At 42.7% G+C, this 144179-nt stretch overlaps 1 protein-coding gene and 1 long non-coding RNA gene across 2 annotated transcripts; both read right to left on the reverse strand.

The window, feature by feature from the left end:
• Positions 1 to 26095: 26095 nt before the first annotated feature.
• On the reverse strand, positions 26096 to 27530 carry LOC115473423. The gene is made up of 3 exons (XR_003942658.1): positions 27468 to 27530; positions 26574 to 26585; positions 26096 to 26111 (listed from the first exon to the last, which is right to left on the reverse strand). It is a non-coding gene; the product is annotated as an uncharacterized LOC115473423 (long non-coding RNA).
• A 17564-nt stretch (positions 27531 to 45094) lies between these two features.
• LOC115472974 (RAB6-interacting golgin-like) lies at positions 45095 to 104663 on the reverse strand. Its single transcript, XM_030207535.1, has 5 exons — positions 104560 to 104663; positions 82341 to 82674; positions 77141 to 77242; positions 65116 to 65256; positions 45095 to 47767 (listed from the first exon to the last, which is right to left on the reverse strand). The coding sequence occupies exons 1-5, from the start codon at positions 104615 to 104617 to the stop codon at positions 47293 to 47295; spliced, it is 1110 nt and encodes a 369-aa protein (XP_030063395.1). The 5' UTR covers positions 104618 to 104663; the 3' UTR covers positions 45095 to 47292.
• Positions 104664 to 144179: the final 39516 nt, after the last annotated feature.

Genomic DNA, 144179 nt, shown 5'->3' on the forward strand with positions numbered 1-144179 from the left:
GGAATGAATGGGCTGTGTTGCATTTGCCATGCCGGAATCACTAGCGTGGCTTTGTAAAAGGAGCCCTTAACATATTATCCTAAATCTAATACGCTGTTCAATAGGTAACCAATGCAACTCCCTTAGAGTAGATGAAACACTATCGAACTGACCCAGACCAGAAATTAATCTAGCCGCTGTATTTTGTAATAACTGCAACAGATGTTTCAATTTAGAATTGATCTAAGAATATAGAATCACAATAGTCTAAATGAGGAAGGAGAATGGCTTGCACTAGAATTCTGAAATCTTCATTCTGTAAGGAAGATCTGATTGCTCTTGATTGTCTGAGTTTTAATAAAAATCTCTTACCTTTTCATATGAAAGAGTAGAATCCAAAATGATTCCATAATGCGCAACAATAATTCCATAGTGCACAATCCAAAAGGGGGTGGGTTGGGGCATTCTCAAAAAATCATGCAGTGTTAAAAAATTCCGGGAGTCCACGCCCAACTTGCATGCCAGGTTTCTACTAGGTTTCAGTTGGCATAAGTCCTCATGCCCAACACTGGGCATGGGAATCCCCACTAGGTGCTATTCTATAAAGGGCATTCATCTAGAGTGCCCTTTATAGAATAACACCAAGCCCTAATTTTTCCCGGCACCTATTTTTTTGGTGCCATTTACAGAATCCAGCCCTACATGCTTACAAACTGGCATTTTTGCTAAGGAAAAGAGGCATGGTTTGAGAACACTTTTATGGGCATAATCGAAAAAAAAGGGCGCCCATCTTTCGACACAATTCGGGAAATGGGCGTCCTTCTACCAAGGTCGCCCAAATCGGCATAATCAAAAGCCATTTTGGGCATCCTCAACTGATTTCCGTCACGGGGACAACCAATGTTCTCGGGGGGGGGGGGTGTCGGTAGCGTACCGAAGGCGGGAAGGGGGCGTGCTTAAGAGATGGGCGTCCTCGGCTGATAATGGAAAAATGAAGGCCGTTCCTGACGAGCATTTGGCCGTCTTTACTTGGTCCATTTTTTTTCATGACCAAGCCTCGAAAAGGTGCCTGAACTGACCAGATGACCACCGGAGGGAATTGGGGATGACCTCTCCTTACTCCCCAAGTGGTCAGCAACCCCCTCCCAGCCCCCCCCCCCAAAAAAAATTAAAAACATTTTTTTCCAGCCTCTATGCCAGCCTCAAATGTCATACCCAGCTCCATGACAGCAGTATGCAGGTCCTGGAGCAGTTTTTAGTGGGTGTAGTGCACTTCAGGCAGGCGGACCCAGGCCCATCCCCCACCTGTTACACTTCTGGTGGTAAATGTGAGCCCTCCAAAACCCAACACAAACTCACTGTACCCACATCTAGGTGCCCCCTTCATCCTTAAGGGCTATGGTAGTGGTGTACAGTTGTGGGGAGTGGGTTTGGGGGGGGGGTTGGGGGGGCTCAGCACACAAGGTAAGGGAGCTATGCACCTGGGAGCAATTTGTGAAGTCCACTGCAGTGCCCCCTAGGGTGCCCAGTTGGTGTCCTGGCATGTGAGTGGGACCAGTGCACCTCCCACAACCAAAGGGCTTGGATTTGGTCATTTTTTAGATGGGTGTCCTCGGTTTCCATTATCAGCAAAAACCAAGGTCGCCCATCTCTAAAGTCGACAATCTCAACATTTAGGTCGACCATCTCTTAGGTCGACCTAAATGTTGAGATTTGGGTGGACCCGACTGTATTATCGAAACAAAAGATGGACACCCATCTTGTTTTGATAATACGGGTTGCCCTGCCCTTTTGCGGCGCCATCCTTAGAGATGGGCGCCCTTAGAGATGGTTGTCCCCGTTCGATTATCCCCCTCCATGTCTATGAAATGATCCCTCCTAGGATTTTATTGCTTTTTTTACTGGACCTTATCTAGTTCTTTGATGTCCTTCTTGAAGTGAAGGCATAGAATAATGTACTACACGCCAGATGTGCCTAATAAAAGGGAAATGGGACTTGATATACTGCCTTTCTGAGGTTTTTGCAACTACATTCAAAATGGTTTACATATATTCAGGTACTTATTTTGTACCATGGGCAATGGAGGGTTGAGTGACTTGCCCAGAGTCACAAGGAGCTGAGTGGGAATTGAAATCAGTTCTCCAGGATCAAAGTCCACTGCACTAACTACTAGGCTACTTCTCAAGTCATATCTAATGGTAGATTTCTTCAATTTTATACCTCATTTAGGGGGTCTTTTACAACATGTCGGTAAGCCCAATGTGGGCTTACTGAACGCTAAATCGGGACTAACTCCAGCCCAATGCGGCCACCGGCAGTAGTTCCACCCTGAGTGCGCGCCATTTCCGAGGGAAAAAGAAAACCCCCAGAAATGGATTGTCAAGCGGTAACCTGGTTGTAATCGGGCATCGCCACGTGCTGCCCGGTTACTGCCGGGGTTACCTCAGGAACCCTTAGCTCCACCTCAATGGTAAGAGTTTTCATACCACATGGCCATGCCTGTCTGGGGGCTTTTTAGCCACTGCGGTAAAAAGGGCCCTGGGTGCACATGAAAAATAGTCCCTGCTGCTAGTGCTTGGTAAAAGGACCCCTTAATACACACTACCAGTCCTCAAACTATGATAGTAGCTGCCTACTTGTATTGACTAGATCTACATGATACCTGTTTTTCCATACATATATTACAAAACACAATAAAATAATAAACAAGAAGAATCGCATAATGTAGTGAACCGTGAAGGATGTCTTTTTTACTGCTCTGAGGGCCATCCCTCCTTATAGGTTGCTATGAAACTTTGTGTCTTGAGTGCTTTGAAAATATGCCTCTTTGCTTGTCAGAGTAAGACTTAGAATTAGAACCATCTTTAGAACTGGATTGTGGAAGACAGCTTGGTCACAAGCCTCCTTGACGTTTTGGGGACTACCTACGATTGCAGCATTAAAAGATTATGTTAACAGAAACACCACTGCTAAGGAAGCCTGATAAGTAAAACAGCTGGGCCACTGCTGGGTGACAAGCTAAGGGGCTCATTTTCAAAAGAGAAAATGTCCAAAAAGTGGCATAAGTCTGCATTTGGACGTTTATCTCACAAAAACTTCCAAATCAATATTTTCGAAACCTCTTTTTAGAGGTCACCAACAGACAGCAATCACGTCATATCTCAGCAGCTAAGTACTTTTGAATGCAATGACAGTTGGCTGGTTTGAGACTTTGAACTCGGGGAGGTTGGTGTCAGAAAGAATAAATTCTATTTCTGTTTTGTTGGAGAAGAGATAGAGTGGTAGTTTGGTGTTTGGTGTCCCCCACTAGGTGATATACTAAGGGATTAAAACTGAATGTGAGTTTTTTTCCCTTGATTGGTTTTTCTCCTGTTTTTTCCCTTAGTGGAACCGATGATAATAACGGACTCCTATATATGTCAGGAGGTTTGAGGTTCCCATTGATTAAATTATATAAAATTGGGAGACACCCGCAAACTAAATTGTACAAATTTCTTTATATATGTAGTGCACTGTAAAACTACCATTTGAGAAAAAAATGGGGTACCAGTTTACTGTTAACGACATCACAGTGATGTAGACTTTTGTCTGGGGAGCAATGTTGGAGGCCTATCACAAACTCCACCCAAAGCTGCAAATAGCTGAACCCAAAGAAGCGCTGCAGATGATCTGGGTCTGCCTGTCACAGGGGCTGATTCACAAGGCTGTTAAGAAGTTCCCAAAGTGACTGAAGATCTGTGTTAAGGCTGGGGTGGACATTTTGAGCATTAACAATGACTGCAACATTTTGACACATTGTTAATTGTAGTATTTGAATGAAGTTATTTTACTGTGTTTTAGCTCTAACATTTTTAATGAGCAAAAATCACTAAGTATTAAAGCTAAGCTTTCAATAACATCAACATAGCTTAAGATAATTAAATGTTGTTTCATAGTAACATGTATAAATGATGACTAATAAGTAAGCAAAATGACAAAAAATTCTAGGTGGTTACTTTTTGTTTTTTGCCTCACCCTGTATGTTTAGTGCCACCCCTTCTCTGGATGGCAGCACTTAATAAACGCATTTTTTTAATACCATGGCCAATGTTTTAAAAAACTGATCACCACCTGGACTGAAAATTGCTCTGATTAAAATCTTTACCCCTGGTTTGTAAACATTTTTGGGATACTTGAAAGACAATATATTGGAAAATATTCAGTCCAAAGCATTTTTTTTTCATGCTGAATCAAGTGTGGAAAATATGCAAAGCGTGGCTTATGAAATTCTTTCCATCCTATCTGCATGTATGTTGTATGTGTATATGTGTGAATGCGTGTGTTGGAGCAGTTGCAAGGGCTAGTTTTTGTGGGGGAGCAGTTTGTGGGGCACTTGGGCAGGTGAGGGGAATAGTTTTTGAGGGTAAACGCAGCTTGCAGGGTGATGGGGCAGTTTGCAGGTTGATGAGGGACTTGCAGGGGTGCTTTCTGGGGGTGGGAGCAGTTTTCAGGGTGGTAAGGCAGTTATAGGCATTGTTTGGGGGTAGAACAGTTTGTGGGGTAGTAGGGCAATTGTAGATATAGTTTTGGGGGTAGGTTTTGAAGGGGCAGTTTGGGGGGAAGGCTGGGGTTGAGGTAGATTGTGGGGTAATGGGGAAGCTTGAAGGTCATTTCTGGTGTTCGGGCAGTTTGAAGGATAGTGGAGTAGTTGGAGATAGTAGCTTTTGGGTGGTGGGAGCAGTTTGATGGGCCAGTTGAGGAGGAGAGGGTAGTTTTGGAGGTGAAAGCATTTTGATGAGGTGGGAAAGTTGTGAGGAGTAGTTTAAGGCGTGGGGGGTAGTTTGGGGGTTGGAAGAGTAGAGCATGAGGACAGGCAGTATGAAGGGTGGAATTCCCTAACTGCTGTGTTTCACTGTATGCAGGTTTCTATGCTAAAGAAGCAAGAACTCCTATAGAAATGTCTTGGGCCATTTTTTTTTTTTTTTTGCGGAGGTGGACTTTATTTCTCTGGAACCTCTGGTACAATTTGTCCAATTTCTGAACTTGATGTGTCTTTTCACCAATTTTCCCCACAATAAATACCGATGCATTCTGTTATATTTTGAGAGAGTTACTTTGCTCACCCCCCCCCCCCCTCGACAGACAGATGGACAGATAGACACACAGACCTACCTCAGCCCCTTTTGCATAATTCTTTCCGACTTCCATTGAGTTGAAAAAAATAAAAAAGATACTCCATTATCACTATGGAGATCTGTTTCCTGAGCAGACTAAGTCCCCTGGGTGTAAAGCCCATCTATATGCACTCCCCATCCTAGGTTGGATGCATCCGTTGTTAGCACCTTCTGAGGAGGTGGAATTTGGAATGGTAGTCCCACACTCAAATTTATCAAAACTGTCCACCAGAGAAGGACATAAATCAACTCTGAAGGAATCAGGATGATATCTGCCAAGTTCCCAGCTGCCTGAGACCACTGGTATGCTAGGGTCCACTGGGCTTCTCTCAAATGGAGATATTCCATGGACATGACATGCACTGTTGAGGCCTATATCATCATCAGACAATATTCAATTTCATGCAGTATACGTCCTCATAATCAAATATTACTAAATGTAAATGTAATTCAACAAATTTGTAAGTCTAAGTGCTTTGAAAATGAGCCCACAGAGTCTCTGCCCAGAGGATGTATAGCTTTGTGCCAGTCAGTGACTGCTGTGACAGGGACATTGGGGGATCTCCCCTTCCTCTCAGCATTGCCTCCTAGTGTATGCAGGCAGCCTATATTGACATATCACTCTAGAAAGTACTACTACTACTACTACTACTACTACTATTTAGCATTTCTATAGCGCTACAAGGCATACGCAGCGCTGCACAAACATAGAAGAAAGACAGTCCCTGCTCAAAGAGCTTACAATCTAATAGACAAAAATAAATAAAGTAAGCAAATCAAATCAATTAATGTGAACGGGAAGGAAGAGAGGAGGGTAGGTGGAGGTGAGTGGTTACAAGTGGTTACGAGTAAAAAGCAATGTTAAAGAGGTGGGCTTTCAGTCTAGATTTAAAGGTGGCCAAGGATGGGGCAAGACGTAGGGGCTCAGAAAGTTTATTCCAGGCATAGGGTGCAGTGAGACAGAAGGCGCGAAGTCTGGAGTTGGCAGTAGTGGAGAAGGGAACAGATAAGAAGGATTTATCCATGGAGCGTGCACGGGAAGGGTGTAGGGAAGGACGAGTGTGGAGAGATACTGGGGAGCAGCAGAGTGAATACATTTATAGGTTAGTAGAAGAAGTTTGAACAGGATGCGAAAACGGATAGGGAGCCAGTGAAGGGTCTTGAGGAGAGGGGTAGTATGAGTAAAGCGACCGTGGCGAAGATGAGACGGGCAGCAGAGTTTTGAACTGACTGGAGAGGGGAGAGGTGACTAAGTGGGAGGCCAGCATGAAGCAGATTGCAGTAGTCTAAACGAGAGGTGACAAGGGTATGGATGAGAGTTTTGGTAGAGTGCTCGGAAAGAAAGGGGCGGATTTTACGGATGTTGTAAAGAAAGAAACGACAGGTCTTGGCGGTCTGCTGGATATGAGCAGAAAGAGAGAAGAGTCAAAGATGACCCCAAGGTTTCGAGCTGAGGAGACAGGGAGAATGAGAGAGCCATCAACAGAAATAGAAAACGGGGGAGCGGGGAGGTGGGTTTGGGGGGGGGGGGAAATGAGAAAGCTCATGAAAGAGCTGTGATTCCTGCCTGACCTCAGATCTGCCACAGAGACATAAGAAAAGCCAGGGCAGACCAGGACAGGCAGGTCCTTCAACCAAGAAAATAGTTGAAACTCCCAACCCAATTTGGATCTGCAGCCCTAACTTACTATTACATTTGGGAGGATCTGAGGGAGAGTGAATTCCGTTGCTAAGGCAAAATCAGCATAGGACTAATCACTGCTGGGCAGCCGTTATTCTAAATGCATCTGATCGCAGACCCCCGGATTCTACATAGCGCGACTTATGTTGTGCGTGCAAATGCAGTCATATTCTGTATTTGCACGTGCAACTTAATTACTTAACAAGCCAGTCAGTGCTGATAATTGACACTTAACAAGCAATTATGACACTAATTGGCATTAATTAGAATTTACACACAGAACTGTCTAGGCATCCTATATAATAATTTGCACCTCCAACATTCCATGTCTGGCTGCCTGGGTTCGTAACATCTCCTAACATCTCCAGTATTCCATTCCCCTCATTGCCTCGCCCTTGCATCAAGACTTAATGACGTCAGAGGGCGGAACAGTGAGAGGGAAGGGAATGTTGGAGGCGAGCTGATGTCAGGAGGGATGTTACGAACAGAACGGAAGCCAGCACCAGCCAGCCAGAGAACTTTCAGTTACAAATCGAGGGGAGGACGGAATCGTGGGACATAGAGGGGGGGGAGGGAGGGAGGAAGGGAAGGGAGGGCAGGGCAGAGGAGAATTGATGGATGGGATGGGAGGACAGTAGAGGAGAAAATCGCGGGACACGGATGGGAGGACAGGAGAATCACTGGACATGGATGGGAGGGCAGGGGAAGAGAAAAAAAAAGCTTACATGACAGCCTTCCTAGGGCCCGTTTCATTGTTGAGGAAACGGGCATGGTTCCACTAGTATTCTATAATGTGCTGTGTGTAAATTCTAAGTCGCACAGTTGAAAGTGGGTGTTTCTAAAATCTATGTGTATTGTTATAGAATACACCCGGTCCGTGCCTAATTGAGGTGTTGAGATTTACTTGGCGTAACTGCCCTCAACTAAATTTAGTTGTGCAAATTGGCGCTCTGTGTATTCTTATACTGTGTGGACATTTAGGCTTATTCTATAAAGTATGCCTAAATTAAGGCATACTTTATAGAATATGCTTAGGCAAGTTTCATTTCAGTGCCAACGTTTTAGTCATGATATATAGAATCTAGTCCAGAGTGTATTCATTACCAGCAATGCGCCATGGCGACTATTAACCGCCACCAATGTCACACCTCAACCAATCACTTCGTCTTCTGCAAGTTTGTTGGGAGACCATCTGTCCATCCCTACTCTTTTTTTTTTTTTTTGACCATTGACCATCGTCATTATAATTTTCAAACTACAATAGCTCTCCAAGGCTGTTCTTGATGACAGAGTAAAAATGTTCCTATCCTTGAGAGCTTACACCCCGGTTTCGAATTTATTATAGGTCTCTGTGTTTTCAGCCCCTATTACAAGAGCTGAGAAATTAATCGCTACCCTGTATCGATTACTCGATAGATATCTAAAAAGAAGGAATTGATTATAATTATTTACTAGGCAAGTAAGTCGATGGAAACATCTGTCGTTAGAAGAAGGAACTTACCCTATTAATTACAACATAACCGGTAGTATTAGTGACATCAGAACATCAGTCATTACTAATATTAATTAGGAGCCACTGCAGTAGTGAATATCAATCATGGTATTAATTTTATTTAGATTTGCTCACACCTTTTTCAGTAGTATCAAGGTGAGTTACATTCAGGTACACTGGATACTTCTCTGTCCCAGCAGGACTCACAATCTAAGTTTGTACCTGAGGCAATGGAGGGTTAAGTGACGTGCCCAAAATCACAAGGAGCAGCAGTGGGATTTGAACCGGCCACCTCTGGATTGCAAAACCGGTACTCACTCCTCCACTCAATCAGCTCAATATTTTGAATCCTCTAAGTATCAATTCTAAGTGTAATTATTAGGATTTATTTACCGCCATTTTGATCACTGTAATATCCGTTCCTAAGTTTTGTACAGTTCTACTGATAATAGACTTACTACCTACTAATCTCAAGGCAGTATCAATTTCTATTTAACAGTATTAAACGCTAGTCATTAAATCATTAATTAGTAAGCCTGGTACCCAACGGTAACTACACAATTTTATAGCATGAAATGTCAACCATTCTCGGAGTGTCCCAGTAACCTCACTGCTGCTAGCGAAGACTGGGCACAGTTAGGATAATCTAGACCGAGCCATATAAGCCTTATGCGACTGCTCTGCAGCATCTGAGCTGTCCCGAACTTCTGAAAGAGGGAGAGAACTACAGGTCTAGGAAAATTCTTCTGCTGCTTCTCCTTTCTGGTAAATAACGACGAAAGGCGTATAAATATTTTGAGATATATAGATACTGATACAGGTTCCAACGAATAAATACTTTCTTATGCGTTTCTGTCAAGAGATCCGGGACGATTTAAAATTACGTTTCATAAATATTTACCATAAACCCCCTTCATATATAAAATCAATAATTATGATGTGTAAGGTATTTAAAACTAAGAATTGTATGTATTTATTTAAAACATTTATGTTCCACTGATCCTATAGTACAGATTTTGCAACTGCATAGACAAACAAACACCACACGAAAAAAATAGTATACAAAAACTAACGATGACGTTTCAAAAGCATAATGTCATATGCACGTGTATCTCATTTGCGCCTGTCATTTGTGCACTAAAGAAAAACTTTATAGCTTTGAAAGCAAATTCTGGGAAGCCTGAAATCCTCAGGTCCGTCCGGCTGTCACGTTTTATTTGATTTTGATCTTAAGAGAAAAAGGTAAGCGTTCATTTTCAGACTTGTGTAGTTCGTGACTGGCCTGGCTTCCACTTTTCCATAGTAGAGCTGCTTCTGCAGGGTGATTGCTCCCCATCCATTTGCTAAGCCATCTTTAAATATAACCTGACCGCCTGAATATTTAGCAAGAAGGAAATTATGTGTGCCTTAATTTTCATTGACCTAGTATTTCTGTTTTTATTATTTTTAGCAATCGGGGTAGGTGTAGACAAACATGAATGAAAACATTGTCAGATAGTCACAAAAGCCTTGGCTTTAGCCCTGAAATCCTGTGTGCACACAGAACAAGGAGCAACTCTTTAGGTCCAGGAGTATTTTAAGCGTGTCTTTAACCTCCATAGTGTGAAAATATTTCCTTTCTCTTTTCTGTATGTGGACGTCAAGGACCGCAGTAATCTGTTGGGGGGGGGGGGGGGGGAGGGAAACAGTCAGATCGTAGGCTCTTTAGGAATGAAAACCAAATTTTAGTAGGTATCACCGAAGTTTAATAGCTCAGCCTTTCGGAAAGTGAAAAGCCGTGCGTAAAATATGAATGTTCATCCTAGTTTTCTAAAATACAGATATTTCGTTGATTATTGCACTCCTTGAAGATTTCAGTACAAAGCTATTTCTTGAGGTATCTCAGATTAACATGTGGAAACAACTTCTATGAGCTGCAAACAATATAACCGGGAAAAATTACTCGCAAAATGGAATACATTTATGGCTATTTTAGTTCAATTTTAAAAAAATTCTGCGTAAAAGAAAAAATAAATGCTGAGTCTCACATTAAGTATGGCTTTTCCGAAATGTTTAGGGAGAAACACCTTTCAAAATTTAAGAACAGAGCCTAATAAAGTTGACCCACTTGCATCTATCAGAAACGCCCTGAAAAAAATTATGAGAAAATAATAATTAAAAAAAAAAAAAAAAGCAATCACACGAATAGCCTAAAGCTGCAGACCTGCTACAGATGTGAGAGGAATCTCATCCAGAAAATGTCTATCTCAAAAAGACAGCTTAAAAGAGTTTTCAGAAAAAGTTTGGCCCCCTCTGTGCGCTCGGGATGAGTATCAGATATCTGACCCTTGAAGAGAATATCGTTCCCACCTATTTCTCCCCCCCCCCCTCCATACTTCCCCCTTCCGCAATCAAGAGACCTGCAGACACATAGGCACCAGCTCTGTCCGAGAAGGAAGAAGCTGCCAAGTGTGCTCAGAGCTGATAAACATTGGTCAGTTAAATCATCACCATAATCACACTTAGCTCTGCTTTCAAGTAAATCGTTTTCTAACATACCATGAGCTAATATTCCTGCAGCTTTCACTTATGTGTTACCGGCATTCGGATTTTCAATAAATCTTTTCTGGACCCAACTTGTCCGTTATAAATATAACTAACATTTTTTTTTTTTTGCAATAGATTTCGAAAGTCCTGTTTGATGTAATTTTGGAATTGATGAAAGCCTTGAGCTGGGATAATGTCAGTATTTATTTATTATTCTAGTAAACGTGTTATTGATCTTTGGAGGACTTTAAGCTGTAGCCCAAGCCTTGATGACAGACAGGCAGACCACTTTTGTCATTAGTGACAGCTTTCTTTCCATAATTATGATGTAATTTTTGCTTTCAAAATTGTTGATCAGCGTGTTTTAAATTGTAGATCTGCATAAAAACAAAGGGTAACAAACCAAAAATTAATATCGCTGTCTGGATTAGCTAGCTCTAGGGAGTTAACAGGCATTATTCTCTACGTCTGAATACAGTATAAAATGATTTGCTAAAGAAAATATAAATATCTTAGACGATAGATAGATTAACTAACAATCATTAAGGAAAATGTACTAGTAGTGTACAGTTTTTAAAGGGAATGCACTTCTATTTTGTAGCACATATATAACTAAAATGTATATGAAATGTTTTAGGACTTAAAAGAAGTTAATAACGCGTAAAATACAAGAAAAGCAAAATAAAGCTATCTTATTGTTAATATGTTTGAAGATTATCGATATTACTTTTCTGAGATCGTCAGTGGCCACCTTTCTGGTAGACTGGATGAACCACGCTGGTCTGTATCTGCCATCATTTGCTATGTTGATAGATAGATAGATAGATAGATAGATAGATAGATAGATAGATAGGCGATTGGAACAAATCGTGCTTGATTATTCGAATTGGATTACAGTTTTTAGAGACCGAAAACGCTACAACGCTGAAAAATAATTTTATTTTGAACTGAAAGGTTACATTTGATTTACATGAATTATTTTTCTAAAGTAACTGTCTTTTCTCTCTGGGCATGTGGTGTAAACTCACCCGAAGAAATATAATATTCATATAAGCTAAACACATTGCAGGAATTCAAAATTCTTAAAATGCCAGGGTTTTTTTTTTCCGATCTCTACAAGGGTGTATTCTTTCCTCTTCAATATAATTCCGTTATGTTTCCAGAAGATCTGTTCTTGCAAGCAAACCAACTTCTGAACAGAACCCAAAGGAAGAAGCTGAATATTAGGAGCTGATAGGGTGATCACTCAAGTGAATGAACGGAAAACTTCTGACATGAAGTCCTTGTCCCTCATATTTACCTGTTTAAGCAAAAGAAATACATTTCCCTCTGTATAGCTTATTAAAAAGCTCTGAATTTCATTCTGCATAAATAGAAAATTACATCTCACCCCCCCCCCCCCCCAAACCGTTTAATATTACGCTAGTAATTTTTTCCATTCGGCGGAATGAAAACTAAGAACATACTCAGAAAGGAGATTTATGTTAAATTTGTAGGGTAAACAGATAACTGAAGGGATTTAGACGACAAATTCTGCAGCTCCTTGTGACATCTGGGCAAGTCACTTAAACCCTGGTACAAATAAGTACCTGAATATATGTAAACCGCTTTGAATGCAGTTGCAAAAACCTCAGAAAGGCGATACATCAAGTTTCCTTCCCTTAACGGATACTTTATCATAATAGTGATTTGTGGAGACCCATGTTCAGCAGAAAACAATAGTTACACTTCCTCGACAGGCCAATAAAAGTCAGCTTAATCATTGCCAAAGCCGTGCTGTCCGCAAAATCTGCACGTTTATTGTGATTAACCTCCACAGCAGGGCTACGCATCTAAATTTAGCCTGGATGAAAATGGCAAACAACTTAATTCTATTTCATTAAGAGACTTGGGTTTTAAACCAATCGGGTGGAGAAGCAGGTCAACATTTCAGTTAAAAATAAAATATTTAATTTCATATAAGTGAGACAGCGCCTAAAGAGTCCTGGAATTAAGATCTCTGGTTAGATGTGGAAAAAGAAGGTAAGACACAGTTAATGAACTCTCTGTCTCATTAAATTGCTGCCACTCTGTTACCTGATCTAACAAAGTGACTATAAACTTCTGCAACCAATTTGCTTAAGGACTAGAAGTTAGGTTGTTTAAAGAGCAGGACTGCATTTAATCCTTCATTGGAACTGGCTAACTTCAGCATTAAAAATGACCCGATTAAAGGTGACACGTTAGAAGAGGTTTTGAAAGATAAGGGACAGTGACAAGAAGCCGGACACGGGTCAGCAGAAATGGACCATCCCAGTTCCTGATTTAAAAAACAAAACACATATACAACACACACAAATCCAAACATAAGATGACACCGGGCAAACAATACACGAATTTCCAGATACAAAAATCACTTCCCCAAAGCCCCCCCCCCCCCCCCCAAGTTCATTCTCAAAGCGCTGCCTGGAATTTTAACACGCAAAAATATTAAGTCACGCAAACGATAAGGGGTCCGGTTTCCTAACCCGTTGGTGTTTCTGAGGCATCCTGTAAAGTGAGGACGGGCCACTCTTTTTTAACGCGATGGAGGTCGGAAAAAGGGGGGGATAATTTTGCATTTTTATTTTGTCCTTTATTATCTGTTTTGTGCTGTATTTTCTCTGAGTTTTGAGTTAATACATTAAGGATCCTTCGATGGCATATAAAGTATTTGAATGATCGAGTACGTTGCTGACATTCTCTTGGCCGTCACATAAATCAGTTCTAATGAGACAGTATGCCTGGGACAACCTCTCATACTGCTGGGCCCACTGGATTTGTTACACCAGGGATTGTAGTTGTTTGTATTTATAGGTTACAGTGCCTAGGAGATAGCGTATCTTCTTCAGTTTCTCCTAGGCACTGTAACCTATAAAATGTTTTACGGAAAAGTGTTTGGAGACATAGTCAGTTCTTGGAAAAATGGTTCCCCCTCCCCCAAATGTTATAAAACACCATTCCGGTACAGGAGACTTTTATAATTGCAGTAAGCTCCTGGACCCCACCACCTTTCAGTTCACCTACTGGAATTACTTTAATTGCCCAGAAATCTGGAGCCCTCATCACGATAAACATTTCTGCATTCATTTCATTACAGTTTCATTTATGCTAAAACAAACTGGCCCTCATTGCCCCCACACTACAGGAAAGGAAAGGGTGCCCAGAATTCAACTCTTTATCTCATTAAGCAACAACTTGTTTTGCCTCTTTCTTCACTGTGTATTTAGAGGCCTACAAAATTACTTGGGGACAGAAGGGATTGAACTGTTGTTTATCGAAAATAATCTGCGGAGGGCTTGATGATACAGAATGATGAAACTATGAAAGAAAAAAATGTTAAAATATCAGCTTGACTTGATTTTAAGATGATGTTTGTGTTTGAGATCCATTGTAAAATAGACTATAATTTTTTTTTTAATCTATGTAAGTTTTCACTTGGGGAAGTCTGTGAGACTTTTCATTGTCTCTCAACTAATTTTCTCAAGTAGAACTTTTAAAAAGCAGATCAGAAAATCACTGGCTTTTCAGCTGCAGTAAAATTACAGAAAGTACCACAAAATCAAAACTATTCAGGCTTCCATACTGTATGTGATGATGTGTGGTGAATGTATTGTAACCTCTCAGAAGTTCACAAGGAGGAGGAAATGACTGAATTCAGTGCTCTGTCCCAATGATAATCTCCTCACCAGAATTTATAATTAATAATTCCTTTATCATCTGTGCACTTGGTCACTGCTATAATCTTTTTTTTTTAACCTGGTTTTGGCAATCTTTGTGTGCGGGAGGTGGTGGTGGAGATGAAAGCGGTAATGGAATTCAAACATGCGTGGGATAAACACAAAGGAATCCTGTTTAGAAGGAATGGATCCACGGAATCTTAGCAGAGATTGGTGGTGATGCCGGTGCTGGGCAGACTTCTATGGTCTACACCTTGATTGTGACTGAATAGATATGGATGGGCTAGAGTGTAAATTTCAAGGGGCTTCAATGTTAGCTTCATAACGTTTAGTACAAGAAGAGTGCTGGGCAGACTTCTACGGTCTGTGCCCTGAGAATGACTAGGACAAATCAAACTCGGGTATACATATAAAGTATCGCATACCATGGACCATATAGGCCTTTATCTGCCGTCATTTACTATGTACTATGGATAAGTGATTTGCTATCATTGAATCCCCAGAGTGCCTCCAGTATTGCAAGATGGCACCAGTTCACTCAGAAGAGTATGAAGAGGATTATATAGCACAGATGCGGAGCATCAAGGGATCCCGAATGGCTGTAGGAAATTGGCAAGATGGATGGCCAACCTGAAAAAGGAATTTCTCCTTATTCGACAAGATATCAGATCTGCAGTACAGGATATCAAGCAAGAATCAGGGTGTTTAAGAAAAGATAGGATGATATGGAACACCAAGTTGTGTGTGCGAGGATCAGTTAGACTCATTCCGGACCCACGGGGACTCTGTGAGTAAAGATGTGCTTGCTTTGTGGACAAAAGACAAAGAGCAGACGTTAATGAAGAAAATGCAGTCTTTAATAAGTTATATTGATGCTCCCAGGATTCACACTCTCAATGCCCGACATGGCCTTGTTTCGCCTAGAACACAGTCTGTGGCAGGGGGCATAAATTACTACAATAAATAAAATAAAAACCATCAGTAAAAAGTACAGCAGGTCATATATAATAAAATATGAACAATCCATGTAAAAAACCATCAGATACTAAAAAAAAAACCTAAAAAAATGTATTAGAAAGACCAAACTATAACACTAAAAAAAAGTGCAGCAGTACAACGAGTTTAAAACCTAAAAGGCAAGACCAAGTGAATTAAGAAACAACAAGAACACTCAGAGAGAATGGCTTAGCCAATTGATGCAAAATCTAACACTCCACCAACATAGATCATTATAAAAAAAAAAGGGGGGGGGGAACAAAACTTTTTCAACCAAGCATTCAAACCGGAATTTGTTTGGATTGCAAGGAACTATAATGTCCATTGCTAACATTTAGTGTGCCCTAAATATTAGAGCACTCTAAAAATGCTAGCTACCTTAATAAAAGATCCCTTAATGGAAAAGTGGCTTATGCTCTCCCATTCACCCATTTCTCCAAAGACAATCATCAAGATTCCACATAAACATAGGCATATTGCTCATGGAACTGATCATGTCAAAGAAAAAGAAATTGGAAGCCCAGACCAGGTGTATTCTATGTATTAATAAAGGTGGAAAGAAGAGCAAATGACAGCCAACATGGTTAAAGAGAAAAGTGAAAGAGGCTATTAGAGCCAAAAGAACATCTTTCAGATATGGAAAAAACATCCGAATAAAAGGAAACAGCATAAGCACTGGCAAGTTAGCTACAAAGTATTGATAAAGAAGGCCAAAAGAGAATACAAAGAGAAACTTGCCTCGGAAGCAAAAACTCGTATAGTAATGATTTTTCAAGTATATCAGAAAGGAAAGCTTGCGAGTTGAATCCGTGGGACTGTTACATCATTAATGTCTAAAAGGGGCACTCAGGGAGGACAGGGCTATAGCAGAGAGGCCTGAAATGAATATTTGCCTTGGTCTTTACTGAAGAAGATGTAAAAGATCTACCTTCCCCCACTGTATATTATATTTATTTGCAGAGGAAAGACCTTAGTGGCGACAGAACCATAATGGGTGCAGGACCCTACATGGAATATGGTAAGCCTTACAATTGCTCCACCATCATCAGTCCTAAAACCTCCACATTTTAAACATTCTGGAGGGGAGGCCAGAATTGCAGCACACGGAGGGGGATGGCAGGGCAGAGGAGAATCGCTGCACATGGAGGGGATAGAGAGGGGAGGGAAGAATCGCTGGGCATGGGAGGGGGAGGGCAGGGGAGAAAGGAGAAATCGCTTAGATGAGAGCCTTCCTAGGGCCCATTTTCATTTTTGACGAAATGGGCTTGTGGTTGCACTAGTATCTCAATAACATTCATATAAATGTGATGAAAATATATTTTAAAATGTGGAGGTATTTAGACCCAATGATGGTGGAGCGATTGTAAGGCTTACCATATTCCATGTTAGGTCTTGTACGTTATGGTTTATGTGGCTACTGCGGTCTTTCCTCTATAAATAAACATTAATGTTTGTTATTATAGTATACAAGTGGGAAGCTTGTTTGGTTTTTTAACGGAAATTTTTAAGTCGCTTTTTTTCCCATCACTTTTTGAGTGTACTGATAGAGATCTACCTGTACCAGAGATGGTTTTCAAGGGTGAGGATGCAGAGGACCTGAAAGAAATCTTGGGTGAACCTGGAAGATGTACTGAGCCAAATCAACAAATTAAAGAGTAGTAAATCACCTGGACCGGATAGTATACACCCCAGGTTACTGAAAGAACTCAAATATGAAAATGCAGTTCTGCTGTTAGTGATTTGTATCTTGTCATTAAAATCATCTGTAGCACCTGAAAATTGGAGGGTAGCTAATGTAACACCGTATTTTTTAAAAAGGGATCCAGGGGCGCCTCCAGGAAATTACAGACTGGTATGCCTGACATCAGTGTTGGGCAAAGTGGAAACTATTATAAAGAATAAAATCACTGAATATATAGACCAATGGTTTCCAAACCTGGTCTTGGAGGTACTCCAGCCAGTCAGGTTTTCAGGATATCCAATGAATATTCATGACAGAGATTTGCATGCAGTGGAGGCAGTGTAGCAAATCTCTCTCATGAATATTCATTGTGGATATCCTGAAAGGTTTAGGAACCACTGATAGAGACAAACATGGTTAATGGGACGAGTCAACATGGGTTCAGCCAAGGGAAGTCTTGCCCACCAATTTGCTTCATTTCTTTGAACGCATTAACAAACATATGGATAAAGGTGAGCCAGTTGTATCTAAATTTTCAGAAAGCATTTGACAAAATCCTTCATGAGAGACACTTGAGAAAATTAAAAAAACCTCTGAATGTTTCAGTGTTATGATCCTAAATGATTGGAAGAATTTCTAAATGCTAAGGAGGAAATAAATGTTATTCTGTTGCCAGGGGCAGGCTTGGGAGGGTCATACTAGGGTGGCATTTCCATTATTTTTATTTTATTTCTTATAATTGGTAATTGCCCTAAGTCTTGGATCTGTATTTCTTTATTTGTGGAGGGATGTTTGATTCTTTTTCTTTTTGACTGTGGAGTTTAGTTTTCTCTATTTCTTCGATATCCCATGAGGATGGTGATATGTTAAACTTTTGTGAAATTTCATTTCATTTCATTGAACCTAACACTCGGTGGGAAAATGTGGGATACAACTGCAGAAATAAATAAAATAATTAAAGATAAGTAAAAGAAAAACCCCATGGGATGTTCTGTTGTGGATTAGGAATTGATTTGATGAATAGAAAACAGTGGGCAGTGTTAAAGTGGCCAATTCTCTCAGTGGAGAGGGGTGAATAGTGGAGTGCCCCAGGTATCTGTACTGGGACGCGGTGCTATTTACATATTGGGAATGGGAACGACAAGTGAGTGATTAAATTAGCAGATGAACAAAATTATTCAAAGTTGTTAAAACGCATGCAGATTGTGAAAAATTGCAGGAAGATCTTAGAAGTTGGAAACTGGACATCCAAGATGGCAGATGAGATTTACTGCTGGATTCTATAGTATGCGCCCTAGAGATCCGCACCAAAAATCAAGGGCGTAGTCTATAACAACGCGTGTAACTTAATTGTCTTAACAAACTAATCAGCATTGATAACAGCACTTAACAAGTAATAATGACACTAATGGGGCAATAATAACATTTAAACACACAACTCGCTAAGCATATTCTGTAATTAACTGCACCTAAATTGTAATGCATGCAGTTCAAAGGGGCATGGTTATGGGTGAGGAAATGGGCATTTCGTGGGCAGTTCCAAAATTTACGCACATAGTTATAGAGATATGGCCCAGTGCAATGTAAATCTATGTGCAGGGGAATTATGCCATATTTTTGTTGGTGTGAATGGAGGTGGTGTAGTTTTAGGCACTGGGATATCAACTAAGTATATTCTATATCCTGTTCCTAAATCTAGGTGCCGCTTATAGAATACACTTAGGTGGAAATGTTTACTATGTGGAATTTTTAGGCACCTATATAGAATCTGGCCCATAATGTGGATGCACATTGGGACGAACAATCCAAACCATAATTATTTGATGCTAGGTTCCACTCATGGCAGGCTCAATGCGGCAGGCAATGGAGGGTTACATGACTTGCCCAGAGTCACAAGGAGCTGCCTGTGCCAGGAATTGAACTCTCCTCGGTTCCCCAGAACCAAAGTCCACCACCCTAACCACTAGGCCACTCCTCCACTCCAATATAAAGAGTTTATGTGATATGTGTTGGCCATCTTGTAAGTATGCACTTCGTTCATTTCAACTGGGATGGTTGAGGCTCCCACATTTGGGTATCATACATTGAGTTTCACAATAAATAAGGCTTTTAGCTACATGGGACCCTATTTGTGGAATCAGCTTCCCAGGGAACTCACAGATCAACTATTTCCATTTTAGGAAAAAGTTGAAAACATGGTTGTTCTCTCAAGCAGTTGGGGAATGAAAGCAGGCTGGGATGTCATTTTATTTTGGATTGGTTTGTAAATATTTTATGTATTGTATGGAAGAAATATTGCATTGATATGAAAGATGTAATATTTTATTTATATCTAAACCACTTTGTGAGAGGTGGAATAGCAAATTCATAAAAATCAAAGATATTACGATTATTCGTACTATTTATACTCCTGCAGATTTCAGTAGATTTAATTAGAATAAGGATTAGACTTTGAAAGGTCTGACAGTATAGTTATGGAGTAAGAGAAGGGATTTGGATTTAGCTCAAGCCTTTTCCAGTAGTTCAAGGCACATTACACTCGGCTACCTCCGATTTAAATTTGCACTCGAGTGAACAGAGAGTTAAACTCCAAATTCTATATAGTTGGGAGACAACTGCAACGCTTAGGGTTAGATTCTATATATTTTCAAAACATTAGCACTGAAAAAAAACACTATTCTAAAAGCCGCACTTAAAGTTAGACACGGTTTATAGAATAGCGCTTTATGCCTGGGAATCACACCTAAATTTAGGAGCGGCCATTTGCACCAAGTGAAATATCCCTGATATCTATAACAACAGCATGCTAATTTTAGGAATGCCCCCATTATGCCCATGAACCCTCCCATTTCTGCCACCCCCCCCCCTTTTTCAGATTGCACATAAATGCCAATTAAATCTAATTAGCGACAAAACTTCTTGTGAAAAAGCCATTGGAGCTAATTATCTCATTACTCAATTGAGTGTGCAATTTTTGGTGACTTTTACAGAATTAGGGGGTTAGCATGCAAAATTGTGTCTGCAATTTATAGAATAAGGTCAGTTGTGCATGTAACTTAATTCAATAATTGGCTGTTAGAGTTGACAGTCAATTATTGGCCACAATTGGCCTTAATTGGTGTTATTTGGCACCAATTAGTAGGTACATGTGCAATTACCCTTAGTTGCTATTCTACAAATTGCACGCTCAAATCTAGCACATGCAACTTCAAGGGGGCATGAACATGGGAGGGGCATGGGAGGGGCAGGGGAATGTCAGTCAGTCTTAGCCGCCGAGAGGGGGGCAGGGGGGACAAATTCCCCGGGCCTGGGCCTCCACGGGAGACCCAGCACCACAGTCCCACCCGCCCTCCGTCATCAACTTTCTGCCTCCGGGCCGGGCCCCCTGCATTGAAATCACAGCACCTCTCACCTCCGTGTGAAAGCGCTGCAGGCAACAGGGCAGCAGATCGCCTCCCTTCGGCCCTACTTCCCTCCCTGTGTCCCGCCCTCATCTGACATAACTTCGCGAGGGCGGGACACAAGGAGGGAAGGAGGGCCGAAGGGAGGCGATCTACTGCCCTGCTGCCTGCAGCGCTTTCACATGGAGGTGAGAGGTGCTGTGATTTCAATGCAGGGGCCTGGCCCGGTGGCGGACGAAGGGGGCGGTGGAGGGGGGAGCGGCGGTGACTCGGGGGGGGGTGGAGGGGGAGCGGTGACGATGACCTCGGGGGGGGGGGCAGCGGGGCGGGGCCTAGCCCAGTCTCTCGGCGGCCCTGCAGCCAGTTAGGCACTCATTTATAGAATCAGAGCCAGATGGTCAGATTAGTGAAGGTTGAATAATTGAGACTGTACTGTACTAGTGTAACCTGGCATCGGCAGTAACCTGGCATCGGCATGCCTTACATTTATGCATCCTGAGTTACACCAGCCACAAACCTGGTGTAATTTGTGGGTGCAAAATGCGGTAAAGGAGCGAGTAAATTATGATTCTGTAAATTGTGCCTGTAAGTGGCAGCACCACCCATGCGAATGCCTCCCTTGATTTACACACTATCACCCAGATTCTATATATAGGGCTAGATTCTATATAACACGCCTAAAAAATTGGTGCTAAAAAAAATATGCCTAGGCATATTTTATAAACGATGCCTAAAGTTAGGCGTGGTTTATAGAATACACCTAAATCTAGGAGTTATAATACACCCAGCCCTTTTTTCTGTGACTATTTAGTTGTGGCCATTTATGCCAATGAAAATTTGATGTAAATGCCAATGCTTAATTTACCAACACAGAACGGGCTTCTTCAATAACACTGTGTGTAAATTCAAGGAATGCCCATGCTCCACCCATGTCCCTCCCATGGCCACACCCCCTTTTCAGACTACGCTTAGAATTACCCGCCGATCACTTTATAGAATACTTAGACATTTGGTGTGTTAGAAATACAAAAAGTTCATCACGTACGTTCTTAAACCTCCATTACCCCAATTGTAGAGGACTTAAATACAAATCCATACATGCAGCCAGCTTTTCCTACCTCTGCACGCAATTATGGAATGAACTACCGAATATCATAAAAAACAACGCATGACTTGACAACCTTTCGGAAATTACTGAAGACAAACCTGTTCAAAGAGACCTACAAAAAGAATCCTCCAAATAACTTGACTCTTAACTACAACCAGAACCAACCAATATTGATTTCTTTTATTGGTTTACCTTATCACATTACCATATTGAATATTACATCCTATCCTACTCTACTTATATGTTTATGTATTATCTATTTATTTACCCTAATTTTATTTCCTGATACTCTTCGTACCTTAATTTATACAATTTTATGAACTATTTATTCTGTTAATAATGACCCATTGCGACATAATGTAAGCCACATTGAGCCTACAAATAGGTGGGATAATGTGGGATACAAATGCAGCAAATAAATAAATTCTAATTACGCCAATTGTGTCAATTGCTTGTTAAGTGCAATATCAGTGCTGATTGGCTTGTTAAGATATTTAAGTTGAACATACAAATCCAGAATATGACCAGATTGTACACAACTGAACTTGCACTATATTGAATCCAGAGGATTGGTCCAAATTCAGGCACTGAAATTTCAGTGCAGAGCAAACATGCGCATGCAAATAAATTATTAATGAGCCATTAACTAGCAAATAATTGATGTTAATAATCACTATTGCACTTAATTGGCAATAATTGGAATTTGCACGTGCAGCTGCCTATCCACTATTCTATAGAACTGGGCACCTAAATCCCCTAGCGTGCAACTCAAAAGGGGGTGGGCAAGGGAAGGGGGGGGTGTTCTGAAAAATTGCACACAGTTTATAGAATTGCATCATTTCCACGCCCAAATGCAATGAGGGGCACCGGCATTTACACCAGGTTTCTGCTGGCGGAATTATTGTCACCCAACTTTGGGTGCAGAAATCGGTTCCAAGAGCTGTTCCAGTGCCCTTTATAGAATAGTGCTTACCACTCTTTTGGGAGCGGCACCTTCCCCTTCATTCCTCCACTCCATTTCCTGATTTTGCCTCTTCTTTTACATTTTTAAAAAGTTGACGATGGCAGTGATTCTCACACGGTGCCCTGCTGCTGGCACCCGCCTCCTCTTTTACTGCGGCCACCTCTCTGATGTAACTTCCTGTTTCCTCAGAGGTGGCCACAATAGAGAAGAGTCTGGTATCAGCGGCAGGAAGTGAATGGGAATCGCTGCCATCGCCGGCTATTAAAAAACATAAAAAGAAAGTAAAATCAGGAAACAGGATAGTGAAGGAAGGGAAAGATGCCAGAACTTGGCTCAGAGGAGGGGCAGCATCTCAGCCTCGCCTCAGGCGGCATCTTGCCTTGGGTCGCCCCTGCGTTTAAGTGTACATGTAGCTGTGGAAGAGTAGTTTTGTAACTTTATGTGTGTAGGGGGCTGTAAATGTAGTCGCCCAATTATGGAATGCCTTACGCATCCAGTTTTTCCTACATAAGCACACAACTGTGGAACGCATTACCAAAAGCCTTGAAAACAACGTTCGACCACCTAAACTTCTGGAATCACTAGAAACTAACCTGTTATAAAGGCATACCCTACCGATCCAACCTAAATGCCTGATCTCTGCAACACAACAAAAGTAAAGCACGTAATGGACATAACACAATTCTTCCGTTGACTGTTCCACATGAACTCTATCTTACCACAATATCATTGTATTTGTTCATACCGGAGTCCGCGATCACCTCTCCGGCACTATGTAAGCCACGTTGAGCCTGCAATAGGGTGGAAAAATGTGGGATACAAATGTAACAAATAAATGGGTTGTTCTGTGACCTAATTATCATTACAATTAATCTGGATTTACAGTTTACTCGAGTATTACAGTGTGAGAATGTCCCTTGCTATAAAGGGTGTAGACTCCCATTATGAGGGCAGATTTCAAACTCATGTACCCGGAATCACTGGGAGGTTTTAGATATGAAAGTAAAGCTGTGTACATGTATAAAACCACAGTTTTGCTACTTACCTGTAGAAGTTACCTGCAGGAAGCTGATTTAGGAAGCCATCTGTTCAAAACTCACAATGTTTTGCATGGGGGGGGTGGGGAGAGGGGGTTGGAATGCCAGACAGGCAAGTACTATTCCCTCCTCAAAACACTCCTGGACTCCAAACCCCAGGGTTCCAATGAGAAGTTTGCAAAGAGTTATGCACCACGTAAAAGCAGATGTAAATGATGACAGGAGACTTCTTGTGTCTAAATATGGAACATCTACACTTTTAAGGGTTGCCCACACCACACCCAAAACAGGCCTCCTTTGGAACTCTGTGTCCGTGCCCTATAAACATATACCCCCGGATTCTATAAGTGTGATCTTACATTTCGTGCCCACTCGGGCACCGCACTAGCCCCCTCACACACACACCGAACTTGTGCCGCCTGCCCCCCTTACCGACTGCTGCTGTCCTCTCCCGCCAATCTGCGTGTGCCGCCCAGGACCCATATGATTGCAATTAACTTGATATCGCATTAATACAATCATCCGGGTTCCTGGGCAGCAGGAGCAGGAGAGAGATCAAAGAAGACAGACCTGTCCCGGAAGCAGGCAGGAAGAGGCTTGCCTGCACCAGGCCCCCCTCTTGGAGGCTGGGCTCAGGATTTTGTCCGTTCCCACCCCCCCCAGTGGCCCTGGCGCAAACTCAGTTGTATTCTGGGTTTAGGCACACAACTTAATTAGCTAACAAGCCAATCAGTGCCAATAATTGCCACTTAAGAAGTTTTAACTTGGCGTAACTGCCTGTGACTAATTTAGTGGGCAACAGATGTATTTGATAAACTGAACACAAAAGTTTAGGTAGCTACTATAATAAAACTCAAACCCTCAACGTTCTGAAGACAAACGTTCTGAAGTCACTCAGTCACTCCCTTAAGGGTTCGTGGATTCATGGTAGGTGAAGCCCTTCACTGCCCGTGCCGCCGCCCTCGAGCATCAAACGCCATGACGATGAGGGCGGAAAACATACAGTAAACTAAAGGAAGGGGATCGCAACTAAGCAGGTGGAGGAGTAGGGGAAACACACGGAGCGTGTTTCCCTACTCCTCCCACTGCCTAGGAAACGCAGGCTACCAACCTCCCGACCCACCCGCGGAAAAAATCTGGAGGGAAACCACCTCCAAAGCTCCGGAGTCCAAATGACTCCGGAGACCACTGTTCGAGGTCCAACATCCCCCCCCCCCCAAGCCACCCACCAAAGCTCCGGAGTAGAAGCCCCACCCACAGAATGCTGGAATGTCCAACAACCCCCCCCCCCCCCGTGCCGCCCTCCCAAAGCTGCAGTTCAAAAGAAGCCCCGCAACACCCCCCCCCTAAGCCACCCACCGTCGCGCTGCTTTGCCGGCGGAGGAACCGAAACCCCGCCAGCACAAGTCCTGTCTGCTGACTACGGCGTCATCTTCAGCGTTGCTAGCCTGTGCAGGCAGGGGCATCTGTGCGTCTGACGTCCTGCACGTGCAGGACGTCAGACGCACAGAACCCCACCCTGCACAGGCTAGCAACGCCGAAGATCGCTGGAGTGAGACTCAGCAGACAACACAGGACTTCTGCTGGTGAGATTTTGGGTCCCCCCGCCAGCAAAAACTATGCGACGGTGGGTGCGATGGCGGTGGGCGGGTGTATCGCGGTAGGTGGGATGGCGGGGGGGGTGCACAGCGCGGAGGAGGCGCTTCATTCTTCTTCAAAGCAGGATCCCCCCCCCCACAAAACTGAACTGTACAACACACACACACACACACACACACACCACACTCTCTCACACTCTCTCTCTCTCATCTGGCAGCGTTTCCTGACCCCCCCCCCCCCCCCACACACACACACACACACACTTACTCACTCTCATTTGGCCACACTTCCTCAACGCCCTCCCCAATACACACACACACACACACACTCGCTCTCTCTCATCTGCCAGCGCTTCCAGAAACCCCTGCCCCCCCCCCCCCACACTCACTCATCTGGCAGTGGTTCCTGAACCCCTCTCCCCCCACACACTCACACACACACTCACTTTCATTTGGCCACACTTCCTCAACGCCCCCCCCCCCCCCAACACACACACACTCTGTCATCTGGCAGCGCTTCCTGAAATCCCTGCCCCCCCACACACACACTCACTCACTCATCTGGCAACCCCCCCCCACCACACACACACACACTCTCTCTCATCTGGCAGCGCTTCCTGAACCCCCCCCCCCCCCCACACACACACACACACTCTCATGTGGAAATGCTTGATAACCCCCCCCCCCCCCCCTCACACACTCACTCATTTGGCAGCACCACACACCCCTCTTATTCCAAGCTGAAACCCCCTACACACACCCCCACACACCCCTCCAACACACACACACACTCTCTCTCTCACTCTCATCTGGCAGCGCTTCCTGAACCCCCCTCCCCCCCGACACACTCTCTCTCTCTCATCTGCCAGCGCTTCCTGAAACCCCGTACACACACACACAGACACTCACTCTCTCTCATTTGGCAGCGCCTTCCTGAAACCCCTGTCCCCCCCCCCCCACACACTCACTAATCTGGCAGCCGTTCCTGAACCCCCCCCCCCCCCACACACACACAACACCTCACTCTCATTTGGCCCCGCTTCCTGAACCCTCCCCACACACACACACTCTCACATCTGCCAGCGCTTCCTGAACCCACGCCCCAAAAACACACACTCACTCACTCTCATCTGGCAATGCTTAATAAACCGCCCCCCCCCCCCCACACACACACACTCACTCACTCCATCTGGCAGCACTTCCTGAACCCCCACAGCCCCTCTTCTTCCAAGCTGAACCCCCCCCCCAACATACCCACACAACACACACACTTTCTCTCATCTGGCAGCGCTTCCGGAACCCCCCCCCCCCCCAAACACACACACACACTCACTCTCTCTCTCATCTGGCAGCGCTTCCTGAAACCACCATACACACACACACACACACACACACACACACTCACTCTCCTCTCTCTCTCTCTCTCTCATCTGGCAGCGCTTCCTGAATCCCCTGCCATCCCCCCCCCCCCCCACACACTCACTCACTCTGTCATCTGGCATCGCTTCCTGAACCCCCCCCCACACACACACACACACACACTCACTCTCTCACTCACCTCTGGTAGCGCTTCCTGAACCCCCGCACCCCTCTTCTTCCAAGCTGACCCCCTCCCAACATATCCCCCCCCCCACACACACACACTCTCTCTCCCCCTCCTCCAGCACACCAATTGCTTGGGTGCAGTGGCGGGAATCTCAGACAACAGAGAGAGAGGGGGGGGCCTGACACCAGAGAGAGAGAGAGAGGAAGGGAGGTATCTCTGTCACACACACACTCTCTCTCTCACCTACAATGTCTTTCTGACTCACACTCTCACACACTCTGTCTCACACTGTATCACATTCACTCTCTATGTGTCACACAGTCACTCACACACTCACTTGGTGTCATACACTCACTCTCACAGAGAATCTGTGTCTCACACACTCTCTCTCGCACACACACACACACACACTCTCTCTCACACTGTGTCTCACATAGGCACTTGCACACACTCTCATTTTCACACACACACTCTGACAGACACACTCACACCCAGACTCACTCTCTCTCTCTCTCTCTCTCACACACACACACACACTCACACTTTCACTCTCTCTCTATCACACACAGAGTCACGTCTCACATACAACTCCCCAAACATACATACTTCCGAGGAAAACCTTTGCTAGCGCCCGGTTCATTTGTTCAGAAACGGGCCTTTTTTACTAGTTAATTGCTATGAAAGTAAACCTAAATTTAGGCGTAGTATTGATAGAATTTTCCTAGGCCATAATTTTTTCTGTTCTGCGCCAAGTTGTTTAGACATGAATTATATAGAATCTAGCGCCCTAATGGAGGAAGGTGAGTAGTGGGACGTGCTGCAGGGATCGTACTAGGACGCGGTGCTTTTTAACAAATATTATAAAAGACCCTGGAAACAGGGTGGGAAGGGTAGATGGATGAGGTGATTAAATTTGCAGATGACACAAAGCTATTCCAGGTTGTTAATCGCAGGTGGACTGTGAGAAGTTACAGAAGAGACCATAGGGAATTGGAAGACTGGGCTCCAAATTTAACATGGGCATGTGAAAACTGATGCACATTGGGAAGAATTCCAATCAGTAATTACTTACTACTACTACTACTACTTATCAGTTCTAAAGCGCTACTAGACTTGCGCAGTGCTGTACACTTGAACATGAAGAGACAGTCCCTGCTCGACAGAGCTTACAATCTAATTAGGACAGACAAACAGGACAAACAAGGTTCCACATTAGGTGTCTTCGTGACAAAACATTGAAATCTTCTGCCCAGTGTGCAACAGAGGCCAAAAAAAAAAAAAAAAAAAGCAAACAGAAATGGTGGCAGTTATTAGGAAACTAATACAAAATAAGACCAGAATATTATATGCCTCTGTAACCTCACCTTGAGGCACTGTGTGAAATTCTGGTCACCACATCTCAAAAATGATATAGCTGAAATTATAAAATATACACAGAGAGGGTGGACTAAAATGGTTAGGGGGTGTTGGAACTCCTCTCATATGAGGAAAGGCTTAAAAGGTCAGGGCTCTTCAGCTTAGAAAAGAGACAGCTGAGAGGGAATATGAATAGAGATCTACACAATCCTGAGTGGAGTAAAATGGGTAAAACATGAATTGATTTTTACTCTTTCAAAAGTAAAAGATGAGGGGACACTCCACAAAGTTACATGGTAATACCTTTGAAACAAATAGGAGAAAATATTTTTAGTGAACGAATAATTAAGCTCTGAAACTCATTTGCTGGAAGTGGTAACAGCAATTAGCATATCTGGGTTTAAAAAAGGTTTGGACAAGTTCCTGGAGGAAAAGTCCATAAACTGTTATTAGAAATGGGGAAGCCACTACTTCTCCTTAGGGACAGTAGCAGTAATCTTGCTATTTTGGGGATTCTGCCAGGTTCTTGTAACCTGAGTTGGTCACTGTTGGAAGCAGGATACTGTGCTAGATGGACCATGAGTCTGACTCCGTATGACAATCCTTATGTTCCTAAAGGTTTTTTTTTTAATAATTCATTTTACATATAGCTTGATTTACATATGTAAATCTGCTTTTTAAACTTCTAAACAGTGTTTCAGTCTTCTAAATTTCAATCCAAAAAGGAACCACCTAAATAGTTTTTCTTTGAAAACTAGCTGCAATATATGCACACAACTGAAAGCATACGTAAATTATTAGCAGTATAGGAAATGAATAAGAAAAGGCAAAAGAGGAGAAAAGATGTAAGAAATTTTTTTTAAAAATTGCAAACATTAAAATGACTCAGCATGACCATGTTTTGGCTTCTACCTGCATTAGGATTCCATAGTTTTCATCATATATACAAAATCAAACTTTTCAGACACATAAAATACAGAAAAAAATATATATAGATAAAAGAAATGCATCATATATAGAAACTCAATCCACCCGATATTCAAAGCCATTTAATTGGCAAGGAGAGGCTGAGGCTCCCACCCCCCTTAATCAAGGCAGATTTTCTGAGTGTCCTCCTTTCACATTTAATAGGTATATATGATTAAAATGTTATGGTTGTTGTATGGACGAGTGCATTGGCCAGTATTTTAATTACACCCATCTTGTGTATAGTGTATAGGGATTTTTGTGACCTTTTTTTTATTGCGATTAGTTCTTACAGTGATACACCAACATTGCAAAAGCTCAAATCTTCACTCATACCACAATCCACTTGCAAATGAAACAGAATGAGAGATCATTTTGACTTATTTCAGTACCATCGTGATGCACCAGATCATAAAAAAGACAGAATGCTGCAGAGCCATGTTTAAATACTATTTTGCCCACCAAACTATTTCATTGATAGGAAAGATCTATTATGCCCCCACCTTATTTTAGTGCCAATTCTTGTCACAAGGCTTATAGGAGTAAATACAGTAAAAACACGAAGGGTGATAGATATAAATTTAAAAAGAAAGAAACAATACAAGATCATCAATGAAATATTTAGGGCCCCTTTCATCAAGTGGGGCCCTGTGGTGGCTTTGTCACACCGAGGCCTCCTTTTACCACTGCCTGGTAAAAGGTGTTAAAAAAAAAAGGAAATGGCCATGGGGGAGCCCTTACCGCCTCCAATTTAGGAGGTGGTAAGGGCTCCTGCTCTAACCCAGCAGTAACTGACTGGGCAGTGCACGGGGCTGCTTGATTACCACCAGGTAAGCCCCCAGTGCTAAAAAAATTAAAATATTTTTTGAGCACTGAAAATGGCCCACGGCACACACTGGCACTATTGCCAGGTTCCGCAATAGCCTGGCAGTAGGGCTGATTTGTCGCATCCCATTGCTGCAGTAACCCTACCGCAGCATAGTAAAAGGCCCCTTCGAGAATAAGTAAGCAACTGAGTGCCTAGATTAATAGGCTGGGAAGGCTAAGGCACCCAGGTGTCTTTAGAAAATACTAGCACAAATCCTGCAGAAATAGTGAGGACAATGCATTTGATATACTGCCTTCCTGTGGTACAACCAAAGTGGGTTATATATTATAATACAAGCACTAGAGAATGATATGGGGATGGGGATGCACGGTAATCTGTGATAATGTTAACATTTTAATGGAATTACTATGGGGATGGGGTGGGGATGAGGTCAAAGCTTGCAGGGGGAAGGACACAAACTTTGTCCCTGTGTCATTCTCTAGCTCCTTTCTACATGCAATGTCGTGTCATCTCACCTCACCTCTGCTTAACTTATTGGATTAACATCATAATGGTATTTTGATTAAAATTTTAAAAATATATATGTAATGTTTTTCTTGTGAGGATGTGGACAAAGCTTGTCGAGACAGGTGGGGATGGAGTTTGATTTTGTGGGAATGGGGTGGGGATGGGGGTCAAAGCTTGCAGGGAACGGGGTAGGGCAAACTTTGTCCATGTTTCATTCTCTAACAAGCCCTTCCTCTGTCCCTAGCGCGCATAACTTAATTGGCTTAACAAACCAATCAGAGTTGTTAGCCGCACTTAACAAGCAATAATGAGCACTAATTGACAATAATTAGAAGTAAGAGAAGTTTAGTCAGCTTGAGACCGATACCCCTGTGTCACTTGTGGGGTGTAATGCACTCATATCATCTGGAGGAAGCTTTAAAAAAAAAAAGAAAAGAAAGAAATCCAGCAGGACTCCTTAACCAGCCCTGGATTAATTAGACAGAAAGCAAAACCTATTAAACACCTTTAGTTTCCTTAAATGCATAGATTTTGAAGAATGAACGAATGAATATTTGTTGCTTAGATATGTTTCTAAAGTTTCCTATTTATATTTTCTAGTCTGTTAAAGGATAAATTCCTTTGGAAATGCCTGTGTTGCATTAAGGTGCACTGAAAAATGGCTTGCGGTAGCGAAGGTGCGGGTTTTGGCACGCGCCGATCCATTTTCAGCGCACCTGTAAAAAAGGCCTTTTTAAATTTTTGCCAAAAATGGACGTGCAGCAAAATTAAAATTGCCGCACATCCATTTTGGGTCTGCAACCCTACCACCAGCCATTGACCTAGCGGTAACCCTGCGGTAATGACCTACATGCATCAAATACCAATTGGCGCGCGTCTGAAAATAAATTTTTCAGATGCATGTATCGGACGCATGCCAAAAATGAAATTACCACAAGAGCCACGCGATAGCCGGGCAGTAACTCCATTTTGGTGCAAATTGGGCACGCATAGACGCTTATGCGGCTTAGTAAAAGGTGTCTTCTCTACTGAGAAGACTCAGCAGCCCTTGATATATTTTGACTAAAGTTAATTACAGTGCACTCTCGCTACTAGTGCATTCAAAGATTTGAGGTTTGCACATTTGCAGACATGTATATGTAACTACCAAATTGCCTTTTGTGCTGCATTCCTGGCTATTTGCAGACGTGCATTTTAAAACAAGTTCTTTCACTTTCGTTTTTTGAGCTATTTCCAGCTGCTGTAGCTCAAGCAAGATGACTTGCTCAGCATGAATATGCTAATTCCCCTGAAGAAGCCTTATGGTGAGAGGAGAAGCCCATTGGGATTCATCAAGGTAAGGTTTTTGAAGTGCTGGATATTATTACAATAAGGGGATTCATCAAGATAAGTGTTTGAAGTGCTGGAAAAATGATTTAATAAAATAAAGTTCTATGAGGTAGGGTATGGAGGTTTTTAACCAATGATTATGTTGATGTCTGTTGAGATTATAATCATCTACAATAGATAGAAGTCCACAGACAATTGCTGAGGTCTTTTCCTCCTTTCTAAAAATTTAAAATATATTGTTTTGGAAAAAACAAACTTGGCCTGACTGTAACAAACTTTAAGGGCTTTGAAGGTGTTGTGGAAAACATGAAAAAGGTGTAGAAAACATAATGTGCTTTGTGCAAAGAACCAGTAGAGTAGGCTTTCAGGACATGACACAAGAAGATATGGTGGAAATATTGACTGAGACTGCAATAGAGCCCAGCAATGAAGACCTAGATGAGATGGTGCAACAAGGCATCAGAGGCAGCGATGATAATGATGAAGAGAAAGATCAGCCTAGGGCTCCAAAAATTGTGCCTCTCACAGTGGCAAAAATTGCAGAGTGGGCATCAACGTCGGATACAATATTCAGCGACATGGAGGAATGTGATACCATGCTAGAGAACAGTCTAAAATGTAAGTGTCTTGCAAGCTCTGCATTTGCCCCTTACACCGAGACAAGAACTTGAGGAGGAAAGCCAAGCAGACAAGGCTGACACACTTCTTCCACTCAGTGAGTCATGAGAGCCAGGCTCCAGAGGTTGATCTGCCAGCTTTGCCATTTTTATTCTCTCCTATTTTGCAAGAGGGGTTGAAACAGTTGATCCATACAATTGACCTCTCTCATGAAGTTGTTCGTGTACAATGCTGTTTTTTTAAAAAAAATTCCTGCACTGTTTTCTGTGCATGTTTCTTTTAGTATTTGTAATTGCTTTAATGATACTAGAAATAATTTCTATTCAGTATATAGTATTTGGTTCAGTATGTAGTTTTTTGGTTTTTAATTGCCTGAGAAGAATGCAAGCTGGAACCTAACCCTGTATTTCTCATAGGAGCAAGGCTTCACTTTTCATGTTTTTGCAAAACCAGAGATTGTCAGGAATCTAACCCAGTATTTCCCATAGGAACAATGCATCACCTTTCACGGTTTCACAATTCGCACAATTTTTTGGAACCATATCTGCGTGAATAGCGAAAATGCACAGTAAAGTAAAATAAGCAAAGCAGCTGGGTAGAGATTATTGCTCATTAAAGAAAAAGAAAGCACTAGTTCTAAGGATCCTGAAAACTTTAAGACGTAAGAAATCAAAAAATTCAGAAAGTAAGAAAAGAGAGAAGAATATGACATGAAAGAGATAAAAAGGAACCGTAAAGAAAAGTTGCAGGCTGAACTAAAGGAGTCTGTTTTCTGGGACATACATGGACACCAAAACAAATGCCCCCCCCTATCGGAATCCTCTTGCATCCCCGAATATGTCTTGAACGTTTGGTGTGAATAAAAAAATCCAAACAAAAAAGTAATTAGGGAACTATACACAGGCGTAGAGAGCTCATAAGTCTTCTTCCCAGGAGCGGACTGACCAATGGAACAATAAGGCAGTGTCCGAGGGTCCAGAGCAGTAGGGGGTCCACTCTCCCCTAGCTTCCATCTAATTTAATCATTTTTGATAGGTGGTTAGGGGTCCATGGCCCTTATTGCCCAAGGGCCCAGAACACTGTCAGTCCACCTCTGCTTCTTCCCTTTGGAAAGTAGGCTACAAGTTAACAGGAGGACATAAAAAGAGGGAAGCAAGAAGCCAAGAAGAAAAGAAACAGGACAAAAGCAAGGAAAAAACAGCAAGACCAACAGACAACCTGAAAGTAGATAATGAACACTACCAGCAAGAAGACAATAGCAAGGAAGAAAGATATGAAAGCAAGAGATTTTAAAAAATGGGAAGGAAAACAATGAGCGAAGCTGTAACCAAACAAAAGTAAAATCTCCAGGAAGGAAAGCTGCCTAGTTTTCATTTTATTTGATTTCCATATTTCCATACTATGTAGCATCGCCAGCAATGCTTGTAGAAGTCTTTTCTCCTCACTTTAGCAACACAGGCTTCACTGCAGTATTCTGTGTTGCTAAAGTGAAGAGAAAAGACTTCTACAAACATTACCAGCGATGCTACATAGTAGCTGGGATCATTGTATGAAATTTATTACAAGCATAATTTGCAAATACGTGTATGTGGGTGAATTAGTATTTTAACACAAGTATACAAAGTGAGATGTTCTCGAATAAACAAACAGCATTAAACACTGTCAATCATTTAAAACATCGGGAGAAAAAGCCTCAAAGAGGCTTTTTGTTCTGCCAGAGGTTTCTAAGGGCCCAATACTCACCAGTACTCATCTGGGTAACAGGTATTGATATTTGGATAGGTGCTGCTGACTGGGGCCATAACCAGGTTTTCAGTACTATTATTTGGATAATGTCCTTGGAAGTCTCTGCAGACTGTCCCAGCCCTTAAAACATCAGGAGAAAAAGCCTCAAAGACATCCAAATTATGGAGCTGGAACTTTTCATCATCTGCTAAAAAAAAATACTCCTAGCAAAATAATCTTTAATGCATTTATGTTAACAGCTTAACTCAAAAATCAGTGAAATGTCACTTAGCTGCTCAGCTGTCTCTTTCTCCCAACTCATACAGAAACATAGATCATGACCAACGATGAACAGCGTTTCATTGTGCTGCGTCAGGGTCAGGGGTCACACTTTCATTTCATGCACCGTCTGCACACAGCTGAGCATAAAGAGGCAGCCGTGTGCAGACAGCACATGAAAAGGATGTTTTACCCATTGACACTGATGCAGCACAATGAAACGCTGGTCATCGTTGGTCATGGTCTATGTTTCTATATGAGCTGGGAGAAAGAGACAGCTAAGCAGCTAAGTGAAATTTCACAGATTTTTGAGTTAAGCTGTTAATATAAATGCATTAAAAGATTATTTTTCTGGGTGTTTTGTTTTAGCAGATGATGAAAGTTCCAGCTCCAAAACTTGGAGCTCTTTGAGGCTTTTTCTCCTGATGTTTTAAGTGCTGGGACAGTCTGCAGAGACTTCCAAGGACATTATGCAAATACTACTACTGAAAACCTGGTTGTGGCCCCAGTCAGCAGCACCTATCCAAGGATCAATACCTCTTACCCAGATAAGTACTGCTAAGTATTGGACCCATAGAAACCTCTGGCAGAAAAAGACCAGACGACCTGTTGAGTTTACTCATCTAAACCAACAGCCCAGATTCTACAATCCCTTCTTCTTCTTCTTCTTCTTCTTCTTCAGGGATCCTTTATTCCAAGCTTTCTTGAATTCAGATATTGTATCAAGCTGATGATCCATGCTTCTACTATCCTTTCTATATATAAATATTTCCTTAGAGTACGGTTGAGTGTGTCCCCTTTTACCCTCATCCTTTGACCTCTCATTCCAGAGCTTCCTTGCCACTGAAAAATGCCCGACTTCCATGTATTTATCCCTTGAAAATATTTAAATGTCTCTATCATAACTCTCCTTTCCTGTCTCTCCACCAGGATATACATGTTTACATCTTTAAGTTGGCCCCATCTCCTTTATAACAAAAAAGGTTGACCATTTGAATAGCCGCTCTACAGAATGACTCCATCCAGTACCCTATGTCTATGCAAATGTCTTGACATATATGACCATCTTTGAGAAAAGGTGACTAAAGTAGTGGATCAAAATGTTGAGAATGGCCAGTTTTTCATCTCATGGGTCCATAGGCAGTCTGCAAAAGTTACATGTTTGAACTTCTGTAATTTGTTTTAATTTTTTTTCACGTAAAAGTATGGGGTTGGGACTGTTGTATTACAAATTGTTTGTTCTAACAAAATTCATTACAATCTCATTTTTTTGTTTCTGGAGACTTTAGTCACCGTCTCCCTGACAGATGGTCAATATTCATGAACCCTGCCCATTCCTCTTCTCTCCAGAAATTTTCATCTATTCTAAATATAACATACTGTTACTGTTCTTAACTGTAAAATCAAGTGAGAAACCAGAAAATATAGGAAAAATGGAAGAAATGAAATGCAGAGAAGGAATTTAAAAAGGACAGAGATCCAAAAGTAAACTTGAAGACAGAGGAGAGAGAGAGAGAGAGAGAGAGAGAGAGAGGGAACTAAGAAAGAACAGCCTGATTATTGAAAGAGATCCCCAAGCAGAAAAGTTTTCTGTTAAACACAATTTTCCTGTATATGTTTTTATAGATGGATCTATGTCTAAAATGGTTTTACTGTATTGATCCCTTATGCTTAAGATTAGAAACCTCAACAAAATTCTCCATTGTCCCAGTTATTGTTGAACAAACATATGGAACAGCTTCAAACAGCTTCACAGGACAATCAGATCCAGCTCCTCACACGGCGCCTCATTCCTGCTGATTTAGGTAACGAACCGTGCAATCCAGTCCAAAATTCACAAAGCCCTGAACCTTTTGAGAACTGTGAAATGCTTCTAGGCTTGTCCATGTAAAACCTCTGAAACTAATGGGTTTCCACAGGCAGTGAGTTGAAATCAATGCTTCTGCACCCTCCTTTCTTTGCCACTTGTTAGCTGTGGAATGATGGCATGGAAATCAGTGGAAACCTGGCTCTGACTACTAAGCAACTACCTTAATCATAGTCTAATATTTCTACTTTCAGCTGATATGCATTTTCCAAAACTCCAAGAAAAGTTCAAGTTCTCCAAAAGAGAGAGGTCACTGTTTTAAGCTTGCTCCTACTATCGTCACTGGAAGTCTGTTCCAAGTCTCCTCCCCACCAACCTCTCAGTGAAAAAATTATGTATATTTAACTAATGCTTTTTCATTGTATTGCTGCAGATTACTGTAGAAACCTTTAAGATTCAGTGAGCTCTAAAACTCAACCCCTGTTCAAATTATACTAAAAGGACACTCATTTGATTAAAAATGACATCTTGACCAGAACTGTGTGACTCAATTTCAGTTTGAGCTCACATGATCAACAGAAGACACTGCAAGCATCGAATGTGGTTTTCAGATGACGTCAACAGTCAGTGATCCCAAATACTTTCATCATTTTTCTTAAGGATTAAGCAATGGCACCTTCTAGGGAGGATTTGACTGTCTAGCTGTCCATCCATCTGTAAACATCTTTTTTGTATGTGCGAACATACAGAAGTATACAGCTTTATATTAGAAAAGAATACCACCTGTGAACCAGAAGTGGCAGATAGCCAATGGTGTGCTGGTAAATGTTTAATGGGCCCTCTGTCCAAAACAAAAACCCCAAACTGTCAAACCCAGAGTGTTGCTGCCCTTCCCTTACTGTGCTCAGCAGGAAGGAGACCCTGGGGACATCCCCCTCCCCCCCCCATGGCATGTTCACCCTTTACTCTGCACCTGTGACAAAACAGTGAGCCTAGTGGTTAGTGCAGTGGACTTTGATCCTGGGGAACTGAGTTCAATTCTCACTGCAGCTCCTTGTGACTCTGGGCAAGTCACCTAACCCTCCATTGCTCCTGGTACAAAATAAGTACCTGAATATATGTAAACCGCTTTGAATGTAGTTGCAAAAACCCCAGAAAGGCAGTATATCAAGTCCCATTTCCCATTCCCAATCAAAACTGTATTAATCATTTCTTGAAGTGTATTTCTTTAGTTTGGCCAGCAGGTGGTGCATGTTTATGTTTAATGCTGTGGCAGAAAATGACTGTTCTTTCTTTAGTTTAGCACAAAAAGGAAGTACCTGCAGTATACTTTTAAAATTTGCTGTTCTGGGCTCTGATTGGCCCAGGAGTTCAAATCCAGTCTGGAAACACTGGATTTCTCTCCATCTCAGACTGGGAGGCAAGAGAGAAAGATCTCATCACTGAGACCATGTGAGCAGTTATATTTCCTGTACTCTCCGGGTAGTGAACACATTTAGTTTTATAATTGATCCATATTCAGTTACTTGTTATTGTGTATTGTTTTTGTTCCATCTGTTTTTATGGTTCACTGTTCAATATTTTTTATGACAATAAAACTTTTTGTTTATTGCCTCTGCTTGTCTGGACTGACTAAGAATCCTGGTGGTTTGTGTATTGGGTAGGTGAGTGCTTTCTAGGAACTGTGGGATCACTGGGAGTGTGGTCCCAGTAACCTAGAAATTACCGGGGAACATCTTGAGAGTGGGAGACTTACCAGAGGCAGTTGGGATCTAGTCAGTGGGAGGAGGGTGCTAGTGTGGAGCACAAGTGGCAGGAACAGGCAGACCTGAGCTGTGCTAGAGATAGAACCTCTAAGTGGCTGCAGGGTTAATCCCAGGTGCATGATAGACATTTTGTGACAACCCCCCAACCCCCCCATCCCATGGCACACTTTGTCTGCCCCAAACCACATGGCACACTTACCCTTGTATTTTGCCCCAACCCCTTAGACAAAAGGGGTGAGTGAGCAATGGGCTGTCTCCAACCCCTCTACCCCACCCCATGGCACATTCACCCCATTTGTCTGTCCTCAACCCCTCTTTGCATGGCACACTCACCCATTTACTTTGCCCCCAATCCTCACCCCCTACACGATTCATCCCTTTACTCTGCAATCCCCCACTGCACACTCACCTTCTCCCATAGATTTTGCAAGCATGCAGTAGCTGACACTGGGAGGGATACAGTTGGTAGGTTAGTGGTGGCAGGAAGGAATGGTTGTGATGACTACAGTAAGGAGGAAGTGACACGCTGCAAAATAGGTCACTTCCTCCTCCTGTGTGGACTTAGACCCAACTGTTTATGTGAACCCCAGGATCACGGTTCACATAAAGGTTCAAGGTTACATTTATTTGATTGATCACCTAAAGCCGAGGCCATCAAAGCGATTTACCGTATTTTTCGGACTATAAGACGCACTTTTTTCCCCCCAAATTTGGGAGGAAAATGGGGGGTGCGTCTTATAGTCCGAAGGTAGCGAGTTTTGGATCGCCGTCCCCTACTTACGCGATGCCATGTTCCCTGGTGGTCTAGTGACGTCGGGGCAGGAAAGAGCCCCCTCTTTCCTGCCCATCGCGCTGCTCTCCGTGCTCCTGACTGCTTCCTGACGGTCTCGACAGTCAGGAGCACGGAGAGCAGCGCGATGGGCAGGAAAGAGGGGGCTCTTTCCTGCCCCGACGTCACTAGACCACCAGTGAACATGGCATCGCGTAAGTAGGGGACGGCGATCCAAAACTCGGACAAGACGCACCAGAGCACCTAGGTTTTAGAGGAGGGAAAAAGGAAAATTTTTTTTTTCCTATTTCCCTCCTCTAAAACCTAGGTGCGTCTTATGGTCCGGTGCGTCTTATAGTCCGAAAAATACGGTACATATAATAAATATTATATTTCAAAATTGTTACAACATAAGCAAAATACATCAAGCACACACATAAAAGTAAACTAATAACATAGGCAAACAAAATTTTGCAAATGCAGGTAAATGCAAGCAAACACAAACAAACCTGATGCATTTGACATGATCCTTTGGCCGAGGCAGATCAACAATAAGAGAATTTAGTTAGGGAAAGCCAACTGAAAGAGGTGGGTTTTAAGCATAGCCTTAAATGAAGGAAGAAAGATCTTTGTACGTAAGAGTATGGTTAGATTGTTCCAGAGTGTTGGTCCCATCACACTGAACAACACCTTCCAAAATGTGGAAGATGGTATGGTGCGCAACGAAGGAACAGACAGTAGTGATTGTTGGCTAGAGCGGAGAGGCTGTCCAGGCACATAAGGATGCAAACTATGTGACAAAAAAATCAGGCAGCTTTGTATGAAAAATCTTGAACCCCAGAAGCAATATTTTATAGGTAATGTGATATTTCACCAATAACCAGTGTTTATTTATTTATTTATTTTACAGCACTTATACCCCACAATTTCCCACCACTGGCAGGCTCAATGTGACTTACAATTTTTAAGTTACAAACAAGGGAGTACAATAAATGGAAAGGGATAAGTGGAGCGGAAAGTTAAAGGGATAGGAAAGAAGTAGATTAGTCCACAAGATCACTAGAGGGGTCGAAGTCCAGGAGTCATTGAGCCAAGACTGGTTCTTTAGGGTAAGCTTGCCCAAATAAGTGGGTCTTCAGAGACTTATTGAAAGCTAGATGATCTTGAACCATTTTTACTGTTTTAGGTAATGCATTCCACAAACGAGTACTGATATAGGAAAAGGTGGAAGCATATGTGGTTTTATATTTGAGTCCAGGACACGCAGAGTAGTGGAGGTTTAAGTAGGAACAAGCAGTTCTGAGTGAATTTCTTCAGTTTTCCATAAGGGAATCAAATGGTTATATTTTGTAGCATGAAAAAGTAGCTTTACAGAGACATTCTGCAACTGTTGCAGTCGCCTGGTCTCTCCCTGACCTATGCCCCTAAAAGGAACATTACAGTAATCCAGCCGTTGCATGACTAAGGCATGAATTACAACGCACAAAGCCTTTTTATCAAACAGATGCTGCACAAAGTGTATCCAAAGTAACCTAAAAATAGACAGGCTTTGACCACTGCAGAAATATGAGTCCTAAAAGAAAGGGTAGAATACATCAGCACACCCAAGATTTTAACCATGTCACTAGGCTGTAAAGACATATCACCAAAATTCAAAGTAAGTGATGGAGATAGTGATGAAATTTTATAAAATACTTTGAAATGTGTTTTTAAAAAAAATTAAGTAAACAGTTGGGTCTAAGTCCACACAGGAAGAAAAAGTGACCACAGTGATCCACATAAACAGTCAGATCTAAGCAGACGCAGGAGGAGGAAGTGACCTGCTGTGCTGCGGTTCACTTCCTCCTCTTCTTGCTGCATGAGCTACTATGGAGGGCTCAACAACAGGTTCGCAAAATTCAAGAAAAGTTTGCAACCAGCTCTCACAAGATGGTGTGAACCAGGTCCAGCACGCCACTGCAGATAGGCCAGGCCCCACCACTTGAATCAAGAAAGAGCTAGCAGGATAATATATAAAACAAACAACAAACCCAAGGGTGAACTAAGACTATGGAAAAGTGGGAGCTCATTTGGCACCCTTTCTTGACTGATCATGGGTAATGCGAGGGCATGCGAGGGAGTAGTGTTTTAAGGGGAAAGGGATTTTGTTTGAATTAATAATAGGGCTAAACAAAATGGTGTAAACACTTGGGTGCTACTTTGCCAGTGGACTCAATTCTATGTTGACCTTGAGCTTGATTATTATGTGTTCTCTTGCCTCATGTTGTGTTATGATATTGCCTATGTTTCCTGCTCTCATTCATATCGCCACCTGCTGGCTAGACCTGGTGGCTGCCGTGGACTGACTGCTTGCCGTTCCCATGCTCCAGAGGTTACTCTAGTCCGGTCCGGATCTTCCAGCCCTCCAGTCTGTCTTGGGACTTTTTGGAACTAAGCAGTACCCATACCAGGTGACCTCCCTTGTGGTTTGCCTTTATTAGCCACCTGGAGGCTTTCCACTTTGCCTTGCAACAGAGGTCCTCAGAGGAGTCTTGTTCTGTGAGAGTTTTGTTGCAGTGCTGCATTGCTACTTTTCGTGTCAGCCAAACCCTGCCTGTTTTCTGGTTGCTCCTTCTGCTTGCTGCCCGCCCCAGACCCGGCTTGTTTACTGGCTTTGCTTCTGCCTGCGGCCTGTCCAGAACCTGGCTTGTGCACTGCCCGCCCCAGACCTTGTTTGTTTCGTGGACTTCTCCTGCTCACTGCCTGTGCTTCTGTTCCAGTCCAGTCCGGCCCTGTCCGGTAAGTCCTGCCGGCCACCTGCAGCCAGGGGCTCAACTCCTGATGAATCGCGGCTAAGTGCAGGTGAAGACTTGGGTTCCTGCTTGGCCTGGTCCAGGTCGTTGCCTCTGCTGCTACTCCTGGCCAGCTGCTCCAGTTCCGGTCTGTGTCTTGCTGTATGTTTGAGGGGTTCTCCTGCCACTGCTGGCCGTCGGTAGTGGTCCAAGGGCTCACTGTTCGAGATAGGCGGAGAAGCGTGACATGTTGTAAGTATTGTTCTTTCACACTGCTGTCCTTAATAAGCCTCAATAAAACAAATAAAAACAAAACAAAGATGGCCCTCACCATCCACAATGGATTGGATTGGATTCATTATTTTTAACCCACAGTGGAAGCTGAGACCTAGTAAGATGAGTAGAAATTTTAGAGCAAAGAATTGGGCTAGAGCATCTGATTAGGGTCCAGTCTGTGTCTCCAACCTTCTTCCGGTCGGAGTCTTCAGCCTTGTCCCAGCTTAGTTCCAGTCTGTGTTTTCAGCTTTGTTCCAGCCTGGTTGTCCAGTCCTGGGTCTCCAGCTGTTACTGGTCCCCAGGTTTCCATGTTCCAGCTACTCCCTGGCCTCAACTCTATCGGGCCAGCCCCAAAGAGCTCTCAAGAGTCACTCTCTGCCCTGCCTTGTCGGGGCACCCTCAAGAGCTCTTTTAAGAGGTATGCCCTGGCCTTGTTTCCGTCAATCTCTAGTCTAGTTTCCACCAGGGCATGACTCGCCTGTCGCCAGTCTTTGGGTTGGGTAGGTAGTGTAAACCTGACTGCGGCCCAATGGCTCACCTATCTCGAGCTGCGACAGATTTAGAGATGACATTCAGGTCCCATAACTTCTGCAAAGGTGGTTCATGTCAAACCTTCTTCAAGTTCTATCCTGAATTAGCTTGAAGTCTATCAGCTGGGCTGGATAAGCTAAGAAAGTGCTGAAGGTATTCTGATGGAGGACATTTGGAGCTCTTAACAGAAATGATTGAACCAGTGCAAAATGCTGTCAGAAGGACAGCAAATAGGGTCATGACCATTCATGAAAAATGAGATGGAAACCTTTTCCACTTAAAGGCACAGACGCATCTCTCAGATGGTTTTCTTGCAACAACTAATTTTATTTATTTGTTTGTTACATTTGTACCCCACATTTTCTCACCTATTTGCAGACTCAATGTGGCTTACATAGTACCGTAAAGGCGTTTGCTAATTCGGTTGATAACATATACAAGGTTATATTGTTATATCTTGAAACAATAATAAATAATATTGAATGCTGCTCAGTTTCTCACTCTGAAAGCTAGGGATTTGAAACTGGAATAAAGAATGCAGCACTTGTTCTGAATGATCAATGATAGAAATATCTAAAGAACTCATTAATCCATAGTGATCTGCATCTGCTCCCATTGCTTTACAAAGAAGTGTACCCAACCCTCCAAAGTTAAGGTAGAGTATGTATTCTAGGAGTGGAGGAATAGCCTAGTGGTTAGAGCAACAGGCTGATAACCAGAGCTCAGATCAAATCCCACCACTATTCCTTGTAACCTTAGGCAAGTCTCTAAACCCTCCATTACCTCAGGTATAGACAGATTGTAAGACCTCCATGGTCAGGAAAATCCCTGAATGTAACTCACCTTGAGCTACTATCGAAACAAAATGCAAGCAATATCCAAATACAGAGGTATCACCTGTAAATATCAGACACAGTCAAAAAGTAGATGGTAGAAGGGAATGCACTGCTAAGGTTCCGGTGCCATCATTTTGAAAGATGATGGGTGCCAATTGGGCTCCCCTCCTGCCTTTAGAGGAGCAGGGATGGGTGGGTTCAATAAGTCTGGGTGGAGATAGGGGTGTTCTGGGCAGTCTGAAGAACCCAGATGGCCAAAATTTTCTGTGCCCAGTTCCCCAGGATTAATTCTGATATTTAAATTTTAGGACCAACCCCACTGCTGCTTCTCCAGGACTAGTTAGTGGCAGGGGATATGAGGACTTGATAATAAGGGATAAGCAGAGAGGAAGCGGGGATGGAGACATCAAGGGGAAAGAGGGAGACAAGATGACGAGGCTTTTTTTTTGAATCCCAATACTTATTCTCCTTCTCCAGTCCTTCTCTTCATTATGCTTGCTCCTTCTCCAGCCTTTTTGCACCCATGCTCCAGTGCTGCTTCTCCACCCCACCCCCCACTATGCTTTCTCCTTCTCCAGCTCTGCCCCCACCCGTATACTCTCTCCTTCAGACTTCTTCTTTCCAAGCTCCACTGCTGGCTCTCCAGCCGTTCACCAACCATGCCTTTTCCTTCTACAGCCCTACCTTGCCCCCACTTTATTCTTTTCTTCTCCAGCCTTCCTCTCCTTACCTCCATACTGCTTCTCTGGCTCTTCTCCTACGATACTGTATCCTTCTCCAGCCCTCCCAACATGCTCTCTCCTTTTCCAGAACTTCATGTTCTCTTTCTACAACCCTGTCCTGCCCCCACCCAGCCTCCTCCCCGATGTTGCTTCTCCAGCCCTTCATGCTCCCTGGGCCCAACTGACCTGAAGCAGACTGAAGAAGTGGTGGAATCCTGAGCCAATCCTGTGGCAGTGTGAACTACAGCAGCGTCAGTGTGCTGCTGCTGCTGAAGAGGTGGAGTCCCAGGCAGTTTGGTAGCAATAGCGCTGCTGGAAACATAGGGGAGTCTGGGGTGGTGTGACATGCTGTTGCAGACTATCATTCATAAATGTGGGTGAGCAGACAGACAGGGCATGGAACTGGAGCAGCAGAGCAGCCATGGCATGAGGCAGGCAGAAGTTATACGTCATATATTACTGAATTATTAGAGTCAAGGAGCAGGAGCGATGGCCTGCCATATGGAATTTTGGGGAGTGCCATGGCACCTGTGGATCCCCCTCCCGCCCCTGTTCTGACACCCATGATGTGGATATCATCTAGTAGGCCAGAAGCCAAAATCCTTGAAGAGGTAGCAAATACAAGCTGTACATAAAATATATGTTCTACACATATCTGTTTCTGATAGCTTAGTCTGTGCTCAGACTTCTGAAAAACAGTGTGCATATACTGTACCATATAAAGGTCCTGAGCTGCAAAGCAAGCAGATAACATTTCCCATTGAACACCATCTCGCACAAATGGTTCAATTCTTGGCATTTTCGCTCCACACTAGGAACTTATTTCTCTGTCTTCAGTGCACACTTTTACCGTGTTGAGCTGCTACATTTTGAGCAACAACTTAGGCACTTAGTGTTGCTTGACCTCTGAAGCAGAAGCACGCATTAGTTTACGCTGAAACACACCCATGTCAGGTCACCAATAAAGTACATTTGTTCCATTCTTGATAGCCCTTTGTACTTTTTTCTGGACTGCTTGTGTTCTGTACTTTGACCATCTCCACTGTATCTTGCATTGCTGGTATTACAGCATCTCAAATTTCCAGGATAAAAAGTATTAACAAGATTTTCTTCTTCATATATTTGTACTTTATTTAAAACCCCCCATATTTAAAACCACATTTTAGATTTAACAACTTTTATTTATGCTAATATATAACAGTTTGTTATTTGACTGGGACATCATTCACATGTACAAAATTTTAGAAGCACCACTGAACAAAAACAGTACTAGTAGCAGTATTATAACCTTCCCCATACACTGACCCACTCCACTGCTTTTGCTTTGTGGATGTACCTCAGTGCTGCTCTGGAAGAACAGAACAAAAGTCAGTTGAAACTGGAATCCCAAAGCAAATTCAAAAGTCATAGTGAAGTGAAATTGTTTACTTACAATGGGTGTATTTTTCAGCCAGGATAAATCAGACACACAAGTGGTCAGCATCATCTGATAATGCTTTTAGAAACAGCTCTCTCATGAGGTTTTTATGCAAATACACAGGACTTCCTTCATAGTCTCTGCTCATCTGAGTCTCCTCAGCTATTCAAAACTTAGAAGCTAACTACCTGGGCCACATAGGAATATGTGTCTGATTTATCCTATGGTAAACTTGTCTTTCAAGTAAGCACATTTGGTTTGTCTGCTGACAAGTAAATGTGCTTAGCTGAGGTCTTCTCTAACCTGCTTTGGTTTATGATATTGCAGGGAATACCTTGGACTTTGAGTTGGGGATGCTGTCAGTTGAATAGGCCTTGTAGAACTGAGTGTCAAAAGCACCATCTTTTGTAGACATAGGAAGGCAATGGAGTGACCATATGTCTTCAATGGAAATTGAATATAGGTGAGCAAATGAGGTTGCCATTGCTTTAATTTGGTGGACTAACCGTAATGGTCAGTTGCAGCCCAGCTAAGCTACAGCAATAGTATATACATTCATCTAACCAGATAGGCAGACTTATTTTGATTTTACATTGGTGTCAAAGGATACAAAAGGTTGAGCAGATCAGTGATGCAGCTGTATTCTTTTCAGAGTTAAGTCAGCACTTTTTTTTTACAATCTAAAGTGTGTAGTTTGATCACCTTTGTGGGCGTAAGGCCTTGGAAAGAACTATATATTGGTTAATGTCAAATTCTGATACCACTTTCAATAACATTTCTTGGCAAGTTTGGAGAATTATCCACTTGTAGAAGAACTGAAGGTAGGAAGAATACGAAACTAGTGTCTGAAACTCATTTATTCTCAGGGGTGAAGCCACTGTTACCAAGAAAACCACTTTCAAGGTAAGAGATGTCTAGGATGCTGAGGACGTCATTAGTCCTGAAATCTTCAACACAAATGGTGATCTTTGTGCAGTGCTTAATAGCTGTATGGTACTTACAGTCCTCAACTCAGCTGCATTCTCCTTTGTCTTTTTGCACTGGATAAAATCTTTCCACTAACTTCTTCAGCCTAGAAATAATGGGCTGGTTGAGTTATTAAACAGGCAGTTTGGTAATTTGGGTACTGGAGAATCCTGCATTCAAGTGAAAGGCTTGGGGATTGATCTTTTTCTTTGGTGGTGTTTCCTCTTTCACAGGATATTCTGTCTGGTCCAACTTTTCTTTCAATGAAGGCCCACCAGATGAGCAGTGGCTTGGGCCTCTGCAGTATAGGCCTCTAACTCCCTAACCTTTCAGACATTTTATGCTTCCATGGACAAAAAGAAAAGCAAAACAAAAGAGACAGGATAGACTATGAGCGGCTTGGAAAAATTCTGGTTAAGTGCCAACTAGGAACCCATACAGGCAACAGTAGAGATGGACAAGACTGAGGGAAATCTAACAGGCAGTGGTTGCATTAAAAGTACCATCCATGCCAAGAAAAACAGCCTGGGTTCTGTATTGTCGGTACCATCAAATGACACTATTCACTTGTGTGCCAGATTCACCCTACATGTTTACTCCAGTAAAAAGTGGACAGAGTTAAGATACCAATTCTTAAATTACAAAATAAAATAAAAACAATGTGTAAAAAATGCCAAAATTACTGAGGCTACAACAGACAACATGTGGACATATGTAGTACTATGGCCCTCAGAAATTTCTGGAAAGACAGGGTTCCTGGAGTGTTACATATACCATTAGCTGCTTCATGCCACGGGTTAAGAAAGGTAACACATGCACTGCTGTGGCCACAAGGAATATCCATTTCCCACTGGTGGACAGATGATTGATAAAGTAGCCAATAAAATATATATCAAAATGTGGGTTGAATTTAAAGTTCTAATTTATAATGATGAAACTGAGTTTATACAGTGTACAGATACTAGGAACTCATAACAGATTCTGCTTTAGCCTCAATCAATGTAGTTTTTCCTTCTTGATCTTTGTCATTGGTTTGAAGAGGACTTACACAGTTGTTAATGGAATTTTCCACAAGGTTCTCCAAAAAAGAACCGCTTGGGTCCCTTTCCTTCATTTCTGTAATCTGCTGTGTTTGATTTCCCTCCACTGTCTGAGGAAGTTTCTCAGGAGCCGTCTGTGCAGCACTAGCCTGCCTTCTGTTTTCTGCATTCTGCTGCTGTAGCATCTGATCCACCTCTATCTCCAGTTCTAGGTTCTCCTCATCGGCATCTACATCTAACTGATGCATGAGTTCCTCCAGCTTCTTGGCCTTGCACAGTTCGTTTTGCTGAATGATTGTGTACAAGTGCTCCGTCAACTGTTCCTTGATGTCTGTCTTTCTGTGCAGATCCATCTTCGCTGCAATATACTCTACTTCAGCTTTATCAAACCGCTTCCTGTGAGAAAGAAGACAAAGAAATAAGTACTCAGCAACCCAGCTTACTCAAAGGACATTATGTTTGTCTATAATGGTTACAAATGAGCTCTTTAGTGATCTACATTAATAGGAAGTGGCCAGTTTGTGATCAATAATAGAGATGGATGTCTTAGAAAGTACAATTTCAGGTCGAGAACATAGGATTTAGTCACAAATTTTGTTTTCAATTTTGTATTTTGCATCAACATTATTAAAGATCCTCTCACAACCCCCCCCCCCCCCCCCCCCCACCTATGGGTCTAGTCACTAATGGGAGTTACGATTAATGCAAGTAGTTAACACATGCATTACACAATGCTTAATTTACTACACAGATTAATGTGTGATAATGCTAACATGCATGGAAATGACAATAGACAGTTTATACAAATAGGCTCATTAACTCAGGTATTAATACTGGCCTAAAGAGGTATAGTTAACTTTATATCTATTATACAGTTCATGTTAACAGAGGTCACCTAAGGTCAGGCACCCCTGGCTATTACTTCTCCCCACTGACGTATCTATCCCCAATATACTATAAATCTGTGAACCTCAACCCCCTCCCAAACTCCTGACTAAAACATCCAAAGAGCCTTTATATTTTAGAGGCAGCAGGGAATCTGTCCCTTGAAGCTGATTTCACAATGGTAACAAGGACAATCTCACAGAAGTCATGTGCTTAGAATTTTTTTGCGGAACCATTTTGAAATTTGTGCACAGACTGGCAGGATGGCTACCTTCTGCTCCTGCCTACAAAGACTAAAGACCCTTCAGATACAGTACTTCAGATGGTGGCCTGTGGGATTTATACAGGCTTTCAAGAAAGAGGCACAGAGATCAACTTTGTGGACTCGCTGTAAATGGCTATGCAGTTTTCAGGGGAAAAAAAATCCCAATTAGCCAATAATGTGGATGTGAGGATTTAGCTATGTTAATAAATTGTGCAGGCTGGGGCTATATTGTTTAACAGAATAGATTACTTGGGAGGATATAACTGCACAGTACAAATTCAGCTTACAGAAATTATTCAGGGGATATTTCTATCCCTCAAGGCAGTAAAAAAGGAAACATCTTTTCATACTAAAGGGAAGCACATTTTCCATCTTTGAGCAACATTTTTTTTAGTTATAGCATAGTGATATGGCACACTGAGCTAGCAGAAAGTATTGCATTATTTGTGAAGTGGTCCAAAACAGTAGTTTATAAACTCATCTCTACTTGAAAATCACAGTACATTGACCTTATATTGTGCCTAAAGATCACTACCCTACACTTGTCCTTACTGCATCTCATCTGTAATATTTATGTATTTGCAAAGGTATCTGTCACCGAGCCCAACAGTTTAGTACATAATTATTCTCTCTCTCACTCTGTGTGTGTGTATATATATATATATATATATATATATATATATATATATATATATATAAGTTCCAAGCTATCCAATTTCCTCTAAAGAACATTTTCATGCTCTCACAGGGGAATACTTTCGTCTTTACCCTTCATCACCACCCTTCTCCCCTTCCCCCACAACTACTCTAGGCATTGCCAAAATATTCACTTGATTAATGTTGCTTCTGGAACAGTATGGGAAGGCTTTTCTTCTGTATCTTGTACAGGCTCAGTTGCAAGAGTTTAAATAGATTCCAGATTTAATTTTCAAATATACGGCAAATCATGAACTGCTCCCAATATTGTTCTCAGCAGTACAGCAGAATGGTATTTGAAATATTAAACATTATAATCATGAATTTCTTTAAAATAACTTCCATCTCTGCTTGAAGTTGGCATATTTTATAAACACTGGAGAAATCAGACACCTCAGCATATACAGTGAGTATTCTACAGTTTTAAGGCTGGAAGAACACATGAGAAGGTAACTATATTAATTCTATAATCCATACAAACTTTTAGCATTGGAAAGGAGCACCTATAATTTTAGGGTTTTAATTTAGAGCATGCAGCTGACAGTGCAAGAAGTCCAAAACACAAATTACCCACAGCATTAACTTAAATCAACTCACTGTTTCAAGCCATATGTGCCCTTATTCCTCAGATCTACCTAGCTAATTTTAGCAACTACTCCTACAATTCCAGTCATGAATCACCCCCAAGCACAAGGCGATGTTGCACATAAACTGCAGACTGCCAACACTGATGCTTATTTTGGAGGTACATTTTCTAGCTTAGCCACAAGATGGTTACTTTCTACATCACTATGGAGGGAAACAAAAGGACCAGGTCTCACTCCAAATTTAAGATAAACCCACACCCCCCCTCTGTGCACTCATGGAACTTTCTGACTGCACCATGGCTACTTTTTATGTTGCCATGGAAATGAAGGGTGCAACGGGGTGGCGGATGTGGAGTAGAAAACAGACCAGTTGTTGAACTATCTTTAAGAGGTGTGTGAGGTCAGATCTGTAACTAGATTCTAAGTACAAGACATTTTAAGGTTGAGAAAATAAACATTCTGGAAGGGACAGATCCAAGATGGTGGGCACACAGAAGCTATGATTTGTCTGGTTGATTCAACCTATGGAGCAGGTGAGAAATTAGCTCAGGCCGTCAATGATAAAAGGCGCCAAATCCCATTCCAGAATCTCTCGCTCTCTCTTCCCTTCCCCCTGCAGGTGGAGGGGAGAGGAAGGAGAGATGCCAGACCTGGATTTGAGATTTTGGCACCCTTTATCGTCAGCTGGCCTTGGGTGTTTCTTTTCCTCATTTTCAAGAACTGTGTTAAGGTTAAATGCAAACAAGGACCAAGGGGTTTCCTGCAAGATCTTGTGACTCCTCTTCCTTCGACTGCATGGACTCCATTAGCCATACAGGGACTTTATGAGGACAGGAAAGGAAACGGAATGGAATTTGTTATACTACCTTTCTGTGATTACAATCAAAGTGGTTTACATATTATATACAGTCAATTATTTTGTACCTGGAGCAATGAAGGGTTATGTGACTTGCCCAGAAGCACAAGGAGCTGCAATGAGAAATAAACCATGTTCTCAGGCCGCTGCATTAACATTAGGCTACTCTTCCACTCCACATATATAGCACACACAAATACAGAGTGAAGAAAAGCTGTTGAGAGCTCCTGAGACTTGGCTGTTACTTTTAGTCCGGAGACGCAAGTTTTCCTACTTCTGCCAATTTGAGAATACGTTATTTAGCAGTTCTGCTGTGTCAGTGAAAATGGATAATAACAGGATTCTGAATCTGCAGAAGTGGAAGACAATGGAATGGCCACAGCAAGATATACGTAGCTAGTTGAAATGATTAACGGACACAGGGAGACAACAAAGGCTCTAATTTAAAGTGGATAGTCCAGGTGGACTTCTATGGTCTATGTCCCAGAAAAGGAAAAGAAAGACCAGGATCAAGTATTTTATAGCACATTCAATATTGGTTTAACCATGAATTGATAATGAGTGTGACATTGGGAAAACTGGATGGACCATAAAGGTCTTTATCATAGTACCATAGTAAGTGAAGGCAGATAAAGACCTGAACGGTCCATCCAGTCTGCCCAACAGTCTCATACATTCTCAACAATGAACGTGATATTATATATTAATCATGATCTTTCTTTCTTGTTTCAGGAAAACAGACCACAGAAGTCCACCCGGCTTTATCCTTATGTTCCAACTACAGGAGTTGCCGTCAAAGCCTATTCGAATCCATCTTGTCATTTGTGGGACACGGACCGAAAATGTCTGCCCGGCACTGTCCTCACATTCCAAATTACTGGAGTTTCTGTCAAAGCTCTCTAGAGCCCATCGTAAGCCGGATTGCTATATGCGGGACTCAGACCTTTGAAGGCACAGTTTCCAATTTCTTTGGATTGAGATCCTTTAACACTACTCTTGAAAGAACATTTTGTTTTCTTATTAGACATTTTATGCATCGCAAGACTCCTGAGGCAGGAGCATAGGCGCCGAAACATGACAGCTGTGTCAAGTCCTTTGATGTTCTTTAATAAAGACTTTTGATCGAGTATAAGTCTCCCTTGGTTTGTGAAAGTGCCAGATCATCCTACTCCTTTGTTTGCTGCCACATGTATTGTTAGGTAACAGCATGGTGTTCCCTCAACTGAATGACCAAGCAAATTCTTTTTTTTTTTTTTGTAACGAGTATTATTATTAACCCCCATGCCCATTATGGAAGCCAGGAAAAAGCACATCTTATATGCTCACAGTAAAGAGAAGAAACAGGTACAAAATCCTCACCAACACTGACTACAACTGCAATCTACTTTACACCTCCTGAAACCATCTATTAAAGCCTCGGTGTTTTCTGTGGCTTTTGACCTTCTGCATACTTCTCTGCATCTGTACGGAACAGACAATAGCCTCATTACCATGTGATTTAAATGTACTGTGTGCTGGTGTGTAAGCTAAGCTTTGCACATGGTTAGCTTATGTGCAAAAGCCACCACAAAATGCTGAGCTAACTGTGCACAAAGCCTCTCGTGCTTTTTTGCATCACCCCAAAGTCTGATGCAATCTTGCACACCTGGATTTGTCAATGTTGGACTATTATTTTTTACTAAACTTTACATGCACTGTTAAAAAGTTCCTTGGGGAGCACTGATGGGCAGCAATCTTTACATCATACCATAGATTTTCAATTGGATTGGAGTTCAGGGCTCAGATCGAGCAATTGAAGGACATTTACAATTTTGTTCTCTACTTCAACTTTTGCTGCGTTTCACATCATCCATACTGAAAGGTGAACTTCTGCCCCTGCTTTAGCTTTCTTGCAAGGCAATCCAAAGACTTTTCTATACATTTTTCCCTTTATTTTTGTATTGATCCTGATGATGAGAAACATCCTCATAACATAAAGTTACTACCACCATGGTTCAGAATAGGGCTGGTGTTCCTTGGGTTTGTGCTAGGTTTGCACCAAACGACGGTTTGTGTTCAGGCCAAAAATTCTATTTTAATTCAATCAGGCTGCAAAACATTTTGCAGCGAAGGGCGACTAAAATGATAGCGGGGATGGGACGACTTCCCTATGAAGAAAGACTAAGGAGGCTAGGGCTTTTCAGCTTGGAGAAGAGACGGCTGAGGGGAGACATGATAGAGGTATATAAAATAATGAGTGGAGTGGAACAGGTGGATGTGAAGCGTCTGTTCACGCTTTCCAAAAATACTAGGACTAGGGCGCATGCGATGAAACTACAGTGTAGTAAATTTAAAACAAATCGGAGAAACATTTTCTTCACCCAACGCGTAATTAAACTCTGGAATTCATTGCTGGAGAACATGGTGAAGGCGGTTAGCTTGGCAGAGTTTATAAAGGGGTTAGACGGTTTCCTAAAGGCCAAGTCCATAAACCACTACTAAATGGACTTGGGAAAAATCCACAATTCCAGGAATAACATGTATAGAATGTTTGTACGTTTGGGAAGCTTGCCAGGTGCCCTTGGCCTGGATTGGCCGCTGTCGTGGATAGGATGCTGGGCTCGATGGACCCTTGGTCTTTTCCCAGTGTGGCATTACTTATGTACTTATATAACATGGCAGCAGTATTTCCCAAGTTTTCCTTTGTAAAACAGAAGTCAGGGAGGGCTTTGAGTAATGGCGTCCTTCTTGCCTCCATACAATATAGGCCAGATTTATGCCATGCTTGGGATATTGGCATGTACACTCTTTGACAAGTGCTGGCCAAAAAGCCTGCAGCCCTTTTGAAATTGCCATTGGCCTCTTGGTTGCCTCCCCGATTAGTCTGCTCCTTGCTCGAGCAGCTGGTTTGGAAGGACAACCCGATCTGGGAAGGGTCTTAAATATTTGTTCTAACTGCACTCCATTTCTATCCAGCCCCTGATCTTTGCAACTTTATCCCAGAGTTCTTTTGCCAGCTCCCTTGATGCTTATGGTTGGATCGGCTTTGAAACGCACCACCAAGCAGAAGTAACCAAACAGAAATGATCAAATTTACCCCTCCGAAGGGACACCACCTTGTAAGTGGTGGAGGGGCTTCCGTGTTTCAATGACTCAGAGGGCTATGCTCTAGGGTTACCCATATCAGACAGGCCTCTGAGGAGAAACCAAAGAGTGTCCCAACCTGGAGGATCCAAGATGGCGTTGAGGGAGGATGTACGCTAGTTGAATTCCCGTTTTACACCAGAATGCCTGAAGAAGAGGGCGCGCTCCCCAGAGAATGGAGAAGAGAAAAGGCAAAGCCGTGGTGTTGTCCTCCTCGAACACGGCTGAGGTTCCCACCACTTCTCAGTCTATTTTGGAGAGATTCGGAGTCATAACGTCGGGGATATCAGTTCTTGCTTCGGGGAACAGCAAGGCTTTATTGCCGAATCTCAGTGGAGGGAGTGACTTTGAGTCCCCCTGTTGGCACGACCCCTCCAAGACCCGGAAATAGTAATGCTTCGCTATGGAGGTCAATAATGGAAACGCCCGAAGTGGGTTAGGATTTTCACGTGACCCGAGGAGGTCCTGGCGCAGCATCGACTCGGATAATAAACCAACTGGGGGATTGGAGAGTGAGCTCTTCCCCCAAAGATATCTGGAGCGGTTTCTGTGGAGAAATTGGACTTGGTGAAGCCAATAATGTCATAATGGACGTACTATAGGAACTGCAGCAGAATGTGAATAACTCTCTTCTTCAGATGTTTAAAATTTTTCACTATGTGAGTTAAAGAATTTATATTAACACTTATCTAACAAAGTGGAAGTCCAAGATATAAAAATAGAGACTTTGATTACGGAAATGGCTTCTCTATGAAAATCAGACAATTTGGTAATGAAGAATAGTTATCTTTCTTGTAAAAATTGGAATTTCTGGAGAACCAATTAAGGGAAAAAAAAAACTTTAGAATGATAAATTTACCTATAATATCCTACATATCAGCTACTGAATTCTTGAAGAAATATTTCTCTGATAATTTGCTAATACATTCTGATAGCCTCCTTTTGGTGACTAAAATTATATTTCCTTTATGTAAGTTTAACCGACATTTTGGAAAATTCAGAAGTTATGGATAGAGTTATATTATTAGTGACTTTCGTCTTTGATTTAGATAGGAATAATGTTTTGAAATTGTATTTCCGATACATGGTTGATAGTTTTTTGGGTTCAAAGATGCATATATTTCCTGACACATCAAGGGAATCACAGATTGGGAGGTGTGAAGTCTTGGCTTTTAAGCCAGGAACCATTGCCCTAGGTGGGACCTTCCTAGCGCGATTCCCTTGTAAGTGTTTTATTTCCTTATTACTTATTTGTTTGAACCTAAGAAATTATAAGAGTTTGTGGAAACAGATGAAGAATGCTCTGCAGCAACTTCCTTCAGTTACCACTGTACCGGCTGCAATAACCGATTAAACTTCCTCCAGCAGAAAATGTGAAGTGTAAGATTAACCATTTTGAGTTTTTCTTATTTTCATTAAGATTGTTTTCCTGATCTTGGATCTTCCAATTGTGGACAATTATGTAAATATATACTGTTGAGAGAAAATCCTGCTTATAATCGAACGAGAAAAACGCCCAAGTTCCGACCTAAATCGGGAGATGGACGTTTATCTCACAAAAACGAATAACGCGGTATAATCGAAAGCCGAACTTGGACGTTTTCCTCACAAAAACGAATAACGCGGTATAATCGAAAGCTGAACTTGGACGTTTTCAACTGCACTCCATCGCAGAAGCGTACAAAGTTGACGGGGGCGTGTCGAAGGCGTGGTGAAGGCGGAACTGGGGCATGGTTATCACCCGAACAGAGATGGGCGCCTTTCGCCAATAATGGAAAAAAAGTATGCGCTTGTAGCTAGAATTTAGGGCACTTTTCCTGGACCCTGTTTTTTCACGAATAAGGCCCCAAAAAGTGCCCTAAATGACCAGATTACCCCCAGAGGGAATCGGGGATGACCTCCCCTGACTCCCCCAGTGGTCACTAACCTCCTCCCACCACAAAAAATGATATTTCACAACTTTTTATTTTCACCCTCAAATGTCATACCCACTTCCCTGGCAGCAGGTCCCTGGAGCAGTTGTTAGGGGGTGCAGTGGACTTCAGGCAGGTGGACCCAGGCCCATCCCCCCCCTACCTGTTACAATTGTGCTGCTTAATGCTTAGTCGCCCAACCCCCCCAAACCCACTGTACCCACATGTAAGTGCCCCCCTTCACCCCTTAGGGCTACAGTAATGGTGTAGACTTGTGGGCAGTGGGTTTTGAGGGGGATTTGGGGGGCTCAACACACAAGGGAAGGGTGCTATGCACCTGGGAGCTCTTTAACCTTTTTTTTTTTTTTTTTTTTGTAAAAGTGCCCCCTAGGATGTCCGGTTGGTGTCCTGGCATGTGAGGGGGACCAGTGCACTACGAATCCTGGCCCCTCCCACGAACAAATGCCTTGGATTTATTCGTTTTTGAGCTGGGCGCTTTCATTTTCCATTATCACAGAAAAACAAAACCGCCCAGCTCACAAATTGTCGAATAAAACATGGACGTCTATTTTTTGCGAAAATACGGTTCGGTCCGCCCCTTCACAGACCCGTTCTCGGAGATAAACGCCCATGGAGATAGACGTTTTTGTTCAATTATGCCCCTCAATGTTTTTCTTTTTATATTAATTTCTATATTTCCTTACATTTATGTGATAAATGTGAATGTAATTAAGTAAAATGATAAATAAAAAAAAAAAGAAAAAAAAAAGAAATGATCAAATTTATCTTGTCATCTGGTACAATAGGTGGAACCAATCACTTAACTTAAATAATAAAATGAACAACACGAGTTAAGACTGTGACAATCGCCCAGAAATAAGCTTAAAAGAAACTCTCAAAATACTAAAAATTCATACAAAATTTCTGCCTCCTCTCCAAAATCCAGAGCTTACTACCTTCCACTTCTCAATAAGGATACGATGATTCCTCACACACGTCTCAGCTATTTTTCAGTGCTCTGGATTTGATTGGGGAGAAGTAATTACTGTTCCAACTCTAAAATGGTTAGAGTAGAAGGCTTATTTGTGATTTGCATGTGTAAATACCAGCATTTATTATTTTGGATTTAGCAGACACCTTTTTCAGTAGTGGCTCAAAGTGAGTTACATTCAGGTATACTAGGTGTTTCGCTGGCCACCTAATTTTGTAGCTAAGGCAACAAAGAGTTTAAGGACTTGCACAAGATCATAAGGAGCAACAATGAGATTTGAACCAAGCTTCCCGCGCTGGTGCTCTAACCACTAGGCTACTACCCCACATAGAAAGCCAAAAATCCATAGTATATAGAGATACCAAAGGGGGGGGGGGGGAGTACTCTCTATTTTTTTTTTGTTACATTTGTACCCCGCGCTTTCCCACTCATGGCATGCTCAATGCGGCTTACATGGGGCAATGGAGGGTTAAGTGACTTGCCCAGAGTCACAAGGAGCTGCCAAAGGAACTATACATGTATGTAGGAAAATATGCACATCAGGATTTACACCTGCTCAAAAGCACATATAGGTTTCACGTATAGGTTTTGAAAAGGTACTAATTTGAGCCTACCCTTTACAGAAGGGATTAGGGGAGTTATCCTTCTTAATCCCCCATTATTTTTCCCCTCCAAACAGAAGCAAACAAGACTGCAGACGCAGCAGTCACAGATGCAGGTTTGCAAAATAGCTCACATACATGTATGTGCTGACACACGAGCAAAAGTCAATATTTCATAACTTACACCTGTAAGCTGCAGCGTTTCTAATAAAACGAGGCAAATGGTTCGCATGATTCAATGTTCTTTTGGTGGTAAAGAAAAAGCAGACCGTGTAGAAACGCAGACTTTACACTTTATTCGCTACGAAAGCTCCCAGGTTCTTACACACACATGCCCGTCATAGCCATGTTTTGCCCAGAAACATACAATGTCATTCATAAAAAGTAAATCAAATCAAAAGGTCGAAAACATATATCAAAAAATAACAGCACTATTTATAACAAAAGAAGAAATAAATAAAAAATAATAAATAAATCCTTAAAAACCAAACAAATAATAAATCATTGTTTGGTATGATTTATATGGTAAAAATACTGTTTAGATGTGTTATTTTACCACTAACTTGTGCTGTTTTAGCACAGGTCTCATTTTATGCAGTGAGTCCTAGTTACTATAACTGGGGTTAACAGTAAAATAACAGCAGATAAAGACCTGCATGGTCCGTCCAGTCTGCCCATTAAGATAAGCTCATAGCATATGACACAATATAGCATATATATTCTTGATTATGATCTGTCTTTGCCATTTTCCAGACACAGATCGTAGAAGCCTGCTCGGCACTTGGCAAACTGCTCAACATTTTGATGACATCATATAAGATGGCAAATACAGATTGAACAACGATATAGAGAGGGCAGTGCCCTAAGGCATATTCCATGGTATCTCAAGCCACTAACTCATTTCCACCAATGTTCCAACTGCTGCTGTTGGTTTGTTAGAAAAGATCTAACCAATTAAGTATTATGATACAAATCCTATAGCTCTCCAGCCTCCGGATTAAAATGTGTTGTTCCACAGTATAAAGGTTGGAGAAATATCCAGGATGACTGCAATGATAAGCTCCCTAGTTTCAAAGTCAAGTAAAAGGTGTCCAGCTACAGAATGACACAGGGATAAAATCTGTCCTCATCCCGTCCCCAGTGGATAATTTGTGAATGACAGAAATGTTGTATGACAACTGTGTCAAATTGTTGTAAAAAAATAATAGCAAGACATTGTGTCTTCACTGAGTTTACAGCTCCTAATGAGTTTTCACTAAGAGTTAGAACCTCTGTAGGCCATCCACTTCCTACAAAAAAATGTGAACACTTCTAAGCACATACTACAGGAAAAGAAAAGTATGGTGGCTATGCACAACTTGCAAACTATATGGAAGTACCATGTGCATTTGATTTGCTCCAGAAAATAGCTGGGACTGGGAGCTTAACAAAAGGCTCTGAAAAGTGGAAAGTCACAATCGTGCTAGCTGTGGGGAAAAGCCTACTCCACAGAATTTTCAAGCACAAGACAACTGGAACATTCCCTAGCAATACTGTTGCATGGATGAACATGAATAGTTAACAGAAAAACACTCCTTGGATAGAAGGCTAGATAGGAACAATGTAGAAATACAGGGAAAAGGGCTTTAAAAATGCAAAAGCAGAATAATGCTGATTGATCTATGATGCTTGCTTATTATTTATTTAGATTTTGCTCACACCTTTTTCAGTAGTAGCTCAAGGTGAGTTACATTCAGGTACTCTGGCTATTTCTCTGTCCCAGGAGGGCTCACAATTTAAGTTTGTACCTGAGGCAATGGAGGGTTAAGTGACTTGTCCAAGATCACAAAGAGCAGCAGTGGGATTTGAACCGGCCACCTCTGGATTGCAAGACCGGTGCTCTAACCACTAGGCCACTCCTCCACTCCACTAAGAGAATAAAGGCTACAGTAAAGAGGCACACACAATTAGTTGTGGGCTACGAAAGGCCTGATGAAACATCTTCAACCACCACAGTATACACATTTTTCTAAGTGCATTTAAGAAAATTCTGGGATCTATGAATGATGGATAATACAGTAGCAATCTATACAAATGGCAGACATTGTGTGCAAGCAACATCTGAAACCATCAGTGGGGGCATTACAGCATGGAGGAAGTGCCTTTAAGAACTGTGAAAAAACGAGTTTATAGAAAGCTGAGCCTGAAACATGGCATTTGTTGCAACTCTCAAAAGTGAAGAAAAGAAAATGGAAAGAATAATGAATGCAGTGAGATGGAAGAGGAGATCAGCATACTTGGAAAAGTGGCCTAATGGTTCTTCAATTCCCGCTGCTGCTTGATGTTCAGCAGTTGGTTGTGATCCTGAGGAAACAGGTTCAAATTCCCTCTGCAGCTCTGTGTACAGTAGTACAATGTGCTACTTAAGATTATGAGCCCACTAGGGACAGACACAGTACCTTTAAAATGAAACTGTAAACTGCTTAGGTCTAAGCGGTATATAAATATTGGAATGAATGCACCACAAAATCTCGTACCTTAACATATAGACAATGATTTAAATTTATTAGGAAATGAGTTTAATGATTATAATGAAAACAAGTGATTTTCAAAACACAAAATCTTAAAATCCCGATCACAATGCATGACATATACAAAACCTATTACTTGTCCCAAAAGCTGTGATGAGCATAAAGGCACTTTATCTTGAGAATAAATTTCATGAAAGACAATAATATAAGCATACCATGACCATAACCGTTTAACATAGTAAATGACAGTAGTATAAACTGTGTAGCGTAATCTCTGTTCTACTATCTTCACACAAAAAGGACTGGTGACATGATGAGCAGAAGAACACAATCTGTGCAAAACGTGTTATTTGAACAGTAGCTGAGCTGCTAGCCATAGAAAGCGACACACAAGTCCAGAGTCGCACAACAGCATCACTAATGGTATGATACTCGAGCGTTAAGGTGGACAAGCTGAGCCAGTATTGCTTCTAGTCTGCTGCATGCATGGAGATGGAGTTCCTGTTTTCTTCTTTTGAAAAAAACATAACTATAGTTACATGCAAACAAAAGGGTAAAAATCAGTACTAGGTCAGCTTGCTGCCGTTATTTTTTTTTAATTTTTTATTATTACATTTGTACCCCGCGCTTTCCCACACAATGCAGGCTCAATGCGGCTTACATAGTAATTTGAAATACAAAGTTAATAGAATTTTAATGAAACAGTAGTAAAACAATGTAAAGTTGGGCTTACTAGTGTATGATAAGTTGAGCTTGATAATATTTGACTAGGATAAAAGAGGGTGGATAGGATAGTGTAATTTGGGAGAAAGGGTAAGGAGGGATAAAATTAAGGAGAGATGGAAAGAGAAGGATGGGAGGTTGGTATTTAAGTCAGAACAGAATTGGGGGTGGAAGTTGGCAAGATTAGGTTGGGGCATTTGGGTAGGCTTGCTTAAAGAGATGAGCTTTCAGCATTTTTCTGTCCTCCTACTTAAGGGACTAGTCCTACAGTTACCAAATATCATACACTCAAAAGCAGACTGACTTTGCTGTCTGGAAAGCTATTTCTAGACTGCTGTTGTGAAATTATATCACCCATAATAAATATAATAAAACAATACCCACCACACCCAAGTCCTGAACAATGATATAAACTGCTGCAAAGTCGTGTCACTGTTTTTCTGCTTTGAACACATCCAAAGATTTCATTGGTCATTTCATAATACTTTATGTGTGTTTTTTTTTTTTAATGATGTTCCATTATTTTCAAAGAAACAACAAGAAAAAAAGGACTCCGTGAAAGGCACCAAGGAACGGACAGCAATGATCATCATATGAAGAGGCGAAGTGACTGAGCAGTCCAACTGTCACCACAATTTACTGAAAATTAAGTAACACTGACCTGACACAGCAGTGTTTTGGGATATGTTGCTTGTGTCAGGAGTGCGTGACAATTAAAACTCATGCCTATACGTCAGTGTAAAATCACTGTCAGTCTGGAGCTTTCTAACGCCCGAAACAATGTGCTGCCACTGCTACCGCAAGTGATGGCGGTTTTCTCCAAAATGTGATGACATTGAGTTGGACTCCTCAGGCACTTCGCCTTTTAATTTGATGGTCACTGCCGACCTTTCATTCCATTATTTTCAAAATTAATGTAAGATTTCACAGCTGCATGTGGTCAAATAATCAGTGAGCAACATGAAACAGACCAGCAAATAAAAGTGCACAAATTTATTGTAAACAAGCATCTGATATGGGCACATTTCACCTTCAAAAGGCTGCATCAATAAAAATCATATCCCCAAATGTTACATGTATAAAAATAAACTTTTATATGCATAAAAATAATCATACTTAAATAAAACTATAAATATAGCACAATTTATTAAACTAATCAAGATAAAACAGACAAATGCGGAGAAGTGTACAGGTGCAAGTATTTTAAAATGCAAAAGCAGCATGATTTAATCCCGCTAAAACTGCAAAAAAAACCAAACCAAACAAAAAGCAAATTAAATTTATGTTTATGTAAACTTTGGTTAGATATTATTTTTATTTTATTTTTCTTACATTTGTACCCCGCACTTTTCCCACTCATAGCAGGTTCAATGCAGCTTACATATTACATACAGGTACTTATTTGTACCTGGGGCAATGGAGGGTTAAGTGACTTGCCCAGAGTCACAAGGAGCTGCCTGTGCCTGCAGTGGGAATCGAACCCAGTTCCCCAGGACCAAAGTTCACCACTCTAACCACTAGGCCACTTTTATTTATATCAGTGCTCAATATAAATGCTAATTTGCAATATTCATTAATATTGTTAGTTATTTACCCCCGTTTATTAAGCTGTGCAGCAATGCTGACACAGCCCGTTCAAAGTGTTTATTCTCCTTCTAGGGAGCTGTGTCCTGGCCAGGAAGTTAGATTATGTATTCCAGTGATATCAACTTGTTGGAAATTGACTACCAAAGAACTCTGATTGGTAGGGGTCCGGCTTTGTGGAATAAATTGCCATGTAATATCCACACTATCACTTGTTATAATACTTTTAGGAGAACTGGTTAAGGGTTTTCTTTTTACTTTATATTTGATAGTTATTTACACCTAATATGAACTAGGATAACTATAATGGAAATATATTGTTATAAGAGGGATTATCTCTTTGGTTTGTATCTTTGTTTGTGATTCGCCTTGAGCCACCTCGGTAAAGTGGAATAGAAACGTCAATATTACATTAGATTCGATTGATGTATTTATCTATATGTTTTGAACGTCTCAACAGCTCTACCCCAACACAGCCTTTTGAAGCTGAAACATGGTCACATCAGGTGCTTGTTGACAATACATTTGTGCACTTTTATTTGCAGATTACTGCCTCTCTGTGTGTATTTCAAATAACCAGTGATACAGTTAGAAAAAATAATGGTGGCCATTAAACTCATGCTGAGCGGACTTGGTGACTCAGCTGCTTAAGTCATGCACTTCATAAGTACATAAGTATTGCCATACTGGGACTGACCAAAGGTCCCATCAAGCTTGGCAGCCTGTTTCCAACAGTGGGCAATCCAGGTTACAGTACCTGGCAAGATCTCAAAACAGTACAATACATTTTATGCTGCTTACCCAGTCCATTTTAATAATCCTTTATGAACTTTTCTTTTAGGAAGCTATCCAAACCTTTTTTTAAACTCCACTAAGCTAACTGCTTTTATTATTTATTTATTTATTTGCTGCATTTGTACCCCACATTTTCCCACCTATTTGCAGGCTCAATGTGGCTTACATTATATTGCAAAAGGTATAATCATAAATAGAGTAAGGGTTTGGTCTAATTTGACATATTACTGTAGAATGATTTATATAACACAAAATAAAACAGGTAAGATATAATGACCAATAGTGATATTACATTCTCAGAGACTTCAATGTGCATTTTGAAGCTTTGAGTTCCTAGAAAAGGAATTTGTTACTTTAATGGATGGTCTAGGTTTTAGACAACATATCATTGGCCCTTCCCATCTGAAAGGTCTCCTGCTGGATCTAATCTTCACTCCACAGTTTTTGATGGATTCTGGTTGCAATTAAGGGTAAAAACAATTTCCATGGTCAGACCATCTCCTTGTATACATTCAAGGGTCATTTTCCTTTGAATCTCACATAAAAATAACAGTATCAAAACAATCTCATTCTTTACAGATGATAGATATCCCACAATTTCTCTTGGACTGGCACTTTCCTCCAACTTTTGCAGATGTATTTACTACCGGATAAGGCGGAACATTGGCATCTGACTACGTCAAGCAGTAGAGCTACATGAACCCTGTCGAACATAAGTGCTAAGAAGGGGAAAAAAAGCTGGCTTGGTAACATCATGGGCTTTTAGTTTTAAAGGGTCAGACCAGGAAAGCTGAGAGGTTATGGAGGATAATGAGCAGATTAGACTATGCAACCTCACTTTTTAATGGTCTGCACAATGTTTGATTAAGGGACTCCAATCCATTCAAAACCTCAAAATAAAAGTGGTTTCAGGAGCTAGATGGTACGACAGTTACTCCCTTTTAAGGAAGGCTTAGTAGCTCTCCTGTAAAGCGAGGATGAATTGTTAAGTTTTAGTTCTAATTCATAAAGTTTTTTTTACTCAGGCCAATCCCAATACTTAGCAAATTTACTTATCCCTTATTGTCCGACATGTACGATGAGATCCCTACAACCAAATCGGTTAGTAATCCTTCCATTATCAAGAGCCAGACTAGATAATCAGCATTTTTTAAAATTTGTCCCGAGCCCTGTGGAATTCCCTTCCTAATTATCTCCACTTAGAAACCAATATTTCAAAGTTTAGGAAAGATGTGAAAACTTCTTTAATTTTCCTCTGCCGTTGACTGACCTCTGTGCAACTATTACTGGAAACTTTTATTGACCTCTCAATTTGGGATGATTTGGATGCTTTGTGGGTTTTAATTTTGATTTGTTAACCTGTGTAAGCCGTTGCAATCGATAAATATCTGAGTGACAGTATATTAAATACTGTAAATAAATAAATGTCATGACTTACAACACAGTGCTTGGGTCTAAACATTTGTTCACTCCTGGACTACAGGATGAGGATAAAGGTCAGTAGGGCTAGCTGCACTGGGAGTCAGCGGGGGGGGGGGGGGGGGGGGGGGGCGGTGGCTGGCTTCCTAAGTGGAGAGGGTGGGTGAAGTCAACTACATAGGGGGGGCAGGTTCTGGGACAGCAGTGACTGGGAGAAGTGGGTGGCTAGCTGGTGGGGATTTAGCCAACTTCTTAGGTGGTGAGGGCTAGATGGGGAGGTTGCTGGGTGGGGGGCAGACAGGGAGATGAGGGTTACTTTGCAGAAGAGGGAGATAGTGTGTTGGGAGGATGGTGGAATATGACTAATGAAGAAGAAAAGGATGACAGAGACAGCATGCACGCTTGGGTGAGGATAGCGTGGAGGGTCACTTGAAATAAGAGACTAGAGAAGGAACTGCTTGCTAGCTGTGTATTTTCAACAGTGCAAATCTCTCCCCCCCCCCCCCCCCCCACAAGACACAGAATGAGAAAAAACAAAGTCTTATTACAACCAGGCCCTAAAGTGCTGTAATAGGTCTCGCTCCTCCCCTTCCATTCCTTATCCCACTCTTTTCATCATTAGTGGAGACAACAGGGGTGAAGAGGTTGGCGAGGTCTCAGCCACTGCGTCTGAGTATTTGTCAAAGCCTGCACTAATCAATTCAGCATTTGAAAGTTTTTTTTTTATAATTCATTAGCAGTGACATGCAATGCCATCCCTGTCAAAACACCATGACATGAAATTTGGGTCCATACTTAGCATAGTTGTAATCCATGCACGCCTGATCAATTCGGTTTCTAAGAATGCCAATATCGGTGGACACCAGATCATCCAAAGCTTGCAGCTCCTTCTGGATACGCTTCAGTTTCACCGTCTCTGCCTGCGTCCTTTTGGAGCTACATATGCCACAAAAAGAATGCAACGCTTTCTTTAGTTTTCATAAAGTTAAAAAGAATTTTATCTGCATATGAAAAATACACCTGAACATTCACCATGACTGGCTTGGACTTTTCTTCATATGTGAAAGCTGAACTCACAATAGCCTAATGCAGAATTTAAGCAAGCGTGAGTGGCTTGACGATCTAGTGAAGTAAAACAATGTGCAAGGATATTCCCAATGGGATTGCACCTCTACAGGAAATAAGCTACCTTTTACAACAAAGTCTAAACTGCAAAATGACTTTTCCCTAAATCAGTAGTTTCCTTTATGTACCTCAGATCTTGTTTTCAACTTGAAAATATAGCTGAATCATCACTAAGGACTGTGTTTACTAAGGTGTGCTACCATTTTTAGAGCGTGCACAAAATTAGCGCGCGCTGTGGAGGCGCCCATAGGGTGCCTACACAGCACACGCTAAAAGCACTAACACGCCTCTAGTGTGGCTTAGTAAACAGGGTCCTATGAGCTAAGCGGAGGGTAACTGTATAAAAGGCACCTAGCAGGAAAGGCACACACATTGCATCTATTCTACTAGGCTGCACATTTGATTGTTATTCTTATTAAAAAAAAAAAAACTCAGGCTAAGTTAGAAGAAGAAAAGGAATCTTTATTTCTCCCTAGCAACAGCTCAAGAAATACTATTGGCTCTTGTCATTGGTAGTTTTACAGAGAGTCTAACAATAGGAAGGAAAGTTTTATTCCTCATACAAAGGTCACAGAAAAGAGAAAGAAAGGAAGGAAGAATGAATGAATGAAAGTAAGATTCTTAGCTATAAAGAATTAGTTTCTACAAGGGGGGGAACAGTACCCCCTCCCCTTGGAAATAGGCTGTGGCAAGGATATGAAACTCTCCTGAAATCCAGAGTGTTTCTTTAGAAGCAGGGTTGCCAGGTGGAAAATTTTTTTCTCGCCCAATCCAGCCCAAAAAACAGCCCAAAACCCGCCCAAACAAACCCCGCCCCTGACACCCCCACCCCCGCGTCATCACCCCCGCCCCCGCCATCATCAACCCCGCCCCCGCCGTCACCGGCCCCGCCTCCCCCGTCACTGGCCCCGCCTCCCCCACCGGCCCCGCCTCCCCCGTCACCGGCCCCGCCTCCCACGTCATTGGCCCCGCCTCCCCGTCATCGGCCCCACCTCCGTCATCGGCCCGCCCAAAACGTCACTAACCCCGCCCAAAAACGTCACTAACCCCGCCCCCCGCGGCCGAAAAAAAGGCAAAAAGCCGCCCAAAAAAACCGCCCAAACGACCCAAAAGCAGCCCAAAAAACCGCAACCCGCCGCGGGCAAAAATTTCCCGCGGCGGGTCGCGGAAAACCGCCCAATTGGGCGGTAAAACCGCCCACCTGGCAACACTGTTTAGAAGATGAGCAGTTACTTATATACGCTTCCCATCACAAAGGACCACCTCATATATCACCCAATCAGCAATCCTGAAAGTACATAGGAGACTGTGATAGGGCCTTAATGTCCTTGCCACACCTTTGCTCAGTAACCAACAGTTGGGATGTCATGACAACGGGGGATCTGGTCAGTTTGTTTGTAACAAGACAGTTGGTTGGGTTGTCATGGCAATGGTCTTTGTCAGTTTGTGGTAAGCCAGAAATTCTTGTCTTGCCATTATCAGTGGAAACTCACAGAAACACAAACAGAAATAAGCAGACCCAAAAGAAAAGGCCAGAAAATTCCAGAACACTATTTTCTAAAGGCAACGCATGCACCTATATGCCTTTATAAAATTACCACAGGAAAGTAGGTTTAAACATTATACTTGCTCTGAAGTAGGTGTAATTACATACGATAAGAGCAGGTGCATATTTTATACAAAATATGTACATACGTGCAACTCCCACCCCCATTCCACCTATTCTCTACATGTACTGCCTCAAAGTAAGTACTGTGTTTGAAAAACTACTTCTGATGCACATAAAAGCACCAGACATGTTTAAAAAGACCCTAGTTGAATGTGTGAAATGCTATTCTAGTAGTCCCCTAGTGGAACAAACTGGACCACAGCTGATGACATTTTTCACATGGATGGTCATATGGACAAGTGGGCTAAACCCTTAATTTTGCAGCTTTTTGGATCTAGTGCATCAAGGCTATGGACAAGTGGACCAAGCTAATGTTTATGTTTATTTAAAATTTATTATACCATTTAATTCAGGTAGACCAAAGTGGTTTACAATACAATTTATTTATTGCATTTGTATCCCACATTTTCCCACCTATTTGCAGGCTCAATGTGGCTTACATGGTTTTGTTAACATAGTTAATCCTGGATGTCAGGTACAGTTATTGTTAGGCAGAAATTGATTAAGGGAATAAAGAGGAGAGGTTTTATTCTTTTCAGTTTCCACATGGAGTAGAACATCTTTTTCGTCGTGTTTTTCACATGGGCATCAAGAGTGAGGTTTCAATCAATGGTGACTCCCAGAATTTTCAAGTTTTGAGAGATAGGCAGAGAACAGTATGGTTTGATTATGGTGGAGAAGTTTTTTTGTGTTATGCTGTGAGGTGAGTACAAGACATTGTGTTTTTTCTGCATTAAGTTTCAACTGGAATGCATCGGCCAGGTATGCATTATTATTACAATAAAAACACAATAATATAAATAAGAACTCTGTAAAGTGGTAGGAAAGACCTATATACATTCATACAGGAATCACTCTCCAAACATAAAGTGCATGAAGTTTATATTAATATACCTGTTCATTTATATCACAATCCACATTAAACATCCTATATAATAAAACGCACCTCCAACATTCTGAAGCTGACTGCATGGCATTCCTGCTCTCTGTATCCATCTCCTGAATTGGCATCACATACTTCCGGGTTCGTCACAAACAGAAGTGACCAACCACACGAGGTTTCTCGGCTTCAGATTGTTGGAGGTGCATTCTATTAGATAGGATTGGCCAGTTCCTTGAAGCACAGCCAGAGCTCAGCGTCCTGCACAGTAACGCTCAGACACCAGAGAGAGAGAAGGGGGGGGGGAGGTATCTCTGTCACACACTCTCTCTCACAGTCAATGTCTTTCTCTCTCTCTCACACACTGTCTCTCACACACTCTATGTCTCACACTATATCACATTCACTCTCTATGTGTCACACAGTCACTCACACACTCTCTTGGTCTCATACACTGTCTCACAGAGAGTCTGTCTCACACACTCTCTCTCTCGCACACACTGTATCTGTGTGAAACACACTCTCTCTCACACTGTCTCACATACGCACTTGCACACACTCTCATTCTCACACACACACTCTCTCTCTCACAGACACACTCAGACACAGACTCACTCTCTCTCTCACACACACACTCGCACATTCATTCTCTCTCTCACAAACAGTCACTCTCACATACACTCTCTCAAACATACACACTCCGAGGAAAACCTTGCTAACGCCCGTTTCATTTGTGTCAAACGGGCATTTTTTACTAGTCTTCAATAACATTTTAAACTGATTAAAATTTTCCTCTTGACGAACATAATTTTGGAAGATGATTCCACAGCCAAGGAGCTAAATTTTAAAAAATGCCTGGAACTTTGAATTTAGCCTAGCTCTTAGTAAAGGTGGGGCTACTAATCTACGATCTTCTAAAGATCTCGGAGCCCATGAAGGAGTATATGAAATAGCTAATGAATTTAAATACCCTGGCTGTAATGTGTAATGTGCCTTATGAATTAAAGTTAGTACTTTAAATTTTATTCTGTACATAACTGGTAACCAGTGGTATTTCAAATAAAGAGGCGTTATATGAACACATTTCTAAGAGTCTAAGGGAGTCTTTTACAAAGGTGCATGCACTAAACACGAGACACACCCATAGGAATATATAGGTAGCTCTAGCATACGCTAAAAACGCTAGCGCACCTTCGTAAAAGGACCTCAAAGTGCAGTATTCTGCAATGTCTGAAGACATCTTATATTAGCACTGGAAATCCCTGCATATATTACACTGCAATAATCCAATTTTGAAACAAATGTAAGAAACATGCAACATCTTCTCACCAAACAAATATTTTATAGATTTGAAGAGTCTCAAAGACATCAAAAACGTTTTTTTGAGTTCAGAAACTTGTCTGTCAAAAAAGATAAAGCGAATGCTACATACCTGTAGAAGGTATTCTCCGAGGACAGCAGGCTGATTGTTCTCACTGATGGGTTGACGTCCTCGGCAGCCCCCTCCATCGGAAAGTTTACTAGCAAAGGCCTTTGCTAGTCCTCGCGCGCCCATGCGCACCGCGCATGCGCGGCCGTCTTCCGCCCGAAACCGGCTCGAGCCGGCCAGTCCAGTATGTAGCAAGACAATACACTTCAAGGGAAGACTCAACTCCAAAGGGGAGGCGGGCGGGTTTGTGAGAACAATCAGCCTGCTGTCCTCGGAGAATACCTTCTACAGGTATGTAGCATTCGCTTTCTCCGAGGACAAGCAGGCTGCTTGTTCTCACTGATGGGGTATCCCTAGCCCCCAGGCTCACTCAAAACAACAACCAAGGTCAACTGGGCCTCGCAACGGCGAGGACATTAATGAGATTGACCTAAAAAATTTACCAACTAACTGAGAGTGCAGCCTGGAACAGAACAAACAGGGCCCTCGGGGGGTGGAGTTGGATCCTAAAGCCCAAACAGGTTCTGAAGAACTGACTGCCCGAACCGACTGTCGCGTCGGGTGTCCTGCTGCAGGCAGTAATGAGATGTGAATGTGTGGACAGATGACCACATCGCAGCTTTGCAAATTTCTTCAATGGAGGCTGACTTCAAGTGGGCTACCGACGCAGCCATGGCTCTAACATTATGAGCCGTGACATGACCCTCAAGAGCCAGCCCCGCCTGGGCGTAAGTGAAGGAAATGCAATCTGCTAGCCAATTGGATATGGTGCGTTTCCCTACAGCCACTCCCCTCCTATTGGGGTCAAAAGAAACAAACAATTGGGCGGACTGTCTGGTGGGCTGTGTCCGCTCCAGGTAGAAGGCCAATGCTCTCTTGCAGTCCAATGTGTGCAGCTGACGTTCAGCAGGGCAGGAATGAGGACGGGGAAAAAATGTTGGCAAGACAATTGACTGGTTCAGATGGAACTCCGACACAACCTTTGGCAGGAACTTAGGGTGAGTGCGGAGGACTACTCTGTTATGATGAAATTTGGTGTACGGGGCCTGGGCTACCAGGGCCTGGGCTACCAGGGCCTGAAGCTCACTGACTCTACGAGCTGAAGTAACTGCCACCAAGAAAATGACCTTCCAGGTCAAGTACTTCAGATGGCAGGAATTCAGTGGCTCAAAAGGAGGTTTCATCAGCTGGGTGAGAACGACATTGAGATCCCATGACACTGTAGGAGGCTTGACAGGGGGCTTTGACAAAAGCAAACCTCTCATGAAGCGAACAACTAAAGGCTGTCCTGAGATCGGCTTACCTTCCACACGGTAATGGTATGCACTGATTGCACTAAGGTGAACCCTTACAGAGTTGGTCTTGAGACCAGACTCAGACAAGTGCAGAAGGTATTCAAGCAGGGTCTGTGTAGGACAAGAGCGAGGATCTAGGGCCTTGCTGTCACACCAGACGGCAAACCTCCTCCAATGGAAGAAGTAACTTCTCTTAGTGGAGTCTTTCCTGGAAGCAAGCAAGATGCGGGAGACACCCTCTGACAGACCCAAAGAGGCAAAGTCTACGCCCTCAACATCCAGGCCGTGAGAGCCAGGGACCGGAGGCTGGGATGCAGAAGAGCCCCTTCGTCCTGCGTGATGAGGGTCGGAAAACACTCCAATCTCCACGGTTCTTCGGAGGATAACTCCAGAAGAAGAGGGAACCAGATCTGACGCGGCCAAAAAGGAGCAATCAGAATCATGGTGCCTTGGTCTTGCTTGAGTTTCAACAAAGTCTTCCCCACCAGAGGAATGGGAGGATAAGCATACAGCAGGCCCTCCCCCCAATCCAGGAGGAAGGCATCCGATGCCAGTCTGCCAACTAACTGAAGCCTGGAACAGAACTGAGGGACTTTGTGGTTCGCTCGAGATGCGAAGAGATCCACCAAGGGGGTGCCCCACGCTTGGAAGATCTGGCGCACCACTCGGGAGTTGAGCGACCATTCGTGAGGTTGCATAATCCTGCTCAGTCTGTCGGCCAGACTGTTGTTTACGCCTGCCAGATATGTGGCTTGGAGCACCATGCCTTGACGGCGAGCCCAGAGCCACATGCTGACGGCTTCCTGACACAGGGTGCGAGATCCGGTGCCCCCCTGCTTGTTGACATAGTACATGGCAACCTGGTTGTCTGTCTGAATTTGGATAATTTGGTGGGACAGCCGATCTCTGAAAGCCTTCAGAGCGTTCCAGATCGCTCGCAACTCCAGAAGATTGATCTGTAGATCGCGTTCTTGGAGGGACCAACTTCCTTGGGTGTGAAGCCCATCGACATGAGCTCCCCATCCCAGGAAAGACGCATCCGTGGTCAGCACTTTTTGCGGCTGAGGAATTTGGAAGGGACGTCCCAGAGTCAAATTGGAGCAAATCGTCCACCAATACAGGGATTTGAGAAAACTCGTGGACAGGTGGATCGCGTCCTCTAGTCCCCCAGCGGCCTGATACCACTGGGAGGCTAGGGTCCATTGAGCAGATCGCATGTGAAGGCGGGCCATGGGAGTCACATGAACTGTGGAGGCCATGTGGCCCAGCAATCTCAACATCTGCCGAGCTGTGATCTGCTGGGACGCACGCACCCGCGAGACGAGGGACAACAAGTTGTTGGCTCTCGCCTCTGGGAGATAGGCGCGAGTCGTCCGAGAATCCAGCAGGGCTCCTATGAATTCGAGTTTCTGCACTGGGAGAAGATGGGACTTTGGGTAATTTATCACAAACCCCAGTAGCTCCAGGAGGCGAATAGTCATCTGCATGGACTGCAGGGCTCCTGCCTCGGATGTGTTCTTCACCAGCCAATCGTCGAGATATGGGAACACGTGCACCCCCAGCCTGCGAAGTGCCGCTGCTACCACAGCTAGGCACTTCGTGAACACCCTGGGAGCAGAGGCGAGCCCAAAGGGTAGCACACAGTACTGGAAGTGGCGTGTGCCCAACTGAAATCGCAGATACTGTCTGTGAGCTGGCAGTATCGGGATGTGTGTGTAGGCATCCTTCAAGTCCAGAGAGCATAGCCAATCGTTTTGCTGAATCATGGGGAGAAGGGTGCCCAGGGAAAGCATCCTGAACTTTTCTTTTACGAGATATTTGTTCAGGGCCCTTAGGTCTAGGATGGGACGCATCCCCCCTGTTTTCTTTTCCACAAGGAAGTACCTGGAATAGAATCCCAGCCCTTCTTGCCCGGATGGCACGGGCTCGACCGCATTGGCGCTGAGAAGGGCGGAGAGTTCCTCTGCAAGTACCTGCTTGTGCTGGAAGCTGTAAGACTGAGCTCCCGGTGGACAATTTGGAGGTTTTGAGGCCAAATTGAGGGTGTATCCTTGCCGGACTATTTGTAGAACCCACTGGTCGGAGGTTAAGAGAGGCCACCTTTGGTGAAAAGCTTTCAACCTCCCCCCGACCGGCAGGTCGCCCGGCACTGACACTTGGATGTCGGCTATGCTCTGCTGGAGCCAGTCAAAAGCTCGCCCCTTGCTTTTGCTGGGGAGCCGCGGGGCCTTGCTGAGGCGCACGCTGCTGACGAGAGCGCGCGCGCTGGGGCTTAGCCTGGGCCGCAGGCTGTCGGGAAGGAGGATTGTACCTACGCTTACCAGAAGCATAGGGACCAATCTTCCTTCCCCCGAAAAATCTTCTACCTGTAGAGGTAGAGGCTGAAGGCTGCCGGCGGGAGAACTTGTCGAATGCGGTGTCCCGCTGGTGGAGAGACTCTACCACCTGCTCGACTTTTTCTCCAAAAATGTTGTCCGCACGGCAAGGCGAGTCCGCAATCCGCTGCTGGAGTCTATTCTCCAGGTCGGCGGCACGCAGCCATGAGAGCCTGCGCATCACCACACCTTGAGCAGCGGCCCTGGACGCAACATCAAAAGTGTCATAAACTCCTCTGGCCAGGAATTTTCTGCACGCCTTCAGCTGCCTGACCACCTCCTGAAAAGGCTTGGCTTGCTCAGGGGGAAGAGTATCAACCAAGCCCGCCAACTGCCGCACATTGTTCCGCATGTGTATGCTCGTGTAGAGCTGGTAAGACTGGATCTTGGCCACGAGCATAGAAGAATGGTAGGCCTTCCTCCCAAAGGAGTCTAAGGTTCTAGGGTCTTTGCCCGGGGGCGCCGAAGCATGCTCCCTAGAACTCTTAGCCTTCTTTAGGGCCAAATCCACAACTCCAGAGTCATGAGGCAACTGGGTGCGCATCAGCTCTGGGTCCCGATGGATCCGGTACTGGGACTCGATCTTCTTGGGAATGTGGGGATTACTTAGTGGCTTGGTCCAGTTCGCAAGCAATGTCTTTTTCAGGACATGGTGCAAGGGAACAGTGGACGCTTCCTTAGGTGGAGAAGGATAGTCCAGGAGCTCAAACATTTCAGCCCTGGGCTCGTCCTCCACAACCACCGGGAAGGGGATGGCCGTAGACATCTCCCGGACAAAGGAAGCAAAAGACAGACTCTCGGGAGGAGAAAGCTGTCTTTCAGGAGAGGGAGTAGGATCAGAAGGAAGACCCTCAGACTCCTCGTCAGAGAAATATCTGGGGTCCTCCTCTTCCTCCCACGAGGCCTCACCCTCGGTGTCAGACACAAGTTCACGGACCTGTGTCTGCAACCTCGCCCTGCTCGACTCGGTGGAACCCCGTCCACGGTGGGGGCGTCGAGAGGTAGACTCCCTCGCCCGCATCGGCGAAGCTCCCTCCGCCGACGTAGTCGGGGAGCCTTCCTGGGAGGTGGCCGCGGTCGGCACCGCACGCGGTACCGACGTCGGGAACCTCAACCTGGGCGATGGGCCAGCCGGCACCACGCTCGACGGTACCGGAGGCGCAAGCACCGCCGGTACCGGAGGGGTAGGGCGCAACAGCTCTCCCAGAATCTCTGGGAGAACGGCCCGGAGGCTCTCGTTTAGAGCGGCTGCAGAGAAAGGCTGAGAGGTCGATGCAGGCGTCGACGCCAGAACCTGTTCCGGGCGAGGAGGCTGTTCCGGGCTGTCCAGAGTGGAGCGCATCGACACCTCCTGAACAGAGGGTGAGCGGTCCTCTCGGTGCCGATGCCTGCTGGGTGCCGAATCCCTCGGAGACCCAGAGCTCTCGGTGCCGACGCGGGGAGGAGACCGGTGTCGATGCTTCTTCGACTTCTTCCGAAGCATGTCACCGGAGCTCCCCGGCACCGACAAGGAGGACGTAGAATCCATCCGTCGCTTCCTCGGGGCCGAGACCGAAGAGGGTCGATCCCGTGGGGGCTGTACCGCAGGAGCCCTCAGGGTAGGAGGAGACCCACCTGAAGGCTCACCGCCACCAGCAGGGGAATGGACAGCCCTCACCTGCACTCCTGACGATGCACCTCCGTCCGACGACATCAGCAGACGAAGTCTCGGTACCACCGACGTCGATACAGTCGCCCGATGCCTCGGCGCCGATGCAGAGGTCCGATGCCTCGATGCAGTCGATGGAGCGGCAGCCAAGGAAGATGGTCCGGACGCTGACGACGTCGATGCACTCGATGCCTCCGGTGCCGATGCCGACGAAGAGCCCGAGAAAAAAACGTTCCACTGGGCTAATCTCGCTACCTGAGTCCGCCTTTGTAACAGGGAACACAGACTGCAGTTCTGAGGGCGGTGCTGGGCCCCTAGACACTGAAGACACGCAAAGTGCCTATCAGTGAGCGAGATTACCCGGGCGCACTGGGTGCACTTCTTGAAGCCGCTGGAAGGCTTCGATGTCATGGGCGGAAAAATCACGCCGGCGAAATCAAAAACCGAAATGGCGAAAATTGAAGCACCAAAATTTAGAGGGAGAAAAATCTCGACCGAGGCCAAAAGAGGCCTACCCCGACAACGAAAGAAAACTTACGGGGCAAAAACTAAGAAATACGGGAAGGGCAGAAAACCCGAAAGGGTCTTCCGGAATACTACCGGAGCGCTTCCCGAACTTTTCTCAAGGAAAAAAAGGACAAAAACACGTCGAAAAGGACGCGCGAGGTCGACTCTCTGGGGCACGAACGGCGTAACACGACCGTACCGAGTGCGGACGAAAGAAGACTGGCCGGCTCGAGCCGGTTTCGGGCGGGAAGACGGCCGCGCATGCGCGGTGCGCATGGGCGCGCGAGGACTAGCAAAGGCCTTTGCTAGTAAACTTTCCGATGGAGGGGGCTGCCGAGGACGTCAACCCATCAGTGAGAACAAGCAGCCTGCTTGTCCTCGGAGAACTGAGATTCCACTGGAATTCCCAGAAAGCTAAATGACTACTATTGGAATCAGTATGCCCCATAAAATTGGGGTAACATTAGGTACCTCACTTTTACCAGTAATCCAACAGGTACGAGTTTGATTAATATTCAAAACTAAATTGATGTTCTTGTAACCAATTGGTACTGCTAGTAAACAATTCTGGATGGATATTAAATCAGGATTCAACAGAACAATTTTTGCAATTATTAATATATCAACATAACAATAAAGTTTTAACACCAAATTCTTGTATAATGGTAAGTAATGGAGCAGTAAAAATATTAAAAAGTATTGGTGACAGTGAGGAGCCCTGTGGGACTCCATTATTCAAATGAAATTATTTAGAACATGACTGTCCTATCAAAACAGAATAAGTTCTATATTTTAAAAATGAAGCAAACCAAGCTAACTGCAATGTTTGTAATAATAAATCATGTCAACAAGATCGAATGCCGAAGACATATCTAAAAAAAAAAAAATTGTGAATGCAACAGATCCCTGGTCCAAAATTTCATGAGTTCAATGAATTTAGCAGATTTTTGCATGTGATTGAACGGGCTATCCCCACTCTCCACATGGACAACTGGGTCTACTACCCAGGTGTGAAAAATGGATTAGACCACTTGTCCATAAGACCATCCAAATATCAGCTATCAAATTATGAAGTCTACTGCAGGGACTGGAACTCTATTCCTCTACTCTCTCTTCTGAGTAAGGGCATCACCAACAAGACATCACAAGTCTCTAAGGATCTTGGAAACAAAATGGCCTCCCTCCCATTCCCAGTTCGTTTCCCCTTAAAACACTGCATGTTTTGTCACCGAGGCACCAAACTATGCAAAACCTCAGAGGACAAGGACTCTAACTTTTATGCTTTATAGTTAATTGGAGCTCCTTTTTCAAATAGTGACAACACTGTTAGGCATTAACATGCTATCAGCGCTCCTCTGTTAGAGTTCCAAAATGCTCGAGAAAAAACAAAACAAAACATGAATGCATCCAAGCATAAACTGCTGGAAAACAAAATAGGGTGGTGACATATAGCTTGTCAACTTTGTGAATATGGACAAAATGCCATGTGTATTTGATTTGCCTGGCTCCAGAACAAAAGCTAGTGCTGGGTGGAGCCCAGATTGTACCCTGGGCTCCACCTCCATCCCATCCCTATGTCGTACTGCTGATCAGGAAGCAGACCCCCTATACTGGTAAGTACACTCCCCAAGCAAGTAAGTCAGCCTTAGCTACACCAATGTAGGCAAGAAACTAAATTTATCTGAAGTTCACAATAATTAATTATTATTATGACATTTGTATCCCACATTACTTGGCGTGGTCCACACTGCTCGGCAAATGTAGATTTTATATATTGCCATTTGGTGAAAGCAGCACTAACACAGGGAGGAGGCTAACTGCCATGCATGAAAAGCCCAAGCGCTGTATTGCTGTACTTAATGTGTGCCACAGGAAATGCTTAGCATTCTTACCGCTCTGCTATAGCTTTGGATAGAAGAGCTTTTTTGCGTTTATTCTTCTCTTCCATCAGCCGTTGCTCAAGTTGGAGTTGATCCAAACGTGATTTTTCTTTCCTGTTAGAAACATAGAAACATGACGGCAGATAAAACCATATGACCCATCCAGTCTGCCCATCCTCTGTAATCCCTAATTGTTCCTGCTCCTAAGCAATCCCACATGCTTATCCCATGCCTTTTTAAATTTTGGAACAGTCCTCGACTCCACCACCTCCACCACCCTTTCTGTGAAATAATACTTCCTTAGGTTACTCCTAAGCCTAAGGAAGCATTATTTCACTAAATAATTAGTGTACTTAGTCTATTTTTCAAAAGTACCTTTCTTAAAATGCTACACAAAAATTCTAACACGGTAGTAATGTGATGCGAAGGGACAGCTAGAGAAGTCGAGAAATACACGGGAATGACCTTATCACCCCATAACACACTACAGAATGATTATTGCCTGCTAACCCAGTTACAGAAAATTCAGAGGTCCTTTTGCAAAGGCGTGCTGAAAAATGGCCTGCGGTAGACGCGTGTTTTGGGTGCACGCAGGATCATTTTTCAGCGCACCTGTAAAAAATGCCTTTTTTAAAATTTTTGACGAAAAAGGACATGTGGCAAAATGAAAATTGCCGTACATCCTTTTGGGTCTGAGACCTTACCATCAGCCATTGACCTAGCGGTAAGGTCTCATGTGGTAACCGGGTGGTAATGGTCTATGCGTGTAAAATGCCGATTACTGCCTGCGTGTCAGAAAATAAAAATATTTTCCGACGCACGTCAAAAATGAAATTACCGCAAGGGCCATGTGGTAGCTGGGCGGTAGCTCAAAATTGTTACGCGGCTTAGTAAAAGGGCCCCTCAAAAACTCAAAGTTGCTAACACACACACACAAATCAAATAGTGGAATAAAGATAAAAAGGCTCCATTGAATCACATAGAAAAACATGGATTATTCTTCATGCTACAGTTTTTCAGAAAGATCCGTTTCATGAGTCACATTACACAGAAGCACTATCACCTCCTTTTTCCTATTGGCCATTTCTCTGCCAAAGCACCCAAGCATCCTTCTGGCTTTGACCATCACCCTTCCTACCTGTTTGGCCACCTTAATTAAGGTGATCAGAAACGATCACCCCCAAGACCAGCTTTTCTTTTGAGCACAAATGGTACTGCTCCCTTGGGTTTCCGTAGTCTTACCCTACATATCTGTTATGTAGGGTAAGACTACAGAAACCCATAATTCAGTGAGTTTAAGATCTTCCTCCAAATATTTGTTGGACACTCCTACTGTACCTGAAATAAGGTTAGAGGAATATTGTAAGAGTTATGGGTCCAACACAGTGGAAATGCTTGCCTGTATCTTTAAGATCGGTTCAGGACGTTGCCCTTTTTAAGAAAGAACTTAAGACACCATTATTTCGACAAGCTTTTAATCAGTAATGTTTAGTAACTCCTATTTATTTTGGAGGGTTATTGCTTGATATTTATCTAAGGTTGATTTTGTTTACTTTTATATCAGAAGTATGTTTTATTGCATTGTCTATGTTTTTCTTTTCAACTATGTACGTTGCTATTGCAAGCCATCAAGAACTTTCTGGATTGTGCAGGGTAGTGAATAATGCAAATAAAATACAGAGAGAAAATGGTTCATGAACTGAGCCTTTAGAGTATTATTATTCACAAAAAATCAGAGTGGAAAACAGAAAGGCAGACCAGATCTCGATTACATTACTGTAACACTGTCTACATAGGAAGCTCCAAGAACATCACCCATAAGCTTCAAGCTGTCCAAAATATGTCTGTCCACCTTTTAACAAGCCTATGATTGAAAGATACGCTATCTCTCTCTAGTTCTTTAAGAGCTGCACTGGTTTTCACTTAGCTTCAGAATGTATTTAAAGCTGTTGATTTTGGGGCCAGGCTGCTTGAATAATCACTTATGTACTATGAGAATTTCAAACAGTATGTTGCTACATTTTCCCTCTTTGAATAATGTCACATTGGAAGAATACTCAGGAAAGCTATTTCTTATACTAGTCCTCAGCATGGAAATTACTTCCGATTGTGCTCTGCCTGCTGAAATATTACTGTTCATGCACAGCCCATGTATCATATTTCCTCATCGATTCTAAAAAAATAAAACAAAAAACCTGAAGTGTTATGGTAGCCGTGTTAGTCCACTTTTAAAGACAATAAATAGAAATAAATCAAAACATAGACAAGAAAATAAGATGATACCTTTTTATTGGACTAACTTAATACATTTTTTGATTAGCTTTCAAAGGTACCCCGAAGAAGGGTTACCTTCGAAAGCTAATCAAAAATTTTATTAAGTTAGTCCAATAAAAATGGTATCATCTTATTTTCTTTTCTATGGGCACTGTTTACTAAGCCGCGCTATAGGCTTGCAAACATTTTAGTGCACCCTAATGCTAGGTACCCATAGGAATATAATGGGTGTCTCTATCGTTAGCGTGCGCTAAAAATTTAGCATAGATACAGCGTGGCTTAGTAAACAGTGACCTACATTTTTATTTATTTCTATTTATTACTAAAATGTTCTATTCAATGTGGAAACAAACAAATAAAATGGTCTTAAGCCACGCAGATTACTGCAACGGAATCTATGCGGGATGTAAAGAAAAACTCGCAAAAGAACTCCAAACCGCTCAAAACACAGCTGCCAGACTGATATTTGGTAAAACACGCTTCGAAAGTGCTAAACCCCTCCGAAAAAAGCTGCACTGGCGCCTAATTAAAGAACGGATCATCTTCAAAATCTGCACCTTGGTTCACAAAATTATCTACGGTGTAGTCCCAGGATACATGACAGACCTCATAGATCTACCAACCAGAAACAGAATTGGATCATCACGATCATATCTAAAGTTACATTACCCAAATTACAAAGGACTTAAATACAAAACAACTTACGCATCCAGCTATATAAGCGCACAACTATGGAATGGACTCCCAAAAGCTGTGAAAATAATCCATGACCATCTAAACTTCAGGAAATCACTAAAAACCAACCTCTTCAAAAAGGCTTACCCCTCCGATCCAACGTAAATCCCCACACCCAGCATAACCAATAATCGTACTGGACAATACACAATCTTCACTCCCTTCGACCCTCATGCTGCCTGACACACAACTACCTCATTCGACCACAACACAACCTTGTATTTGTTATCAACCGACTGGCGAACACCTTTACGGTATTATGTAAGCTCTGAAAATAGGTGGGAAAATGTGGGGACAAATGTAACAAATAAATAAATAAAAACCTAAAAAGTAAGGGTCAATGAGGAAATATGGTACATGGGCTGTGCCAGCAATACCTTCCAAAAATCCAACATTTCTTTAAGGCTTATTAAAGTGAAAGTGTGGCATGTGGTATTTTTGAGTTTAAATACTGAATTTTGATACGACTGTTTGTTCCCTATTACTGCTCAGGAATAGAACAAGGCATGGCATTTTCAACAGATCTGAGTTCAACTGAATTATTGTTATACTGGTTCTGTTGCTTCTGATTTACGTTTATCATCCTTTTTTAGTTCTTATTTACTTCTTTATTACATTTATAAGCCGCCTATCCAAACATCTAAGCGAGGTACAATAAAACATTCATAAAAAAACAATACACAATTATTTTATGCTCATTCTATTTAACCTGTACTTTTTTACGTATTGTGACTCATTCTAAGCTGAGAAGCTGCTAAAGACTAAATAAATATTTATACAGAAGCATACAAAGGGAATAACATATGAAGACAAACACTACATTCTTCATCTAAAATCTCTCTGCAGGCCTTAAGTTTATTGTCATTCATCTTAAAAAGATTTCATTTTTAATGGCATTCTAAAATGACACTTCAGCAGTATGATTAATAGTCGGCTATGATAAAATGCACTCTTGAGTGCACTGTTTCAATGAATTGGGCTAATATTTCAAGGAAACACAGTTTCCATTTCCCTCAGAGCCATATATGTTGTCACTAAGGGCTTGGAATTCCTCAATGAGTTTCATCTCTCATGTAGAGAAGAAAAACAGGAGTGAAAAAACACTGCATCGATTTTCTTGAAAGGTAATAGAAAACATCCATTAACTTTTATGAGATCTTTCCCAATTTCCAATCTCCCAGAATACACAGGACAAGAGTATGCAAGACTGTAGAACATTCAATAACCATTACATTACAAACTGCGAAATCTCTCACAATTTTAAGTAGGAGTAGGCAATTAACGTGTTAATAGCTTTTTAATGCAGGCTGACCCTAACGCCGCAAAGGAAGTTGGGGAAGTCTCACAGTTTCAAGTACCATGAGCACTCTCCAACTTCCTGTATAACATGCCTGCACAGCGCAGCTCAAGTATCTGCAAAGCCCAGATGTGCAGGTGAAGAAGCCCAGCTGTGTAGGGGAAGAAAAAAAAAATTGGGGGGCATGAGAGAATCTAGGGGGTCCTTTTACTAAGGTGTGCTGAAAAATGGCCTGTGCTAGTGTAGGCGCATGTTTTGGACAGCTGCAGATCCATTTTTTCAGCGCACCTGCAAAAAAGGCCTGGGGGTTTTTTTTGCCGAAAATGGACGTGTGGCAAAATAAAAATTGATGCGAGTCCATTTTGGGTCTGAGACCTTATCGCCACCCATTTACTTAGTGGTAAGGTCTCACGTTAACCGGGCAGTAATCATCAGCGCACATACAATGCAGATTACCGCCCGGTTAGCGCCGCGTGCCGGAAAATAAAAATATTTTCCAGCGTGCGTACAAAATGAAATTACCACTCGGGCCACGCGGTAGTTCAAAATTGACACGCGTTGGGCATGCATAGGCACCTTTGCAGCTTTGTAAAAGGACCCTTTGGTGAAGACTGGGGAGAGGCGCTTGAGAGAATCTGGGTGAAGACTGGTGAAGGGGGTATGAGAGAAAGAAACAAAGACGGTGAAAGAGATAGAGAGATGATTGTGTTCAATAAGAGATAATCAGTAGGAAAGGACAAGAGAAATGCCCAAAATGCATGCCATGATTAATCGCGCATTTAATCGTAATTAAAAATTTTAAATTGTTGCCCACCCCTAATTTTAAGGACAAATAATAAACTCAAATCACTTCTGCCAATATACAGAAGTACTAAATGAACCCCTTAATTTAATAGACTTACTAACAATTCCACTTCCTTTTTCTGCTGTAACAGTTCCTGCTCTGTAGACAGTCCTAGGGGATCTTCTTGAAGTACGTTTTGGCTATCCCTTGGAGTCTCCAGGCCCTGCTCTTTTTCCTGCCCTCCTGGATTATGCTCTCTCGGTGGGGCAAGGGCTGGCTGCGGAGCAGGCATGGCTCTGGGTTTAGAGAGCTGTTGTTCCAATGGCAGCGAGGCAGCTCCATTCTGCTGACTCTTCCTCTTGACCTCCTGCTGAACAGCCTTTTCTCGTTGTAACTGCTGGCGACTCTTCTTTATAGAAGGAGGTTGCTGTGATCGTTCCGACACTTCCAATGGATCTGTATATATTTAAAGAAGAAAAGAAAGGAAAATTTATCCATGTCCCAAAAAATCCACCATCAGTTCTAAACCACTATATTGGGGCCATGTAGAAATGTTGTAGTAAAAAGTACCCTTGCTCGATTCGCTGAAATATCAACTTACAGTGGTGGAAATAAGTATTTGATCCCTTGCTGATTTTGTAAGTTTGCCCACTGACAAAGACATGAGCAGCCCATAATTGAAGGGTAGGTTATTGGTAACAGTGAGAGATAGCACATCACAAATTAAATCCGGAAAATCACATTGTGGAAAGTATATGAATTTATTTGCATTCTGCAGAGGGAAATAAGTATTTAATCCCTCTGGCAAACAAGACCTAATACTTGGTGGCAAAACCCTTGTTGGCAAGCACAGCGGTCAGACGTCTTCTGTAGTTGATGATGAGGTTTGCACACATGTCAGGAGGAATTTTGGTCCACTCCTCTTTGCAGATCATCTCTAAATCATTAAGAGTTCTGGGCTGTCGCTTGGCAACTCGCAGCTTCAGCTCCCTCCATAAGTTTTCAATGGGATTAAGGTCTGGTGACTGGCTAGGCCACTCCATGACCCTAATGTGCTTCTTCCTGAGCCACTCCTTTGTTGCCTTGGCTGTATGTTTTGGGTCATTGTCGTGCTGGAAGACCCAGCCACGACCCATTTTTAAGGCCCTGGCGGAGGGAAGGAGGTTGTCACTCAGAATTGTACGGTACATGGCCCCATCCATTCTCCCATTGATGCGGTGAAGTAGTCCTGTGCCCTTAGCAGAGAAACACCCCCAAAACATAACATTTCCACCTCCATGCTTGACAGTGGGGACGGTGTTCTTTGGGTCATAGGCAGCATTTCTCTTCCTCCAAACACGGCGAGTTGAGTTCATGCCAAAGAGCTCAATTTTGGTCTCATCTGACCACAGCACCTTCTCCCAATCACTCTCGGCATCATCCAGGTGTTCACTGGCAAACTTCAGACGGGCCGTCACATGTGCCTTCCGGAGCAGGGGGACCTTGCGGGCACTGCAGGATTGCAATCCGTTATGTCGTAATGTGTTACCAATGGTTTTCGTGGTGACAGTGGTCCCAGCTGCCTTGAGATCATTGACAAGTTCCCCCCTTGTAGTTGTAGGCTGATTTCTAACCTTCCTCATGATCAAGGATACCCCACGAGGTGAGATTTTGCGTGGAGCCCCAGATCTTTGTCGATTGACAGTCATTTTGTACTTCTTCCATTTTCTTACTATGGCACCAACAGTTGTCTCCTTCTCGCCCAGCGTCTTACTGATGGTTTTGTAGCCCATTCCAGCCTTGTGCAGGTGTATGATCTTGTCCCTGACATCCTTAGACAGCTCCTTGCTCTTGGCCATTTTGTAGAGGTTAGAGTCTGACTGATTCACTGAGTCTGTGGACAGGTGTCTTTCATACAGGTGACCATTGCCGACAGCTGTCTGTCATGCAGGTAACGAGTTGATTTGGAGCATCTACCTGGTCTGTAGGGGCCAGATCTCTTACTGGTTGGTGGGGGATCAAATACTTATTTCCCTCTGCAGAATGCAAATAAATTCATATACTTTCCACAATGTGATTTTCCGGATTTAATTTGTGATGTGCTATCTCTCACTGTTACCAATAACCTACCCTTCAATTATGGGCTGCTCATGTCTTTGTCAGTGGGCAAACTTACAAAATCAGCAAGGGATCAAATACTTATTTCCACCACTGTACCTGTTTTCTCATCTTTATTATCTTCACTTGTGGCCTTAACTCTTGGTATTTGTTATTTGTTCCAGTATATTTCTTAGACATTTATATATATATCCCTCATTTTAAAACCTTCTTCCCAGCGTTCACTCTTCAGATATTTATTTACTTAACAAACTTACTAATAATCCAAAGACATTACGCAATAAGAAACACACGCAAAATCATCAATATTCCAGCTCAACACCATTCAAATTTCCCAATTAACTCATTGAAGAGCACACAGAACCCTACTCTTTACTGTCTTACAAACAAGAAAGAATACCTAGCCTTATCTGTATGGATAAGAATTCATTGTGAAAACAGATCATAATCCATTGAGTGGGTTATCGAGAATCTCAGGAGAGAGTGGACAGCTACTTTCCTGGAGTTTGGCCCTCCCAGGGTATAATTTCACCAATCATCATAGGAAGGACAGTGACCATAATAATGTAGGACTCTAAGTGGGGGTGAGAATGGATTTGATATACTGCCTTTCTGTGGTTACAAACAAACCGGTTTATATATTATACACAGGTATTTTTTCGAAGAAGTATGTTTTAAGAGAGGCTTTGAATTTCTGATATGAAGTTTCCAGACACAAGGATGGGAAAAGCTTGTTCCATAACATAGGGCCAGCGACACTAAAGACAGAGTTTCAAAAAGTATCCAGGAAAACGTGATAGAACGTCTAGTCCCTTTGTTTACTAAGCCACGCTAGCAGCTGCTGAACGGCAATGCGGACACAGCCCATTCAAAGCGCAGCTTAGTAAACAGGGGGTAAATGTTATGTTGAGAGAAATGGAGGCTGCATGATGGGGAATAGGGGATCAGAAGACAGGGTAATAAAAGCCGCCTTGAGTAGTGAATTCTATGTACTAGTATCAGTATTTCTCAACTATAAGAAATTTAATGGGTAACCAATGCCACGCTCTCATAAGTGGGGGTAATGTGGTTAAATTTTTTTGTGCCAGTGCTTAATTTAACTGTATAATTTTGCACCAGTTGTAGGTGCCTAATTTCTCTCACACAAAAAACTTTGAACAAGTTGTTGCATTAACACAGGTATGTAATTACTAAAGAATGTACGAGAATTCTAAGTGCCTTTACTTCAAGCAAATTTTGAATACAACAAATCTGGTGTAATTTAGAGAAGCACTTCCTAATGACAGAGGAAATATGTAGGCAAAAGTTCAAGACAGAATCTATAATTACACCCAAACTTTTCGTGGATTCACCAATGGGGATTCTGGTACCTGCAATGTTGATGGATTCCAGAGATGTCTTGTTCCATCCTCTGAAAATAATAGGGCCTTTGCTTTACTTAAGTTTAACTGTAATTAGATCTCAACAAATTAAGCAATGACAATCAGTTTTGAATTGAGTGCTACAAAATCCTGTGGTTACAAGCGTCCTCAGTTGCCGAGAGAGAGAGAGAGATATAAATATTTCTAGATCAGTGTTTCCCAAGTCTGGTCCTGGAGTATCCTCTTGCCAGTCAGGTTTTCAGGATATCAGTGATGGAGAGAGAGAGAGGGAGAGAGAAATATATCTAGACAGATACAGAGAAAGAGAAATATCTAGATGGGACAGATATCTAGATACAGAGATATACCTAGATCAGTGTTTCCCAAGTCCAGTTGAGTACCCCTTGCCAGTCAGGTTTTCAGGATATCCACAATGAATATGCATGAGAGAGAGAGAGAAATATATCGAGAGAGAGAGAGAGAGAGAGAGAGAGAAATATACAGACGGAGAGGGAGAGAGAGAGCGATATCTACAGACAGAGATATATCTAGATCAGTGTTTCCCCAAGTCTGGTCCTGGGGTACCCCTTGCCAGTAAGGTTTTCAGGATATCCACAATGAATATGCATGAAAGAGATTTGCATATAATGGAGACAGTGTATGCAAATCATTCAAATTCATTGGGGATATCCAGCAAACCTGACTGGCAAGGGGTATTCTAGGACTGAACTTGGGAAATACTGATCTAGATAGAGAAATATCTAAACAGAGAGATATCTAAACAGAGAGATAGAGATATGCAGACATCTAGAGCGGGAGATAGAGACAGCAAGAGATATCTAGAAAGAAAGATGGATATCTCGATATCTAGGATAGCATTTCTCTCTCTCTCTCTCTCTATATATATATATATCTATATACACATACAACAATATTTTGGGTAATGTTAGATTACATGTTTTATGTTTTGATGAATAAAGAATGGTATTTGTTGCAAATATAATTACAGAGTAATATAATTTGTATTATGCCATTTTAATGCCTAGGGCAGGCAGGCATGCTCTACTTTCCTGAAGATGGTTAGAAGTGAAGCACTATTCAACCTCACTACTTCAGCAAACTCTCACTGATATTAAGGGCATCATATGCTAACCCATGAAAATGTTTGCAACTTAGTACCAATTTTTGCTAAATTTAGCTATGGAAGGCAAATGAGTTCATGGCTCATATGTATCCCATAGCTAAATTTTGCCAGAAAATTGTTGCCATTGCTGGGAACACTACACACCCACATTAGCAACAGTGAGGGCCTTCCACTCTGTGGTCTGGTACTGCCACTAGGAACTGGGTAGCCATTTTGGTAGAGGGAGACACCAGGACAGTTCCAGGAAATTGGTTAGCGTATCTGGGTTTAAAAAGGGTTGGACAAGTTCCTAGAGGAAAAGCCCATAGTCTGCTACTGAGATAGACATGGGGAAGCCACTGCTTGCCCTGGGATTGGTAGCATGGAATGTTGCTTCTGTTTAGGTTTCTGCCAGGTACTTGTACCTGGATTGGTCACTGTTGGAAGCAGGATACTGAGCTAGATGGACCATTGGTCTGACCCAGTATTGCTGTTCTTACTGGGTAAGAAGGAGGAGGGATATGTAGCAGGGTCCGGCCTTAGTGCTTGATATAAGGGGTAGGGCCTAAAGGGGAAGGGCTTGTACATTTTAGCCCCCTGTTTGAGCTGGGAAGAAGGGGCTGCAAGAGGGCACTGGCACGGAAAGCATGAGATATGGGCCATGAGGGTTCTTTAAAGCAGACATCATTCTGTGAAAAGCCTTTTTCGGAGCAGCTCTGAAAAATATAACTATGTCTCCAGAGATCTACTTATTCTCTTTGCAAAAGCGAGCTGACAAATCCTTTTTGGTGCACCTGTCTTCATGATTTTTGACATTAAATGAGCTGCTTTGCAAGATTCTGTTTTGCAACAGCTGATTAATGACAACTTTAACTAAAACTTCTGTACAAAGTGGACTTTGCGCAAAAGTTTACTTTTGCATAGCGACTTCTCAAAATGTACTTTACATGAAAAATCAAGCAAAACACCTGGAAACTCACAAAAATGCCAGATTTGAGGTGTTTTAGCTCCATTTTTCACATGAAACACACTTTTGAAAAAAAAAAAAGTCCCTTTGCATTTTAGTGTTTGAGGCCAAAGGTGAAGCCACAAGTAAAAAGAGAATGCATTCACCTCAAATATTGTGTTCAATTCTGGTCACTGCATCTCAAGAAAGATATAGTGGAATTAGAAAAGGTACAGAGAAGGGCGACAAACATGATAAAGGGGATGGGACGACTTCCCTATGAGGAAAGGCTGAAGCGTCTATGGCTCTTCAGATTGGAGAAAAGACGGGTGGGCGGAGATATGATAGAGGTCTATAAAATAATGTGTGGAGCGGAACAGGTAGAAGTGAATCATTTGTTTACTCTTTCCAAAAATACTAGGACTAGGGTGCATACAATGAAGCTACAAAGTAGTAAATTTAATACAAATTGGAGAAACAACGTGTAATTAAACTCTGGAATTTGTTGCCAGAGACTATGGTAAAGGCGGTTAGCTTAGTGGGGTTTAAAAAAAAAGGTCTGGACAGGTTCCTGAAGAAAAGGTCCATAGACCATTATTAAATTGACTTGGGGAAAATCCACTGCTTATTTCTGGGAGAACTGTAAACTTTTAAGTGGCGTTTTACTACTATCACAAGTTAATACTCAATACCAAATAGCAGAATATTAAACAAGCATCGAGTGCTTTCAAGCCACTTTAGATTTGACCCAATCATAGAGGTCTATATCTGTCTCGTGATGGTTATAATCATTGACTATTCCCCCTTCCTATCTCACATATATTTTTTCTTCTTTTTCCTATTCTTGTTCAATTTTACTTAATCTTTTCTTATTTCTTTTTGCTCTTGTTTCTGTGGCTGCTTACTCACCCACCAAACAATGACAAACTCGTTAATATATGTTTTGATGTCCGACGGCTTTAGAAATTCTAACAGCTGTGCATAGTGTGGTATTGGAAACACAGTAGTTTAAATATCCACTTATCTGCTTATCCAGGTGCGTAATTTGCCCCGACAGGTGCCTGTTTCGCACAATGTGGCTTTATCAAGGGTAGATGCACTCAGGATCTGTAACAGCAAATACAACTCCGTTAATCTGCTACTTATTGCCGTATACAAACTCAAATGTACTCTATGGTGTCATGGTTCACCTCCACACAGCCTCCACGTCTGCTCTTCAGCTATAGAATATGGATACAACTCCTTCTTTATAGGAAATTCAAATGCTGATCATATCCGGTGTTGAAGTTCCGGTATACCCATACCGGAAAATCACGAAGTCTCACATAAAACAGCACCAATGGATATGTGTTCACACCCTTTGGTTCCAAGGTCTCCAGATGATAGATCCAAAAGGTCTCCTGCTGGAGCAGTTTACGGTTCCGATCTCCGCTTCTACGGGCAGTGCATCCAAATCTATCACCATGCATTTAAGAGTATGTACAGAATGACTGTACTTAACACAATGCTTCACCAATGGTGCTCCTAGATTCTTCCCTATTATTCTGGAGTGATGTTCTGTCATTCTTGCATTTAAGGATCTACTGGATTTTCCTATGTATACTTTTCCACAGGGACAAATAATATAGTACACCACATATGGAGTGCAGCAGGTGGTATTGTGTCTCAGTTGATATACTTTGTCATTGTGTTTAAAGTTATCTGTTACAATTGTTAACTCACAAGTTTTGCATCTTGGTTTATTGCATTTCCTGTGACCTCTGGATACAGATGTGTCTCGAGAGTCACGCCCTGGTAATTCTGCCGGGCTGAGAATCTCCTTTAAATTTCTGTCACGTGAGAATGCAGTGCGCAGTCGATAGTGTGTGAACAGTGGATGGGCTCGCATGACGTCCCAATGTTCTCTGATGATGTGTGCTACTTTTTCTCCCCCGAAGCAAATCTCATAATAAAAGTCATCACTGGATCATTGGATGGCGTTTCGTTTCTAGATTGCAATAACCATTCCCTGTTGTTATATTTTGCTCGGGTATAAGCATGTCTTAAGATTTTTTGTGGATAATTGCATGATAGTAAGCTGTCCTTAAACACCAGTGCCTGTGATTTGAAATCTGTGTCTGAAGAACATATTCGTCTGTATCGTAACAACTGCGAAAAAGGGAGACTATCCCTTAGGGCTTTCGGGTGGCTACTTTTGTAATCTAGCATAGTATTTCTATCCGTGGGTTTGATGAATACTTTGGTAATAAATGCCCGCTGTGATTTATCTCCACGCCAAGAAAGTGGATACATGTCTCAGAACTGGATGCAGTAAACTATATTCTGGGATGACAACCATTTAACCAGTCTCTAAATCCTTCCAGCTGTGAAAAGTAAAATTGAACAAGTAAAAGTAAAATTGAACAAGAATAGGAAAAAGAAGAAAAAATATATATGAGGTAGGAAGGTGGAATAGTCAATGATTACAACCGTCACAAGACAGATATAGACCTCTATGATTGGGTCAAATCTAAGTAGTGACTATATGAGACGTCCCCTATAAACAACATCGTGTTGCGAGACAGTGGCTTGAAAGCACTCGACGCTTGTTTAATATTCTATTACTTGGTATTGAGTATTTCTGGGATAAGCAGCATAAAATGTATTGAATTTTTTTGGGATCTTGCCAGGTATTTGCGACCTGGATTGGCCACTGATGGAAACAAGATGCTAGCCTTGATGGACCTTTGGTCTGTCCCAGTGTGCCAATACTTATGTACCATATGTGGGAACCAAGGCAGATTAGCCATTCCATAGTTTCTAGAAAACTAGTATCACTGCATTTCCTGGTCGAAAGAAGATATTCCAATTCACCTTACTATATATGTCTCACTATAAACCCATTCTCTCTACTTGATTAAAGTTACATTTAACCTGAAGGCTTCAGTTTAAATTTGTTATTATCTATACATCAGTGCAGAGCAGTCTCTCCTACACCCTCCTGCTAATTCCAGCACACCTTGTGGTAAGACCGTCTCATGCACTGGGTGACACAGCAGCTTCTTGATGTGAAATGTACTTAAAAATAAATGACACCAATACATACACTCTGAATGTCAGTCACACTGAAGCTTTTCACATGATGAAGGAGAAATGTTCAAATAATGAAAACATATTTGGTCTTTTCGACTCTTAAGCTGGTTCAGTACAGCAGTCAAAAGACTAGCAATAAATGTGTCTCATCTAGTTGAAACAACATGGGAAGAGAATTGGGCCAATGGAATTAATCACAAGTGCCACTTTTTACTAACTGCTAACAGATGGATGAATAGCAAATGAGAACAGGCGTAACTTCATCCTCATGACATCATGCATTTTCCAGATCTATTCTGATGAATTACAGAATGTCAACTTATCCCAACAATGATGAAGTCTGAAAAGTAATAACACTGACTAACCAGAGAACCAGCTTAGAACACGAATTACTGTAAAAACCATCTATGAAAAGAGAGTAAAAAAGCTAAGCAACAAATCGAAAGCAAACATTATTAAAGGACAGCCAAGACAACCTCAAGAGAAACTTGATCTCATTTCATCCAAAGATAAATGGCATATCGACATAAGTCAAATAATGATCTGACTTTGAACTTAACTGGCTTAAGAGCCTGGATCAACAATTTTTCCAGTATTTCCTAATTTGAGAGGTCAAATTTGATTTAAACCATTACCCAGAAGAAAAAAAAGACTCTGAAGCTTAAAATGAATATCTGCCTGTTTTAACATGATTTTAAAATATTCTCATGCTACTACTACATTCCTGTTTAAACATAAAAATTCAAGCATTAACTTCTGAAGTCCATCTAAAAGCTATGTCCAGGGAAGCCAGGTTGTCCTTTAAAAAAAGGAATGTATGACAAATGAATATTTATTAATCTGAAGATCCTGCACATTCAGACATGGTCCTTTCAATATCTTCCAAGTAATTCTTATGAATCTTTTTCATTCAGGCTACCAGATCTTGCTTTCTTTCGTTTCACTGTTGCATCGTGCATACATGTCCATCTTACCAACAGGTACAGAAACTTCATTCAAATATTCCCCAATATCCTCTCATATAAAACTGCTGCCATGGCTATAGACATGAAAACCTATTTCCTTATATCTCAAAAATCAGTGGAGGGTATTGACAGAAGTTACAAGAATATTTTCTCCAGCTCACCTTTATGTTTCACTTTCTATTACTCTTCCCTGTCCTGCATTTTTATCCAGACTCCTCTCTACACAGATTTATTTCCTCCCCCAAATCCTGTATTCTACTTGTTTCCAAACCTGTCCTGGGTAGGGTTACCATATTGTGTCCCCCCAAAAGGACACATGCCCCTTTCATGCCCCTTTCACACCCCACCACGCCCCCTTACATGCCCTCGCTCCGCCCCGCCACATTTTCCCCTCCCCCCGTCACACACCCCGTCACTCCCCTCCTCATACCTTACTACTGCCCTGGTGGTCACTGGAATAGAATAATGGTTCTCAAACCTGTCCTGGGTTTTCAAGACATCCTTAACATGCAGGAGATAGATTTGGATGCACTGCCTCAATTGAGTGCAGAATTTTTACACATCTTTATCAGATACCTGAAAACCTGACTGGCCAGGTATCCCCAGGACTAGGGTTACCATATGTCCGGATTTACCCGGACATGTCCTCTTTTTGAGGACATGTCCGGGCAACCAGGCGGGTTTTGCCAATCTGCTCGTTTGTCCGGATTTCTGGACAAATAGGCAGGCTGGTGGGCAGATGGCTCGCCCGCCCGCCAACCTGCCGGTTTGTCCAGAAATCTGGACAAACAGGCAGACTGCTAGCCTCCCCTCCCCTTACTTACTACTGCCCCGGTGGTCTAGTGACCGCTTCCGCCTTCGGGGCAGGAAAGAGCCCCCTCTTTCCTCTCTTTCCTGCCCGGAGCGCTGCCCTGCATGCATCCTTCCTGTTGCTGATCTCGGCGCCAATTCAAAATGGCCACCGAGAGTGGAAGTCTTGCGAGGTCACTTCAACTCTGGGCAGCCATTTTGAATCAGCGCCGAAATCAGGAACAGGAAGGATGCATGCAGGGCAGCGCTCCGGGCAGGAAAGAGAGGAAAGAGGGGGCTCTTTCCTGCCCCGAAGGCGGAAGCGGTCACTAGACCACCGGGGCAGTAGTAAGTAAGGGGAGGGGAGGCTAGCAATCTGCCTGTTTGTCCAGATTTCTGGACAAACCGGCAGGTTGGCGGGCAGGCGAGCCATCTGCCCACCAGCCTGCCTATTTGTCCAGAAATCCGGACAAACGAGCAGATTGGCAAAACCCGCCTGGTTGCCCGGACATGTCCTCAAAAAGAGGACATGTCCGGGTAAATCCGAACATATGGTAACCCTAGTCCTGGGGATACCTGGCCAGTCAGGTTTTCAGGTATCTGATAAAGATGTGTAAAAATTCTGCACTCAATTGAGGCAGTGCATCCAAATCTATCTCCTGCATGTTAAGGATGTCTTGAAAACCCAGGACAGGTTTGAGAAACATTATTCTATTTCAGTGATTTTCAACATTTTTCATCTCATGGCACACTTACAAGGCACAAAAGTTTTCAAGGCACACCATCAGTTTTTTAAGGATATATATATATATATATATATATATATATATTATCATTTAACAAAAGAGTATAAAAATTGTGTTTAAAGTTTAATAACTAAAATTTTAAACACTTACCTTTATAGCCACAAATAAAACACATTCAAAAACAATTTTAAAGCAAATCCACCCCCCCCCCCCCCCCACCAACAGCCACTTATGCTGGTATTTGCTGTGCTACTCACATTTTATATTTTCACTCTCTGAAGCAAACCCTGAATGAGGATGTGACCAAAGAAGATTAAACCATATGATGGCTCCAGTTGAGTCCCTCCAACAATATACTCAGTGCATTTTTTTTTAGCAAAAAAGGTGCCGGTACTTAAATGCTAGGCCACCCTTCAGGGATGGGGTGATCACTGAGGGACCCATCCCACAAAAGCCAGGCCCCCTGCAACCAGTCATAGAATCAATGACAAGGAAGAATTGGTGTGTAGAGCCTGAGCTCTTTCATGAAAACTTGGGGACCATGGGTCAATTTTAGCAGACAATGGAAAAGGTGCCGGTACTCAGTACCCCCAAGTATCCCCTCAAAAAAAGCCCTGACTATACTTTCCACCTCCACAACATCAGTGCCAAAAGAGACTTCATTTACAATGCTGTGTACAGTTCTGAGGACCACATCTTCAAAAAGATATAAAACAGTCCAGTGGTTAAATAAAAACAAAGTAAATTACGTAAAACAAACATCAGATACGTTTTTAATATCAAGTAAACTACAATTTCCATTATTCAATATGCAAATCTGCCCCAGTACTTTTCTTAATGTTTGTTTAAAAATCATAGCAATACTACACAAAGATAGTTTTGTGCAGAGGGAGTTCAAAAGTGGCACCCTTCCCCCATGCTCTCTCCTGCCCTTCCTTCACAAGTCCAGTGCTCTCCAGTTATCACTATTCCCTCTCCCCCAACGCTCTTTCCTAGCCTTCCTTCAGTCTAATGATTTCTAGCCCTCCCTCTCTATCCTGCCTTCCTTCAGCAGTCTGATGTACTCTAGCCTTCATAAGTACATAAGTATTGCCATACTGGGACAGACTGAACGTCCATCAAGCTCAGCATCCTGCTTCCAACAGTGGCCAATCCAGGTCACAAGTACCTGGCAAGATCACAAAAAAGTACAATACATTTTATGCTGCTTATCCCAGAAATAAGCAGTGGATTTTCCCCAAGTCCATTTTAATAATAATCTATGGGCTTTTCTTTTAGGAAGCTATCCAAATCTTTTTTAAACCTTGCTAAGCTAACTGCTTTTACCACATTCTCTGGCAACGAATTCCAGAGTTTAATTACACGTTGAGTGAAGAAATATTTGCTCCAATTCGTTTTAAATTTACTACTTTGTAGCTTCATTTCGTGCCCCCTAGTCCTAGTATTTTTGGAAAGAGTAAACAAGGGATTCATGTCTACTCATGTTCCACTCCACTCATTATTTTATAGACATATATCATATCTCCCCTCAGCCATCTTTTCTCCAAGTTGAAGAGCCCTAGCTGCTTTAGCCTTTCCTCATAGGAAGTCGTCCCATCCCCTTTATCATTTTTGTTGCCCTTCCCTGTACCTTTTCTAATTCCACTATACATTTTTTGAGATGCGGTGACCAGGACTGAACACAATATTCGAGGTGCGGTCGCACCATGGAGCAATACAAAAGCATTATAAAGTCCTCATTTTTGTTTTCCATGCCTTTCCTAATATCTAACATTCGATTTGCTTTCTTAGCCGCTGTCCCACTCTGAGCATAGGGTTTCAAAGTATCATCAACGATGACGCCTAGATCCCTTTCCTGGTTGGCGACTCCTAATGTGGAATCTTGCATTATGTAGCTATAATTCGGGTTCCTCTTTCTCACATGCATCACTTTGCACTTCCTCACATTAAACATTATCTGCCATTTAGATGCCCAGTCCTGTAAGGTCCTCCTGTAATTTTTCACAATCCTCTTGTGATTTAATAACTTTGTGTCATCAGCAAATTTAATTACCATCTCTAGGTCATTTATAAATATGTTAAACAGCAGTGGTCCCAGACCCCTGAGGAACCCCACTATCTACCCTTCTCCATTGAGAATGACCATTTAACCCTACTCTCCGTTTTCTATCTTTTAACTAGTTTTTAATCCACAATAGGACACTGCCTCCTATCCCATGACTCTTCTTCAATTCCCTCTGGAGTCCTTCATGAGGTACTTTGTCAAATGCCATTTGAAAATCCAGATACATAATATCGACCGGCTCACCTTTATCCACCTGTTTGTTCACCCCTTCAAAAGAAATGTAATAGATGCTTTTGAATATGCTCTGTAATTTTGTTTTTGCCCAGCACCGACATCAGGCTCACTGGTCTATAATTTCCTAGATCTCCTCTGGAACCTTTTTTAAAAAATTGGCGTTACATTGGCCACCCTCCCCTCATGTTCTCTCCAGCCCTCTGTCCCATGCTCTCTCCAGCCATCCTTCAAGGGTACAATGCTCTCCAGCCCTCCCCCTCCTTCCTTCACTGACCCCATATTCTCCAAACACCCCTCCTCCCCGTGTTCTCTCCTGTCTCCCTTCACCGGCCTGATGTTCTTCAGCCCTCCCCTAATGATTCAATGCTCTCCAGCCCTCCCTCTCGATGCTCTCTCCTGCCTTCTTTCAACAGTCTGGTGAACTCCAGCCCCCCTCCAAACCCTCCCCAATGCTCTCTCATTCCTTCCTTCCTTCCTTCACCGGACACATGCACAGGCCAGCTGCACATGGAGTTCGCCACACGTATGAGTCAGTAGATCAGGTAACCTCTGATGCTGCTGGCCTATGCATGTGTCAGTATGAGCCTTGCTGCATCAACCTAGGCACAGAGCAAGTGTGAGTGCTCTGAATTAATGAAGGGATGAGAAGGCAGTACTTGGAAGTCTTGAAGGACCCTGGTTAGGTAACTGGTCACTGAGAGGCTTGTACACTCCCATGTGAACCCTGCAGGAGCTACTTCCATGCCCGCAGGATCCATGTGGGATCCCCGCGGACTCCGTGGGGTTCCCATGCATCTCTTGACCATGAGACACCTGGGGAGCAGCTGCAGCACAGTGGTTGAAAAATGTTGCTCTATTCATTGAGCTTCTTTATCTTCACACTGTAGACAGAAAGGCAAGGGTTTGACATTGTGCATTCACCTGTTAAGGGCAGATCAGGTTTCTTATCTCGCATCTCCTTTTGCTGCTGTTAACAAGCATGTTTGCAGATAAAACTATCAAGACTATTTATTTTATTTTTTTTGTTACATTTGTACCCCATGCTTTCCCACTCATGGCAGGCTCAATGCGGCAGGCAATGGAGGGTTAAGTGACTTGCCCAGAGTCACAAGGAGCTGCCTGTGCCGGGAATCGAACTCAGTTCCTCAGTTCCCCAGGACCAAAGTCCACCACCCTAACCACTAGGCCACTCCTCCTCTAGATCTAGATCATATTGCCACAAAACTTTAATAAGAAATTGCTTTTTCTAAAGTTACCAATTTTTAATGACCAACACTAGAGGCCTTAGGGAGGGAAACCAACTACTTTTAAATTGTTATGTTTCTCTGTATTGAATGAGGGGTTACACATTTGTACACTATTACAAAAGTTTGAGAGTGATCACTGTTGCTTCACTATCCATGGAGCCACAAACAGAAATGATTTGTTCTTCTTCCTAACTTTACCAATAAATGCCAGATTAATCCTTTTTTGAAAGAAATGGGTGTGATAAGTTTTATATATGCATTTATTTTATCACATTTAGATAAAGAATTGCAATTCTTTACATACAGGATTTCCTATCCATATTATTCAGTTTACAATCAATTCAGAACTCTTGGGGGCTGATGCAGAAAGCCACACAGAACTACTATGCACACTAACTTAGATCAGTTCCTTATATCTTATCTATACAAAGAACTTGCCTTGAGTTCAGCCACCCGTCTATTTATCCCAACTGACTCTGTACCACGCATCTTGGCCCTTCAGCTATATGGTAAGCTGCATTCTAGAACAGCATTAGTATGTTATTTGAATGTTGTAATGTGTTCTTATTAGATGTTTCGTTAGTATTACGGTGATATCATATTATATCCCTGTTATTTGAATTTCAGTGCTGTTAAGTGTGTATGTTTTTGATCCTGTTTCATGGTAGGTTTCAATTTGTTGCTTTTAAGTTTACCTCATCTATTGTAATTATGTTTATACTTGGTTATTTTACTATTGTTATGCTGTTTTGAAAACTAAGTTTTATGTTAAACTGTACCTGCAATACACTGTATTGAGTGGATCTCTTCACAAAGGCGATTAATAAATCCCAATAAATATATAAATGTCCAAGCACACAGCTTCCACTGCAAACGTAATATTATGCCGTGGAGAAAGCTAAGTATATGCAAATTTTATGTGCACAGAACTTACACGCTGATTGAGGAGAGACTGCCGGATGCCTGCACACAAACTATTTCATGTTTAGTGCAGCTTTTTGTGTGCATACTGGAACAAAAATGGAAGTGTCAGCACACAGCTGCCTGTTCTCCTACATATAAATATCAACCTTGCAAAAATTTCTTTCTACATACATTTTTTGTGAGTCTGATATTTATACACAGAATGGTTGCCAATACATGCCAACACTTCCATTATATTCTGACACAAACAAACACAAACTCTGTTACCTCCTGTCAGTCTTTTATACTTGTAGGCATTTCTTTCTGGTTGTAAAAAATGACAAAACTGGCAATTAAATCTTAAAACCTGGCCTTAAATCCTCTATGCTAACCCTTCTACACTGTCCCGAACCTGATGAAACATTTCTCACTTTGTCAATGCAAAAAAAGCCCTTGTTCCCTTCTCTGCATTGCCGCAGAGTACTTAATGACCTCATTACTATGCATTTTAATGCAATATGTGACTATGTCTTCTGTACAAGTTAACACCCACACTTAGTTCCTCTCCGCATTGCTTGGCCATTAACGTGCATGTACAACCCTCAGTAACCCTGTGGTTAGGCTTGCAGTATCTTACTGCAATGGACTCTAATAATTCAAGGTTGTAATCATGTAAGAACATAAGAATAGCTATACTGGGTCAGACCATTGGTCCATGTAGCCCAGTATCCTGCTTCCAACAGTGGCCACAAGTACCTGGTAGAAACCCAAATAGTAGCAACATTCCATGTTACTAATCCCAGGGCAAGAAATGGCTTCCTCCATTTCTATCTCAATAACAGACTATGGACTTTTCCTCCAGGAACGTGTCCAAACCTTTTTAAACCCCAATTACGCTAACCGCTGTTACCACATTCTCTAGCAACAAGTTCCAGAGCTTAATTATTCCTTGAGTGAAAAAATATTTCCTCCTTTTTGTTTTAAAAGTATTTCCATGTAATTTCATTGAGTGACCCCTGGTCTTCGTACTTTCTGAAAGAGTGAAAAATTTATTCACTTTTACCCTTCTACACCACTTAGGATTTTGTAGACCTCAATCATATCTCCCCCTCAGCCATCTCTTTTCCAAGCTGAAGAGCTCCATCCTCTCTAGCCTTTCCTCAAATGGGAGCAGTTCCATCCCCTTTATCATTTTGGTCGCTCTTCTTTGAAGCTTTTCTAATTCTGCTATATCTTTTTAGAGATACAGCTAGCAGAACTGAACATGATACTTAAGGTGAGATCACACCATGGAGTGATACAGAGGCATTATAATATTCTTGGTCTTATTTACCATCCCTTTCCTAATAATTCCTAGCATCCTGTTGTTTTTTGGGTGCTGCCGCACACTGGGCAGAAGATTTCAGAGTATTGTCTACGATGACACCTAGATCTTTTTCTTGGGAGCTGACTCCTAAGGTGGACCCTAAAATCAGGTAACTATGATTCAGATTATTCTTCCCAATGTGCATCACTCTGCATTTGTCCACATTAAATTTCATCTGCCATGTGGATGCCTAGTCTTCCAGTTTCGTAAGGCCTTTCTGCAATTTTTCACTGTCCGCTTCTGTTTTGACAACTTTGAATAATTTTGTGTCATCTGCAAACTGAATCCCCTCACATCATCCCAATTTCCAGATCATTTATAAATATGTTAAATAGCACCGGTCCCAGTACAGATCCCTGCTGCACTCCACTATTTGCCCTCCTCCATTGAAAAAAAATGGTCCTTTAACATTACCCTCTGTTTTCTGTCCAATAACCAATTCCTAATGCACAGAAGGACATTGCCTCCTATCCCATAACAGAGTGCATATTAGGCAAATACTGAAAACTTCACCAATAGCCAATGTGTTTTCAAGCCCAATTTAAGTTAAAAGCCTTAAATGGTGCGGACCCTCCTTAGCTTAAAGGAAGGCTACAGTTGTATGTACCTACAAGGTCTTGAGCTTTTATGTGCAATCCAACCTGGAAAGAGGAGAACCTGGAAGGCAACTTTAGAAACCTACTAAGACTATGGCAGAAATCACATCAAGGAGTATAGATTCAATAGATTTACATATAAATTCTACAATTCCAGAATTTTATGTTCCAACGGATAGGTTTTTGCACAATTTCTTACCATTAACTAATTTAAGGAAGACGTACTTAAATATTCTTCTTCACATTGTATGCTGGATATCCTTCCTCGACTTTACTCTGTAATTATTCCTGCTGTTAATGCTTGGCATCCATTAATGGCGTGTTTCCATGGGTTTCTGTTGAAGTACAATATGTGTTTTGCAATCACGACATTGACCAAATGGGAGTTAACTTGAAACATCAGTAAGCACTCTAAACATCTGAACTGAGGTGACCAACTTCATAGCCATGGGAAACCTGGGCCTTAGTGTTGATTTGTCTGGTAGAGTTGAATACTCTTGACCTCAATTTGGCAACTTGCCACAGTTCACTAAACTTCACATACAAAACGTAATTTGACAGGGCTTATACGATACAGCTAGAAAATTTCCTATGAAATATTTCTCCTGGCCATTTAAATCACCTGTCTGAGGCTATTGAGCCTGCAAAAAGGTGGGAAAATGTGGGCTACAAGGGCAACAAATAAATAAATAACTGGGCATTTTTGGCGGCACTTAACCAGATAGTGCTGCTAAAAAATCCCCAGTTAGTGCCCAAGCTGAAACCAGCTATTATGGGGACAGAGTCATCATGTAGCCGGTTAAGTGCCAATTTTCAGCACTTAACTGGCCAAGATAACTGCATAAAACGCTGTCTTATCTTTGTGGTTCTTCATCGCAAGTTAACTGCCAAATATTGTACTTAACCGGCTATGTTTTTGCCGACTCCATACACCCAAAAACTCAATGCCAGAGCCTGGACATTGTCCGGCACTGAATTTCAGGATAGAATGCCATCAGTGGTCAGCAAAACGCTGATCGTCACCGGCTGAATATCGGGCCCCAAGTGTGATAACTAAACAGGAACCAGTGCATGTCTCTCTTCTGGAGTTTTGACCTCAGTCTGGTTTTCAACCTTTGTACAATCTTGCAGGGCGTTGCCACCTTTGTCTTAGCCTTGATTCAATATCTTAGGGAAGGGATTTTTACTACCTTGTTTGTCTTCATTCCAGAACTTCCTGTACTGCCCTTTGCAAAGACACACCAAAGAAGTTTAGAAACCTAATGAAACAAACCGCTAAAATTATTTTTTAAAAGGAATAAAAAGAAAAAATACAGAAAGCCAGAACATAAAATAGTGAGCAGGATAAAAGAAGAAGAAAAAAAAGATAGAAAACCAAATCCTGCTACTTCTTACCACTGCCAGCCTGCCATCTGGTCAAACACAATCTTGAGGAAAAAAAAAATTAACCTATAATATTCAAAGCTTCCTGCCCGGTAAAATCACTTGTCCTTGCCTAACCATCGATATTCAGCAGCACTTAACTTGACACTGCCACTGAATATCAGCACTACGCTAACCGCTTACACTGTTGCTGTGTGTGAGCTTTGCACTGCATTTCATTTGGAGGAACATATCACACAAAATTTTGGAAAGCATCAGCCTTTTGAAATTAGTCTATTGAAGCCTCCTTTGTCATTGGTGTGACCCCCGACGCAGGTGCGGTAGCACCAAAACACGGCCCGTGTCGGGTCTTTCTTCAATCAAAGTTCACTATTAAAGGACTTTTTTAATGAAAGAACTGTGTTCCCTTTTGTTTTTAAAGGCCCTTTGTGTTGTTTTTTTGCTTGGTCTTTTTCTGTACTTGGTTCCCTCTCTTTGTTACATTGTAGTCTGTGAGTGGAGCCAGTACATAACTGGTTAGCAGTGATAGTGCGACTACTGACTGGTTAAGTAAGCAGCTAAAAGTTAGTATTGTTACAAGGAATTAATTTATACTTGGGGATAGCTAGAGCACTCACTAATGTTTCTCCACCACTTACCTATAAGGTAAGAACGATTCAAGAATAAAAGGAATTAAGTGTATTTATTGGATTGCACTAACCTGCATTACCAGGTTTAAAGGACAAGAACACTATATATTTAGATTCAAAAGGTTTATTAAGTTACAATATGATTAATGCAATCATATAAACGAGAGATAGTTCTTTTAAGAGATCTTTACAGATAATCTGTGCTTAAGTAAAGTAGCAAATCTAGATCAAAAGTTATAACTTACAGAACAGTCTTTGTAGTAGGATTGTTGAAGCTGAGAGAGAGAAAGTCTTTTGGAAAAGTTCTATTATTCAGCAGAGTGATGAGCCATGTGGTCAGGAGCAGGGCTTCTGCAGAGATGGATCTGAGTTGCAGCTGAAGAGAGAATCTGCCTGTCTGGAACAGCTTGTATCTTTTATACCTTGCAAGCTTGCAGGAGGATATGATCACAGAGTCCCAGCACCTGCTTCCTGGTTTGCACTGGATAACTTGCAAGGCATTATGGTTATTGTAGTCTGTTCATATGATCACGTTATAAGTCTTTCCTTTCTGCAGATGTCCTGGCGTCCATTTGTCCGATAGCTGATGGGAGGGGGCAGGTATACCTCTGATGACAGGCAAATGTTTTGTTTATGCTTTTCCTCTGAAGTCTTTGTCTTCAATGGGTTCTCCAGACTTTCTGTCTCTTGGGTCTTTGGTTTTCGGAGATGTCCTGATGAGCCTTCAGGTATCCACCTAGTCATGCTTTGTTTCAGATGGGAGGAGAAGAAAGCTACCTTTTGTCTCTGTTAAGTGTTTGTAATTGCCTAGCCCTGCTATCAGAAGTTCCCAGAAAAAAGGATGGGGAAAGAGAGTTTGAAAACTCCTTGCAGGCAGTACCTTTTGTCTTTTAAATGTTCCCCAAAGGGAGGGGGAAGAGGAGCCAGTTTCTGCTGCAGTTTCAATATGTTTTTAAAGCTGTACAAATATATTGGTGTATATATATGTATCTGATCCAACACAACATCATGCTACACATTTAATTTTGATGATTAAACTCATATCACGCTACAGTATAGCAAAAAGGCTGTCCTAACGTTAGCCGCCATGCTAACTGGGCACCAATCTGAATATTGCCACAACCTGGAAGCTAACTGGGCAATGGCCATCAGGGTTTCTGGTATCCCTCCCTCCCCCTATCTGGATCTCCCCTCTTTCCCACTCCCAATGCCAGAAGCCCCTGATTGAGCCCCTCCCCCAAAGGCTCCCCTTGGTCCTATTCTATATATCCCTGGTGGTCTAGGAGGTCCTTTAGCGATATCCACTTGCTATTGTCCACTGCAGCTCTGGTCTCAAAATGGCCATCACGACTTCTAGCACCAGTCTCACAGTACTCACTAATACCATTTTCAGACTAGAGCTGCGATGGGCAGGAGCAGTAGGCATTGCTTCTGACTGCAGGACCACCTCATCATCCCAAAGGCAGGAACTAAACATTCTTTTAGTGTAATCACTGCTGTCCTGCCTGGAAGATTTAAACGGCCAAACTGAGGTCAAGAGTATTCAACTCTACCAGGCACATCAATACTAAGGCCCAGATTTCCCATGGTTATGAAGTTGGTCACCTCAGTGCAGGTGTTCAGTGCTTAGTGACATTTCAAGTTAACTTCCACTTGGTCAATGTCATGATTACAAAACACATATTGTACTTCAAAAGAAACCCATGGAAACTCGCCATTAATGCATGCCAAGCACTAACAGCAGGAACAATTACAGAGTAGCCCCGAGGAAGGATATGATTTTTTTAATGAAAGGAAACACATCTTTAAATAAAAAGGTACAAACTTTTCTGGATGAGAAAAATCTGTAAATTTATAAAAATTCATTGACACACACACAAAAAAGAAAGCCTACAAAAAAAGGCCCCAAGAGGAAACAACCAAGACACTTAAAATCCAAACTCCATCTGCAGAGAAAAATGACATACTCTGGAATATATCATTTTGAAGTACGAGCTTACCTGGCATTAAGACCATCCATTATACTCAGCCTTTTTTATCACTTTTCTACATCTGACCTGAATAGCTAATAGCCTCATTTCCATGAGATTTAAATATGCTGCACTCTGGTGTCTACACAAGCTTTGCATATGGTTAACTTGTCAGCAAAACCTGTTTTTACAGAGAGAGCTCACAAAACTGTGTGCTAAACCAAGCCAACTAGTACACAAAACCTAGTACGCTTTACTGCATCGTCCCCACAGTACTGGAGATGGGGACTCATTAGTGACCAATATATGGACAACATACAGATACCGAGTTTCACTCATTAATGAGTGTCATATTCATTTTAAGGCTCTCTCATACTCTCTGAACTACTTCTCTCACTCAGAAATTCAGTGCCACTGCTGCCAAAGAACCCAATAGAAAGAAATCTAAGAATACCCCCTGCTCCATCCCCCTTGTACTTATGGTCTCATCAGCAGAACAAATGACACACCGTCTCAAAACGACAGACCATGTAGTTCTCGTTTTGCAAAGACACTTTGCTACAATCTCATGCTTCAGGACAATCCATCCTTGGCAGCTCTGGCAACATTATCTTATTTCTCTTGCTGGTGATCTCTCACAGTGCACCGCATGAATAAGATACGAGCAGCAGGGGGGGGGGGGGGGGGGGGGGGGGGGGGGGGGAAGTTGCTAATTATCACCATCCTGCTGGAGATCAGAGTTGTATCAGGTATGGACAGGTAGGCATTGTCACTTTAGGCTTGCGGTGGTGCATTTACGGTACTAACATTCATCACAACCTCACTATCCTCTGACCTCCAGCACTTTACCTTTCTGTTGCTTTAGTCGCCGCAGCTCCGCTTCTGAAAAGCCTGCCCAGCTTGCCATACCCGCAGGACTGGGAAAAGGAACCACTTAGCTGCCTCCAGGCTCCACTTCCTTCATCTGGTACTGCGCATGCGCGACAGCTGCCACGTCGAAGACCCCGCGGCCCTTACCGTCTGCCCTACCCCACTCGGCACAGACGGACGCTGAATAAGAAGAACTGCAGGGGGAAAGGGGAGATTTGGGGAGCGTCAGGCGCCTGAACTCGGAACGAGTGTAGGTGAAGACAGGCATGTTTCTCGCAGAACCTCCTTTGGCTTTTTGTTTGCCTGACGTGGTTACTGTGGAAACCGAAAGCGTGCAAAGGAAATGTGGAAAGGACTTTGGTGCTGCTCGCAGCCATCTTTAAACCTGGCAGGAAATTCTGCTGGAAACCTGGGGGCGGGATTAGGCCGCAGGCGCCTGTTGTGTGTTTCTAAGTTACATGATGATGTGATGACGACGATTTGGGCAGGGCTGCTGCGAGTGCGTTTAACAGCAGTGTGTTTCTCTGTGTGTGCTCTGCGATCCTACGGACTTGTAAACCACAAGCATAAAAAGTGGGTACAACGGGGCGGATTTAGAGAAGGGAATAGGAGCCTAGAACTGATTTTCAGCACTAGGCTCATATGATTGTCTTACACTTGGACCAAGAAAGTGTTAAATAAAATGCTCAGGGCATCTTTCACATGTGATGGGCCCCTATTACAAATTATAAATAAAGGTGGTGGTAAGGGCACCCCTCCCCGCCCCCCGGGAAATGACCATGTGACAAATGTTTCACTAAGTTACCACACGACCATTTCCGTCCCCCGCCCAGAATTTCCCAGCCAGGTGGTGGTAGAAGGAATCTTGGCATGTGGGAAACCCATGCACTGATACTACCACAGGGCCTCTTACCACTACTTGGTAAAGGGGCCCTATGTTCTTATACAAAAAAGAAAGATACAAAGATAGAAATACCTTATTCTTTATCCATTTCATATAGTAACGTTTATGTCCAGCAAATCTAAATACACTTCCAGGGGCTTACAAAATAAAGCATACATAATAAAACAAACAACAATTACAAAGCAGTGGTGTAGGTTTGGCTGGCAGGAGTCCCCAGCCCCCGCCAGCTGAAGCATTTGTCCTGTGCTCTCGTTTTGCCTCTCCTGTTTTCAGTGCGCCCTGCACGCTCATTTTAATAAAACTGAGCATGCGCAAGCATGCTGTTTCATTGAAATGAGAGCATGTACGGTGCCACTGAAAACAGGAGAGGCAAAACGAGAGCACAGGACAAATGCTTCAGCTGGTGGGGGCTGGGGACTCCTGCCAGCCAAACCTACACCACTGCTTTGTAATTGTTGTTTGTTTTATTATGTATGCTTTATTTTGTAAGCCCCTGGAAGTGTATTTAGATTTGCTGGACATAAACGTTACTATATGTAACGAGACCAGCGTGGGACAGACCAACGCTTCAGCTGGCAGGAGTTGGGGACCCTCGCCAGCCAAGATACTTTAGCAGCGGCAGCGGGGGGGGGCGGAAGTGGGGGAGGCGAGCTAAAATGTGCCCCCCCACCTTGGGCTCTGGCCTCCCCCCCTCCCGTCGAGGTCTGGCTACGCCCCTGTTACAAAGGCAAGACAAGAAAATTTGTTGCTCATGCAACATTAAATGCAATAGAAAACAAATAGGTCTTAAAACGTCCAATGAAATGGAAACAAATCATGCTCCCTAAAAAAATATGCAGGGAGGAAATGCCACAACTTTGGTCCAATAACAAAAAAAAGTAAACCAAACAAAAGCAAAACAACCCCCCACCCCCCCTCCGAAAAAAAACTCCTTGCTTGTGTAGAGCTTTTATGTACCAGTGAAGCTGGATGTAGACAAAGCAGGCCTACTGACCCAAGCATAAAACTCAATATTGCAATGTTTAAAGAAGACCCTATGATATTCATGATTGAACTGACACATAACCTCACTGGTATCAAAACTGATAGATATTGGTCATCATTTTCTCCCCCTTCATTCTCCATGGTGAAATCTTTTCTATTGAAATATTCATCTTCTAACTGTGTACTGGATTCCTGCCCTCGTTTTCTATAAAAGCTGCACCTGACCTGTATATAGCATCCCTAAGATCACATATCTCTTTTTTTTTTTGCTATCCTTAGGTCATTTCCCCACAGAAAAAAAGGGCCCATAATATTAACCACCATCTCTAAAAATCCCCTGGCATAAATAAACAATGTAACAAATTACAGGCCAGTGGTCTCTATCCCTTTACTAGTAAAGGTGATTGAGGGCATAGTCGCTCACAATCTTATAGATTATCTGTCCTCCCTTTCCCTTCATCACAATACACAATCTGGCTTCAGACCCAATTTCAGCACAGAAACAGTCCTAACCACATTAATTGCTAACTGCAGGAAAGAAATTAGCCTAGGCAGGGAAATCATCCTTATGTAATTTGATATATCAATTGCATTCAATGTTGTAGACCATAATTTGCTACTTGCACTAATGGACAACTTAAGTATAGGAGGCTGTGTCCTAAATTGGTTCCAAGGATTTTTAAAATCTAGATCCTATCAAGTCAAATTCCATCTCCCCCCAATGGGCTGTAAACTTCAGAATCCCACAGGGATCCCCCCTTTCACCCATCTTATTCAATATTATGATGTCCCCCTTAGGAAAGGTGCTGGATGCCTTTGGTTATAATAATTTTATTTATGCGGATAACATAACCATCTACACCCCTTTCAAAGATTCTATTGAAGAACTGCTATCGATCATTAAATCTGATCTAGACCTGATGAAGAATTGGGCCTCCACCTTTAACTAAAATTGAATATAGAGAAAAAAATTTCTGTTATTATCTAACCCTCACTGTGTCATAAACTGTCAACATTTTACAATTGATAATGTAACTTATCTATTGGAGTCCTAATTAAAGATACTTGGTATAATAATTGATTCCTACATGTTATTTGACATTCATGTCCAAGCAGTCATCACAAAAACCTTTAAAGCAATGTGGAAACTAAAACAAATCAGGCATCTTTTTCCTAATGATATGTTTAGAACCTTAGTACAAACGTTAGTATTATCACACTTCGATTATTGCAATGCCATTTATGCTGGCTATAAGAAATCTTCCTTGAAAAAACTCCAGACAGTTCAAAATTCAGCAGCCAGATTAGTCTACAAGGCTACAAGATTTGAAAGTGAAGGCCTTTTGCGTATAAAGTTACACCGGCTCCCAAGCAAAGCCTGAATAACGTTCAAACTATGTGCATTTGTTTTTAAAACTCTATATGGCTTAACCCCTAATTATATGCAATCTTTAATTGATCTCCCCCTTCGCAATGCTCTCCCTGGTTCAAGAGATTATGTATCCCAGTTGCAAAAAAATGTGATCTACAAGTCAATCTATATGTCAGAATTCCCTTATCTCTGTACCAAATGGTGGAATTCTGACCCCAAATTCATCAGATGGGAACCTAATTATTTGATATTCCAGATATACCTTAAAGCCTCTCTGTTCAAGCAATTTCTCACAGATGATCATAGTTAATTTAAACCCCTAATTGTACAATTATTCCAATTGCTCAGTCCCACTCTAATTTTATTATACATGGATGACTATAAATTGTTACCTTTTTGCATCTAGCATTCGTTTCCATATTACATATTGTAATACTCAATCCTCATTTACTTTATTACTACTTAATGTATACTATCCTGCAGCACTTTTTGTACTGTTAATTACAATAAGTGGTTAGCCACATTGAACCTGATCTATTGGGATAATGTGGGACTGAAATGAAATAAATAAATAAATCTGTATACTCTATATTGTTTATGTGTTATGATGCCACCTGCTGATCTTTTCAGGAAACTGCATTAACAACTTTGTTATCTTTGGCAAGTAGCTGAGAGAATCATGGGAATTTTCTCCCGTGAATTAGACTCTCCATTTTGTTGGCTAGATGTCTGATACCTGTAGGCTTACAGCTTAGCCTGAGGTGCCTGCCAGTCCAGTGCCTTCACAAGGCATTGCTTTTTACCCAGCAATTCAGCAATCGTACTCTAGAAATTCAGCATTCTTTGAGGATTCATAACATTTCCTGACATCTTAAGGATGCCGGGGGTGTTATTCTTGATTCTATTTTGTTATTCAGTAAGTTGAACATTTTCCATTTCCTGTTACTTGTTCAATAAAGCTCTGGAAGTTAAGATGCAAGACCTTCTTACAGACCAAACTGAATTATGTACTTATGTACCAAACTGAACTTGAGTTAACCATTTATCTGAATGCAGTGATGTTACATGTAATATAAGGGACAGAATTAATTTCTTAAGATGAGTTGTTCTTAATAGGTAAAACCACAGGATTAGTCTTTCCATTAGTCAACATTCATTTATTTTGTTAGCAGGTTTCATAATCAACCATAGCAGTATACCCTTCTGGTGGTCTTAACATCAGTTTTTATAGTATTGGTTGTTTGGGATCACATAAAGAATTGCCCCCTCCCCCAGAGTTCATAAGGTGAAGCATCACCCTCCCAGAGTTACAGTGTGATTTCCCATCCTGACCCCAGAACCCGAATCAGCTTTTCTGGCCACCCCTTCCTTTGCCAAACAGCTCATTTCAGTGGCAGGAGCTGTCAAAAATGTTCTGACTGCTCTCTTGCTTGAAACCTAATGCTGCTGTTCACCATGGAGTCACCTGAAGAATTGCCCCCATCTGTCCAGCACTTACTGAAGTAGGCGATTCTTCAGTGATCTGTTGTCTTATTTAAAAAATAAGAGTGAGAAAGCTAGAATAGACTTTCTCAAGGATCAGTGCTTTCTCCAGCAGTTTCCAATTTATACACTAACAATCTCTCAGTTACCAGTCCAGAAAATTCATTTATACAGATATATATATGCCTTGGATTGCAAGAACACGGCTTCTTGGATTTGGAGGATGTGGCAGCAATTCAATAGTTCTGTCAAATCTGGCAACTCACTCTAAGTTCCAGCAAAACAATTTCTTTGGTGTTCCATCAATATCATGCAAATGCAGGCAAAACACTTAACATATTTCTTCTTTTTCAAAGAACCAATGTGCCTTGGGGTCACTTTAGACCTCATCCTCACATTCAAAAAAAACACCAAAATTGGCAGTTAAACTAAAGACACATAACAATCTGATCACAAAGTTGGGTGGAACAAACTGGGGTGCATCCACAAAGATCTTGAGAATGAGCACTCTGGTTCTCTCTTATTTCATATGGTGGAGTATTGTGTGCCAGTTTGGGTCCAATATGTACATGTGCAATTGGTGGACACACAGCTACATTCCAATAGAAGAAGGATAGGAGGGAGGTGATATGACAGGTCTATTAAATATGAACGAGCAATGTAGAATATATCAGTTTAATACCATACATCCGGGTGGTTTAAATTTGGAGATAGATTGGGGGTCTCTGCTTTAATTAGTCATTGTGTTTTGGTAGCATTCTCTTTAGATAGGCGGGGTTCTAGAGAGCAGTGGAGTGACGTCCTTCATATATACTGTGTGTCTTAATGCCCGGTTGCCATTTTGAAAATGAGATGATGTAAAAGCTAAGGTGATTTAAGGTAAGATTCAAGCAGGGATTATTTTAAGAATAGCTGGGACAAGAGTTGGGTTATTGATATATTTTTACTATTTTGCAGCACCAGACCCTGAAGCAAGTTCTCGAAACGTGGGCCATGTCCTAAAAAATTATAAAAAGTTTCCAAGGTGAAAAATGAGGGAACCAAGATGGCTGCTGCCGGTGTGGACGTGTAGGCTGCTAGGTAGCTGTGAAGAGGAATATTTTATCTGTTTGGATTTTTCAAGACTCTTTTTCTTCTTGATGGCTCCAAAGAGGAGAGGGAAGGTTAGGAGCTACCCCTCTGAACCTCTTCAGCCTTCCGCCTCGAAGCAGCCTTTAATAACCGTGTTTGTTCCTCTGGCCTCGAAGGTGTCCCCAGCAAAAGGGCTACTTGTAGAGGAGATGCTGACCCAGCATCTGCTGGAGTACTCATTGAGCCCTGACACCCAAAGTCATCCTCCACAGTCTGGAGGAACCTCAGGATGTAGAGTCTGGAGGAACCTCAGGATGTAGAGTCGACTGCCGAAGTGCAGAATTGGTCTTCATCGCTAGGAGCAGCAGGTGGTGGTAACTCTGTCCCGCTGAATGTGAAAGAACTTCCGGGTGAACCAGTGGCTGTAGTTTGGGGTCAAGATAGAGAGATATCTTCTGTGGAGGTTGAGCAGCAAAGGATTCTGAAGTTATCATCTGTGAACCCACACCCTTTGACCCAAGGACCTAACACTGTTGGATTACAGCAGTATACACGCGCTTTCCCTATAAAACCTTCGGTGGTCACACTGGACTCCATTTGGTCAGCCCTAATGAGATTGTAAGCTTCAGTTACTAAGAATTCCAAAGAACTTGCTGGAATATCTAATAGGCTGCAGGTGGATAAAGAGCAACAGAAGGAAAAATTGAACTCTTTTGCAGGGAGGTTGAGTAAGCCACATTGAGCCTGCAAATAGGTGGGAAAATGTGGGGTACAAATGTAACAAATAATAAAAGGAGGACAAGTGAGAGAATGGGGCTGGAGCTGAAAAGGGGGGTCCTAATGCAAGGCATGTGGATGAAGGGGACTGGAACTGGGGGCTGAAAAGGAGGGTAGGTGGGATAAGGGGGCTAGTCCTGGAACTGGGGGCTGAAAAGGGGCTGGGGCTGAAACTGTGGGGACTGGGGGCTGAAAAGGGGACAGAGAAGTGGCTGGGGCTGAAGCTCGGGACTGGTGGGAGAAAAGGGCTGGGGCTGAAAAAGGACAGGGAGAAGTGGCTGGGGCTGAAGCTCGGGACTGATGGGAGAAAAGGGCTGGGGCTGAAACTGGGGGCTGAAAAGGGGACGGAGAAGTGGCTGGGGCTGAAGCTCGGGACTGGTGGGAGAAAAGGACTGGGGCTGAAACTGAGGACTGATGGGATAGTGAGGCTGGAACTAGGGGCAGGTGGGATAGTGGGGCTGGAACTGGGGGCCGAAAAGAGGGTGCAGAGAGAGAGGGGACAGATCCTGGATGGAAAGGGGAGCAAGAGGGAGGGCAGACCCTGGATGGATGGGAGAGCGAGGGCAAATGGTGGATCGAAGGGGCAGAGAGAAAGGGCAGACAGTGGATGGAAGGGAGAGAAAGAGCAGTGGATGGAAGGGGGAGAGAGAGAGGGCAGACAGGAGCAGATGGTGGATGGAAGGGGCAGAGATAGAGGGCAGGCGCTAGATGGAAGGGAGAGAGAGGGCAGATCTGGATGGAAGGCAGAAAGAGGGCAGACATTGGATGGAGGGGACAGTAGAGAGAGGGCAGACACTGGATGGCAGGGAGAGAGAGAAGGCAGACACTGGATGGCAGGGAGAGAGCGAAGACAGACACTGGATGGCAGGGAGAGAACGAAGACAGATGCTGGATGGAAGGAAGACAGTGAAAAGAAGATGAGGAAAGCAGAAACCAGAGACAAACTGTAAATAAAATATTTTTTTTTAAATTTTTTTTGCTTTAGGATAAAGTATTATTGTAGCTGTGTTAATAAATGTTTATAAATATGGAAATAAGGTAATCTTTTTATTGGACTAATTTTAATACATTTTGACTAACTTTCGGAGAACAAATCCCCCTTCCTCAGGTCAGGCTAGGATACTGTAACAGCAGTATACTGTATTGACCTGAGGAAGGAGGTTTTTGCATCTGAAAGCTAAATGTATTAGTCCAATAAAATGGTATTATTTTATTTTCTATATTTGCTTTATTTCTATTTGTTAATTTGTAAAGTGGTGATTGGTATTTGTTAGTTTTTTTCAAATTTACATCTGCTGTCTTTATATTTTGCATAGTACTAGGGGACATTTTCTGTTTCTGTGGTGTTGCATTGTATGCAGAATCTGGCATCTTGGGGGTTCAGTTTAATTTTTGTCTAAATAGAAAGTTTATGATTACTTATTCTATAGTGGATTAGGGTGTATCTGTGTTTGTGAAAAAGACATGGCTTTCAGTTGGCATTGACTGTGCAGGATCGACGATCTGTACTATTCTGTCTGGTTTTGTTTTACAATAGGTGAATTGATGTTCTAGTGCTCACTGTAGTGTTTAAGATGCTTTCCTTTTCCTTTTGTGACTCATAGAAATTACAGCTTATGCTGTGGTAGAATTGCTCTATAGGTCCTGAGTGTTTTGTATTCTCGGTATGCCTAGTACTAGATTTTGGAGGGGGTGTTAAAAAATGACCAGCCCCGGGTGTCAGCTACCCTAGGTACGCCACTGGGGGAAATGGAGTATGTCAGTGGTTCCCAAACCTGATCCTGGAGGCACCCCAGCCAGTCAAGTTTTCAGGATATCCACAATGAATATTCGTGAGAGAGATTTGGAGGCAGTGCATGCAAATCTCTCTCATGAATATTCATTGTGGGTATCTTGAAAACCTGACTAGCTGGGGTGCCTCCAGGACCAGGTTTGGGAACCACTAGAGTAAGTGATGATATTTAGCAGCACTTGACTGTATAGTGCCACTGAATATCACCACAGACCATCCCTGCACTGTCTGGTTAGTATCAGGGTGGTCTGCGAGCAGTGCATGGGAGGAGCTGGGATCTAACTGGTTAGTGGCCATATTCAGACCGCTAAGTGCAACTAAAGTTAGGACAACAAAAAGATTAACCAAGCACCGGTCTGAATATTGGCTGCTGCTCAGTGATTTGTAGCACTAGTTCTACTGCTGCCTTCTCCCTCCCCTGTGACCCCAATCTCCCATCCCTCTCACCCCATACATAGGTAAGAGCCCCCCACCCGGGCTTTCTTTTAAATACCTGGTGATCCAGTAGGGTCATATGGGCAGGAATGATGCCCACTCACTCCTGGACGTCATGGCAGCTACTGTAAAGTGGCTGCCACGATCTCTTACAGAAGCCGTGCAGTACTAGCAAGTATCGTGAGACTGCCACTAGAGGTCACAGCAGTCATTTTACACTAGCTGTTGTGATAGGCAAGAGCGAGTGGGCATTGTTCCTGCCCATGTGTCCCCATTGGGCAGACCCAGAAGGGCCTATGGATGGGGGAGAGGGGGAACTGCCCCTATCGGACCGACCGTTCACTTGTCTATTAGATTGTAAGCTCTTTGAGCAGGGACTGTCTCTCTTTGTTAAATTGTACAGCGCTGCGTAACCCTAGTAGCGCTCTAGAAATGTTAAGTAGTAGTAGTAAGTAGTAGTAACCTCGGCTGGCCCTTATCTATGTGTGGGTTGAAAGGGAGGAGGATCAGGGTTATGGGGGAAAGAAGGTGATTCGGAGGAGCAGAGGACACCTCATGCAGGTCAGTCAAGGCCCAGTAAGTGTCTTATGTGGGCATTCAGCCAGGATCCACATAAGCCCTGGCGGCGTCTTATCTTCATTTAGCCCCGGATATTTAATGTGAGTGTCCAACATGGCTTGGCATTGAATATCCGGGGCTAACTCTGCCCACGGCATTTAGCATTTAAAAAAAGGCTGATCACTGCGGACTGAATATCAACCAGTTAGAATTTAAGATGAACAAATTCAAGATGTGTGTATAGTGGGTGATCCTATCTGTAGACCACAAAGGCTTATCTGATCTATTAGGTGATTAGGGACAGTGGCGTACCAAGGGGGGGGGGGGGCTGTGGGGGCGGTCCGCCCTGGTTGCACACTGCTGGGGGGGTGCCGCAGCGTGCGCCTGTCTGCTCCCAGTTCGCTACGCTCGCTAAATTCTCTCGTTCGCTGCAGCAGCTCCCTCCTCCTGCCCCGGAACAGGTTACTTCCTGTTCCGGGGCAGAAGGAGGGAGCTGCAGCAAACGAGAGAATTTAGCGAGCGTAGCGAACTGGGAGCAGACAGGCGAGTGCTGCGGCACCCCCCCCAGCGGCGTGCACCGGGGGGGGGGGGTTCATTTCGCGGGGGGTTGCACCGGCGATCCGCCCCGGGTGCCGTCAAGGCTAGGAACGCCACTGATTAGGGATATGATTTAGGAGGTCTGGGTTCAGCCAGATTCTAGGCTGGCAGGGGAAAGAGCCCTGGACAAAACTCAAGAAAAGGAACACATGGAGGAATACCGGATGAAACTGAAAGAAGCCAAGAGAGAGATACGACTGGCAAAAGCGCAAGCGGAAGAACAAATGGCTAGAAATGTAAGGAGGGGTGACAAAAATTTCTTCAGGTATATTAGTGAAAGGAGAATGACTAAAAAGGGAATTGTGAGACTAAAAGATACGGCGAACTGCTATGTGGAAAATGATGAAGAAAAAGCAAATTTGCTAAATAGATACTTTTGTTCTGTTTTCAAAGAAGAAAATCCTGGAGAAGGACCTCGATGGACTGGAAATAGTACAAATGAGAATGAAGTGGATAGAGCACCGTTCACGGAAGAAACTGTGTATCAACAACTTGAAAAGCTAAAGGTGGACAAAGCCATGGGACCGGACGGGATCCACCCCAGGATACTGAGGGAGCTCAGAGAGGTTTTGGCAGGTCCTCTTAAAGATTTGTTTAATATATCCTTGCAGACGGGAAAGGTTCCGAGGGATTGGAGAACGGCAAAGGTGGTCCCTCTTCACAAAAGTGGTGATAGGGAAGAAGCTGGAAACTACAGGCCGGTAAGCCTCATTTCGGTTATTGGAAAAGTAATGGAAGCGATGCTGAAGGAAAGGATAGTGAATTTCCTGGAAGCCAATAAGTTGCAAGATCCGAGACAACATGGTTTTACCAAAGGGAAATCATGCCAAACGAATCTCATTGAGTTCTTTGATTGGGTGACAGGAGAATTGAATCAGGGACGAGCTATGGACGTAATCTACTTAGATTTCAGCAAAGCTTTTGACACGGTTCCCCACAGGAGGCTCTTAAATAAACTGGATGGGCTGAAGATAGGACCTGAAGTGGTGAACTGGATTAGGAACTGGTTGACGGACAGACGCCAGAGGGTGGTGGTAAATGGAATTCGCTCGAAGGAGGGAAAGGTGAGTAGTGGAGTGCCTCAGGGATCGGTGCTGGGGCCGATTTTGTTCAATATATTTGTGAGTGACATTGCCAAAGGGTTAGAAGGTAAAGTTTGCCTATTTGCGGATGATACTAAGATCTGTAACAGAGTGGACACCCCGGAGGGAGTGGAAAACATGAAAAAGGATCTGAGGAAGCTAGAAGAATGGTCTAAGGTTTGGCAATTAAAATTCAATGTGAAGAAATGCAAAGTGATGCACTTAGGGAATAGAAATCCACGGGAGACGTATGTGTTAGGCGGGGAGAGTCTGATAGGTACGGGCGGAGAGAGGGATCTTGGGGTGATAGTATCTGAGGATTTGAAGGCGATGAAACAGTGTGACAAGGCGGTGGCCGTAGCTAGAAGGTTGTTAGGCTGTATAGAGAGAGGTGTGACCAGCAGAAGAAAGGGGGTGTTGATGCCCCTGTATAAGTCGTTGGTGAGGCCCCACCTGGAGTATTGTGTTCAGTTTTGGAGGCCGTATCTTGTTAAGGATGTAAAAAGAATTGAAGCGGTGCAAAGAAAAGCTACAAGAATGGTATGGGATTTGCGTTACAAGATGTATGAGGAGAGACTGGCTGAACTAAACATGTATACTCTGGAGGAAAGGAGAAACAGGGGTGATATGATACAGACGTTCAAATATTTGAAAGGTATTAATCCGCAAACGAACCTTTTCCGGAGATGGGAAGATGGTAGAAAGAGAGGACATGAAATGAGATTGAAGGTGGGCAGAATCAAGAAAAATGTCAGGAAGTAATTTTTCACGGAGATAGTAGTGGATGCTTGGAATTCCCTCCCGCGGGAGGTGGTGGAAATGAAAACGGTAACGGAATTCAAACATGCGTGGGATAAGCATAAAGGAATCCTGTGCCGAAGGAATGGATCCTCAGGAGCTTAGTCAAGATCGGGAGGCGGGGCTGGTTGTTGGGAGGCGGGGATAGTGCTGGGCAGACTTAACGGTCTTTGCCAGAGCTGGTGGTGGGAAGCGGGACTGGTGGTTGGGAGGCGGGGATAGTGCTGGGCAGACTTGTACGGTCTGTGCCAGAGCCGGTGGTTGGGAGGAGGGGCTGGTTGGTGGTTGGGAGGCGAGGATAGTGCTGGGCAGACTTATACAGTCTGTGCCAGAGCCGGTGGTTGGGAGGCGGGGCTGGTGGTTGGGAGGCGGGGATAGTGCTGGGAAGACTTATACGGTCTGTGCCCTAAAGAGCACAGGTACAAATCAAAGTAGGGTATACACAAAAAGTAGCAAATATGAGTTATCTTGTTGGGCAGACTGGATGGACCGTGCAGGTCTTTTTCTGCCGTCATCTACTATGTTACTATCCTGCTTATAATCGAAAGAGAAAAATGCCTATATTGTGACCCAAATCGGGAGATATACGTTTATCTCCCAAAAACGAATAAAGCGGTATAATCAAAAGCCGAATTTGGACGTTTTCAACTGCACTCCGTCGCGGATGTGGACAACGTTGATGGGGGCGTGTCGAAGGCGTGGTGAAGGCGGAACTGGGGCGTGGTTATCTGCCGATCAGAGATGGGCGCCTTTCGCCGATAATGGAAAAAAAATATGCGTTTTTAGCGAGAATTTAGGGCACTTTTCCTGGACCCTGTTTTTCCACGAATAAGGCCCCAAAAAGTGCCCTAAATGACCAGATGACCACTGGAGGGAATCGGGGATGACCTCCCCTGACTCCCCTAGTGGTCACGAACCCCCTCCCACCACAAAATATGCTGTTTCACAACTTTTTATTTTCACCCTCAAATGTCATACCCACCTCCCTGGCAGCAGTATGCAGGTCACTGGAGCAGTGGACTTCAGGCAGGTGGACCCAGGCTCATCCCCCCCCCCCACCTGTTACACTTGTGCTGGTAAATGGGAGCCCTCCAAACCGCCCCCCAAACCCACTGTACCCACGTGTAGGTGCCCCCCTTCACCCCTTAGGGCTATAGTAATGGTGTAGACTTGTGGGCAGTGGGTTTTGAGGGGGAGTTTGGGGGCTCAACACCCAAGGGAAGGGTGCTATGCACCTGGGAGCTGTTTTACCTTTTTTTTTTTTTTTTTTGTAAAAGTGCCCCCTAGGGTGCCCGGTTGGTGTCCTGGCATGTGAGGTGGACCGGTGCAGTACGAATCCTGGCCCCTCCCACGAATAAATGTCTTGGAGTTATTTGTTTTTGAGCTGGGCGTTTTCGGTTTCCATTATCGCTGAAAAACAAAACGCCCAGCTCAAAAAAAGATAAACTTCCATGTTTTTTCGAAAATACGATTCGGTCCGCCCCTTCACGGACCCGTTCTCGGAGATAAACGCCCATGGAGATAGGCGTTTCTGTTCGATTATGCCCCTCTATGTATTCATTGCCAAAAGGTTCAATGTGTGGGACTTTTGTGCAATAGAGGGCAGCCATTTGGAAAATCGGCAATGGAAAAGGATATAGTAAAGTTTCTAAAAGGGGTGCTGCACATTAGACACCCACCCCCAACTCCTCAGGTGTGCAGGTTGATATCAGCATGGATCCTTAATATGGTTGTGAAAGCACTAATACAGGAACTTTTTGTGCCTCTCTCACTGGCATTGTAAGTACATAAGTATTGCCATACTGAGACAGACTGAAGTTCCATCAAGTCCAGCATCCTGTTTCTAACAGTGGCCAATCCAGGTCACAAGTACATGGCAAGATCCCAAAACAGTACAATACATTTTATGCTGCTTATCCTAGAAATAAGCAGTGGCTTATGGACTTTTCTTTTAGGAAGCTATCCAAACCTCAAGATTCTCACTCAGAAGATGTTTTTTCTGATGGCAATAGCCTCAGTAAGGAGGGCATCAGAATTTCAGGCCTTATCCTATAGAAAACCTTATCTTAAAATCTCCAGAGATAAGGTTACCCTGTATATCATTCCCGCCTTTTTTACGAACAGTAGTTTTACTGTTTCATGTTAACCAATCACCTGAGATACCAACTTTTTCTCAACAGATGGCTGAAGAGGAGAATGAATCATCACATCAATTAGACCTTAAGAGATATTTGTGTAGATATTTGAAAGCAATGAGTCCTTATGTTTATTTTTATTGGGTATTTGATATACCACTTTTCCACCAAAAAAATCAAAACAGTGTACAGATTACAATCCAAGAAGTGGAAAGGAACTACAATATTTGACAAGTCAGCATGAACACAAGCACAGTGGGAAAATGTATAGTGTAAGTAAAGAGAAATCTCGGTATTGACCAGTGCTGACTACATGACAGCTAGGCTCTTTATCATTTTAAGGTGACTTATAAAGGAGAGGCAACATCCAAGGAATTTGTGGGGCAGCCATGTGGAAAACACTTCATGTATCTTCCTGCCATTATAGACTGAATATATGGGCCGAGCAGAGAGCAAGCTTTGGAATGGTAGTCCTGGGAAATGCATGAGATATACCCCACAATACATGGAAATCACTTTGGTACATCTCACTGGTCAGGAGTGGTCTGGCATGGACGCAGAGAAAAGTACAACTATTTCTTACCTGATACTTGTCATTCATTGGAGTAAGTGGCAGTGAGCCTTTTGCTGGCCACTGCCGGTGTTATTCCCGGATATGCAATGCCGGGCCATGTTGGCATCGAATATCTGTTTATGTGGCGCCGGTTAACACAGAGCCGATTAAGTCAATATTTAGAACTTAACTAGCCATGGGTTGCCACATAAAGATAGGACTATGTTTCATGTGGGTCTCATTTATGCAGTTACCCTGAGTCCACCCCTGGAATGCCCTCAAAATAGCCTGTTTTCATATACGCACTCACCGCTAATTTTCAGCAGCGATAACCGGTTAAGTGCTGCTGAAAATTAGTGGATAGCCCCAAACAAGCGATTTACCCAGTCAGCGGCCATTTTTGGCCAGTTAAATCATTTTGAATATTGACCAGATTGAGTCCTGCCAGACCAATCCAGGATCCAGTCTAAGCAGGTAAAGTGGACAGAAAAGTTGGACTCAGCCATCTATGAGATAAGAAGAGGATGATATGATAATTTGAACCTATCCAAAAATAAAAGATAGTAGAATAAAATGAGTGATTTACTTATTAGTAATGAGTTTCCTGGTTGCAGGAGAAGAAAACTGTGGCAATATCATAAATAACTTTCCTGCAACACCAGCATATATAGGGAAGTAGTGCAAGATTTTCTCTGTCTCCACCTACTGGCAGTAGGGCAAATCCCACTGGGCTGGCAAGATTATATATCTGTACACTAGAACCTTTCAATATATTAAAAAATAATCATATTACTCCAAGATTGGTGATACAAGATAAGTGCTGTTTTTTGTGAAATCATTTAAAGTTTATTTGAGTGGCACATTTAGTAGAAGATATTTTTGGACACTATTTCATTTTAAGGAGGTTTTTGACCCATGGTTACTGTTTTAACTGTGGGCAAGAATGAACACTGAAAAAAAAGTAGTTCATGATATCTGTTGAGATGTTGCCTCAGTTTTATGGGGTCTTTTCCTCCTTTATAATAGAATTTCTTTAATAACTTTATTATTCACTGTGTTGTTTAGGATTATTTTTATTTGTTGCATTTGTATCCCACATTTTCCCACCTATTTGCAGGCTCAATGTGGCTTACATAATACCGTAATGGCATTCGCTAACTCTGATAGAGAAACAAATACAAAGTGATGTTATGGTCCAATAAGGTTCATGTGATTACAGACACATTGGGGAATCATAGAGAGGAAGAGTTATGTAGTGTCCATCAGGGGCGTATCTGCGTGGGGCCTCAGGGGCCTGGGCCCCCGCAGATTTTGCCCTGGCCCCCCCTACCGCCATCAACCCTCCCCCGTGCCCGTTCTTACTTTTGCTGGCGGGGGACCCCAACCCCCGCCAGCCGAGGTCTGCTTCCACCTGCCGCTGCCTTCAAAACTTCTTCTTCAGCCGGCGGGGGACCCCAAACCCCCGCCAGCCGCCCCGCGCTGTTTAAAATTCATCTTCGGCCTCCGTGGCCGTGCTGCTGGGATAGGCGGCGCTGTTGAAATCCACTTCGGAGTCTGACGTCGTTGTACGTTGTACGTGCTGCGACATCAGACTCCGAAGTGGATTTCAACAGCGCCGCCTATCCCAGCAGCACGGCCACGGAGGCCGAAGATTAATTTTAAACAGCGCGGGGCGGCTGGCGGGGGTTTGGGGTCCCCCGCCGGCTGAAGAAGAAGGTTTGAAGGCAGCGGCAGGTGGAAGCAGACCTCGGCTGGCGGGGGTTGGGGTCCCCCGCCAGCAAAAGTAAGAACGGCAGCGGGGGAGGGTTGGCGGCGGGAGGGGGGTGGAGAGACTAAGTCATTGGTGGCGGTGGGGGCTCGGCGGTGGGGGCTCGGCGGCGGGGGGGGGGCGCTAAAATGTGCCCCCTCCCTCTGGCTCTGGCCCCCCCTACCGCCGGAGTCCAGATACGCCCCTGGTGTCCATTATGAGCTTTGGTTTCGTTGTGTTGCAGGATTCAGGCATTTAGGTTGGGTCGGTAGTATGCCTTTTTGAACAGGTTGGTTTTTAGTGATTTCCGGAAGTTTAGGTGGTCGTACGTTGTTTTCACGGCTTTTGGTAATGCGTTCCACAGTTGTGTGCTTATGTACCCATGCAGCATATGTATGTATTAACCTGTATTTTTGAGTAAGATCCTGTTTTTGAGCTTTAACATTGTGTATATGTGTGAACATACAGATGTGCATGCCAAATTCCCATCTAAGTACTATTCTGTAAGAACATGCATATCTTGCAGAGCATGTACTTTGCAGGTAAGTGTTTACGTGGGCAAAGCCTGGATAGGGCATAGGAAGGACTCGCACATGTGTGCCTTATAGAATTCTATAAAGTATATATGTATATTTAGCTGCAGTTACACCAGCTCTGTGGAAGTGGTTTCCCTTATAGAATAGGCTCCTATTAGGACCTATGTGTAGGCACCCAACTACTGTATTGCCCCCCTTTCTACCCATGCAGCATATGTATGTGTTCAAATGAAGGCCAACAATATATATGGTCTGATGGTGCCTTAATAGACAGGATCCAGTGCAATGAATTCTGAGCTAAAGGTTGGTGATGGGGATTTTCTTTCATTATGGTTATTTTCTGGGTGGGTTTATCCTGGAAACTTCACTACAGAGAGCAGAGGTGCTTAAGAAAATTGTACACATTAGGTTGTGATTATGGAAAATGAAGGGCTTTGGCACACAGGTCAGCGTTTGTTTTCGGATTCCTCATTTCACATGTCATTTTACTAGACAAAAACCATTCCCTTTGCAGATTAACAACCAACCTCCTCTGAGCCGATGAGGCTTGTATCTCACATGGTATTGATAAGGAGACTTGATGTTTTTGAGCTTTAACATTGTGTAACGAAGAAATACTCACATGAAAAATACCTTCAGTTGTTGAATAATGCTGAAAATTCAGGAATCTTAATATGGATTCTAGTGTGAAAGGTCACATTTTTGTCTTTCATCCCAGGAAATGACATAATTGGGTTTGAACAGTTATAGATTGATGAAGACTCTCTGGCCGATATTCAGCTGGTGGCAGTCAATGTTTTTTTAAATACTGACCATCACCGGCTAGATGAGCTCCAGATATTTAGTGCCAGGGCCATGTTTAGGTATCGGCACTGAATATCGGGGGCTAAATCTTGTGGAGTCAGGACCCACATAACTGGGTTTGAATTTGTAAGTGCTGCCAATCCCTCTACCTGGCCCCCCAAAAGCCCCTCCCCACCTTTCTATCCCTTCCCCCAAACCTGTGAGACTTAAAATCCTCCTCTCCCCTGAAGGCCTCCCCACCCCTGGGCCTGCCTGATAGCCCTGGTAGTCCTAGTAGGGGAAAAGGGGGCAGAAGCAAAGGCCATTCACTCCTGCCCCTTGCAGCTGCTATTGGAAAATGGCATTCTGGGGGGAGGGGTAGGAAGGGGGGAGTTATTTTGGGGGCTGGGAGGGGAATCGGCAGCATGTAAGAAATTCAATCCCAGTTATATGGGTCCCAATCAATACTCAGTCCTGGGACCCACATAACTAGGCGAGCTTAGCTATGCGGGCCGGACCCCGCATAACCCCTGGCTGCTCCCCACGCCACCCCCTGTACTGCCCCTGACCTGCCCACTTTTTTGTTGGGTGGTCTGTGATGATATTCAGTGGCACCATCCAGTTTAAGGAAAAACTGCTGAATATCACCACTTAGGCAGTGATAAGCAATTTAACTAGGCAAGAGAAGCTCCTGCCTGGTTAAATTGCTGTGAATATCGGCCAGGCTGAATTCAACCAACTTTAAACAGGTTTGGTAAGCCCGAACATTGCAAATTTGCAGGGCATGAGCCTAGATAATGCTTATCCCTAATGCATAAGGTAATTACATTTGTGATAAATGATGTTGTCTTTTATGTACTAGTGGGTAAATTCTATATAGGTCACCAAAAGTTAGGTGCCAAAAAAAACCTGGCACTGTGTTCTACAGTGGCGGAATTGCACACCAAATCTGTGATAGAATGCCAGCATAAGTCCACCATTACATGCCAAACTTCAGGTGCGACCATGTTTATGGCTGGCGTAAATGGGAAGCAGTCAGGTACATAGATGTAGCTATTCTATAAAATGCATATAAGAAAAGTCAGAACATTCCTGAACACCCAATACTCCTTCCACATTAAAGCTCCCTTTGTATTTGTTTGTAAAATAGGGCACGGTGTGTATAGAATCGGGGCGTAAGTCTATTACACGTGCAACTGCAAATTAGCGCCAGTTAGTACTTGTTAACACCATTATTGCATTTATCACCAATTATTTGCTAATTTAGTGCAAATTAATTTAATTATGTTACGTGCATAACTGGTCCTCTTCTATAATGGCACAACCAATCACGCACCTAACTTTGGGCGCCATTTATAGAATTTAAAGTTATGCTCACATGTCACTTTAGTTCATTTTCCCCTACTCTTGCCACTGTCTCCAGTCATCACAACATAAATACCAAGACTAAAGGCAGGCTTTATCCTTCAGACCAAACCTCTGCTCTTCAACCCAGTGGTGTCCCTACCATTAGGGCACTTGAGGCGGGGGCCTCAGGTTGCACTCTTCTGAGGTGGCACCTCCCCTCTTCCATTCCTTCCCCAACCCCCTTCCTCAAACTCACCTTTTTGTTTTTTAAAAAGGTGACAACAGCAGCAGTAGCGATTTCCATAGACTGCCCTGCCGCCGATCCTGGCCTCATCTCTCTACTACAGTCTGCCTCTGAGGAAACAGGAAGTTACTTCAGAGAGGCGGGCTGCAGTAGAAGGGGCTGGGACCCGCGACAGGGCAGTCTATGAGAATCACTGCTGCTGCTGTTGCCACTGCCTTTAAAAAAAAAAAAAAAGAGGTAAGATTAAGGAAGGAAGGAACGGAAGGGGGGGGGGGAGATGTCAGATCGTGGTGAGGGGGTGGTAGAGGAGAAGCCGGGGCAACAGCTCATTCCTCACCTCAGGCAGCAGATTGTCTAGGGCTGCCCCTGCTTCAGCCTGATGATGACATTGAAGAAACATGACTATAGACTTCACCTAGTGACCTGACAGATACAGTGGTGGAAATAAGTATTTGATCCCTTGCTGATTTTGTAAGTTTGCCCACTGACAAAGACATGAGCAGCCCATAATTGAAGGGTAGGTTATTGGTAACAGTGAGAGATAGCACATCACAAATTAAATCCGGAAAATCACATTGTGGAAAGTATATGAATTTATTTGCATTCTGCAGAGGGAAATAAGTATTTGATCCCCCACCAACCAGTAAGAGATCTGGCCCCTACAGACCAGGTAGATGCTCCAAATCAACTCGTTACCTGCATGACAGACAGCTGTCGGCAATGGTCACCTGTATGAAAGACACCTGTCCACAGACTCAGTGAATCAGTCAGACTCTAACCTCTACAAAATGGCCAAGAGCAAGGAGCTGTCTAAGGATGTCAGGGACAAGATCATACACCTGCACAAGGCTGGAATGGGCTACAAAACCATCAGTAAGACGCTGGGCGAGAAGGAGACAACTGTTGGTGCCATAGTAAGAAAATGGAAGAAGTACAAAATGACTGTCAATCGACAAAGATCTGGGGCTCCACGCAAAATCTCACCTCGTGGGGTATCCTTGATCATGAGGAAGGTTAGAAATCAGCCTACAACTACAAGGGGGGAACTTGTCAATGATCTCAAGGCAGCTGGGACCACTGTCACCACGAAAACCATTGGTAACACATTACGACATAACGGATTGCAATCCTGCAGTGCCCGCAAGGTCCCCCTGCTCCGGAAGGCACATGTGACGGCCCGTCTGAAGTTTGCCAGTGAACACCTGGATGATGCCGAGAGTGATTGGGAGAAGGTGCTGTGGTCAGATGAGACAAAAATTGAGCTCTTTGGCATGAACTCAACTCGCCGTGTTTGGAGGAAGAGAAATGCTGCCTATGACCCAAAGAACACCGTCCCCACTGTCAAGCATGGAGGTGGAAATGTTATGTTTTGGGGGTGTTTCTCTGCTAAGGGCACAGGACTACTTCACCGCATCAATGGGAGAATGGATGGGGCCATGTACCGTACAATTCTGAGTGACAACCTCCTTCCCTCCGCCAGGGCCTTAAAAATGGGTCGTGGCTGGGTCTTCCAGCACGACAATGACCCAAAACATACAGCCAAGGCAACAAAGGAGTGGCTCAGGAAGAAGCACATTAGGGTCATGGAGTGGCCTAGCCAGTCACCAGACCTTAATCCCATTGAAAACTTATGGAGGGAGCTGAAGCTGCGAGTTGCCAAGCGACAGCCCAGAACTCTTAATGATTTAGAGATGATCTGCAAAGAGGAGTGGACCAAAATTCCTCCTGACATGTGTGCAAACCTCATCATCAACTACAGAAGACGTCTGACCGCTGTGCTTGCCAACAAGGGTTTTGCCACCAAGTATTAGGTCTTGTTTGCCAGAGGGATTAAATACTTATTTCCCTCTGCAGAATGCTAATAAATTCATATACTTTCCACAATGTGATTTTCCGGATTTAATTTGTGATGTGCTATCTCTCACTGTTACTAATAACCTACCCTTCAATTATGGGCTGCTCATGTCTTTGTCAGTGGGCAAACTTACAAAATCAGCAAGGGATCAAATACTTATTTCCACCACTGTATGTGAAGGGCTGACCAGAAAGTAATTGCATCCGGGTCAGTATTCAAAGCCAGGCATCCTGTGGTAGGAGGAAATTTATTGCATGCTAATCCATGCACTAAAAAAGTTTTCTATTTTTTTTGGAGGGGGCATATCAGTTGTTGTTCCTGCGCTAACCAGTTAGTGCAGCTACATTACTGTGCATTAACTGATTAGAAACAAAAAAACAAGAGAGGCAGTAATCTGTTTGCAAATAATGTAAAACAGCAAAAAGAAAGCAGAATGAATAGCTGTATGAGTTTATTGTCAGTTACCCAACGTGGCCACGTGTTGCCTCAAAAGGCTGCGTCAGGGGTTTGCAATACACTGTTGATCAGACATACAAAAAACAAAATTAAAATCTACATGCAAATTAATTCAATTATCTAAAACAACATATACATAATCCTTAAAATATCTAATGACAGTAAATTAAATCTTTAATATTAATATACAAACAATAAAAAAAATAAAAATTGAGAAATTCTAAACCATAAAAACATATTAAACAAACATCATAAACAATAATGTGTAGCAGTGCTTAAAAAATCTAATGATCAATAGACAACAGATGACGTCCATTAAGGTAAATGATGTGATCTGTCTCATTGAAATTGATGAACATGAAAATCTCCAGTGACTAACATTTAAAGGTTCACAGATAAATGTAAAGATTCACAAGTAAGAAATATATATAAACAGATGAAAAATAAAACGATAATATACAGATAAAAGATGATACAAAAGGAACACATACCTACTAAAGGGCAAGAGGGTGCTTCCCCTTTAAAATAGTAAGTCTGCATCCAAGACAGACTAAAAGGTTAAAAAATAAATAAATAAGAGAAATAAAAGAAACCTAGGTTTGCACACGGTGATGTGGTGGAAAAGGGAGCCACACATTTCTTACAGTTGCTGCTGTTGGGCACAGAGAAAACAGCAGGAATGCTGAACTGCAGTTCTCCTTCTTTCACTGTGGTCAGACAGGGTCTACCATCTTACAACTGACTCTATGGTGGGGTTAAAGGTGATGGAGCATTTGTACAAATAAAAATATTAAATAAACAAGGAAATTGATTAGTTAGAGTTCAAAAAATAAATAAAACATTTTTAAGGTAAAAAAGTTTTTAAATAAAAACCTTAAAAGTCATAAAAGAATCTGTAAAATGGCTTTAAAAACCGTCATTATAAGAAACCACTGTTAGAATTTAATAGTACTACTTGTGCCCTTCTCAAATTGCTATCTTAAAAAAGAAACGTCACATATTTTCACGTGACCCCTTACCACCTACAAAATAGGTGGTGGTAAGTACTCATGCAGTAATTTTGTTTAACAGTCGCACAGCACATGGCCATTAATACAAAAATAGAAAATCAGCCATTTTACATCTGCATTAAAAATGGCCTTCACGCACAGGACACTTTTTGCCACAGCTTAGTAAAAGGACCCATTAGGCGGCACAGATATTCAGTGGCACTTCTTACATCCAGATAGTGGTGGGGCAGGGCAAGAGCAGAGCTGAGACAGAGCTGACTGTATCCCATTAGCGCAATATTCAGTCAGCCAACCAGATAATTATCCAGATAAGGTTAGGACTGCAAGCTCCCCAGCCTCAGTTGGCCTAATGGTAGGGCCACCACTGTCGGCTGCATAAATAAGGTTACCATATGGCTCCAGAAAAAGGAGGACACATTGATCCAGTCTGGGTTTTACTTCCATTGAAAGCAAAGAGTGAACCTGAAAAGCAATATCAAGAAATATTTTTTCACAGAGAGGGTGGTGGATGCCTGGAATGTTCTTCCGTGGGACATGATGGGGACGAAAATGATGACAGAATAAATACAGAGAATCCATTTAGCACGAGAGGATGGAATAAATGTGTAGAGTATTTCTGCTCAAAACAAAATATAAATGACTTGCAATTTCATTTAAAAAGGGAGTAACCTGCATGGAATGACAGTTACAACCCTAATGACACAGGAGGTTGGAGAACCTCAGGGCTGTCCTAAGTGCTATGCAAGTGGTGCAGCCACACAGGGCGCAAGAGAGAGGTGCAAAAATTGCTCCCCATCCATTGTCCCCAAATTGGTGGCTGCAGCACAGTGAGCAGGACAAGATGCTAGAGGGTGTTTCGCACAGGGCACTTTTCCAGCTGAGAACACTCCTGGATAATCCACACAGGGTGGCAGGTACAACTCTAACGACAAGGGGGAGGGGTAAACTGCATGAAGTATCAGGTACAACCCTGACCACCTTTCTAGGCAGACTGGAAGAATCTTGCTGGTCTTCATCTGCCATCATTTGCTATGTTACTATGCTGGTATATGGCTGTGTACATTGAGTGGAGTGGAATAATTAGCAAGACTTAATCAGGGTTCAGGAGCAACATATTCTGCCAGACCAATCTTGCTGAGCTTTTCTAGGATATTAGCCACAAACCTAATAGGGGTAATAATGGAGATGTAATTGATCAGAATAATTAGTACCGAGTTTCCTCTTCTCTCATGTCTGGCAGCACTGTGTTGAGTGTTTCCTCAGGGACCATAACGAGCTTTCCCTCATGTCAGGCAGTTTGGCCTTGCTTCCTTACTTCAGGCAACAGTGTTCCATTTCCTGATACACTAGTTCAGTGGCGAGTGGCTAGATGGCATTTTTATGAAGGATGTGCCCATTACTATGTGAATGTGAACTCTGTCAAAATCTAGAAATTCTGCACTGAGGAAGACAGTGGGTAAATAATAAAATAAAACAGCATTTATACCTACATTTCTCTCTCTCTCTCTCTCTCTCTCTCTCTCTATATATATATATATATATATATATATACCTATATCTCTGTATCTATACCTATCTCTCTATATATATCTATACCTCTGACTTCTCTCTGTAAGCTCCAGTATTGATTTAGCACATGTAGGGCCTTCAGATTTAGGTAGACTTGGGGTCCCCTGTAACATGGGGGCCGAGGGCAACTGCCCTGTCTCCCTTTCTAATGTCGGCCCTGAGCACATGGATTCCAAAGACACTGTTTACCAGAATTCTGAAATACGACTCCAGTACGTAGAATAGTTGAGGTGTCCTTTGCTGGTTCAACTCATTTCCCTTTCAAACACAAATTCCCAATCATTGGAAAATTATTAGCAGGAAAGCTGTGACAGCAGTTTAAAAGGTTAAAACCCCAGACAATGCCCCAGGGCAGTCCAGCAAGAGAGGCGCCTGGTGCCCGCCTAGTAATTTGCTGGACACACACAGTCCATTCTGTAACCTTCCCTAGCTCGGAGCAGAGTGGAACCCATTAACATTTTAAAATATGTGCAGAAATCAGAGGGGAAAAATGGTATTTCTAGAGGGTTATTAGTCAGTGTACTTTCATCTGTGCCAAATGCTGCTGGCATGGCTTCCTGCTTGATGCGGAACAGCTGGGCTAAAGTTGCATTAGACAGAGATTGGTGCAAGGAACAAAGGGGTTTTGTACAGAGAGTAAAAAATGCCTTGGAAGAGAAAACAGAAAACACTATGTTATGAGAGAGCCTTAATGTACATCAGATTTTAAAAAGGACTTTCTTTATTATGGAATGAAAAATTTTATCCTCAGAAAGAATGTTGTCATAAAACTTCTAGCGGGTCTTGGTTTCCTCCACCTCCTATTACTAGGAGTCTGGATTCTATTGAAGGAAGTTTAGCACTCAGTGTAAAGATAGTATGCGATTATATGCTGCAGATCCAATTGAAACTGTAAGAGACATTTATTTGTTCTTCACGTTTCTTGACTGAGAGAAGAATGTGATATGTTTATTAAAAGATTTCATATACCACATTTCACAAGTCACAGAAAAGCAGTTTACAATAAAGGACAACAAAGGGGAATAAAACAACTTTCATAACTGTAACAGTGGGGCTTTCCAAAAAGAAGTGATCTTGGATGTATAACTATTGTGGAGGAGAGAGTGGGCAAAATGGAATATTCTGGAAAGTACCTGTAAGTGAATACAGTCTGCCAAATACAATGGAGTAAATGAATAAGGTGCACGATGAGATAAGGAAAGAATTTTGAACCAAATTACAAAATAGATTGGAAGCCAGTGTTGTTCAGCAACATGGTCGTGCTTATAAAAAGTTTGAACAGCTGTATTATGTATTAATTGGAATCGTGTAAACTGCTCAGATAATCCTTCTGATGGACAGTATTGGGCTCATTTTCAAAAGTGAAGGATGTTCATCTTTCTACATAAATCAGAAGATGGACGTCCTTCTCCCAGGGACATCCAAATCGGTATAATCGAAACCCGATTTAGGACGTCTCCAACTGCACTCCATCACAAGGGTGGCCAAAGTTCAAGGGGGCGTGTCAGCAGCGTAGCGAAGGCGGGACTTGGGCGTGCCTAACACTTGGACATCCTTGACCCATAATCGAAAAAAACAAGGACGTCCCTGACGAACACTTGGATGTTTTCACCCGGACCTGTTTTTCTTACGAATAAGGCACACAAAGGTGCCCGAAATGACCAGATGACCACCGGAGAGAATCGAGGATGACCTCCCGTTACTCCCCCAGTGGTCACTAACCCCCTCCCACACTCAAAAAAATCTTTCAAAATATGTCATGCCAGCCTCTATGCCAGCCTCAGATATCATACTCAAGTCCGTGACAGCGTATGCAGCTCCCTGAAGCAGTTTTAGTGGGTACTGCACTGCACTTCAGAAAGGCGGACCCAGGCTCATCCTCCCCCCCCCCCCCCCACCTGTTACATTTGTGGAGGAAACAGCAAGCCCTCCAAAACCCACCAGAAATCCACTGTACCCACATCTAGGTGCGCCCTTCACTCGTAAGGGCTACGGTAGTGCTGTACAGTTGTGGGTAGTGAGTTTTGGGGGGGGCTCAGCACACAAGATAAGGGAGCTGTGTACCTGTGAGCAATTTAGGAAGTCCACTGCAGTGCCCCCTAGGGTGCCTGGTTGGTGTCCTGGCATGTCATTTGGTCGTTTTTGACATGGATGTCTTTGGTTTCGAAAATCGCCGAAAGTCAGAAACGTCCATGTCTAGGGATGTCCAAATCTAGGGATGTCCCAATTTAAGGATTTGGATGTCCCTGACAGTATTTTCGAAACAAAAGATAGATGTCCATCTTGTTTTGAAAATACGGTTTTCCCTGCCCCTGGATTTCACTGTTTTGCAAGGACGTCCAAATCGCAACTTGGACGGCCCTTTCGAAAATGCCCCTCCACATCAAATAAATTTTGACCTATAACCTACTTTTCATTATACACTATTGGCCCGATATTCAACTGGCAGCAGGCAGCGCTTTTGCTATCCACTGCCGGCGATAAACCAGGATATTCAATGCCAGGACATTTCCGGCAACTGGCATTAAATATCTGTTTTTTTTTAACTGTTAAAAAGTTAACCAGTTAAGCTAATATTCAGCGTTAACTCATTAACGTTTTAGCGGTTAAAGATAGGCCAGCTATTTATGCAGTCCTATTTGACCGCTAAACTTATGCGGTTAGGTGCTGAATATCGGCGCCTAGCTGGATAAGTCACACGATAAAACCAGTTATGCACTAGGTGCTAACCGGCAATATTCAGCTGGAGATAACCAGTTATCTCCCGCTGAATATTACTGGTTAAATTTAACCTGTCAGCGGCCGTGTCTGGCTGATTAAATAGCTTAGAATATCAGGGGAAATGTTTTTTAAAAAAAATAACTATGCAAATTTTGTTTTCTGCATAACTGTCAAAACGTGACTAATTTCAATAACATTTGGCATATATCATCCCGAATACATTTGTAATAAGCCTACAGCAAAGGTTCAAAATGGCCCCCGTTGGCACGCACACATGCTTGACTCAAGCTGGCCCACAACTCAGCCAGACGCTGCTTGAGGTTGTCATGAATCAACCTTTCAAAAACAGGCTTACCCTTTTCCACATCTTTTCTGGAAACTCTTGCACCAGTCTATGAGAACCATAACCTTTCTCCAGATACAAATTTTTAATAAGGATTAGATCCTCCTGATGGAAAATCATGGTAACTGTTTATGTTTAAAGCAAAATGGCGTCTACGCATATCATGATGACAATCACTAGGTGGTGGTGATGTCATTTAGGTGAGGTGGCCAGCGTGAGTGTAGGCTTATTGCAAATTTATTCAGAATGATATATCCCAAATTTTATTGACATTTGTCAAGTTTTCACAGAGTTTTGCAGAAAACAAGCTTTGTGTATTTTTTTTTAATACAGTATAGAATAGGCTTCAAATATGAACTTTCCTAGTGCCTAAATCTAGATGTCACCTTATAGAATTACCCTCTAAGAGACCTAAAAAGAAAGAAAGGGAGGTTAGAAGAAAGGCTGAACAATAATTTTTTTTCTAAATGCACTTACGCTTTCACAAAGCAAGTCTAGGGATCTCTTGAAGACAGTTGATGAACTGGGGGAAAAATCCATAGGTAGAACTGTACAGTTGTGAGATTATTGCAAATTATTTCTCTAACTATTCAAAGGATTTGGAAAATGAAGTCAGCCTGATTTTAGAATAACTCTGGCTGATATTCAACCAGCAGCAGTCAGCATTTTTTTAAAATACTTACCGTTGCCGGCTAGATTAGCTCCCAATATTCAGTGCCAGGCTATGTCTGGGCTACGGCACTGGATATCGGGGGCTAAATTTGGTGGGGATATGCCAGAGCCTATGAGGAAATTAGAGTCATGGGACAGGAGGTAATGTCCTATTGTGGATTAAAAACTGATTAAAAGATAGAAAACAGAGAGTAGGGTTAAATGGGTAGATAGTGGGTTTCCCTAGGGGTCTGTACTAGGACCACTGCTTTTTAACATATTTACAAATGATCTAGAGATGGGAATAATTAGTGAGGTAATTAAATTTGCTGATGACACAAGGTTATTCAAAGTTATTAAATCACAAGAGGATTGTGAAAAATTGCAAGAGGACCTTACAAGACTGTGCATCCAAATGTGAGCAAGTGCAAAGTGATGCATGTGGGAAAGAGGAATCCAACTATAGCTACGTGATGCAAGGTTCCACATTAGGAGTCAAGGTTCCACATTAGGAGTCATCGACCAAGAAAAGGATCTAGGGGTCATCATTGATGATACATTGAAACCCTTTGCTCAGTGTGCAGCGGCAGCTAAGAAAGCAAATAGAATGTTAGGTATTATTAGGAAAGGAATGGAAAGCAAAAATGAGAATGTTATAATGCCTTTGTATCACTCCATGGTGCAACTGCACCTTGAATACTGTATGCAATTCTGGACACTGCATCTCAAAAAAGATAGAGTGGAATTAGAAAAGTTACAGAGAGGGCAATGAAAATGATAAAGGAGATGGGACAACTTCACTATGAGGAAAGGCTAAAGTGGCTAGGGCTCTTCAGCATGGAGAAGAGATGGCTGAGGGGAGATTTGATAGAGATCTATAAAATAATGAGTGGAGTGGAATGGGTAGATGTGAATCACTTATTTTCTCTTTCCAAAAATACTAGGACTAGGATTCACACAATGAAGCTACTAAGTAGTACATTTATTTATTTAGATTTATTTACTGCCTTTTTGAAGGAATTCGCTCAAGGTGGTGTACAGTAAGAATAAATCAAACATAAGCAATAGACAAATACAGCAGTAAAAATATTCAAATAACAATACAAAGTATGGCATAGTATAGTAACATAGTAAATGACGGCAGATAGACCTGTATGGTCCATCCAGTCTGCCCAACAAGATAAACTAATTTTACATGGTATGTGATACTTTACTACTTGTGTTGACATTATAAGTAGTAAAGTATCACATACCATGTAAAATTAGTTTAATTACGTTGACATTATAACACAATACGTAATTAAATGAAGAGGTAGATATAATAGGCATCTCAGAAACCTGGTGGAAGGAGAACAATCAATGAGACTCTGTGTTACCAAGGAACACATTATATCTTAATGATAGGGTAGATCAAATTGGACAGAGGGTGATGCTATACGTTAAAGAGGGAATTAAGTCTAACAGAATAAAATTTTAGCAAGAAACAGCAACATGGAATCCCTATGAATAGAAATTCCATGTGTGAAGGGAGCAGTGCTTTTTTTTGTAGGAAAAAAGGTACCAGTACTCATACCAGTCCCTAGAATACCAACACATTTCTTACTGGGAAAACGTAACAAACAGGATTTTCTACACAGAAACTACATATCAGCAGAATACTGCACCTCACTCACATATACACAGTGCACAGATATGGCCTCATCAAATACAAAATAAGTAACCACAAATTACTGTATGCTGCTGTTGCCATTATGGATATAAAGTTCAATGCATACCATCATACATCAGAAAGAATAGGGCAGGTATAAAAAGTGAGGTATGAAACTAAAATGACTACATAAAAATCCAGAGTAATTTTGAATATATGTACCTTTGGCCAGTGGAATCTCTAGACAGAAATATTTGAGGTGGCACCGGGGAGGGGAGCAAGTCAAAGTGACATTTTTGCACAGCTTACCCTTCTCCCCCACCCCCTTTTAAATTAGCATGATAATTGATAGTATCATTCATAAAGCCTTCTGTATTTTCTATAGGATTGGTCAGAATCTTTATATAAATCCTGAAGGTCTAGTTCTATATCACAAACTTTTCATATTCACCAACAATGGAGCTATCCCCTTCTTAGAACATGCTATACAAAAAATATTAAAATTTTGATTATCACCTCATGAACAGCATAAGCTCCTTCCACTGCCAGACTCTGTATAAAACGGATGGGTTCTAGTTTGTGTGGTGACTCAGAGTCTGCTTTTAACAGGCCAAAATAACACAAAACCATGCAAAAAGACACTCAAAGCCTATAGAGGAAAAACTTACTAAACCATAACAGCCCTGACCCACCTATGAAAAGACAGTGTTATAAATATTAGACTGGGCCCTAGAGCACCAGTAAACCTGCTACCCTCACTCAACTCCTTGGGACCTATCTCCTTCCTCTCTTATACTCTTCCACAGCTCCCCATCCTGGCCTCGGTCTGAAGGGGAAAATCAGGTTGAAAGGTACACTGGGGGGAGGGGAGAGCTCAGGACAGCTGCCACTGGAGTCTTGCTCATGGGAAGCAGATGAAAAAAGGTGCCGGAACGCTGTACCGGCCCATACCAGCACAAAAAAGCCATGGATTTCATCAATGTGGTCCAACCATGGAAGAACCCTGAGCAACCTTAATCTTCCATAAAAAGAGATGGAACCTCATAAAATGTTCTAAAGTTGATTGGAAACATCTCAAAACATCTCAAAAATGTTAAAATTGAAACTACCACATCCACAAAATGTAAAAAAAAAATACATTTGAAACCTGATAAAAAATCCAGGTAAACCATCCTCTTAAAACAAAAAAATATCTCCTCTTAAAACAAAAGAGAAGTTGTTTTGCACTGTAAGTTGGCTACAGGATCTCCTGTAGTGCACAGCTATTCCAGATCCAAGCCCTTCAGGTGTATTCAATCATTTGCCTCTATTGTCCCAAAACATGTAATAAACAGGCACATCTACAGTCTTGAACAGCACAACAATGTGATTATAACATTTTTTGGTAATGAACCAAAGAGAAACTACTTATCTGCTCATGCAGAGCACAGTGCTGTTAAAACCTTAGCAACACCCGCCAACACTCAACAGTTTGGCGTTTTGATCCACCCAACCTGTTTCCGGGGTAATCACATGCAGTCGCTAAAACATTAAATTTCATTTCTGAAAAAAATTCCATCTTAGAGAAACATGGCTCTAGGGCCTAACATGGAGTAACTAATGGCAGAGGCACGAGTGGAGTCCAGGAAGCCAACAGAAGGGGGAGGGAGTTGTAGAAGGCTGGCACTAATAGACTGAGCGGGATGGAGTGTAAAGAATGAGGAGGTGAGACAGGTAATCAGAGGCCGAGTGGAGTCAGGATTTGAGCACAAGAATTAAAATAGTTCCTTTCAGATTTGCACATTGCTTTCTAGCTTCTTCTAGATGTTCCCATCCAGACAGCAATTCCTTGAGGTAATCCCCCATCTGAATAAAGTTAGTATTTTTGAAATCTAGAACCTTCACTTTTGAATGAACCCTCTCCACACCTATCTTAATATTAAACCAGATGACCACCTACTATAACATCAGAAATACTCTCGTCATTAGTAAGCACTAAGTCCAGTATGGCCCTATTACCAACTGCTGGAATAGTTCCTTCTATAGAGAATGCAGAATCTCCCTGCTTCTAAAAGACCCTGCAATAAGGATACCCTGATCAACATCACCTATTAAGTATTAAGATCACCTATTAGTAGTACTTCCCCTTTCACAGCTATATTTTAAATGTCTTCAATTAAATCTCTGTCCACTTCTGTCTGTGAAGGAGACCTGTATATCACAGGAAAAAACAAAAAAACAAACCAAAAATATTCCACAAAAATCTGCACGCACAAGCCAAAAAAGGGATGGAAGCCACCAAAACCACAAGTCCAAAGATAACAAAATCCAAGGACATGTAATTTATTGTTCCAAAAGCTTATTTATCAATATATCATTTATCAATGCTGCTGAAATCATTTATTCCCTTGTTAGAAACATAGAAACACGACAGCAGATAAGGGCCAAGTGACCTATCCAGTCTGTCCATCCTCAGTAAGCACTAACTCCTCCATTTCCTAAGGGATCCCACATTCCTGCCCCATGCTTTCTTAAATTCTGACACAGTCCTCGTCTCCACGACCTCCACCGGGAGGCCATTCCACGCATCCACCACCCTTTTCGTGAAAGAGTATTTTCTTAGATTCCTCCTAAGCCTATTTCCTCTTAACTTCATTGTATGCCCCCTCATTCCAGAGTTTTCCTTCATTTGAAAAAGGCTCACCGCCTGTACATTAATGCCACTGAGGTATTTAAACGTCTCTGTCATATCCCCTCTCTCCCGCCTCTCTTCCAGCTTATACATGTTGAGGTTCCTAAGCCTGTCCCTATATGTTTTATGACCGAGACCGCTTACCAATTTTGTAGCCGCCCTCTGGACCAACTCCATCTGTTTATATCCTTCTGTAGGTGCGGTCTCCAGAATTGCACACAGTACTTCTAAATGGGGCCTCACCAAACAAGGGCACTATCACCTCTTTTTTCCTGCTGGTCATCCCTCTCCTTATGAAGCCAAGCATCCTTCTGGCTTTCACCGTTGCATTTTCTACCTGTTTTTGGAGACCTTAAGGTCATCAGACACAATCACCCCAAGTCCTGCTCTTCTTTCGTACAAAGAAGTAGTTCACCCTCTATATTGTACCATTCCCCTGGATTCTTGTAACCCAAGTGTATGACCCTGCATTTCTTAGCATTAAATCTTAGTTGCTAATTATTGGACCATTCTTCAAGCTTAGTTCATTCTTCCTCATGCCATCCACACCCTCCGGGGTGTCCACCCTATTACAGAGTTTGGTATCATCCGCAAAGAGACAAACCTTACCAGACAGTCCTTCCACAATATCATTCACAAAGATGTTAAGAAGATCCTGCCCGAGGACCGACCCTTGCAGTACACCATTGATAATATCACTTTCCTCAGAGCAAGCTCCATTTACCACTACCCTCTGTGTCTTTCCATTTAATCAATTTTTAACCCAGTCACTTTAGGTCCCATACCGATGGCACTCAGTTTATTTATCAGCCACCTGTGCGGAACCATGTCAAAGGTTTTGCTAAAATCCAAGTACACCACATCCAGCAGCCTCCTAAGTCCAACTGTTTGGTCACCCAATCAAAGAAATCAATCAGGTTTGTCTAATATGACCTGCCTCTAGTGAAGCCATGCTGCCTCGAGTCCTGCAGTCCATTCGATTCGAAAAACTTTACAATCCTCCGCTTTAGAAGCATTTCTTTTAGTTTGCTCACCTCCGAGGTCAGACTGACAGCTCTGTAATTCCAAACCTCCTCTTTACTTCCGCTTTTGTGCAGCGGTACCACATCCACCCTTCTCCAGTCCTCCGGGACCACTCCAGACTCTAAGGAAGCATTGAAAATGCCAGATAGCAGAGCCTCCAGAACCTCTCAGAATTCCTTGAGCACCCTTGGACGTATCCCATCATGCCCAATTGCTTTGTCTACTTTTAGCTTAGCTAGCTCCCCATGAACACAGGCTTCTGAGAATAGGTCCTGGTCTACTATACATCCATCCCCATTTGCATTTGTTTTCTGTGGTCCTACCCCCGGCTTTCATCTGTGAACAAAGAACAGAAATAATTGTTAAGCAGTTCAGCTTTATCCTTATCAGCTTCTATATATTCCTCCCCCTCAGCTTTCAGCCTCACAATGCTATTATGTCATTTATATATCTGAAAAATATGTTTTGGCTATTTTTGAAAGAGAAGGACACCCATCTTTCGACATAAATCGGAAGATGGACGTCCTTCTCACAGGGTCGTCCAAATCAGTATATTCGAAAGCCGATTATGGATGTCCCAAACTGCTTTCCATCGCAGGGACGGCAAAAGTTCAAGGGGGCGTATTGGAGTCATAGCGAAGGCGGGACATGGGCGTGCCTAACACTAGGATGTCCTTGACCCATAATCGAAAGAAACAAGGACGTCCCTGACAAACACTTGGACGACTTTACCTGGTCGTGGTTTTCTTACGACAAAGGCACAAAAAGGTGCCCAAAATGACCAGATGACCACCGGAGGGAATCGGGGATGACCTCCCTTTACTCCCCCAGTGGTCACTAACCCCCTCCCACCCTCAAAAATCATTGTTAAAAATATTGATTGCCTGCCTCTATGCCAGCCTCAGATGTCATACTCAGGTCCAAGACAGCAGTATGCAGGTCCCTGGAGCACTTTTAGTGGGTGCAGTGCACTTCAGGCAGGCGGACCCAGGCCCATCCCCCCTACGTTTGTGGAGAAAACAGCAAGCCCTCTAAAGCCCACCAGAAACCCATTGTATCCACATCTAGGTACCCTCCTTCACCCATAAGGGCTACAGTAATGGTGTACAGTTGTAGGTAGTGGGCTTTGGGGGGCTCAGCACACAAGGTAAGGGAGCTATGTACCTGGGAGCAATTTATGAAGTCCACTGCAGTGCCCCCTAGGGTGCCTGGTTGGTGTCCTGGCATGTCAGGGGGACCAGTGCACTACGAATGCTGGCTCCTCCCATGACCAAAGGGCTTGCATTTAGTCATTTCTGAGATGGGCGTCCTTAGTTTCCATTATTGCCGAAAATTAGAAACGACCAAGTCTAGGGATGACCATCTCTAAGGACGACCAAATTTCAAGATTTGGGCGTACTTGACCGTATTATCGAAACAAAAGATGGATGTCCATCTTGTTTCGATAATACGGGTTTCCCCGCCCCTGGATGGGTACCTTTTGCAAGGATGTCCAAATCGAAACGAGGACGTCCCTTTCTATTATGCCCCTCCTTGTCTCCCAATTTTACCATATTTGCTATCTTTTCTTCCATTTGCCTCTTCACATTCCTGACAGCTTTTCCAGCTTCTCTTAGCTTTTTCAGATATTTGTGCCTGTCCTCCTTTTTCTGAGTTGTCTTGTAACATACGAAGGCTAACCTTCTTTCCCTTACCTTTTCAGCTACTACATTTGAGAAAAGTCCATAGTCTGCTATGTCATGACATGTTGTTAACATATTACTGGTATCTGCATATCTTGTTTCTAGATTGTTGCTTTCATAAAATCATATGACTATATTTCTTATGAAATAGCTGGTCTTTCATAATACACGTTGTACCAATGTCTAGTAATGTAACTATGTAATGCATGTCATCTAACCCAAGTAATAGCACCATCATGGCTCTTGACAAAGTAAAATAGATAATCATTCAACTTAGACTAGGGGACACTCAATGAAGTTACATAGAAATACTTTTAAAACAAATAGGAGAAAATAATTTTTTCACTCAAAGAATAGTTGCACTCTGCAACTCGCTGCTGGAGGATGTGGTAATAATGGTTAGTGTATCTGGGTTTTAAAAAGGTTTGGACAAGTTTCTGGAGAAAAATTCCATAGTCTGTTATTGAGATGGACATGGGGGAAGCCACTGCTTGCCCGGGATTGGTAGTATGGAATGTTGCTACTAACTGGATGTCTGCCTGGTACTTGTGACCTGGATTGGCCACTGTTGGAAGCGGGATACTGGGTTGGATGGACCATTGGTCTGACCCAGTATGGCTGTTCTTATGTTCTTAAGCCTTTTTATAAACACCAACAAAGTTGGCATATCTTTCAACTCCTCTAGTAATTTATTTCAATACAAAGGACTTAAAATACTGAAAGCGTTATTCCTCCATTTCACTCTGGGGCAGAACTCTAAGGATGGGTTAAGCAACAGCCTATGGAAGAGGGACCTTAATGCATGGGCAGGCACATACTTGTGGAAAACATTCATTAAGTATCTGGGCAATTGAAAATAAAATAACATATGTCATAATTATCAAATTACAGTAAATAAACATCTTTCCTTAATAGGTAGCCAATTAAGTTCTCTAAATAATGGGCAAGCACTATCCCATATACATTTCCTTAGAAGAAGTCTCGCTGCCATATTCTGGATAACTTGCAATTGTTTTAAATTAATCCACCCTTAATCCCTAAATACAACACATTGCAATAATCCAACAGACTCATCCAAAATGGATAGGTCACCATCTACAATACCTAAAATTCCCAAACTTTAATTTGTAATTGTAAAATTTGTATTGATATTCTTACTTTTCTATTACTTTTTATTCTTTAATGTTTTAGGGCTACATTTGATAAAAATTTGTAATGAGATTAATCGTGCTTGGCTGTTCAACCAGGCCTTTAATGGAAGAAGTAACTAACACACAAACACACGGAATGACACCAGCTGCACATACTATAGCAGGACATGTTTATCCATGTTAAGCACCTTTCTGACCTCATTTGCAACTTTCTTTTTAAATTAATTCCTTTTCTTACTCCTGTTACAATATCTTATCTATCTATATGTTCCATCATTGCTTATACCCTATGCTATTAAAATGTTTTATTATGTTTTGTGTTGACACTGTAAGCAGTATACTATGCCATATGTTGTATTGTTGTTTGAATATTTTTACTGCTGTAATTGCCTATAGCTTATGTTTGAGTTGTTCTTGCTGTACACCACTCTGAGTGATTTCCTTCAAAAAGGTGGTAAATAAAGCCTAATAAATAAAATAAATGAATAAAATTAAAGATATGTTATTTCTTTTTTTCCCCGTACTGTAGCTCCTTATGACTCTGGGCAATGCAGTGGGAAAAATAAGTAAATAAATAACATACCTTTAATTGTGCAATTAATTGCAATTAAAATTTTAATCAAAATGCAGCCCTACTCCCAACACCTTTACCTCGTGCCCTATTAACACTTCGGCTCCAAATTGTTCCAATCCCAAACAGGTAGTCTTGGACAAAGTCAACTTTAAACCACTCCTTTTTAACTAGTCTTTCACCTTAGATAAGCAAGAGTGTAATCTAGATGTTACCACATCCAGGTCACCTTCTAATAGACAGATCATCTGAATATCATCTTCATATATACACCATGAAATCAAAAGATCTAATAAGCTCCCCCAATGGATATATATAGATATTAAACAAAAGAGGGCTCAGGGTGAACTTTGAGGAACTCTCCAATATCATGTGTTCTGAACAATGACCACCATACGTTACTGTAAAGGTATGATCCTCCAAAAGAGAGCCCAACCATTTCTTCTTAAACCAATCGCTGAACATCTATCCAATAAAATTTCAGGTTCTAAGGTGTCAAAAGCTGCTGACAAACCTAATGATGTTAAAAGGACTGGGACATTTTTTTTCCCAAGCCCATATAGATCCGATCCATCATGGCCACCAACAAAGTCTCTGTCCCACTACCCTTTGAAAACCTCCCTGAGCCACATCCAAGCAGCTATTAATCTCTATAAACCAGCCATTCCCAACCCAGTCCTCGGAGCACACCTAGTCCCATGGGGTTTTTAGGATATACACAATGAATATACATGTGAGAGATTTGCATGCACTGCTTCAATTTCATCAAAATCTAACTCATGAAGATTCATAGACAAGACTAGGAAGTTACCTAGGGCAGCAGTTTCTGAGGGGTAGTAAAGAATAGCAGCATTCAAAACAAAATAGGGTCTGACAATCACATTAACTCAAACAACCATCAGTGTGTACTTGAACCCACAGGGAGGTGGGGCTTTTGGAGATTGTCCTCATTACACACATATATAATGTTCTCTTACATATTGTGTTGACTTTGTAAGTAGTATACTGTCCAGCTCATTTTCGAAAGAGATCACCAGCCATCTTCCGACACAAATCAGGAGATGGCTGGCGATCTCCTGAACCCGGCCAAATCGGTATTATCGAATGCCGATTTTGGCCAGCGCCAACTGCTTTTTGTCGTGCAGCCGGCCATACTTCAAGGCAGGGTACAGAAGGCAGGGCGGGGCGGGGGCGTGATTACAAGATGGCTGCTTCCCCCAATAATGGAAAAAAGATGGCCAGCTTTGATGAGCATTTCGCTGGCTGCACTTGGTCCATTTATTTTTAGGACCAAGTCTCAAAAAAGTGCCCCACCTCTCCTTACTCCCCCAGTGGTCACCAACCCCCTCCCACCCAAAAAGAATTAAAATAAACATTTTTTTGCCAGCATCTGTGCCGCCTCAAATGTCATACCCAGCTCCATGACAGCAGTATGCAGGTCCATGGAGCACTTTTAGTGTGTGCAGTGCACTTCAGGCAGGTGGACCCAGCCCCCCGCCCCACCTGTTACACTTGTGGTGGTATATGTTGAGCCATCCAAAAACCCCTAAAACCCACTGTACCCACATGTAGGTGCCCCCCTTCACCCCTTAGGGCTATGATAGTGGTGTAGATGTTGTGGGGAGTGGGTTTTGGGGGATTTGGGGGGCTCAGCACACAAGGAAAGGAGAGCTATGTACCTGGGAGCAATTTATGAAGTCCACTGCAGTGCTCCCTAGGGTGCCTGGTTGGTGTCCTGGCTGTCAGAGGGGCCAGTGCACTACAAATGCTGGCTCCTCCCATGACCAAAAGGCTTGCATTTCACCGGGTTTGAGATGGCCAGACCCGGTTTCCATTATGGCCAAAAAGCGAAGCCGGCCATCTCTACACCCGGCGATCTCAACATATGTTGAGATTTAGCTGGCGCCAACCGTATTATCAAAGGAAAAGATGGCCGGCCATCTTTTCAATAATACGGTTGGCTCCACCCCTTTACGGCGCCGGCCACATAGTTGGCTGGCACCGTTCGATTATGCTCCTCTATGCCATACTTGTATTGCTATTTGAGTATTTTTACTGCTGTAATTGCCTATTGCTCATGTTTGATCTATTCTTACTGTACACCACATTAAGTGAATTCTTTCAAAAAGGTGGTAAATAAATCCTAATAATAAATAAATGTAATATATACATACAAAAACATATGATGTCTAATTACTTTAAACATTTTTACAGGATTGTTGTGGGAAGGGTGGTGTTGGAATCATTGTGATTGTTGAATTTAATTATCATAATCTTGGAGGGGGACACTAGGGGTTGAAAGATAGTTGAGGGGGACATAAGGCTGAAAGTTTGCCTAGGCACCTATAGCTTTGTATAGGCCCTTGTGGCACCTATTTCTGGAGGATGTTTTGGGTCCTTTTCTGTCATCTTTGTTGTAAGAGCATGTTTTGGAGTTGGGGGAAGAATAGAGCTGAATAAATGTAGGAGGGATAATTGTAGATAGTTTGGCCTGGTGAGGAGAAGTGAATGATTGTTCTAAGGATATGTCACAGAAATGTGGGGAGCAACCTTTCCATCCTGTTATTGAGAAAACCTGTAGACACATCTTTCCTTATATGGAATTTCTGTTGTGTGTTCAAATCACTTACTTACATCTCATCTGGCTTCTACAAGTATAGGTGATGTTCTGGAGGCTTCTGGGCGTAGTCTACCAGGCACTGTTGCATTGGGTGTCTGCATACTTGCTTCCTCACCTCTGCAGAAGGAAAAATGCAGACTTCACCCTCCCAGCTGGAACCACTACTCTGTAGTGATCCTGAAGTTGAGAATGGTAGAGCAATGAAACTGTAAAGGCCTAAATCACCAGCAGCATTGGACAAGTCCCCTCAGTCTTTGCCTTGGCCTGTAGCATTTTTACATAGCCAGTCAGCTAACACCCACTGACAGACTACCTTGTAATCCTGGGGACAAACAGTGGACAGTACAGTCCAGAAAGGACTCAAGGTACTATAAAAGGAATACCATCTCCAGTCCAGGGTCACTGAGAATTTGGATAAAAACATGAAGATT

Source organism: Microcaecilia unicolor, chromosome 6 (genome assembly GCF_901765095.1).
Source record: "Microcaecilia unicolor chromosome 6, aMicUni1.1, whole genome shotgun sequence".
Taxonomy (NCBI): Eukaryota; Metazoa; Chordata; class Amphibia; order Gymnophiona; family Siphonopidae; genus Microcaecilia; species Microcaecilia unicolor.

What these genes read in the sequence shown, in the direction of transcription:
- LOC115472974 (XM_030207535.1), bottom strand. Translation starts at nt 104,617, where the DNA reads ATGGCAAGCTGGGCAGGCTTTTCAGAAGCGGAGCTGCGGCGACTAAAG. An exon ending in TCCAAAGCTATAGCAGAGCG is followed by an intron (nt 65,257 to 77,140) that starts GTAAGAATGCTA and finishes TGGCATATGTAG; the next exon opens with CTCCAAAAGGACGCAGGCAG. An exon ending in ATGGATTACAACTATGCTAA is followed by an intron (nt 47,768 to 65,115) that starts GTATGGACCCAA and finishes TCTTTCTCACAG; the next exon opens with GAAGCGGTTTGATAAAGCTG.